Here is a 142,610-nt window from a genome sequence, read left to right on the forward strand (position 1 = left end):
GAGGCCGACACCGTCATCACAGGGTAGACCTGAGTTAAGAGGAGACGAGGTGATGCGGCACTGCTGAAACTTGAGGGGACCCTCGCTCCTCCTCCCTCCCTCCCCGACTTGCCGCAATGCCTCGGCCGCTGCCGAAGGCTACCCAGATGGTACCTTCACATGGAAAAGGTAAAGGCTTCATCACAGAGTCCCGTGATACTTGCAGAGGACTCACGAGGGCGGCGAGACGGGTCTGTCGACCGGTCGATGAGGAGTTCGGCGTAATACAAGGGGGCCCCCTGAAACACACAAATGACAAGGGATGCTTAGAGCTGTACCAGAACTTGGCACCCAAGGAATAATAAGTGGTTCTTACCACCAGTGACTTCTTACCTCGTTCACTTGACCTTGACTGCTGAGATCTGGCTTTACCTCCTAAGAACAAAGACAAAGAACAATGCTGTAACACAGCCACCATTTCCACTTGCTCGGCAAACACAAACGGTGACCGACCTTCCTGCGGGAATCCCCTCACCCGGTATGGGGCGCTCTGCCACGGATTTAATCTGTCTGCATCTGCAAGAAAGTGATGACAAAAGCCAAAGTGCTGCATGAGAACTTAACAACTCCAGCCATCTTGTGTCAATCTAGGAATATCATCTAGAGGCCCAACTACACCCTACATTACAGATTTAAAGGCCTTGGGCCCTGTTCTATTACACCTATGTGCCAGACTGTGCAGCAGGGCAGAGCAGCTCTGGGCCAAACCCATGCAGGCACCCGTGACACAGCAGATGACAAACAAGGGGATGCAACAAGGAGAGAGACCTCTCAGCGGAAAGCATGACTGCAAGCACATCGAAGGGCTAAGGCAAAAGAGCGAAGACACAAGAAGCCCAAAAGACATGGCATGTACAATAGACAAGTGACACAACACGCACTCTGATTGCTCTGCCCTGCGCACCTCAGCATTGCGATCGAATGTGAGACTTTCCCTTTATGCGGGCTAAGGGGCCCCTTCTTGGGTATCCCCATCTCCAAAGCTGACACAAAAATCCCTCCCGGCGAGCCCCAAACTCAATACTCCACTTTCAGCCCCTTGACTTATCTTTCAGATATCCGGGGATGTGAATCCACCTGGGACGCAAATGAAGACTACCTCACCGTCCTGGAAGCTCCTGCCATTGCCAGGCTGTTGACTCTCGGTCAGCTACAATAAAGAAAACTGAACATCAGTACACGAGCTTAGTGGCACGTCAGCCAAAACCCAACAATTCCACAACTCACCGTCTCCTAAGAGGGCCTGGATCCTTGGGCCGCACGTTCTGGCCGCGTTCCGAGGCTGGCGGCATCATTGCAGGGTATACCTGGGTTGAGTGGAAACAAGGTGATGTGGCATTGCTGAAACTTGAGTGGACCCTCGCTCCTCCTCCCTCCCTCCCTGACTTGCCGCAACACCTCGGCTGTTGCCGAAGGCTACCCGGACGGTACCTTCACATGGAAAAGGCAAAGCCTTAATCACAGACTCCCGTGATACTTGCAGAGGACTCACGAGGGCGGCGAGACGGGTCTGTCGGCCGGTCGATGAGGAGTTCGGCGTAATACAAGGGGGCCCCCTGAAACACACAAATGACAAGGGATGCTTAGAGCTGTACCAGAACATGGCACCCAAGGAATAACAAGTGGTTCTTACCACCAGTGACTTCTTACCTCGTTCACTTGACCTTGACTGCTGAGATCTGGCTTTACCTCCTAAGAACAAAGACAAAGAACAATGCTGTAACACAGCCACCATTTCCACTTGCTCGGCAAACACAAACGGTGACCGACCTTCCCTCAGGAACCCCCTTAACTGGTAGGGGGCGCTCAGCCACAGACTTAATCCGTCTCTATCGGAAAGAAACTGAGGACAAAAGTCAAAGTGCTGCATGAGAACTTAACAGCTCCAGCCATCTTGTGTCAATCTCAGAATACCATCTAGAGGCCAAACTACACCTTACATCACAAATTTCAAGTCCCCAGGCCTTGTTCTGTTACACCCATACACCAAAGTATGCATCAGGGCAGAGCAGCTCTGGGCCAAACCCACTCAGGCACCCGTGACACAGGAGATGACAAACGAGGGGACCCAAGAAGGAGAGAAAACTCTGGGCTAGATGATCACAAGGACCGAGAGAATGAGGAATGAGACGACTTAGGTGAGACCGACAGTGAGCCGACAGGGCTCCAAGAAACCTGGCAGAAGAGGATGCTGACACAAAGAGGATCCAAGAACCGCAAAAATGGATGCCTGAGAATTGTACGGGCAGAATCCTTTAGCTATCTTCACATTTTCACAAGTCCTCATCCCCTTTAGTGGATTGTTGTGGTGCACAGCTGTCGATGCAGCTCAGAACAAGACCTGAAAAGACACCCGACTCAACGTCGCTGAAGAGAGATGTGATTCTGATGCACCTCCAAGCTCACGAGTCAAAGGATCGATGGTATCGGCACCACACTGAGGAACACCAAGAGCAGAGATGCTAAGAATAATGCCCAGCGTTTGCGATAAGCATCTCAAAGGGCTAAGGCAAACACCTGTGACATGAGATGGTCAAAAGACCGAGAACACACACTAGACAAGTGACATGCACCAGGACTGCTGTGCCCTGCATACCTTGGCACTGCGATCAAAAGCAAGATTTTCCCTTTATGTTGGCCTAAGGGGCCCCTTCTTGGGTATCCCCACCTCCTAATCTGACTCAAATCCCTCCCGGCAAGTCCCAACTCAACAACCTGATGTCACCCCCTCTGTGGGTCACAAGCCTCGACTTATCTCTCAGACGCCTGGGGATGTGAATCTGCCTTGGGCGCAAAAGAAGGCCGCCTTGCCGTCCTGGAAGCTCCTGCCGTCACTGCGCTGTTCTCTCAGTCAGCTACAAAAAAGAAAACCAAACCCAACATCAGTACATTAGCTTAGTGGTGCCTCAGCCAAAACCTGACAATTCTGCTACTCACCGTTTCCTAATAGGGCCAGGGTCCTCGGGCCACACGCTTTGGCCGCAGTCCAAGGCTGACACTGTCGTTGCAGGGTATACCTGGATTAGGAGGAGACAAGATGATGTGGCATTGCTGAGACTTGAGCAGACCCTCGTTCCTCCTCCCTCCCTGACTGGCCGCAGCTCCCCAGCTGTTTCTAAAGGCTGCTCAGAAAGACCATTCGAATGGAAAAGGTGAAGGCTTGGTCGAAGAGTCCCATAATACTTTCAGAGGGCTCACAAGGATGGCGAGCCGGGCCTGCCGGCAAGGAGGTTCAGAGAACTCAAGCAGACCACCTGAAACACACAAATGACAATGGATGCTTGGAGCTGTACCAGAACTTGACACCCAAGGAATAACAACTTTTTCTTTCCACCGGTCACCGCTTACCACACTCACTTGACCTTGACTGCTGCTATCCAGCTTTACCTCCTAAAAATAAAGACAAAGAAGAATGCTGGAACATAGCCACCATTTACACTTGCTCAGCAAACACAAATGGTGACCGACCTTCCTGCGGGAATCCCCCTCAACCAGTGGGGGGCTCTCTGCCACGGGTTTAACCCATCTGCATCTGAAAGAAAGAGATGACAAAAGTCAAAGTGCTGCATGAGAACTTAACAGCTCCAGCCATCTTGTGTCAATCTAGGAATATCATCTAGAGGCCAAACTAAACCCTACATAACAAATCTCAAGTCCTGGGGCCCTGTCCTATTACAACTATATGCCAGACTGTGCATCAGGGCAGAGCAGCTCTGGGCCAAACCCATGCAGGCACCTGTGACACAGCAGATCACAAATGAGGTGAAGGGATGAGGAGAGAAAACTCTCGGTGAGAAGAATGACTGCAAGCACACTGAAGAGCTAAAACAGAAGACATGAGATGCCCAGAAGAGACAGGGTGCACAATAGACAAGTGACATGACATGCACTGGGTCTGCTCTGCCTGGCGCACCTCGGCCTTGTGATCAAAAGTGAGACTTTCCTTTCATGGGGCCTAAGGGGCCCCTTTTTAGACATCCCCATCTCTGAAGCAGACTCAGTATTCCCTCCTGGAGAGCCCCAACCCAACACTCTGCTTTCATCCCCTCGACTTATCTCTCGGACGTGCAGGGATGCAAATCCTCCTCGGGCACAAAAAAAGGCCGCCTCACCGTCCAGGAAGCTCCTGCCATCGCCAGGCTCTTCTCTCAGTCAACTACAATAAAGAAAACCAAACCAAACATCAGTGCACGAACTTAGTGACACCTCGGCCAGAACCCAACAATTCCACCGCGCACCATCCCTAAAGAAGGCCAGGGTTCTCGGGCCACACGCTTTGGCAGATGCCATTGTCGCCACGTATTCCTGGGTTAAGAGGAGACAAGGTGATGCAGCATTACTGAAACTTGAGCAGACCCTCACTCTTCCTCCTTCCCTGACTCACCACAACTACCCGGCCGTTGCCCAAGGGTGCCTGAACAGCACCTTTGAATAGAAGAGGTAAAGGCTCCGTCGCAGAGTCCCGTAACACTTCTGGAGGGCTCACAAGGGTGGCAGACCAGGTCCGTTGGCCGGTCATGGAGGTGCTTCAGTATAATAGAAGTGGACCACCTAAAACACACAAATGATTGTGGATGCTTAGAGCTGTACCAGAACTTGGCACCCAAGGAATAACAACTTTTTCTTTCCACCGGTCACTGCTTACCTTGCTCACTTCACTTTGACTGCTGCTATCTGGCTTTACCTCCTAAAAACAAAGAACAATGCTGGAACATAGCCACCATTTACACTTGCCCTGCAAAGACAAACAGTGACTGACCTTCCTGCGGGAACCCCCTCAACCAGTTGGGGGCGCTCAGCCACGGATTTAACCCATCTGCATCTGAAAGAAAGTGATGACAAAAGTCAAAGGGCTGCATGATAACCGCTCCAGCCATCCTGTGTCAATCTAGGAATAACATCTTGAGGTCAAACTACCCTACATAACAAATCTCAAGTCCCGGGGCCCTGTCCTATTACACCTATAGGCCAGGCTATGCAGCAGGGAAGAGCAACTCTGGACCAAACCCATGCAGGCACCCGCGACATAGGAGATGACAAACAAGAGGACGCAACAAGGAGAGAAAACCTCTCAGCAAGAAGAATGACTGCAAGCACATTGAAGGGCTAAGACTAAAGACATGAGACATGAGATGCCCAAACGAGACAGAACGCACGACAGACAAGTGACATGACATGCACCGGGACTGCTCTGCACACAAGCATTTTAACCAAAAGTGAGACTTTCCCTTTATGGGGCCTAAGGGGCCCCTTCTTAGACATCCCCGTCTCTGAAGCTGGCTCAATGTTCCCTCCCGGCGAGTCCTGACCCGACACTCTGCTTTCACCCCCTCGACTTATCTCTCGGACATCCAGGGATGCAAATCTACCTCAGGCATAAGAGAAGGCGGCCTCACCGTCCAGGAAGCTCCTGCCATCACTGGGCTGTTCTCTCTTAGTCAGCTACAATAAAGAAAACCAAACCAAACAACAGTGCACGAACTTAGTGGCACCTTGGCCAGAACCTGACAATTCCGCCACTCACCGTCTCCTGTGTAGGCCGGGGTTCTTGGGCCGCACGCTTCAGCCACACTCCGAGGCTGACGCCATCGGCGCAGGGTATACTGGGGTTAAGAGGAGACAAGGTGATGTGGCATAGCTGAAACTTGAGCGGACCCTCAATCCTCCTCCCTCCATCCCCAACTTGCCGCAAGTCCTCGGCCGTTGCCAAAGGCAACAGGATGGTAGCTTCAAATAGAAAATGTAAAGACTTCATTGCAGAGTCCTGTAATGCTTCCGGAGGGTTCACAAGGGCAGCAAACTGGGTCCGTCGGCCAGTTGGCGAGGAGGTTCAGCATAATACAAGTGAACACCCTAAAGCACACAAATAACAATGGATGCACTAGAAATTGATACCCAAGCAATAACAAGTCATTCTGTCCACCGGTCACTGCTTACCTCGCTCACTTGACCTTGACTGCTGAGATCTAGCTTTGCCTCCTAAAAATAAAGACAAAGAACAATGCTGGAACACAGTCACCATTCACACTTGCCTTGCAAAGACAAACGGTGACCGACCTTCCTGCGGGAATCCCCTCACCCAGTATAGGGCGCTCTGCCATGGATTTAATCCGTCTGTGTCTGAAAGAAAGTGATGACAAAAGTCAAAGTGCTGCATGAGAACTTAACAGCTCCAGCCATCCTGTGTCAATCTAGGAATATCATCTAGAGGCCAAACTACACCCTACAGAACAAATTCCAAGTCCCCAAGCCTTGCCCTATTACACCTATAGGCCGGACTGTGCAGTAGGGCAGAGCAGCTCTGGGCCAAATCCCACGCAGGATTTACATGCAGCAGATGACAAAGGAGGGGACGCAACGAGAAGAGAAAACTCTCGGCGAGAAGAATGACTGCAAGCACATCAAAGGGCTAGGGCAGAAGACATGAGACACAAGATGCCCAAAAGATACAGAACACACAATAGACAAGTGACACAACATGCACTGGGACTGCTCTGCCCTGCACACCTCGGCATTGTGATCAAAAGTGATACTTTCCCTTTATGTGGCCTAAGGGGCCCCTTTGTGGGTAGCCCCGTCTCCAAAGCTGACTCAAAAATCCCTGCCGGCAACCCCCTACCCAACACCCCGCTTTCATCCCATCGACTTATCTCTCAGACATCCAGGGATGTGAATCCTCTTCGGGTGCAAAAGAGGGCCGCCTTGCCATCCAGAAAACTCCTGCTGTTGCCAGGCTGTTGTCTCTTAGTCAGCTACAATAAAGAAAACCAAATATCAAGGCTTGAACTTAGTGGCACGTTCGCCAAAACCCAACAATTCCGCTACTCACCGTCTCCTAAGAAGGTCTTAAGGGGTCCTGGGGCGACACACTTTGGCCGCGCTCCAAGGCTGACACCATCATCGCAGGGTATACCTGGGTTAAGAGGAGACAAGGTGATGCGGCATTGCTGAGACTTGAGCAGACCCTCGCTCCTCCCCCCTCCCTCCCCGACTCACCCCAACTTCTCAGCCATTGCCAAAGTCTGCCCGGAGGGTATCTTTGAATGGAAAGGGTGAAGGCTTCATCACAGAGTCCCATAATGCTTTGGGAGGGCTCATGAGGGCAGCGAGCCAGGTACATTGGCCAGTCGGTGAGGGGGCTCAGCATAATACAAGTGGACCCCCTAAGACACACAAATGACAGTGGATGCTTAGAGCTGTACCAGAACTTGGCACCCAAGGAATAACAACTTTTAATAACAACTTTTTCTTTCCACGGGTCACTGCTTACCTCGCTCACTTGACCTTGACTGCTGAGATCTAGCTTTCCCTCCTAAAAATAAAGACAAAGAACAATGCTGTAACACAGCCACCATTTACACTTGCCCTGCAAAGACAAATGGCAACTGACCTTCCAGTGTGAGCCCTCTCACCCAGTATGGGGTGCTCTGCCACGGATTTAATCCATCTGCATCTGCAAGAAAGTGATGACAAAAGTTAAAGGGCTGCATGAGAACTTAACAGCTCCAGCCATCTTGTGTCAATCTAGGAATACCATCTAGAGGCCAAACTACACCCCAACCACTGTTTACACCTTCCCTGAAAAGCAGAATGGTTACCTGACCTTCCCGGCAGAGAAAGGGCAAAACAAAAGGAAAAGGCAGGTATCGATGTAGGGTCTGAAAGCATTGTGTTGGCTGTGGTGGTTTCCATCTGAAACCACTTGACCGTGATCTCTGTCCGCAAGGGTCTCTGTCATTTTGGAATAGTGGTTTGAATGCTGTGGACCACGTGTAAAACAAAAAACCCGAAGGATGCTTATAGTTTTATGACTAGTACAACACCTCTGGTAGCATCTAGGTCTGTGCTGGAATCAATACTTTTCTCTGTTGCTGGTACCCAGCTGGCTCACGATCTCCCCGGTGCCGACACCCAGCCGTGACAAGCACTTCACATCTTCAAAATGCCAAACAATGAAGTAAACAGAGCTGAAATCAGGCCTTCGCTAGGAGGTTGGGTGCCGACCCACCTCATCGCCGTGCTCCTCTGGCCTCCGCCATTTGTAGCGGGTTTACATTCTATCCCTCTGCAAAAGAATTATTTGTCAAAGTCACTTAGACACACACAGGGCAAGTTTAACATTTCCCAGGTTCTCATTTCTCAAAGCAAACCACCTAGGATCTGACAACAGCATGCATTAAGACAAAGGACTAGAAAACTGCGAGACGCTGCCATACCACTCCCGCCGAACCCCACACGGACCGGCCGTGGTTGCTCCGTCTGAGGTGTGGCTCGAGTGGTTACGCAAAGGTAAAGGTTACCCGTAAAGTCTTCTTTCTATTCTACCTACCCCCCAGTCTATTCCACAGGGCAGAGCAGTTCCAGGCTAAACACAAACTCAAACAACACATTATGCTACAAACAGTGTGACAAGGATGATAAAAAAAGCTCTCGGAGAGAAGAATGACGGTAAGGACCGAGATGACGCCAAAAGAGATAACCGATGGCATAGCAACAGTAGACGGAAGCGGCTCTAAGGAGCAGAAGAAAAGACTGAAATAGAGTGACCTATTATAAGAACTGTCAGTCACAATGATCAAGACAGCTGCAAAACAATGCTACGTTCAGAATGCTCCCCGTATCCTTACAATGTTATAAGCCCCAGGACATTACAACTCACAGCTGGAAAGGATGTATGGCAATACAGCTGGGAATGAGACCTCAAAAGACATCTGACTCAACACTTCGGAGATGTGATTCCGAGACACGGCTGAGCCCGTCGGTAAGAGAACAAATTATATCAGTGACATGCCAAGAAGTGCAAATGTTCGAGAACCTAGAGATGGTGGCTGACACTTGCCATAAGGTCCTCGAGGACAAAAGGCAGACATATCTGATCCAAGGGATCCTGAAGACACGCTAGACAAGACAACACACCAGACAACAACACAGACTAGAACTGCTCTGCACACCCTAGGGTTGCAATCAAATGTAAAGCCTCTCCCTTTACCTGTCCTAAGAGGCCCCTTAGAGAGCATCCCTTACCCCTGCACTAATTATTAAGTTTTTCCCAGGAATTTCCAACTCACTACCCTGCTGCCATCCCATCTCCAGGTTGTAGCCCCCAACTTATCTTTCAGATGACCGGCAATATTAATCCACATTGGATGTGAAATGAGTCCTCCTCAGTCGTCTCGGAAGGCCCAATAATAGCCGGGTTAGCCTCTTAGTCAGCTATAATAAAAAAAAAAAAAAAAATCAAGATCAATGCACAAATCTAGTGGCATATAGGCCAAATCACCACAATTCGGCTACTCGCCACCTCTTAAGTGCATCCAGGTCCTCAGGTCTCCAGCTTCACCCAGAATCAAAAGCTGTAGCTGTTATTTCAATAGACATGTGAGACAGTGAGGGGCAAAGTTATATGGTATTTCTGTGAGTGCGGTGGATGCATTTGTGTGCTTTAAGATGTATAAATGCATCTGCTGTTCTTGGGAAAAAGCCTTAGGTAGCCCCAAATAGACACCTTTTCCCACCCTATGGCCTTCAAAACCCCTTCTGGCACTTGCTAAGCCAGCTACCCTGCTCACACTCTCCCAGCTACAATCCATAACTTACCTATTGGAAGCCACAATTTTGGATCTCATCTTTGATATGGACAAGGTCCCTTTTATGACACAATGAATGCACTAAAAAAATTTGAAGCTTCATACTCAATACAACCTGGAAGTTACAATGCTCCTAGAGAAAAAAACAAGAAGAAAGACTGAAATTAGAAAAGCACCTTACCACCCCTGAACACTCAAGCCAAAATTATGAGCCTAAATACTCCCTGCATTCAATGCTATCTTCTTCACAATGTCTTCAAAACCTCTGTTGCTTTAAAGGCCAAAATCATCTACTGGGGGAAAAAAAAAAAAACTGATATAAGCTGAAAGGCCTCCTTCATTGAAATGAGAGGAGATCTCTCACCCCACTCAAACCCAGGGAAGAAATGAATCCCTTTGGCAAAGGCTGGGGTTAATATACCCCTGGCCGGGTCCACCTCTCATTCCCATCATGCCCCAGAAAAGGGAGGAGGTAATTACCACAAGGTATAAAAGCTGTCAAAGGAGCTGTAGCTGCTTGGCTCCTCTGATTTAAATTCAAAATGAGTAAAGGGCTGGAGAGAGAGAAAAAAAGCTCTTCAGGGAATTGATGATACCTTCTTTATTACTGCAGCTATATCAAGCAAAAGGGCAGAGACCAGGTAAGAAATAAAACTTTGAATTTTGGCAGCGTAGATAGCTAAGTGGGATAACTAGCTGTTAATTTGCACAGTTGTTCCTTAGCGATTAGTAAGTAGTACTTCACATGTGACTAAGTAGGGTGGAGAAGAATAGTAATTATATGAATGGTGAAGCTCTCATTGGGACCTCTAATTAGGCCGAGATACATTATAAATAAAAATAAGAAAACTAATAAATTCCTGGGTGCTGTTAGAGTTACATATGTGCTGGGCTTGCTCCCATATGCGATATTGGGTACTGGGGCTTGGGCAGAAGTGCCCTGAAATGCAGATTTAAACCCTTAAAATGCTGAAAAAGGGAGCTCTTCCTTTAACTGAACCCCTAAAATGAGGAAGTTACAGTCAAGGTATTCCCTTTCCATTTAAACTAGAAAATAATGGAAAATGGGGATTTGCTGTGAATTTACACCCCTAACAGCATAGAAGGGGTGGGGTTTCCTTCAAATGATACTATTAAAATTGCAGGGGAAGGGGATGCCCCCTCAATTTTGATAGAGACAGTTATGGAAAAGAAAGTTTTTTCCCTCAATTTAAGCCCCTTTTCTCCTAATAATACCTCTCTTTTTTGGGGGCTCTGGGGAGGGACTGATAAGATAAAAGGGGAAAGTTGAAAGTTTCCCCATGGCAGCCCACATGCTGCCCGGCGTTCTCAGGTGCCCAGGTACATCTGGCTGCTCCCTAGCTCCTGCTAGGATGCTCGTTTACCATCAACACCACCCCAAGGTGCCTCGGTGCAGCTCTTTTAGTGACACGGGGCAGCGGCCACTCCTGCTGCAGTACCTTTACAATATTTCTTAGACCATTGTCAATATTTTATTCCGCTCACACTTCCCAGCCTTTCCCGTCTGCTCCTTTTTACCAGCAGCGCTGCCCCGACGGTCCCGCGGTGCAGCTCTTTTAGTGACACGGGGCAGCGTCCACTCCTGCTGCAGTACTTTTAAAGCATTTTCGACCATTCTATTTTATTCCCTTCACAGATGCGACCTTTGCCGTGACACCTTTGAAGCAGCACCCCTGCCCCAGCTGCGCCTCGGTGCAGCTTATTTTATCCTGAGGAAGCGGCTACTCCTGCGGCGGTGCTGCTATTATTTCTCAGACCTTTCTCTATATTTTATTTCCCTCACACCTCCAGTCCTTTTCCCTGCTGCACGTTTACCATCAACACCACCCCAAAGGTGCCTCGGTGCAGCTCTTTTAGTGACACGGGGCAGCGGCCACTCCTGCTGCAGTACCTTTACAATATTTCTTAGACCATTGTCAATATTTTATTCCGCTCACATTTCGCAACCTTTCCCGTACTGCTCCTTTTAACCAGCGGCGCTGCCCCAACGGTCCCGCGGTGCAGCTCTTTTACTGACACGGGGCAGCGACCACTCCTGCTGCAGTACCTTTACAATATTTCTTAGACCAGCGTCAATATTTTATTCCCTTTACACTTCTCAGCCTTTCCCGTGCTCTCTTTTGAACCAGCAGCGCTGCCCCAACGGTCCCGCGGTGCAGCTCTTTTAGTGACACGGGGCAGCGGCCACCCCTCCTGCAGTACCTTTATTGTACCTCTTTTACCATGCTCAGCATTTTATTCCCTTTACACCTCTCAGCCTTTCCCGTGCTGCTCCTTTTTACCAGCAGCGCTGCCCCGACGGTCCCTCGGTGCAGCTCTTTTAGTGACACGGGGCAGCGTCCACTCCTGCTGCAGTACTTTTAAAGCATTTTCGACCATTCTATTTTATTCCCTTCACAGATGCGACCTTTGCCGTGACACCTTTGAAGCAGCACCCCTGCCCCAGCTGCGCCTCGGTGCAGCTTATTTTATCCTGAGGAAGCGGCTACTCCTGCGGCGGTGCTGCTATTATTTCTCAGACCTTTCTCTATATTTTATTTCCCTCACACCTCCAGTCCTTTTCCCTGCTGCACGTTTACCATCAACACCACCCCAAAGGTGCCTCGGTGCAGCTCTTTTAGTGACACGGGGCAGCGGCCACTCCTGCTGCAGTACCTTTACAATATTTCTTAGACCATTGTCAATATTTTATTCCGCTCACATTTCGCAACCTTTCCCGTACTGCTCCTTTTAACCAGCGGCGCTGCCCCAACGGTCCCGCGGTGCAGCTCTTTTACTGACACGGGGCAGCGACCACTCCTGCTGCAGTACCTTTACAATATTTCTTAGACCAGCGTCAATATTTTATTCCCTTTACACTTCTCAGCCTTTCCCGTGCTCTCTTTTGAACCAGCAGCGCTGCCCCAACGGTCCCGCGGTGCAGCTCTTTTAGTGACACGGGGCAGCGGCCACCCCTCCTGCAGTACCTTTATTGTACCTCTTTTACCATGCTCAATATTTTATTCCCTTTACACCTCTCAGCCTTTCCCGTGCTGCTCTTTTTAACCAGCAGCGCTGCCCCGACTGTCCCGCGGTGCAGCTCTTTTACTGACACGGGGCAGCGGCCACCCCTCCTGCAGTACCTTTATTGTACCTCTTTTACCATGCTCAATATTTTATTCCCTTTACACCTCTCAGCCTTTCCCGTGCTGCTCTTTTTTCCAAGCAGCGCTGCCCCGACGGTCCCTCGGTGCAGCTCTTTTAGTGACACGGGGCAGCGGCCACTCCTGCAGCAGTACCTTTACAATATTTCTTAGACCATTGTCAATATTTTATTCTGCTCACACTTCTCAGCCTTTCCCGTGCTGCTCCTTTTTAACCAGCAGCTCTGCTCCGACGGTCCCGCGGTGCAGCTCTTTTACTGACACGGGGCAGCGGCCACCCCTCCTGCAGTACCTTTACAATATTTCTTAGATCAGTGTCAATATTTTATTCCGCTCACATTTCGCAACCTTTCCCTTTCTGCTCCTTTTAACCAGCGGCGCTGCCCCAACGGTCCCTCGGTTCAGCTCTTTTAGTGACACGGGGCAGCGGCCACTCCTGCTGCAGTACCTTTACAATATTTCTTAGATCACTCTCAATATTTTATTCCGCTCACACTTCCCAGCCTTTCCCGTGCTGCTCTTTTGAACCAGCAGCGCTGCCCCGACGATCCCGCGGTGCAGCTCTTTTAGTGACACGGGGCAGCGGCCACTCCTGCTGCAGTACCTTTACAATATTTCTTAGACCACTCTCAATATTTTATTCCGCTCACATTTCGCAGCCTTTCCCATACTGCTCCTTTTAACCAGCGGCGCTGCCCCAACGGTCCCGCGGTGCAGCTCTTTTAGTGACACGGGGCAGCGGCCACCCCTCCTGCAGTACCTTTACAATATTTCTTAGACCATTGTCAATATTTTATTCCGCTCACATTTCAGAACCTTTCCCGTGCTGCTCTTTTGAACCAGCAGCGCTGCTCCAACGGTCCCGCGGTGCAGCTCTTTTAGTGACACGGGGCAGCGGCCACCCCTCCTGCAGTACCTTTATTGTACCTCTTTTACCATGCTCAATATTTTATTCCCTTTACACCTCTCAGCCTTTCCCGTGCTGCTCTTTTTTCCAAGCAGCGCTGCCCCGACGGTCCCTCGGTGCAGCTCTTTTAGTGACACGGGGAAGCGACCACTCCTGCTGCAGTACCTTTACAATATTTCTTAGACCACTCTCAATATTTTATTCCGCTCACACTTCCCAGCCTTTCCCGTGCTGCTCTTTTGAACCAGCAGCGCTGCCCCGACGGTCCCGCGGTGCAGCTCTTTTAGTGACACGGCGCAGCGGCCACACCTGCTGCAGTACCTTTATTGTACCTCTTTTACCATGCTCAGCATTTTATTCCCTTTACACTTCTCAGCATTTCCGGGCCCCTTTTTTACCAGCAGCGCTGCCCCAACGGTCCCTCGGTGCAGCTCTTTTAGTGACACGGGGCAGCGGCCACCCCTCCTGCAGTACCTTTATTGTACCTCTTTTACCATGCTCAGCATTTTATTCCCTTTACACCTCTCAGCCTTTCCCGTGCTGCTCTTTTGAACCCGCAGCCCTGCCCCGACGGTCCCGCGGTGCAGCTCTTTTACTGATGCGGGGCAGCGGCCACCCCTCCTGCTGCAGTGCCTTTTTTGTACCTCTTTTACCATGCTCAGCATTTTATTCCCTTTACACCGCTCAGCCTTTCCGGGCCCCTTTTTTCCAAGCAGCGCTGCCCCGACGGTCCCGCGGTGCAGCTCTTTTACTGACGCGAGGCAGCGGCCACTCCTGCTGCAGTACATTTACAATATTTCTTAGACCATTGTCAATACTTTATTCCGCTCACACTTCCTCTTGTCAATATTTTATTCTGCTCACACTTCCCAGCCTTTCCCGTGCTGCTCTTTTGAACCCGCAGCGCTGCCCCGACGGTCCCGCGGTGCAGCTCTTTTAGTGACACGGGGCAGCGGCCACTCCTGCTGCAGTACCTTTACAATATTTCTTAGACCATTGTCAATATTTTATTCAGCTCACACATCCTCTTGTCAATATTTTATTCTGCTCACACTTCCCAGCCTTTCCCGTGCTGCTCTTTTGAACCAGCAGCGCTGCCCCGAAGGTCCCGCGGTGCAGCTCTTTTACTGACACGGGGCAGCGGCCACTCCTGCAGCAGTACCTTTACAATATTTCTTAGACCACTCTCAATATTTTATTCCGCTAACATTTCGCAGCCTTTCCCTTTCTGCTCCTTTTTACCAGCAGCGCTGCCCCAACGGTCCCGCGGTGCAGCTCTTTTAGTGACACAGCGCAGCGGCCACACCTGCTGCAGTACCTTTATTGTACCTCTTTTACCATGCTCAATATTTTATTCCCTTTACACCTCTCAGCCTTTCCTGTGCTGCTCTTTTTACCAAGCAGCGCTGCCCGACGGTCCCTCGGTGCAGCTCTTTTAGTGACACGGGGAAGCGACCACTCCTGCTGCAGTACCTTTACAATATTTCTTAGACCAGCGTCAATATTTTATTCCCTTTACACTTCTCAGCCTTTCCCGTGCTCTCTTTTGAACCAGCAGCGCTGCCCCAACGGTCCCGCGGTGCAGCTCTTTTAGTGACACGGCGCAGCGGCCACCCCTCCTGCAGTACCTTTATTGTACCTCTTTTACCATGCTCAGCATTTTATTCCCTTTACACTTCTCAGCATTTCCGGGCCCCTTTTTTACCAGCGGCGCTGCCCCGACGGTCCCGCGGTGCAGCTCTTTTAGTGACACGGGGCAGCGGCCACCCCTCCTGCAGTACCTTTATTGTACCTCTTTTACCATGCTCAGCATTTTATTCCCTTTACACCTCTCAGCCTTTCCCGTGCTGCTCTTTTGAACCAGCAGCGCTGCCCCGACGGTCCCGCGGTGCAGCTCTTTTACTGAAGCGGGGCAGCGGCCACCCCTCCTGCTGCAGTGCCTTTATTGTACCTCTTTTACCATGCTCAGCATTTTATTCCCTTTACACCGCTCAGCCTTTCCGGGCCCCTTTTTTCCAAGCAGCGCTGCCCCGACGGTCCCGCGGTGCAGCTCTTTTACTGACACGGGGCAGCGACCACTCCTGCTGCAGTACATTTACAATATTTCTTAGACCATTGTCAATACTTTATTCCGCTCACACTTCCTCTTGTCAATATTTTATTCTGCTCACACTTCCCAGCCTTTCCCGTGCTGCTCTTTTGAACCCGCAGCGCTGCCCCGACGGTCCCGCGGTGCAGCTCTTTTAGTGACACGGGGCAGCGGCCACTCCTGCTGCAGTACCTTTACAATATTTCTTAGACCACTCTCAATATTTTATTCCGCTCACACTTCCCAGCCTTTCCCGTGCTGCTCTTTTGAACCAGCGGCGCTGCCCCAACGGTCCCGCGGTGCAGCTCTTTTAGTGACACGGGGCAGCGGCCACCCCTCCTGCAGTACCTTTATTGTACCTCTTTTACCATGCTCAGTATTTTATTCCCTTTACACCGCTCAGCCTTTCCCGTGCTGCTCTTTTTTCCAAGCAGCGCTGCCCCGACGGTCCCGCACTGCAGCTCTTTTAGTGACACGGGTCATCGGCCTCTCCTGCTGCAGTACCTTTACAATATTTCTTAGACCATTTTCAATATTTTATTCTGCTCACACTTCCCAGCCTTTCCGTGCTGCTCTTTTGAACCAGCAGCGCTGCCCCAACAGTCCCGCGGTGCAGCTCTTTTAGTGATGCGGGGCAGCGGCCACTCCTGCTGCAGTACATTTACAATATTTCTTAGACCATTGTCAATACTTTATTCCGCTCACACTTCGTCTTGTCAATATTTTATTCTGCTCACACTTCCCAGCCTTTCCCGTGCTGCTCTTTTGAACCCGCAGCGCTGCCCCGACGGTCCCGCGGTGCAGCTCTTTCACTGACACGGGGCAGCGGCCACTCCTGCTGCAGTACATTTGAATATTTCTTAGATCACTCTCAATATTTTATTCCGCTCACACTTCCCAGCCTTTCCCGTGCTGCTCTTTTGAACCAGCGGCGCTGCCCCAACGGTCCCGCGGTGCAGCTCTTTTAGTGACACGGGGAAGCGGCCACACCTGCTGCAGTACATTTACAATATTTCTTAGACCATTGTCAATACTTTATTGCGCTCACACTTCCTCTTGTCAATATTTTATTCTGCTCACACTTCCCAGCCTTTCCAGTGCTGCTCTTTTGAACCCGCAGCGCTGCCCCGACGGTCCCGCGGTGCAGCTCTTTTAGTGACACGGGGCAGCGGCCACACCTGCTGCAGTTCCTTTATTGTACCTCTTTTACCATGCTCAGTATTTTATTCCCTTTACACCTCTCAGCCTTTCCCGTGCTGCTCTTTTTTCCAAGCAGCGCTGCCCCGACGGTCCCGCACTGCAGCTCTTTTAGTGACACGGGTCATCGGCCTCTCCTGCTGCAGTACCTTTACAATATTTCTTAGACCATTTTCAATATTTTATTCTGCTCACACTTCCCAGCCTTTCCGTGCTGCTCTTTTGAACCAGCAGCGCTGCCCCAACAGTCCCGCGGTGCAGCTCTTTTAGTGACACGGGGCAGCGGCCACTCCTGCTGCAGTACCTTTACAATATTTCTTAGACCACTCTCAATATTTTATTCCGCTAACATTTCGCAACCTTTCCCTTTCTGCTCCTTTTTACCAGCAGCGCTGCCCCAACGGTCCCGCGGTGCAGCTCTTTTAGTGACACAGCGCAGCGGCCACCCCTCCTGCAGTACCTTTATTGTACCTCTTTTACCATGCTCAGTATTTTATTCCCTTTACACTTCTCAGCCTTTCCCTTTCTGCTCCTTTTTACCAGCGGCGCTGCCCCGACGGTCCCGCGGTGCAGCTCTTTTAGTGACACGGGGCAGCGGCCACTCCTGCTGCAGTACCTTTACAATATTTCTTAGACCAGCGTCAATATTTTATTCCCTTTACACTTCTCAGCCTTTCCCGTGCTCTCTTTTGAACCAGCAGCGCTGCCCCAACGGTCCCGCGGTGCAGCTCTTTTAGTGACACGGGGCAGCGGCCACCCCTCCTGCAGTACCTTTATTGTACCTCTTTTACCATGCTCAATATTTTATTCCCTTTACACCTCTCAGCCTTTCCCGTGCTGCTCTTTTTAACCAGCAGCGCTGCCCCGACTGTCCCGCGGTGCAGCTCTTTTAGTGACACGGGGCAGCGGCCACTCCTGCTGCAGTACCTTTACAATATTTCTTAGACCACTCTCAATATTTTATTCCGCTCACACTTCCCAGCCTTTCCCGTGCTGCTCCTTTTTAACCAGCAGCGCTGTCCCGACGGTCCCGCGGTGCTGCTCTTTTACTGACACGGGGCAGCGGCCACCCCTCCTGCAGTACCTTTACAATATTTCTTAGACCAGTGTCAATATTTTATTCCGCTCACATTTCGCAACCTTTCCCGTACTGCTCCTTTTAACCAGCGGCGCTGCCCCAACGGTCCCGCGGTGCAGCTCTTTTACTGACACGGGGCAGCGACCACTCCTGCTGCAGTACCTTTATTGTACCTCTTTTACCATGCTCAATATTTTATTCCCTTTACACCTCTCAGCCTTTCCCGTGCTGCTCTTTTTTCCAAGCAGCGCTGCCCCGACGGTCCCTCGGTACAGCTCTTTTAGTGACACGGGGCAGCGGCCACTCCTGCAGCAGTACCTTTACAATATTTCTTAGACCATTGTCAATATTTTATTCCGCTCACACTTCCCAGCCTTTCCCGTGCTGCTCTTTTGAACCAGCAGCGCTGCCCCGACGGTCCCGCGGTGCAGCTCTTTTAGTGACACGGGGCAGCGGCCACCCCTCCTGCAGTACCTTTATTGTACCTCTTTTACCATGCTCAGCATTTTATTCCCTTTACACTTCCCAGCCTTTCCGTTTCTGCTCTTTTTTCCAAGCAGCGCTGCCCCGACGGTCCCTCGGTGCAGCTCTTTTAGTGACACGGGGCAGCGGCCACTCCTGCTGCAGTACATTTACAATATTTCTTAGACCACTCTCAATATTTTATTCCGCTCACACTTCTCAGCCTTTCCCGTGCTGCTCTTTTTAACCTGCAGCGCCGCCCCGACTGTCCCGCGGTGCAGCTCTTTTAGTGACACGGGGCAGCGGCCACTCCTGCTGCAGTACCTTTACAATATTACTTAGACCATTGTCAATATTTTATTCAGCTCACACATCCTCTTGTCAATATTTTATTCCGCTCACACTTCCCAGCCTTTCCCGTGCTGCTCTTTTGAACCAGCAGCGCTGCCCCGAAGGTCCCGCGGTGCAGCTCTTTTAGTGACACGGGGCAGCGGCCACTCCTGCAGCAGTACCTTTACAATATTTCTTAGACCACTCTCATTATTTTATTCCGCTCACACTTCTCAGCCTTTCCCGTGCTGCTCTTTTTAACCTGCAGCGCCGCCCCGACTGTCCCTCGGTGCAGCTCTTTTAGTGACACGGGGCAGCGGCCACTCCTGCAGCAGTACCTTTATAATATTTCTTAGATTACTCTCAATATTTTATTCAGCTCACACATCCTCTTGTCAATATTTTATTCCGCTCACACTTCCCAGCCTTTCCCGTGCTGCTCTTTTGAACCAGCAGCGCTGCCCCGAAGGTCCCGCGGTGCAGCTCTTTTACTGACACGGGGCAGCGGCCACTCCTGCTGCAGTACCTTTACAATATTTCTTAGACCACTCTCAATATTTTATTCCGCTAACATTTCGCAACCTTTCCCTTTCTGCTCCTTTTTACCAGCAGCGCTGCCCCGAAGGTCCCGCGGTGCAGCTCTTTTACTGACACGGGGCAGCGGCCACTCCTGCAGCAGTACCTTTACAATATTTCTTAGACCACTCTCAATATTTTATTCCGCTAACATTTCGCAACCTTTCCCTTTCTGCTCCTTTTTACCAGCAGCGCTGCCCCAACGGTCCCTCGGTGCAGCTCTTTTAGTGACACAGCGCAGCGGCCACCCCTCCTGCAGTACCTTTATTGTACCTCTTTTACCATGCTCAGTATTTTATTCCCTTTACACTTCTCAGCCTTTCCCTTTCTGCTCCTTTTTACCAGCGGCGCTGCCCCGACGGTCCCGCGGTGCAGCTCTTTTAGTGACACGGGGCAGCGTCCACTCCTGCTGCAGTACTTTTAAAGCATTTTCGACCATTCTATTTTATTCCCTTCACAGATGCGACCTTTGCCGTGACACCTTTGAAGCAGCACCCCTGCCCCAGCTGCGCCTCGGTGCAGCTTATTTTATCCTGAGGAAGCGGCTACTCCTGCGGCGGTGCTGCTATTATTTCTCAGACCTTTCTCTATATTTTATTTCCCTCACACCTCCAGTCCTTTTCCCTGCTGCACGTTTACCATCAACACCACCCCAAAGGTGCCTCGGTGCAGCTCTTTTAGTGACACGGGGCAGCGGCCACTCCTGCTGCAGTACCTTTACAATATTTCTTAGACCATTGTCAATATTTTATTCCGCTCACATTTCGCAACCTTTCCCGTACTGCTCCTTTTAACCAGCGGCGCTGCCCCAACGGTCCCGCGGTGCAGCTCTTTTACTGACACGGGGCAGCGACCACTCCTGCTGCAGTACCTTTACAATATTTCTTAGACCAGCGTCAATATTTTATTCCCTTTACACTTCTCAGCCTTTCCCGTGCTCTCTTTTTAACCAGCAGCGCTGCTCCAACGGTCCCGCGGTGCAGCTCTTTTAGTGACACGGGGCAGCGGCCACCCCTCCTGCAGTACCTTTATTGTACCTCTTTTACCATGCTCAATATTTTATTCCCTTTACACCTCTCAGCCTTTCCCGTGCTGCTCTTTTTAACCAGCAGCGCTGCCCCGACTGTCCCGCGGTGCAGCTCTTTTACTGACACGGGGCAGCGACCACTCCTGCTGCAGTACCTTTATTGCACCTCTTTTACCATGCTCAATATTTTATTCCCTTTACACCTCTCAGCCTTTCCCGTGCTGCTCTTTTTTCCAAGCAGCGCTGCCCCGACGGTCCCTCGGTGCAGCTCTTTTAGTGACACGGGGCAGCGGCCACTCCTGCTGCAGTACCTTTACAATATTTCTTAGACCATTGTCAATATTTTATTCTGCTCACACTTCCCAGCCTTTCCCGTGCTGCTCCTTTTTAACCAGCAGCTCTGCCCCGACGGTCCCGCGGTGCAGCTCTTTTAGTGACACGGGGCAGCGGCCACCCCTCCTGCAGTACCTTTACAATATTTCTTAGACCAGTGTCAATATTTTATTCTGCTCACATTTCGCAACCTTTCCCTTTCTGCTCCTTTTAACCAGCGGCGCTGCCCCAACGGTCCCGCGGTGCAGCTCTTTTAGTGACACGGGGCAGCGGCCACTCCTGCAGCAGTACCTTTACAATATTTCTTAGATCACTCTCAATATTTTATTCCGCTCACACTTCCCAGCCTTTCCCGTGCTGCTCTTTTGAACCAGCAGCGCTGCCCCGACGATCCCGCGGTGCAGCTCTTTTAGTGACACGGGGCAGCGGCCACTCCTGCTGCAGTACCTTTACAATATTTCTTAGACCACTCTCAATATTTTATTCCGCTCACATTTCGCAGCCTTTCCCGTACTGCTCCTTTTAACCAGCGGCGCTGCCCCGACGGTCCCGCGGTGCAGCTCTTTTAGTGACACGGGGCAGCGGCCACCCCTCCTGCAGTACCTTTACAATATTTCTTAGACCATTGTCAATATTTTATTCCGCTCACATTTCAGAACCTTTCCCGTGCTGCTCTTTTGAACCAGCAGCGCTGCTCCAACGGTCCCGCGGTGCAGCTCTTTTAGTGACACGGGGCAGCGGCCACCCCTCCTGCAGTACCTTTATTGTACCTCTTTTACCATGCTCAATATTTTATTCCCTTTACACCTCTCAGCCTTTCCCGTGCTGCTCTTTTTTCCAAGCAGCGCTGCCCCGACGGTCCCTCGGTGCAGCTCTTTTAGTGACACGGGGAAGCGACCACTCCTGCTGCAGTACCTTTACAATATTTCTTAGACCACTCTCAATATTTTATTCCGCTCACACTTCCCAGCCTTTCCCGTGCTGCTCTTTTGAACCAGCAGCGCTGCCCCGACGGTCCCGCGGTGCAGCTCTTTTAGTGACACGGCGCAGCGGCCACACCTGCTGCAGTACCTTTATTGTACCTCTTTTACCATGCTCAGCATTTTATTCCCTTTACACTTCTCAGCATTTCCGGGCCCCTTTTTTACCAGCAGCGCTGCCCCAACGGTCCCTCGGTGCAGCTCTTTTAGTGACACGGGGCAGCGGCCACCCCTCCTGCAGTACCTTTATTGTACCTCTTTTACCATGCTCAGCATTTTATTCCCTTTACACCTCTCAGCCTTTCCCGTGCTGCTCTTTTGAACCAGCAGCGCTGCCCCGACGGTCCTGCGGTGCAGCTCTTTTACTGATGCGGGGCAGCGGCCACCCCTCCTGCTGCAGTGCCTTTTTTGTACCTCTTTTACCATGCTCAGCATTTTATTCCCTTTACACCGCTCAGCCTTTCCGGGCCCCTTTTTTCCAAGCAGCGCTGCCCCGACGGTCCCGCGGTGCAGCTCTTTTACTGACGCGAGGCAGCGGCCACTCCTGCTGCAGTACCTTTACAATATTTCTTAGACCATTGTCAATACTTTATTCCGCTCACACTTCCTCTTGTCAATATTTTATTCTGCTCACACTTCCCAGCCTTTCCCGTGCTGCTCTTTTGAACCAGCAGCGCTGCCCCGACGGTCCCGCGGTGCAGCTCTTTTAGTGACACGGGGCAGCGGCCACTCCTGCTGCAGTACCTTTACAATATTTCTTAGACCACTCTCAATATTTTATTCCGCTCACACTTCCCAGCCTTTCCCTTTCTGCTCTTTTGAACCAGCAGCGCTGCCCCGACGGTCCCTCGGTGCAGCTCTTTTAGTGACACGGGGCAGCGACCACTCCTGCTGCAGTACCTTTTGAATATTTCTTAGACCACTCTCAATATTTTATTCCGCTCACACTTCTCAGCCTTTCCCGTGCTGCTCTTTTTAACCAGCAGCGCCGCCCCGACTGTCCCGCGGTGCAGCTCTTTCACTGACACGGGGCAGCGGCCACTCCTGCTGCAGTACCTTTACAATATTACTTAAACCATTGTCAATATTTTATTCAGCTCACACATCCTCTTGTCAATATTTTATTCCGCTCACACTTCCCAGCCTTTCCCGTGCTGCTCTTTTGAACCAGCAGCGCTGCCCCGAAGGTCCCGCGGTGCAGCTCTTTTAGTGACACGGGGCAGCGGCCACTCCTGCTGCAGTACCTTTACAATATTTCTTAGACCACTCTCAATATTTTATTCCGCTAACATTTCGCAGCCTTTCCCTTTCTGCTCCTTTTTACCAGCAGCGCTGCCCCAACGGTCCCGCGGTGCATCTCTTTTAGTGACACAGCGCAGCGGCCACACCTGCTGCAGTACCTTTATTGTACCTCTTTTACCATGCTCAATATTTTATTCCCTTTACACCTCTCAGCCTTTCCTGTGCTGCTCTTTTTTCCAAGCAGCGCTGCCCCGACGGTCCCTCGGTGCAGCTCTTTTACTGACACGGGGCAGCGACCACTCCTGCTGCAGTACCTTTACAATATTTCTTAGACCAGTGTCAATATTTTATTCCCTTTACGCTTCTCAGCCTTTCCCGTGCTCTCTTTTGAACCAGCAGCGCTGCCCCAACGGTCCCGCGGTGCAGCTCTTTTAGTGACACGGCGCAGCGGCCACACCTGCTGCAGTACCTTTATTGTACCTCTTTTACCATGCTCAGCATTTTATTCCCTTTACACCTCTCAGCATTTCCGGGCCCCTTTTTTACCAGCAGCGCTGCCCCGACGGTCCCGCGGTGCAGCTCTTTTAGTGACTCGGGGCAGCGGCCACCCCTCCTGCAGTACCTTTATTGTACCTCTTTTACCATGCTCAGCATTTTATTCCCTTTACACCTCTCAGCCTTTCCCGTGCTGCTCTTTTGAACCCGCAGCCCTGCCCCGACGGTCCCGCGGTGCAGCTCTTTTACTGATGCGGGGCAGCGGCCACCCCTCCTGCTGCAGTGCCTTTATTGTACCTCTTTTACCATGCTCAGCATTTTATTCCCTTTACACCGCTCAGCCTTTCCGGGCCCCTTTTTTCCAAGCAGCGCTGCCCCGACGGTCCCGCGGTGCAGCTCTTTCACTGACACGGGGCAGCGGCCACTCCTGCTGCAGTACCTTTACAATATTTCTTAGACCACTCTCAATATTTTATTCCGCTCACACTTCCCAGCCTTTCCCGTGCTGCTCTTTTGAACCAGCGGCGCTGCCCCGACGGTCCCGCGGTGCAGCTCTTTTAGTGACACGGGGCAGCGGCCACACCTGCTGCAGTACCTTTATTGTACCTCTTTTACCATGCTCAGTATTTTATTCCCTTTACACTTCTCAGCCTTTCCCGTGCTGCTCTTTTTTCCAAGCAGCGCTGCCCCGACGGTCCCGCGGTGCAGCTCTTTTAGTGACACGGGGCAGCGGCCACCCCTCCTGCTGCAGTACCTTTATTGTACCTCTTTTACCATGCTCAGCATTTTATTCCCTTTACACCTCTCAGCCTTTCCCGTGCTGCTCTTTTGAACCAGCAGCGCTGCCCCGACGGTCCCGCGGTGCAGCTCTTTTACTGATGCGGGGCAGCGGCCACCCCTCCTGCTGCAGTGCCTTTATTGTACCTCTTTTACCATGCTCAGCATTTTATTCCCTTTACACCGCTCAGCCTTTCCGGGCCCCTTTTTTCCAAGCAGCGCTGCCCCGACGGTCCCGCGGTGCAGCTCTTTCACTGACACGGGGCAGCGGCCACTCCTGCTGCAGTACCTTTACAATATTTCTTAGACCACTCTCAATATTTTATTCCGCTCACACTTCCCAGCCTTTCCCGTGCTGCTCTTTTGAACCAGCAGCGCTGCCCCAACGGTCCCGCGGTGCAGCTCTTTTAGTGACACGGGGCAGCGGCCACCCCTCCTGCAGTACCTTTATTGTACCTCTTTTACCATGCTCAGTATTTTATTCCCTTTACACCTCTCAGCCTTTCCCGTGCTGCTCTTTTTTCCAAGCAGCGCTGCCCCGACGGTCCCGCGGTGCAGCTCTTTCACTGACACGGGTCATCAGCCACTCCTGCTGCAGTACCTTTACAATATTTCTTAGACCATTGTCAATATTTTATTCTGCTCACACTTCCCAGCCTTTCCGTGCTGCTCTTTTGAACCAGCAGCGCTGCCCCAACAGTCCCGCGGTGCAGCTCTTTTAGTGACACGGGGCAGCGGCCACTCCTGCTGCAGTACCTTTTGAATATTTCTTAGACCATTGTCAATATTTTATTCTGCTCACACTTCCCAGCCTTTCCCGTGCTGCTCTTTTGAACCAGCAGCGCTGCCCCGACGGTCCCGCGGTGCCGCTCTTTTACTGATGCGGGGCAGCGGCCACTCCTGCTGCAGTACCTTTACAATATTTCTTAGACCATTGTCAATATTTTATTCCGCTCACATTTCGCAGCCTTTCCCGTGCTGCTCCTTTTAAACCAGCAGCGCTGCCCCAACGGTCCCGCGGTGCAGCTCTTTTACTGACGCGAGGCAGCGGCCACTCCTGCTGCAGTACCTTTATTGTACCTTTTACCATGCTCAGTATTTTATTCCCTTTACACCTCTCAGCCTTTCCCGTGCTGCTCTTTTGAATCAGCAGCGCTGCCCCGACGGTCCCTCGGTGCAGCTCTTTTAGTGACACGGGGCAGCGGCCACTCCTGCTGCAGTACCTTTACAATATTTCTTAGACCACTCTCATTATTTTATTCCGCTCACACTTCTCAGCCTTTCCCGTGCTGCTCTTTTTTACCAGCAGCGCCGCCCCGACTGTCCCTCGGTGCAGCTCTTTTAGTGACACGGGGCAGCGGCCACTCCTGCAGCAGTACCTTTATAATATTTCTTAGATCACTCTCAATATTTTATTCAGCTCACACATCCTCTTGTCAATATTTTATTCCGCTCACACTTCCCAGCCTTTCCCGTGCTGCTCTTTTGAACCAGCAGCGCTGCCCCGAAGGTCCCGCGGTGCAGCTCTTTTAGTGACACGGGGCAGCGGCCACTCCTGCAGCAGTACCTTTACAATATTTCTTAGACCACTCTCAATATTTTATTCCGCTAACATTTCGCAACCTTTCCCTTTCTGCTCCTTTTTACCAGCAGCGCTGCCCCAACGGTCCCGCGGTGCAGCTCTTTTAGTGACACAGCGCAGCGGCCACCCCTCCTGCAGTACCTTTATTGTACCTCTTTTACCATGCTCAGTATTTTATTCCCTTTACACTTCTCAGCCTTTCCCTTTCTGCTCCTTTTTACCAGCGGCGCTGCCCCGACGGTCCCGCGGTGCAGCTCTTTTAGTGACACGGGGCAGCGTCCACTCCTGCTGCAGTACTTTTAAAGCATTTTCGACCATTCTATTTTATTCCCTTCACAGATGCGACCTTTGCCGTGACACCTTTGAAGCAGCACCCCTGCCCCAGCTGCGCCTCGGTGCAGCTTATTTTATCCTGAGGAAGCGGCTACTCCTGCGGCGGTGCTGCTATTATTTCTCAGACCTTTCTCTATATTTTATTTCCCTCACACCTCCAGTCCTTTTCCCTGCTGCACGTTTACCATCAACACCACCCCAAAGGTGCCTCGGTGCAGCTCTTTTAGTGACACGGGGCAGCGGCCACTCCTGCTGCAGTACCTTTACAATATTTCTTAGACCATTGTCAATATTTTATTCCGCTCACATTTCGCAACCTTTCCCGTACTGCTCCTTTTAACCAGCAGCGCTGCCCCAACGGTCCCGCGGTGCAGCTCTTTTAGTGACACGGGGCAGCGGCCACCCCTCCTGCAGTACCTTTATTGTACCTCTTTTACCATGCTCAGTATTTTATTCCCTTTACACCTCTCAGCCTTTCCCGTGCTGCTCCTTTTGAACCAGCAGCGCTGCCCCGACGGTCCCGCGGTGCAGCTCTTTTAGTGACACGGGGCAGCGGCCACTCCTGCAGCAGTACCTTTACAATATTTCTTAGACCAGCGTCAATATTTTATTCCCTTTACACTTCTCAGCCTTTCCCGTGCTGCTCCTTTTTAACCAGCAGCGCTGCCCCGACGGTCCCGCGGTGCTGCTCTTTTACTGACACGGGGCAGCGGCCACCCCTCCTGCAGTACCTTTACAATATTTCTTAGACCACTCTCAATATTTTATTCCGCTCACATTTCGCAACCTTTCCCTTTCTGCTCCTTTTAACCAGCGGCGCTGCCCCAACGGTCCCGCGGTGCAGCTCTTTTACTGACACGGGGCAGCGACCACTCCTGCTGCAGTACCTTTGTTGTACCTCTTTTACCATGCTCAATATTTTATTCCCTTTACACCTCTCAGCCTTTCCCGTGCTGCTCTTTTTTCCAAGCAGCGCTGCCCCGACGGTCCCTCGGTGCAGCTCTTTTAGTGACACGGGGCAGCGGCCACTCCTGCTGCAGTACCTTTACAATATTTCTTAGATCACTCTCAATATTTTATTCCGCTCACACTTCCCAGCCTTTCCCGTGCTGCTCTTTTGAACCAGCAGCGCTGCCCCGACGGTCCCGCGGTGCAGCTCTTTTAGTGACACGGGGCAGCGGCCACTCCTGCTGCAGTACCTTTACAATATTTCTTAGACCACTCTCAATATTTTATTCCGCTCACATTTCGCAGCCTTTCCCGTACTGCTCCTTTTAAGCAGCGGCGCTGCCCCAACGGTCCCGCGGTGGAGCTCTTTTACTGACACGGGGCAGCGACCACTCCTGCTGCAGTACCTTTATTGTACCTCTTTTACCATGCTCAATATTTTATTCCCTTTACACCTCTCAGCCTTTCCCGTGCTGCTCTTTTTTCCAAGCAGCGCTGCCCCGACGGTCCCGCACTGCAGCTCTTTTACTGACACGGGGCAGCGACCACTCCTGCAGCAGTACCTTTACAATATTTCTTAGACCATTGTCAATATTTTATTCCGCTCACATTTCGCAGCCTTTCCCGTGCTGCTCCTTTTAACCAGCGGCGCTGCCCCAACGGTCCCGCGGTGCAGCTCTTTTAGTGACACGGGGCAGCGGCCACTCCTGCTGCAGTACCTTTACAATATTTCTTAGACCATTGTCAATATTTTATTCCGCTCACACTTCCCAGCCTTTCCCTTTCTGCTCCTTTTAACCAGCGGCGCTGCCCCAACGGTCCCGCGGTGCAGCTCTTTTACTGACATGGGGCAGCGACCACTCCTGCTGCAGTGCCTTTATTGTACCTCTTTTACCATGCTCAATATTTTATTCCCTTTACACCTCTCAGCCTTTCCCGTGCTGCTCTTTTTTCCAAGCAGCGCTGCCCCGACGGTCCCTCGGTGCAGCTCTTTTAGTGACACGGGTCATCAGCCACTCCTGCTGCAGTACCTTTACAATATTTCTTAGACCATTGTCAATATTTTATTCTGCTCACACTTCCCAGCCTTTCCGTGCTGCTCTTTTGAACCAGCAGCGCTGCCCCAACAGTCCCGCGGTGCAGCTCTTTTAGTGACACGGGGCAGCGGCCACTCCTGCTGCAGTACCTTTTGAATATTTCTTAGACCATTGTCAATATTTTATTCTGCTCACACTTCCCAGCCTTTCCCGTGCTGCTCTTTTGAACCAGCAGCGCTGCCCCGACGGTCCCGCGGTGCCGCTCTTTTACTGATGCGGGGCAGCGGCCACTCCTGCTGCAGTACCTTTACAATATTTCTTAGACCATTGTCAATATTTTATTCCGCTCACATTTCGCAGCCTTTCCCGTGCTGCTCCTTTTAAACCAGCAGCGCTGCCCCAACGGTCCCGCGGTGCAGCTCTTTTACTGACGCGAGGCAGCGGCCACTCCTGCTGCAGTACCTTTATTGTACCTTTTACCATGCTCAGTATTTTATTCCCTTTACACCTCTCAGCCTTTCCCGTGCTGCTCTTTTGAATCAGCAGCGCTGCCCCGACGGTCCCTCGGTGCAGCTCTTTTAGTGACACGGGGCAGCGGCCACTCCTGCTGCAGTACCTTTACAATATTTCTTAGACCACTCTCATTATTTTATTCCGCTCACACTTCTCAGCCTTTCCCGTGCTGCTCTTTTTTACCAGCAGCGCCGCCCCGACTGTCCCTCGGTGCAGCTCTTTTAGTGACACGGGGCAGCGGCCACTCCTGCAGCAGTACCTTTATAATATTTCTTAGATCACTCTCAATATTTTATTCAGCTCACACATCCTCTTGTCAATATTTTATTCCGCTCACACTTCCCAGCCTTTCCCGTGCTGCTCTTTTGAACCAGCAGCGCTGCCCCGAAGGTCCCGCGGTGCAGCTCTTTTAGTGACACGGGGCAGCGGCCACTCCTGCAGCAGTACCTTTACAATATTTCTTAGACCACTCTCAATATTTTATTCCGCTAACATTTCGCAACCTTTCCCTTTCTGCTCCTTTTTACCAGCAGCGCTGCCCCAACGGTCCCGCGGTGCAGCTCTTTTAGTGACACAGCGCAGCGGCCACCCCTCCTGCAGTACCTTTATTGTACCTCTTTTACCATGCTCAGTATTTTATTCCCTTTACACTTCTCAGCCTTTCCCTTTCTGCTCCTTTTTACCAGCGGCGCTGCCCCGACGGTCCCGCGGTGCAGCTCTTTTAGTGACACGGGGCAGCGTCCACTCCTGCTGCAGTACTTTTAAAGCATTTTCGACCATTCTATTTTATTCCCTTCACAGATGCGACCTTTGCCGTGACACCTTTGAAGCAGCACCCCTGCCCCAGCTGCGCCTCGGTGCAGCTTATTTTATCCTGAGGAAGCGGCTACTCCTGCGGCGGTGCTGCTATTATTTCTCAGACCTTTCTCTATATTTTATTTCCCTCACACCTCCAGTCCTTTTCCCTGCTGCACGTTTACCATCAACACCACCCCAAAGGTGCCTCGGTGCAGCTCTTTTAGTGACACGGGGCAGCGGCCACTCCTGCTGCAGTACCTTTACAATATTTCTTAGACCATTGTCAATATTTTATTCCGCTCACATTTCGCAACCTTTCCCGTACTGCTCCTTTTAACCAGCAGCGCTGCCCCAACGGTCCCGCGGTGCAGCTCTTTTAGTGACACGGGGCAGCGGCCACCCCTCCTGCAGTACCTTTATTGTACCTCTTTTACCATGCTCAGTATTTTATTCCCTTTACACCTCTCAGCCTTTCCCGTGCTGCTCCTTTTGAACCAGCAGCGCTGCCCCGACGGTCCCGCGGTGCAGCTCTTTTAGTGACACGGGGCAGCGGCCACTCCTGCAGCAGTACCTTTACAATATTTCTTAGACCAGCGTCAATATTTTATTCCCTTTACACTTCTCAGCCTTTCCCGTGCTGCTCCTTTTTAACCAGCAGCGCTGCCCCGACGGTCCCGCGGTGCTGCTCTTTTACTGACACGGGGCAGCGGCCACCCCTCCTGCAGTACCTTTACAATATTTCTTAGACCACTCTCAATATTTTATTCCGCTCACATTTCGCAACCTTTCCCTTTCTGCTCCTTTTAACCAGCGGCGCTGCCCCAACGGTCCCGCGGTGCAGCTCTTTTACTGACACGGGGCAGCGACCACTCCTGCTGCAGTACCTTTGTTGTACCTCTTTTACCATGCTCAATATTTTATTCCCTTTACACCTCTCAGCCTTTCCCGTGCTGCTCTTTTTTCCAAGCAGCGCTGCCCCGACGGTCCCTCGGTGCAGCTCTTTTAGTGACACGGGGCAGCGGCCACTCCTGCTGCAGTACCTTTACAATATTTCTTAGATCACTCTCAATATTTTATTCCGCTCACACTTCCCAGCCTTTCCCGTGCTGCTCTTTTGAACCAGCAGCGCTGCCCCGACGGTCCCGCGGTGCAGCTCTTTTAGTGACACGGGGCAGCGGCCACTCCTGCTGCAGTACCTTTACAATATTTCTTAGACCACTCTCAATATTTTATTCCGCTCACATTTCGCAGCCTTTCCCGTACTGCTCCTTTTAAGCAGCGGCGCTGCCCCAACGGTCCCGCGGTGGAGCTCTTTTACTGACACGGGGCAGCGACCACTCCTGCTGCAGTACCTTTATTGTACCTCTTTTACCATGCTCAATATTTTATTCCCTTTACACCTCTCAGCCTTTCCCGTGCTGCTCTTTTTTCCAAGCAGCGCTGCCCCGACGGTCCCGCACTGCAGCTCTTTTACTGACACGGGGCAGCGACCACTCCTGCAGCAGTACCTTTACAATATTTCTTAGACCATTGTCAATTTTTTATTCCGCTCACATTTCGCAGCCTTTCCCGTGCTGCTCCTTTTAACCAGCGGCGCTGCCCCAACGGTCCCGCGGTGCAGCTCTTTTAGTGACACGGGGCAGCGGCCACTCCTGCTGCAGTACCTTTACAATATTTCTTAGACCATTGTCAATATTTTATTCCGCTCACACTTCCCAGCCTTTCCCTTTCTGCTCCTTTTAACCAGCGGCGCTGCCCCAACGGTCCCGCGGTGCAGCTCTTTTACTGACATGGGGCAGCGACCACTCCTGCTGCAGTGCCTTTATTGTACCTCTTTTACCATGCTCAATATTTTATTCCCTTTACACCTCTCAGCCTTTCCCGTGCTGCTCTTTTTTCCAAGCAGCGCTGCCCCGACGGTCCCTCGGTGCAGCTCTTTTACTGATGCGGGGCAGCGGCCACCCCTCCTGCAGTACCTTTATTGTACCTTTTACCATGCTCAGCATTTTATTCCCTTTACACTTCTCAGCCTTTCCGGGCCCCTTTTTTACCAGCAGCGCTGCCCCGACTGTCCCGCGGTGCAGCTCTTTTAGTGACACGGGGCAGCGGCCACTCCTGCTGCAGTACCTTTACATTTCTTAGACCACTCTCATTATTTTATTCCGCTCACACTTCTCAGCCTTTCCCGTGCTGCTCCTTTTAACCAGCAGCGCTGCCCCGACCGTCCCGCGGTGCAGCTCTTTTAGTGACACGGGGCAGCGGCCACTCCTGCAGCAGTACCTTTACAATATTTCTTAGACCACTCTCAATATTTTATTCCGCTCACACTTCTCAGCCTTTCCCGTGCTGCTCCTTTTTTACCAGCAGCGCTGCCCCAACGGTCCCGCGGTGCAGCTCTTTTAGTGACACGGGGCAGCGGCCACACCTGCTGCAGTACCTTTATTGTACCTCTTTTACCATGCTCAGCATTTTATTCCCTTTACACCTCTCAGCATTTCCGGGCCCCTTTTTTACCAGCAGCGCTGCCCCGACGGTCCCGCGGTGCAGCTCTTTTAGTGACTCGGGGCAGCGGCCACCCCTCCTGCAGTACCTTTATTGTACCTCTTTTACCATGCTCAGCATTTTATTCCCTTTACACCTCTCAGCCTTTCCCGTGCTGCTCTTTTGAACCCGCAGCCCTGCCCCGACGGTCCCGCGGTGCAGCTCTTTTACTGATGCGGGGCAGCGGCCACCCCTCCTGCTGCAGTGCCTTTATTGTACCTCTTTTACCATGCTCAGCATTTTATTCCCTTTACACCGCTCAGCCTTTCCGGGCCCCTTTTTTCCAAGCAGCGCTGCCCCGACGGTCCCGCGGTGCAGCTCTTTCACTGACACGGGGCAGCGGCCACTCCTGCTGCAGTACCTTTACAATATTTCTTAGACCACTCTCAATATTTTATTCCGCTCACACTTCCCAGCCTTTCCCGTGCTGCTCTTTTGAACCAGCGGCGCTGCCCCGACGGTCCCGCGGTGCAGCTCTTTTAGTGACACGGGGCAGCGGCCACACCTGCTGCAGTACCTTTATTGTACCTCTTTTACCATGCTCAGTATTTTATTCCCTTTACACTTCTCAGCCTTTCCCGTGCTGCTCTTTTTTCCAAGCAGCGCTGCCCCGACGGTCCCGCGGTGCAGCTCTTTTAGTGACACGGGGCAGCGGCCACCCCTCCTGCTGCAGTACCTTTATTGTACCTCTTTTACCATGCTCAGCATTTTATTCCCTTTACACCTCTCAGCCTTTCCCGTGCTGCTCTTTTGAACCAGCAGCGCTGCCCCAACGGTCCCGCGGTGCAGCTCTTTCACTGACACGGGGCAGCGGCCACTCCTGCTGCAGTACCTTTACAATATTTCTTAGACCACTCTCAATATTTTATTCCGCTCACACTTCCCAGCCTTTCCCGTGCTGCTCTTTTGAACCAGCGGCGCTGCCCCGACGGTCCCGCGGTGCAGCTCTTTTAGTGACACGGGGCAGCGGCCACACCTGCTGCAGTACCTTTATTGTACCTCTTTTACCATGCTCAGTATTTTATTCCCTTTACACTTCTCAGCCTTTCCCGTGCTGCTCTTTTTTCCAAGCAGCGCTGCCCCGACGGTCCCGCGGTGCAGCTCTTTTACTGATGCGGGGCAGCGGCCACCCCTCCTGCTGCAGTGCCTTTATTGTACCTCTTTTACCATGCTCAGCATTTTATTCCCTTTACACCGCTCAGCCTTTCCGGGCCCCTTTTTTCCAAGCAGCGCTGCCCCGACGGTCCCTCGGTGCAGCTCTTTTAGTGACACGGGGAAGCGACCACTCCTGCTGCAGTACCTTTACAATATTTCTTAGACCACTCTCAATATTTTATTCCGCTCACACTTCCCAGCCTTTCCCGTGCTGCTCTTTTGAACCAGCAGCGCTGCCCCAACGGTCCCGCGGTGCAGCTCTTTTAGTGACACGGGGCAGCGGCCACCCCTCCTGCAGTACCTTTATTGTACCTCTTTTACCATGCTCAGTATTTTATTCCCTTTACACCTCTCAGCCTTTCCCGTGCTGCTCTTTTTTCCAAGCAGCGCTGCCCCGACGGTCCCTCGGTGCAGCTCTTTTAGTGACACGGGTCATCGGCCACTCCTGCTGCAGTACCTTTACAATATTTCTTAGACCATTGTCAATATTTTATTCTGCTCACACTTCCCAGCCTTTCCGTGCTGCTCTTTTGAACCAGCAGCGCTGCCCCAACAGTCCCGCGGTGCAGCTCTTTTAGTGACACGGGGCAGCGGCCACTCCTGCTGCAGTACCTTTTGAATATTTCTTAGACCATTGTCAATATTTTATTCTGCTCACACTTCCCAGCCTTTCCCGTGCTGCTCTTTTGAACCAGCAGCGCTGCCCCGACGGTCCCGCGGTGCCGCTCTTTTACTGATGCGGGGCAGCGGCCACTCCTGCTGCAGTACCTTTACAATATTTCTTAGACCATTGTCAATATTTTATTCCGCTCACATTTCGCAGCCTTTCCCGTGCTGCTCCTTTTAAACCAGCAGCGCTGCCCCAACGGTCCCGCGGTGCAGCTCTTTTACTGACGCGAGGCAGCGGCCACTCCTGCTGCAGTACCTTTATTGTACCTTTTACCATGCTCAGTATTTTATTCCCTTTACACCTCTCAGCCTTTCCCGTGCTGCTCTTTTGAATCAGCAGCGCTGCCCCGACGGTCCCTCGGTGCAGCTCTTTTAGTGACACGGGGCAGCGGCCACTCCTGCTGCAGTACCTTTACAATATTTCTTAGACCACTCTCATTATTTTATTCCGCTCACACTTCTCAGCCTTTCCCGTGCTGCTCTTTTTTACCAGCAGCGCCGCCCCGACTGTCCCTCGGTGCAGCTCTTTTAGTGACACGGGGCAGCGGCCACTCCTGCAGCAGTACCTTTATAATATTTCTTAGATTACTCTCAATATTTTATTCAGCTCACACATCCTCTTGTCAATATTTTATTCCGCTCACACTTCCCAGCCTTTCCCGTGCTGCTCTTTTGAACCAGCAGCGCTGCCCCGAAGGTCCCGCGGTGCAGCTCTTTTAGTGACACGGGGCAGCGGCCACTCCTGCAGCAGTACCTTTACAATATTTCTTAGACCACTCTCAATATTTTATTCCGCTCACACTTCCCAGCCTTTCCCGTGCTGCTCTTTTGAACCAGCGGCGCTGCCCCGACGGTCCCGCGGTGCAGCTCTTTTAGTGACACGGGGCAGCGGCCACACCTGCTGCAGTACCTTTATTGTACCTCTTTTACCATGCTCAGTATTTTATTCCCTTTACACTTCTCAGCCTTTCCCGTGCTGCTCTTTTTTCCAAGCAGCGCTGCCCCGACGGTCCCGCGGTGCAGCTCTTTTACTGATGCGGGGCAGCGGCCACCCCTCCTGCTGCAGTGCCTTTATTGTACCTCTTTTACCATGCTCAGCATTTTATTCCCTTTACACCGCTCAGCCTTTCCGGGCCCCTTTTTTCCAAGCAGCGCTGCCCCGACGGTCCCTCGGTGCAGCTCTTTTAGTGACACGGGGAAGCGACCACTCCTGCTGCAGTACCTTTACAATATTTCTTAGACCACTCTCAATATTTTATTCCGCTCACACTTCCCAGCCTTTCCCGTGCTGCTCTTTTGAACCAGCAGCGCTGCCCCAACGGTCCCGCGGTGCAGCTCTTTTAGTGACACGGGGCAGCGGCCACCCCTCCTGCAGTACCTTTATTGTACCTCTTTTACCATGCTCAGTATTTTATTCCCTTTACACCTCTCAGCCTTTCCCGTGCTGCTCTTTTTTCCAAGCAGCGCTGCCCCGACGGTCCCTCGGTGCAGCTCTTTTAGTGACACGGGTCATCGGCCACTCCTGCTGCAGTACCTTTACAATATTTCTTAGACCATTGTCAATATTTTATTCTGCTCACACTTCCCAGCCTTTCCGTGCTGCTCTTTTGAACCAGCAGCGCTGCCCCAACAGTCCCGCGGTGCAGCTCTTTTAGTGACACGGGGCAGCGGCCACTCCTGCTGCAGTACCTTTTGAATATTTCTTAGACCATTGTCAATATTTTATTCTGCTCACACTTCCCAGCCTTTCCCGTGCTGCTCTTTTGAACCAGCAGCGCTGCCCCGACGGTCCCGCGGTGCCGCTCTTTTACTGATGCGGGGCAGCGGCCACTCCTGCTGCAGTACCTTTACAATATTTCTTAGACCATTGTCAATATTTTATTCCGCTCACATTTCGCAGCCTTTCCCGTGCTGCTCCTTTTAAACCAGCAGCGCTGCCCCAACGGTCCCGCGGTGCAGCTCTTTTACTGACGCGAGGCAGCGGCCACTCCTGCTGCAGTACCTTTATTGTACCTTTTACCATGCTCAGTATTTTATTCCCTTTACACCTCTCAGCCTTTCCCGTGCTGCTCTTTTGAATCAGCAGCGCTGCCCCGACGGTCCCTCGGTGCAGCTCTTTTAGTGACACGGGGCAGCGGCCACTCCTGCTGCAGTACCTTTACAATATTTCTTAGACCACTCTCATTATTTTATTCCGCTCACACTTCTCAGCCTTTCCCGTGCTGCTCTTTTTTACCAGCAGCGCCGCCCCGACTGTCCCTCGGTGCAGCTCTTTTAGTGACACGGGGCAGCGGCCACTCCTGCAGCAGTACCTTTATAATATTTCTTAGATTACTCTCAATATTTTATTCAGCTCACACATCCTCTTGTCAATATTTTATTCCGCTCACACTTCCCAGCCTTTCCCGTGCTGCTCTTTTGAACCAGCAGCGCTGCCCCGAAGGTCCCGCGGTGCAGCTCTTTTAGTGACACGGGGCAGCGGCCACTCCTGCAGCAGTACCTTTACAATATTTCTTAGACCACTCTCAATATTTTATTCCGCTAACATTTCGCAACCTTTCCCTTTCTGCTCCTTTTTACCAGCAGCGCTGCCCCAACGGTCCCGCGGTGCAGCTCTTTTAGTGACACAGCGCAGCGGCCACCCCTCCTGCAGTACCTTTATTGTACCTCTTTTACCATGCTCAGTATTTTATTCCCTTTACACTTCTCAGCCTTTCCCTTTCTGCTCCTTTTTACCAGCGGCGCTGCCCCGACGGTCCCGCGGTGCAGCTCTTTTAGTGACACGGGGCAGCGTCCACTCCTGCTGCAGTACTTTTAAAGCATTTTCGACCATTCTATTTTATTCCCTTCACAGATGCGACCTTTGCCGTGACACCTTTGAAGCAGCACCCCTGCCCCAGCTGCGCCTCGGTGCAGCTTATTTTATCCTGAGGAAGCGGCTACTCCTGCGGCGGTGCTGCTATTATTTCTCAGACCTTTCTCTATATTTTATTTCCCTCACACCTCCAGTCCTTTTCCCTGCTGCACGTTTACCATCAACACCACCCCAAAGGTGCCTCGGTGCAGCTCTTTTAGTGACACGGGGCAGCGGCCACTCCTGCTGCAGTACCTTTACAATATTTCTTAGACCATTGTCAATATTTTATTCCGCTCACATTTCGCAACCTTTCCCGTACTGCTCCTTTTAACCAGCAGCGCTGCCCCAACGGTCCCGCGGTGCAGCTCTTTTACTGACACGGGGCAGCGGCCACTCCTGCTGCAGTACCTTTATTGTACCTCTTTTACCATGCTCAGTATTTTATTCCCTTTACACCTCTCAGCCTTTCCCGTGCTGCTCCTTTTGAACCAGCAGCGCTGCCCCGACGGTCCCGCGGTGCAGCTCTTTTAGTGACACGGGGCAGCGGCCACTCCTGCAGCAGTACCTTTACAATATTTCTTAGACCAGCGTCAATATTTTATTCCCTTTACACTTCTCAGCCTTTCCCGTGCTGCTCCTTTTTAACCAGCAGCGCTGCCCCGACGGTCCCGCGGTGCTGCTCTTTTACTGACACGGGGCAGCGGCCACCCCTCCTGCAGTACCTTTACAATATTTCTTAGACCACTCTCAATATTTTATTCCGCTCACATTTCGCAACCTTTCCCTTTCTGCTCCTTTTAACCAGCGGCGCTGCCCCAACGGTCCCGCGGTGCAGCTCTTTTACTGACACGGGGCAGCGACCACTCCTGCTGCAGTACCTTTGTTGTACCTCTTTTACCATGCTCAATATTTTATTCCCTTTACACCTCTCAGCCTTTCCCGTGCTGCTCTTTTTTCCAAGCAGCGCTGCCCCGACGGTCCCTCGGTGCAGCTCTTTTAGTGACACGGGGCAGCGGCCACTCCTGCTGCAGTACCTTTACAATATTTCTTAGATCACTCTCAATATTTTATTCCGCTCACACTTCCCAGCCTTTCCCGTGCTGCTCTTTTGAACCAGCAGCGCTGCCCCGACGGTCCCGCGGTGCAGCTCTTTTAGTGACACGGGGCAGCGGCCACTCCTGCTGCAGTACCTTTACAATATTTCTTAGACCACTCTCAATATTTTATTCCGCTCACATTTCGCAGCCTTTCCCGTACTGCTCCTTTTAAGCAGCGGCGCTGCCCCAACGGTCCCGCGGTGGAGCTCTTTTACTGACACGGGGCAGCGACCACTCCTGCTGCAGTACCTTTATTGTACCTCTTTTACCATGCTCAATATTTTATTCCCTTTACACCTCTCAGCCTTTCCCGTGCTGCTCTTTTTTCCAAGCAGCGCTGCCCCGACGGTCCCGCACTGCAGCTCTTTTACTGACACGGGGCAGCGACCACTCCTGCAGCAGTACCTTTACAATATTTCTTAGACCATTGTCAATTTTTTATTCCGCTCACATTTCGCAGCCTTTCCCGTGCTGCTCCTTTTAACCAGCGGCGCTGCCCCAACGGTCCCGCGGTGCAGCTCTTTTAGTGACACGGGGCAGCGGCCACTCCTGCTGCAGTACCTTTACAATATTTCTTAGACCATTGTCAATATTTTATTCCGCTCACACTTCCCAGCCTTTCCCTTTCTGCTCCTTTTAACCAGCGGCGCTGCCCCAACGGTCCCGCGGTGCAGCTCTTTTACTGACATGGGGCAGCGACCACTCCTGCTGCAGTGCCTTTATTGTACCTCTTTTACCATGCTCAATATTTTATTCCCTTTACACCTCTCAGCCTTTCCCGTGCTGCTCTTTTTTCCAAGCAGCGCTGCCCCGACGGTCCCTCGGTGCAGCTCTTTTACTGATGCGGGGCAGCGGCCACCCCTCCTGCAGTACCTTTATTGTACCTTTTACCATGCTCAGCATTTTATTCCCTTTACACTTCTCAGCCTTTCCGGGCCCCTTTTTTACCAGCAGCGCTGCCCCGACTGTCCCGCGGTGCAGCTCTTTTAGTGACACGGGGCAGCGGCCACTCCTGCTGCAGTACCTTTACATTTCTTAGACCACTCTCATTATTTTATTCCGCTCACACTTCTCAGCCTTTCCCGTGCTGCTCCTTTTAACCAGCAGCGCTGCCCCGACCGTCCCGCGGTGCAGCTCTTTTAGTGACACGGGGCAGCGGCCACTCCTGCAGCAGTACCTTTACAATATTTCTTAGACCACTCTCAATATTTTATTCCGCTCACACTTCTCAGCCTTTCCCGTGCTGCTCCTTTTTTACCAGCAGCGCTGCCCCAACGGTCCCGCGGTGCAGCTCTTTTAGTGACACGGGGCAGCGGCCACACCTGCTGCAGTACCTTTATTGTACCTCTTTTACCATGCTCAATATTTTATTCCCTTTACACCTCTCAGCCTTTCCCGTGCTGCTCTTTTTTCCAAGCAGCGCTGCCCCGACGGTCTCGCGGTGCAGTTCTCTTAGTGACACGGGGCAGGGGCGGAGAGCCCTCTAGGTGCGGCTCCCCGGGGGCCTCCCCGCTGCTCTCGGGAGATCGCACACCGCAGGCGTCCCAAGCCCCGTCTCGCCGACGGCACTCACCACCCACCGCCCGCCGCCGCGTTCTCCCGCTCCCTACCGGCACGAAGCGGCGCTGCCGATGACGGAGCCGATGCGCGGCTGCCACGCCGCTTTCCCCGCGCCTCCGGGCCGGCGCCTTCGGCCGCACAGGGCGGCGTCCCCGCACCCGGGCCAGCCCGCGGAGCTCCTGCCGCCGCCGCCGCCGCCCCCCGACTGAGGGGCCGCGACGCCGGCGCCCCCTTTTATACTCCGCACCCCCTTTTCCCGCCACTGCCGCGGTGGGCTCCCCCCGCTTCAAAACCGCCCAGAAGCGCCCGAGGCGGGATATACCCCGCGCCGGAATCCCTCCTGTCCTGGAAAAGGCAAGCTAAAGAAAAAAAAAAAGAACTCCGAGCTTTCCACGAATGTCCGAAAAAACGAAGCCGCTGTGAGGGGCTTCGACCTTTGCCTGGTCCCTCAGGAAACGGCGCTTTCCATTGGCTGCCGGAGTAGCCAGGGCTCCTATTGGCTGCCGCCCGGTGCAATGCTTCCGATTGGCTGCTGCCCGATCCGCAGCCCCCGGGCAGCTGCTGCTGGGGGTCTCGCCAGGCGGGCTGCAGCCGGAGCAGGACACACCGCAACGCCAGCAGGCGTCCAGCGGTGCTCGGTGTCTGTCGGCGTTTGCAGTTCAGACAGACAAATTGAATCCAAATTGCCGGCGATTTCCACCACCTGCTATTTCTCCTCTGTTTTCCTGGATGGATTTGACAGCGCTTTCTTTCCCCCCACAGAGTTGGAAAGCAAAATGCTCAGCTGCCTCTTGGCCATCTCCGCTTCCTTCCACAGCTCCAGCCTTGTCCCTCTTTCTCTCCCCTTTACTTTGCACCAGGTTCTCCCTCCTCCTTTCCCAGGCAGGTCGCAGCAGAGACATTTCACCGACGTGTCACCGACGTGTCACCGACGTGGCCATACACAGTGTGACACTGCTCATCTGTCTCTGTGGGCTGGCTGGGAACGGGGCTCTTCTGCCTCCTCAGAGGGAAAGGGCATACTGCCAGCATCTTTAGCCTGGCTGTCACCGACTTCATCTTCCTCCTCTTTGCGGTCCCCTCTGCCCTGCTCTTCCTGCTGGAAAATGTGTCCTGCTCTCCTGTCATGCCCCTGATGTACGTGAGATTCCTTTACCTGGTGTCAGCGTTCTCCTGCTACTGGGTGCTCTTCTGGATGACAGCCATCAGCGCCAAAAAGGACATGGAAAAGCTCTGCAAGCTCTGCTGCCGCTGTGACCTTCCCAATCCCATGATGTGGGTGCTGTGGGGTGCTCAATGCTTGACCTTCTTCGTTCCCATCATTCTCATTCCCACAGTGGCTTCCCTGTGCCCGTCACACGAGCAGGAGCACTGTCGGGTGGCTCTCATCTCCATGTTCTCCGTTACCCTGCTCCTCTTTGCTGCACCCGTGGTCATTGCCCGCATAATAATCAACATGTTCCGCTGTGTCCTGGTCTGTCCCGGTCTGTCTCGCGGGGAGGCGGGGCCTGGCCCGCGCCACGCCCCCTACGCGCGCACTCCGCCGGGGTCACGTGGTTCCCCGCGCGTCACGTGATCGGGGCGGGGGCCGCCGGGAAGCGCCAGGCGGGACCGGGCCGGGATCGGGGTCGGGACCGGGACCGGGCTCAGCGCAGCCCCGGCCAAGCTGCGGCCCTGCCCGAGCCCTGCGAGCCGCCAGCCCGGCGCCGGCCCGCCATGGACCGCCGGGACCCCTCCGGATCGGCCGCCCGCTTGGCAGCCGCCCTCCCCTCCCTTCGCCGGGCCCGCCCCGCGCCCCCCGGCGCTCCGTGACTCGCCGGTGGCTCCTCGGCTCCTCCATCGTTCGCCGGTGGCGGCAGCCAAGAGATAGTCCGGGCCTAGCAGAGCGGCCAGTGCAGGTGAGCGCGGCCGGGCCTGGCCTCCCGCCGGCACCGGGGCAGCGCCGGGGCCGCGCCGTTCCCGCCCCGGGCACTCCCGGGACATCCCAGCCGCCCCCTGGGCGGCAGCGGCGGGCCCGAGGGCGGCATCGGCCGCTGCGGGCGCAGCTCCCGCCGGGACCCGCGGCTTTCCCTGCGCTCGCGCCCCGCGGTGGGGGACACCTCGGGAGGGCGGGGGTCCCTCCCCGGGCAGCGCAACCCGGGGCATTCCCTGGAACGGGGACTCGGGGCGGGCTCGGGGCCGGCGGGGCCGCTGCACTGCCCTCCCCGCTGATGGATTGAATCCTGTTCCGGTCATTGGCTTTGTCAGGGCTTTGTTCCTTCCCCTTTGCTCTCCCGGTTTGGCGCCGGAGCCGCTCCGGGATGGAGCGGGCCGGCACGGGCTGCGGGGCTCTGGGGGCGGCCGGCGGCTCTGGGCGGCTTCGCGGGGCTGCCGTGCTCGGGGAATTGGCTTCGGGCGGCTGCTGCCGTAGGTCAGCGAGGGAAGAGTCGCGGGTCCGGACACAATCCCGTCCCGGAGTGAGCGGGTGGCTGTTGCGTAAAGCCTCATTCTTGGGGGGGGTTGTGTTGGACTTTGTAAAAGTCACTTAACGTTCCTGGGCTCTGGGTTGACTTTTTTCCTTTTTCGCCATTTTTCAATGAGCAAAACAAAGCGAGAAAGTGTTGAGAGGTGTAAGCCGGGTATCCGGTGCATTCAGTGCTGTGCCTGTGATTCTCTTCGGGAGATGAGCAAGTGGTTCAGTGGATTTTGGGGGAGAACTGAGTGCTTGTGCCAAAGCTCGCTCACAGCCTGGGCAGATGCTGTACAGTGGAAAGGGAAAAGGGGCAGGTGTGGGACCCACTGCCCCCCCCAGCTCATCTCTCGCCTTATTACGGCCTTGTTTGGTCATTTTCTCAGGAGTGCCGGTGCTTTGAAGCATTCCCGTGTTCCCAGTGCTGGCAGCCAGGCGCCCACCTGCCCCTGTTGGACTGCCCAGGCCCTTCCTCAGTGCCAGTCTTTGGAATGAGCTGGTTCTGCTGGGGCCTGTGTGTTCATTTGTCACCTGGGCTCCCTCCCAGCTACTGAACTCCTCTCAGGTGTATTCCTAGTTCCTGACATTCCTTTAAAACTACTGAATTCTTCTCTCAGGTCCCTGGCAAATGGGGCTTTGCAGCCTGGGGGAGTTATTGCAAAACGGGGTCTAGTGAAGTGCTCTGCAGGAGTAGTTGTGCACCTGAGTGGTCATTTAATTGTCTCCTCTAATGAGGGAAATGTGATTAAACTCCCGGCGCTGTGCTGCTGTTGTGTGTCGGCCTCGAGGTGTGAGACAGTCTCGGTGTCACACTGGAGTTGCTTAGTGGCTGGACTGGGACTGGGACAGGTCTTGTTGGTCAGGAGCAAAAGGGAAAATTTATCTTTTGGCTTGCTTAATATCTTGGCTTTATTAATGTATCAATGTCAATTTTTGTCATTTGCTGCCTCCTGCACAGTGTGTTTGCAGCTCTGTGTGAGAGCAGACTCTCCCCTGTTCGGGATTGAGACAATCCTGGAATATCCTGAGCTGGAAGGGACCCACAGGGATCACCCAGTCCCACCCCCGTCCCTGCCCAGACCCCCCAACAACCCCAGCCTGGGCATCCCTGGCAGCGCTGTCCAAACGCTCCTGGAGCTCTGGCAGCCTCGGGGCCGTGCCCATTCCCTGGGGAGCCTGGGCAGTGCCCAGCAGCCTCTGGGGGAAGAGCCTTTCCCTGATCTCAGCCTGAGCCTGCCCTGGCCCAGCTCCAGCTGCTCCCTGGGTCCTGTCCCTGTCCCAGGGAGCGGAGATCAGAGCTGTAGGCCCCGATGTGTTCTGACCTCACACTTCTCTACCAGAACAAACCCAGTGCCCTCAGCAGCTCTTTCATGGTCCTTCCACACCCTTCCCCATCCCCATGTCCCTTCTTTGGATGCTGTCAGATTTTTATCTTTTTTATATTGTGGCGCCCAGAAGTGCCCCCAGGACTCCAGTACAGTTTAACAGCAATGAAAGAAAACAGTAGATTTCAACTTTGATCTCAAAAGCTGTCTCAGGCCCCTGATACTGCCTCAAAATGTCTTTGCAGTTCTTGCTTTATGACTTGTGTCAAACGCAGAGAGAGTGAGACTGAGCCCCTGGGGTCAGTTTCTGTGTGAGAAGCCACACAGCAAGCCAGAAATCTTTGCTCCAGATCACCAGAAATTTACAGTATTGAGGGCGGAAATACTGAGAGTTGAGTCTTGGGAGCTGAGCCAGGAAAGCAGCACCTCTGCCATGGGCAGATTTGGCACGTGGAGAGAGCTCGAGCAGCTTCCAAGAGGTCCCAACAATGTGTGTGTGGAGCTGGGAGGAGCATGAGTTGCAGTGTAGTGTTTGGAGTCCCCCTGGGTGAGGATGTAGGAATAGACTGGAGTTTTTGGTGACTGAAGTTTCTCTTCTGTTTTTGGCCACATCATTTCGGTTTGTTACTCGCCTGTGGTTTGTTCTACAGGCCTATTCCCTTTCTCTCCTACTATGGTGTCACAGTTATCTTCAGCAGAGGCTCAGCAATAACTAAACTTGAGCTTAGATACTTAAACTTCAGTTCAGAGTAGATACACGGAAGAAATCCTTCCCTGTGAGGGTGGGCAGGCCCTGGCACAGGGTGCCCAGAGCAGCTGTGGCTGCCCCTGGATCCCTGGCAGTGTCCAAGGCCAGGCTGGACACTGGGGCTTGGAGCAGCCTGGGACAGTGGAAGGTGTCCCTGCCCTTGGCAGGGGTGGCACTGGATGGGCTTTAAGGTCCCTTCCCACCAAGACCTCGTCTTCCTTTGCCTTCAGCGTCTGCCTCAGAGTTTGTACCAAAACCAAAGTGAGGTTGGTGTCACCTTCTCTAAACTGGGAGAACAGATCACTCCAAGCTGTGGGGAGATGGAGAGGCTGTAGGATGGAGAGGGTGCAGCCCTGCAGACGCCGAGCTGTGGGGTTGCTGCTTTCAACACCCTCGTTGTTCCTGCGGACACAGTTCAAGGTGGGTCTGAGAGAGACAAACTCTGCTTTTGGGGGTTTGTGTTGATGAGGAGGGGAGGGGAGGTCACTGCTCTGCTTATTGTAACTGCTGTGGCAGAGCCAGGAGCCCAAGGCAGGTCAAGGGCAAAGCAAACCTCTCAGAGCTCTTGGGTTCTCTTCATTCCCAGATATTCTGATTCCTGCCCAAGTCCAAGTTCATTGTGCTGTGCAGAATGCGAGTTTAATCAGGTTTTAGTGCTGGTTTAGCTGAGTATTTCTAGGGCTTGAGGATGAAGCCAAATGCTCTGCATTGAAAAAGTGATGGATGTTCAGCACAAGATTCTCTTCAGGAACTGGCATGAAAAGTGGTTGCTGAAGCCGAGGGAGGAGCAATTCACAGCTTGGCTGGAAGAGGGAGAAGTGCTCACTGCTGGTCTGTCACTTCATCCTCATGAGTGAGTCTGGGAGCTCCTGAGATCAGCCAGGCTGCAATTTCAGATAGTTTAGATGGTCTGGCCTTGAAAAATTCATATTTTGGTGCCTGGAACAAAAGCTGAAGGTGGCAGGAAGTGGCAGCAGTGGCAGGGAACTGAAGTGACACCACCCTGAGCTCAGAACTAATTTTGGTTGTGACCTTGAGCAGTCCCTGGGCCACACCAGAGCTTTTTGTGTCACCTGCTTTGGGGGGTTCTTCCTTGCCCGTGGAGAAGTTGGGTCTCGCACAGGTCTGCTGTGGAGCACCTGTGCCACCACCTTTAAAGAGCCACACTGGAGGTGTCAGTGAGCCCCTCAGTGCCTGCCCAGCCTAGAGCAGGGCTGGGAGGGCAGGGGGCTCAGGGAGTGCTCATTCCTGGTGGTGTTGGAGCTTGGAGCCCAGCCCTGAGCTGGGTTTGTGGCTCTGAGGGCACGGGGAGTGTCCGGAGCAGGCCCGGCCTGGGCAGAGTAGGAACTCCTGGAGTAACTCCTGAGTAACCCACACCTTCCACACGAGAGGGAGGCACTCCCAGAGTCAGGCGCTGTCTCCTCTGAGGTGCTTTGGGGTTTAATTCTGTTCTCACAGTGACTCCTCTCACCTGGGAACCCCATGGTTACCTACAGAGGGTCTGAGGCCTTAGGGATGTAAATATGGACAGGAGGGGTTGGAATCTGCCTATCAGGGGATCTTCCCCTTGCCCACAGGAGAGTGTGCAGAACTATTCTGTGTGATGATAATGTTTTCATACTTTAGGTGTGAAAATAAAAAATGGGAGAAATCTCGTTTTTCTGGCAGCACACAAAGAACTTTCTTCTGTGTCACCGCTAAAACTCTGTGAGGGGATGAACACCTGGGAATCTGAAAGACACATAGCTGGAAAGCATCAATATGAATGGATTTTTCTGCTTCTTTTTGCACTTGAAAGAAAGGTGAAAGTTACAGGCTGAGTCAAGCTTTTACCCTTTATTTCAATCAATTCAGTTATTGCTAAATATGGCTACACACAGGTAGCCCAGGTGACAGAGCTGCCTCCAGCTGCTCCTTGGCCCCAGTGTCCCACGCGGGATGCTTGAGTTATCCACTGAGAGCCCCCTTGAGACTGGAGCACAGGTAAATCTGCCTGTCTGAAGGGCAGGATTGTGTCCTAAGTCCCTGCTCATTCCTTCCTTTCCTCAGGCCCCACCATTGTGGCTTGGGTGGCAGTGGCACGTTGGAAAGCCCTGGGGGTGCCAGCTGGGGGTGAGAGCTCGGGGTGCCAGCCCAGGCTCCACCAGCACTTGGCCCACACTGGGGCACAGATTGAGAGATGAACTCTTGGAAGCTTGTCCTGAGGAGGATGAATGGTACCTGCTGACGAAATTCGGTGCTTTCACAGAGCTGTGATAAACCCCAAAGTCTTAGACTGCCAACCTACAGCCTCTGCACCGTCACGTTCCCCAGTTGCATTTTGTATTGGAATTTTACCTGCTCCCACCTGCGTCCTTCTGCTGGCAGTGCCAGCAGCCCAAGTGCTGCCTCTCCTGAGAGCAAGTTCCTGCCTGTTTCCTCTCCCAGCCCCAGCTCTTGCTTCCCTCTGGCAGAGGCAGCTTTAGGTGCAATATCCTGATGTTTCTGGGAGTGGGTTTTGGAATAAACCTACACACGGGATGTCCATGGGTTGCTGCTATGGATTCTGTGAAAGGTGATCAGGAAAAGCAAGTTCAGAGTTATTCAGGGGATCCTCTGATTCCTGCCCATCTCATGGAGCTGGTCAGGGTGAAACTACTACTCCCATGCTTTTTATTTTCCTCCTCTTAGTGCTGGTTTTTCCCCAGGTAAGTCAGTGCTGGAGCAGCCCTTGTGGGTTTATCTGTAATGAGCAGTGGTTGTGTCTGCACACGGAGATAGCAGATTCCAGCTGTAGTGTGCAAACGTCGGTGCTTTGTGCCTTAGTGCACACCCACATTTGTCAGCTGACAGGGCTGATGCGGTGAGAAAACCTCGCACTCTCCAATAACCTGAGCACAGGCACTTCCTGCGTTGTTACATTTAACCAAAGCTCTGATAAAAAATACTACATTAATTTTTCTAATGGAGACCAGATTCTGCATTATCATAATTTACGTTTTTGGATAGTCTTTGATTGACTCTGGTGGGAAGGGAGGTGAATCAGTATCTTGTACTTTAGGGAAAGATCTAGGGGAGAATTGAATTGTACTTCCTTGGAATTCACATCACCCCCCCCCCTTAGTTGGAGATGTTGATCTTGAGAACAACCAGCAGAGAACAGCCCAGGAAGGGCTGAACGTGAAAAAACAGTGCAGAGCATACAGAAATCCTCTTTGCTGTGTTCATCATTCTGTCTTCATCTTGGATTGTTTCCACCCTTCTCCTGCACCTGGAAGTCACAAGCATCCTGCAGTGGCAGGTACTCTGGGTTCTTCTGCCAGGAGTAGTCTAAGAACAGCTTTTGCTGGGAGCAGCTCTGACCTTGCTGAAATCACTGCTGAAATCTCCCCTGACTCTTGCAGTGCCAGAATTTCACGGTGGCAGTGGTGAGGCAGGGACTGAGCCTGGTTCATTGTCCCCAGAGCTCGGTAGTACAGGACAGTCAGGCCGGTAAAGCCCCTGCTCAGGGCTGGGAACGAGATCCTGGCCAGCTTTCCTTCTCTGCCCCTCTCTGCAGTCCTGCTGGGCTATGTCATGCTACTGTGTTACAGCATTGTTCCATGTCTTTTTTTTTTTTTTTTTTTTTTAGGAAGTAATGTCGGATATTGGCAGTCAAGGGCGATGGAGCAAGGTGAGCTGTGACCGGTGGACAGAATGAGTTGTTACGGCCTCGGTCTCAATTTTTGGTGCAGCTCTAAGCATCCGTTGTTGTTTGTGTGTTTTAGGTGGTCCACTTGCAGGATGTCCTGGCCCTGGATGCTGGAGGGTGCAAGCCTAAGGTATAGGTGTGGTGTACTTCAGTCGGAGCAGGGAGGCTGTGGTTTCACGGTCTCTCAGCATGTTTCGTGTGGTTTTGCTTTGCTTCTCTGCAGGTGCTGCTGCCGCCCTGGGCGTGCCAAGGGACAGAGGCGAGCAGGTGAGTTGGCATTTAGGTGGGGTGGCTGATAGGCCAGCGGTCTATGGCAGCGTGCTGAGCGTGTCCCTTTTCATTGTGCAGGTTTGTCCTGGCCACCTCCAGAGTCAGATCAAGATTTGAGGTGAGCCGGGGCAGTGGTGTGGAGTAGCCCGGGGATGCTCTTCTTGAGGGCAACAGTGACGTTTTCTGTTTTGTTGTCTTAGGTACTGTGAGCAGGTGTGGAGCTGAAGCTTGGAGAGAGCAGGTAAGCGATGAGCCTCGGCAGTTTCGAGGGAGGGGGCCTTGCGGAAGGGGTCTCTTTTGGCGTGTGTTGTCAGAGGCTGAATTTTCTCGTTGTTCTCCATCTTTCGCAGCTGCCAAAGCGGACCGTGGGGAACGTGTTGACATCTGAGGTGCTGATGCATTTTTTCTGTCAAGGATGGATTTTGTCCATTTGTCTTCAGAAAGCTAAGTGTTGGGAGCAGTGGTTGGGAGAAGGGAAAGGCCTTTGGAGTTCCAGGAGGCAATTGGAAGTTAGCTTAGAGGAGAGGGCTGTTGTGGGAGGGTCCCTTGGAAGTAAAGGGAGAGGGTTTCTCCTCAGCATCACCTGAGCCTTTGCTGGGCAGGGCAGTTCCCACCCATCTCTGTCATCGGCCTTTGAGTCTCGACATCATCGTGGATCTTTTTGCCCGAGGAGCTCGCCTTCGGATCTGGCACGATCGCCACGGTCTCCATTTTACCTACTCGCTGGCGTAGCCGCCTGCGGGCATCTTGGCCACTTGCTGGATGGTCAAAGGTAAGGGATCAAAGGTCGGGTTGTCAAGGAATGGGTCGAGGGGTTAAAGGTCAGGGAGGAAAAGGTCAAGGCTCGGGCTCAGGATTAGAGGTTCCAGCATGATTTTCCACGGTGGTTCCCAGTGTGGGGACACGGGGTGTGGGGTCAGTGGCGCCGGGGGCAGGCAGGAGCCCCGTGGGCAGTGGCCGGCAGCGGCGGGGACGCCTCCGTACGGGTCGCGCCCCTCCACTGCCAGCAGAAGCCCCCCTGCGCCGTGCGGTGCCCGGCCGCACTCCTTGCCCTCCCCGCCGCTGCCTTCCCGCACTCCCACCGCAACCCCTGCTCCCCTCCAGCCCAGGGAAATGCAGGAAAACACAAAATCATCGAGGTGGAACAGTCACCGGAGCTGCCCGAGCCATCCCCCTGCCTGAAGGCGGCAGCTGCCCAGAGCCAGGGGCACCCAGCAGGATGCAGCTCCTCTTTCCCAGGAGCTGGAGGCAGGGTTTCCCAGGCAGGGGGAGCAGGGAGAATTTCAGCTCCCAGCAGCTCTCTGTGAGTGCTGGATGGACTCTGGGCTGAGCCAGGTGGGAGGTGTGGGGGGTGTTCATGTCCCCAGGAGCTGCTCAAATCCACCTTAAACTCCTGGAATGGTCTGTGCTGGCAAGAACCTTACAGACCATCCTGTTCAGCCCCTTGCCATGGTCAGGGACACCTTCCTGGGGTGTCTGTGCCAGAGTGGTGGAACGGGCAGGACTTACTCCCTGAGCCCAGTCCCGGGCAAGATTGGGGTTCCCATGGGAAGAAGCCTGTGAGCTGCATTTCCGGAGCTGGGAGCCTCCATGCCTGGGAGTGTTTCCAGTACTGCTCTTTGGCTTTTTCCATAACTGGGCATGATGTTTCTCCCCAGAGCAAGGTGGTTTTCCCTGGATTGTTGGGGTTACACACTGGCTGTTTGACAGCTCTGTTGTCTCTTTCTCCTGAATGGAAGAGCGAGGAACAGGGGATGCTCCCGACTGTCCCAGGGATGTGGGAACAGCCCAGTTCCAGTGAGGAATGTGACGCCCAGCTCGTGGCGTGTGCCCTGAGATGGTCTTTGCTGTTGTTTTGTCCTTAGAGCCTGTTGGAGTGCTGGCCTGGATTTGGGAGGAGCCAAGTAGCCTGGAGCAGTGAGGTTTTTCCTGTCAGAAATCCATGCTGGGGATGTTTTCCCTGGCTGTCCCAAGGGGAAGGAACAGCTCTGGAGTTTTTGCAGCCACAGGCTGGGGATGCATCCCCTGAAAACCAGTTCAGGATCGGTCATCTGACTCTGTCCCTGACCTGTGGCTTCCAGGGAGCCTTCTGGTCTTCTGGATATTCCCAGGAGAGGATATTTCACCACCTGACTTTTAAGCCAGGAATTCCAAACCCAGTAAGTCGGTCACATTCTATGGGAGCTGCCCCAATGGTGGGATGGCAGAGGGCACACCCGACGCTGCTGTTTGGGACATTCCCGACTGGAACGGGAGCCAGCTGGGCATTTTGGAGCGCTGAGGCCACCAGGGCAGCCTTGAGTGGCATTCCCAGGCAATGCTGAGGCATCCCATGGCTGTGGCACGTGGCAACACATGCCTGATGTGGAGCAGAGAGAGGAAGGGAGAAATTCTGAGTTGATGGGAGGAATGGAATTGGGCTTTCCAGAATGGAATTGGTATAGGTGCTGATGGTATCATGGAATCATGGGGTGGCTTGGAAGGGACACAAAGACCCTCTGGGCTCTGTTATCCCATCCCGTGGCAAAGAACACATCCAAAACTGCCTCCTCACCCTCATGGAATGGCAGTGGGTGTTGGGAGCTCTGGCAGGAGCACCTGGAGACCAGGTAAGAATAGCAATGGCATTGTTTTGGCTGCTGCTGGATGTGGTTTTCTCTTTTCAAGATGTTCCTCTGATTGATGTTTTCACAGTAGCTTGCTAGGCCTCATTTGAGGATAATTCCAAGAATTTGGAAGTCGTTGGAAAAGAATGAGGAAAAAAGGTGAACCTGATCCATTCCTAGTAATTCTGAACTTCTCTTGCAGCACCGTTCCAGGGGAAAGCTGGTGAAAGGATAAAGATGCAGAGGAACAAGTGTTGTAAACCCCCCTGCCTCCCTGACAAAGCAAACCTTTCTGCAATCCCAGTAAATCTCTTGGAGAAGCTGTGGGATCATAAGGTTTCCTAGGAAAGGAAAACTAAGGACAGAGATGAGGAAAGAGGCTTCCAATTAACAATGATTTGATGGAGGTAGGAATGATTCTTGTATGTTTGATGCACCCCTTTTTATTCCTGGGATAATTTTAAATGATTTCTTTAAAAAATCATTTCAATTTGGGAATTCAGATTAGAGAGGAAACGATGCAAAATAAATGCAGGGAGAGATCACAGAATCATCCTGGAATGGCAGAATAGTTTGGGTGGGAAGGGATCTTAAGGATCACCTCATTCCATCCACAGGGTGCTCCAAGCTGCGGCCAGCCTGGCCTTGAACACTTCCAGGGATGGGGCAGCCACGATTTCCCTGGGTTTACGGGCACAAGAGGGAATTTCCAGCAGGAACTGAGGGGTTTCCCTTGCTCTGCCTGGCCCTAGCAGGGCTTTGGGAGGCAGAGGCTGTGGGAACAGGAGCTTTGTCCACTGCCTTGGGGGAGTCTCTGATGTCCCAAAACCCAGCAGAGCAAGTGGTTGTGGTTTAACATCCCATTCAAAGGAGATGCCAGGCCAGGAACGGGAATGGACTGCAGAGCAGGGATGGTGCCCAGCAGAGGGGTGACTGTCCAGGGGGTCCCAGCAGTCCATCCCTGCTGCCCAGGTTTGGGATGAGCAGGCTGGTGACTGTCCCTGTGCTTGCTCTGCAGGATGAGGAAGCCAGGCCTGCTGAGGAGGAAGATGAGGAAGTGTGTGAGGATGGAGACAGCGGCCACCAAAGGCTGGGGAAGGCACAGATCCAGGTAGGAGACGTTGCCTTGCGAGGAGAGGGACTTGTCTGTCCCGTTGGAATTTGGGGCGTGAGGCCAGTGGAACAAAGGGTTTGATTCCATTTTCTTGCTCAGATTTTCACGTGCCTTAAGAGAGCTTTGCGAAAATGTCATTATCCCTGATTGAGTCTCTGAAAAACAGGGATTGAAGCTTTCAGAAGGGGCCCAACCCTGCCTGCATGTATCCAAGTGCAGCCCACCCTCCCTGTTTTTGTGTACAGCTGGGATGAGACCTCAGCTGCTGTTACTTGCCAGCTCACAAGTTGTGTAGCTCAGAGCCTCAGCCATGAAGGGCCAGGCTGTGTTTAAAACAGCCCAAGGTACCAGAGAGCTGGAGTAATTTCCTAGCAGGTAACTTGACTTGGAAGCTGCATTCTAAAATTTGTCCACATTTAATTTATGCCCCACATGGAGACACCTAAAGAAGCAGAGGTGGGGTGTTCCTAAGAAAAGAACATCCGAATTCTTTGGTGGTAGAGGGCTTAAAATTAAAGTCTGAGTGGAGGTGCCTTTAGGACACTTCCATTCCAGTATCTGAATGGAATTTAAATGAAGTAGCCAAATCCTGACAAGCTTGCATGAACTCCAAAGCCTCTGCAAGGGTTTCACAGCCAGGGAAGGAGATAAGAGTCTGGAGTCTCTCCCCAAAACCTGGCTGCTGGTTTGTTTGGCCAGGCATAGGAATAATTGTGTATTTCCTGGGGCTGTCCTTATGGGGAGAGGTTTACTTATGTGCCCTGGGTTTATTCAGTGCATCTTCAAAGTGATGGAAATTGATTTCACTGAAAGGCCAGGGGTGCCAAATGTTTTCCCCAGCCAGAGCTCGGAGCCAGCCCAGTGGGAAGGGGTTTAGTGGCCATTTTCCTGCTCCCTTGGGCAGCAGCACTGGAGCACTCGCACCCAACCGTGCCCGAGGTGCCGAGTACTGGCAGGAGGCAAAGCCAGGGACTGGGCAGGAGGAGCTTGCAGTGCTCCTGGAAGCGCAGACCTGGAGCCGTGGGTTAGAACTCCCAGGAGCTGCTGCCTCACTCAAACCTTGTTTAAAGCTCAGCATCCCTCCTGCTCCCTTGGAATGATTGTTGCTTCTGTTGTTGCTCTTTCCCGATCCATTATGATTATTATTGTAAATTGCCACTCCATTTCTTCCATAGCCCTTTGCTTCCTAGAGGTGGTGCTTTAGGAAAGCCCCTCCAGCCTGGGAAGGGGCTTTTGGCTCCGGACTCATTCCCAGTCCCCATGAGCAGCTGGACCTGTGCTGTCCCCAGCAGGTGCCTTTCCTTCCCTGCTGCACTTTGGCTTTTCAAGGGCTCTCTGGGGGGCTGAGGGAGAAGTTCTTTGTCATTCCAGGGCAGCATAAGCCCTGATCCCACTCAAAGCAGGAGGAATTATTTCATCCTTGTTTTTGGATACACTTTTGGTGTTTTCTCTCTTTTGCTGACACTGTGTGGTGAAGCAGCAGCTCCCTGGAATAATTTTTATTTGTAAAACAATGAATTCCCTGCTGGAATCCCAGTCACAGCCCCCCAGATCAAGGTGCAGTTTAAGGCCTTACATCCTGACCAGGACAAGTTCCTGTCCTTAGACATGGAAACCAGGAGAAAACTCAGACTGGATTGGAGCCAGCATCCAGAATGGGGAAAGTGAGGCAGCGTGCTTGGCCCAGGCTGGGGCTGGTACAGGGGGTGTTCCCCATAGGATGACACCCATGTGGAGCAGATCCTTTTCTTCCTTTGTCCAATGGCAAAGGAGCAAATAACCCACAAGTGGGGCCTGGAAGGAAAAACGGTTCTGTTAAAATTAGGCAAAGAATGCACTAAGAAAAAATGGACATCCTTTTTAGGTATGAAAGTAAGTAGGGGAGAAACGTTGAAAAAGAGCTCTTTTATTTGGTGCCACCTCTCATTTTTTTATGGATAAAACCCTCTAGTGAGCAATCAGAACAGGAGTGGGAAAGCCAGGAGCCTTTGACTTCCACAGTGGACTTAATTTCCATGCTTAATTTCAACAATTTCTTCTCTCTCTCAGGACAGGAAAACCCACTTAACTTGTCCCATCTTTGCCAAAAGCTTTGGTATTTGAGCAGCCAAACCCAATGGGCTCTGGCCCCACCAGCCTGTACTGGAGGGCCCCTGGTCCTGCCTGTGGTGTGGGATGAATCCCCAATTGTCCCCAGAGGGGGCTGCCCTGGTCCCTGCAGTGCCCAGCACCTGAGACACAGAGAGAGCCCTGTCCACAGGGGCTCCTTGTCAGGAATGTGGCAGCAGCCCCAGGAGCAGGCTGGAGGTGAGAACTGGGGCTGTGTTTGAGACTGACCAGGTCAGCTCAGTGTTTACCTGTGGGGGGAGTTTGGCCCCCCACGCTGAGTTGAAGCGGGATCAGGGTGACAGATGCTGCATTTTGGGCACCCTGAGAGTTTCTCTCCCCCTTGGAGATTTCCTGCGGGGATGGGGCAGGGCAGGGAGCAGAATTAACCCTGCACCTCCCATGGGCACTGCTGGCCTTTGTCTCTCTGTTGTGCCATCAGCCTGTGGGAATTTGCTGCTGCCGCTGCCACCCCACCTGGGGGCTGCGTGCTCCTGGCAGCCCTTCCCAGCCCCACAGCCGAGCTCCAGCGCTGCCTCCAGGCTGTGTTGGGAGAGTTTGCTGGGAATGTGCCTCATCCCTGGGAGTATCCTTTCCTTCCAGAGTGGATGGATGGAGCTTCTGGGCTTGTCAGCTTCAGAGTTTGCTTGCAAAAGTCACTGCAGGGAAGAATGACAAGGAGGTTTGTCAGAGTGGTGCTGTCAGACCCCACCTGCCAGTCTGTGCTTTGGGTTGGAGGTTGTTGTGTATTGGCTCTGCAGGGAATGAATGTCCCCTTCCCACCTCAGCCCAGCAGATGCCAAGGGCTCTTCCTGGAGTACTTAACTCTTTGCTTCCCTTTGGGATAACTTAATCTCCACCCTTCCATGAGCAATTCCTTGGCTTCTCCTGGAGAAAACCCCACAGCAGAGGCAGTCTGCAAAGGAGCCCAGAGCTGTGCTTGGAGCAGAGAGTGCTGAGAGCTGCGTATGCCTCTGCTGCCCCAGGCTGGCAATATCCCCATGGCACAGACTGGGCAAATGGGATTAGAGGGAGCACAATCCCTTCCTGGAAGAGGTTTTCTCCTGTGCAGATCAGGCACGGGGCAGGAAGGGAACTTTGGAGATCAGCTGCTTTCCCCCAGAAAGCATCACTCACACCAGCATGGATGACATGACCTGTGCCTACTGCTCACCATGCACCTGGCCAGAATCAAGAGCAAAGGTGGGTTTGGGTGTGAGCACTTGAAATAACTTTGAAAGAGAAGCAATCACCTTTTGCTGCTTCTTTCTTTCTTTCAGATGCTGGGATTGCCTCTGGGCACATGTGCTGAGCTCTCCCTGCAGGGAACTGTCAGGCCTTAACAGCTGTGAGGTTGTGTTCTTCTCAGTGGGGAACTGGAGATAATAATTAATTAATTGATTGATTGCAGTAATGTTTTCTGAACCTTTCCCCTTTCCTGGTAGATCTTCTCTCTCTGCCTCTGAATTTACAGCTGTTCCCTGGTGTCATTGGCCCTGCCTGAATTCCTTGCAGCTCCTCACTGGGAAAACCTGGGATAACTTCAAGGGGACAGAGGAGACATTTTTAGCTGAAAACCTGGGGTGACTGAGAGGGGACACAAGAATTGTTTGTGTAGGAAAATGGGAGGGGATGTCGAGCGGAGCAAGGTGGCATTTTTGAGGGAAAAGCTGAGGTGATGTTTAGGGGAGAGAATGCACATTTTTGGGGCAGAAAAGAGTTAATATTGTACAGGAAGGAAAAACTGGGGGGTAAAACCTGATGTAATCTGTAGGGGACAGAATGAATATTTTGGAGTAAAAATGAGGTACTCAGTAGTAGACAAAGAAGGAAAAGTTTGGAGGCAAAACTTGACAAAGTCTCAAGAGCAGAGAATGAACACTTGGAGGGAAAAATGAGGTGATGAGTACTGAGCATGTGGGGAAAATTTGGGGGCTAAATCTGAACTAATCTCTAGGGGAGAGCATGAACACACTGAGGTAATATGAGGGAATCAGTTGTGGGCAGATAGGGAAACTTGTGTAAAAATAATATTAAATAAGCTGTAGAAAGAACATTTTGAGGTAAAAATGAGGTAAGCAGTAGTAGACAGATGGAAAACTTTGGGGGTAAATCTTGATAGAAGCTACATGGTAGAAAGGAAATAAATATTGAAGGAAGAATGAGGGAATCAGTAGTGGACAGGTAGGGGAATTTTGGGGGGTCAAACTTGAAATAATCTAAAGGTTGAGAATGAATCTTTTTTGGTAAAAATGAGGTAATAAATTGGGGACAGTTAAGGAAAATTTTGGGGGTTAAACTTGAGGTAATCTCTAGGGAGAGTGTGACCACTGACATAAACTGAGGCAATCACTGGGGCTAGACAAGGAAATTTGGGGTGTAAAACTTGGGAAGATCTGTAGGGCAAAGAATGAACATACTGAGGAAGCAATGAGGTGATCAGTAGTCAAGATGAGGTAGAATGTGGGGGGCAAACCCTGAGGTAATTATGTAGGAACCATAAGTGGTTTTGAGAAAAAATCTGAGCTAATTTGTAGGGGACAGAATGAACATTTTGGGGGTAAGACAGACATAACCTGCCTGGTTTTGGTTTTAAAATCTTGTCAGTGTACAGGGGACAAAAGAGACATTTTGGCAATAAAATCCGAGTTCATCTGTAGAAGAAAGAACTCATGTTTTGAGGTAAAAAGGAGGTGATCAGAACTGGGCAGGTAGGGAAAACTGAGGGGGTAAAATGTGAGGTCATCTCTAGGAGAGAGAGGAGCATCCTGAGGTAAACTGAAGGAATTGCTGTGGACAGGTGGGTAAATCTGGCGGGTAAAACTTGAGGGAATCTCCATGGTAGAAAATGAGTATTTGGAGGTAAAAATAAAGTACTCAGTGGTGGAGACGTACGGAAAATTTTGGGGGTAAAATCTGAGGTGATCTGTAGCAGAGAGAATGCACTTGATGGGGTAAACTGAGGTAATCGGTTATGGACAGGTAGGGAAGTTCGGAGGGGTAAAAATTGAAAGCATCTGTAGGGCAAAGAATGAAAAGATTGAGGTGGAAATGAGGAAAGAGGTAGTGGACAGGTGGGGAAAGTTTTGGGGGCAAATCTTGTGGTAATCTCCAGAGCAGAGAAAGAATGCTTCCTTGTAAAAAATGAGGAACTCAGAAGGAGACAGATGGGGACATTTTGGGGGTAAAATCTCAGGTCATCTCAAGGTGAGGGAAGGACTATTTGGAGGTCAACTCAGCACTCACTGTGTCCTCCTTCTTTGGCAGCAGCTGGCAGGGAAGGGAGAAGAGGCCTCGGGCTGGAGAGGGGCAGGAGAAAGGCACTGTGGGCAAAGGCACCTCCCTGGCATCCCCAGGGCACCTGTGGGGAACACAGTGGACACTTTGGGAGCAAAGGGAGGTGATTGCATTGTCCCTTTGGGGGATGCTGGCATTTAGATCATTCCATCCATTTGCCTGCTGACATTTCCCAGCCCAGGGGCTTTGGCTGCCAGGGCAGCACAAAGATTGTTCCCTGTGTGGTGCGCAGATGAATTCTACCCAAAGCCCTGAATTCCCTGCTGAATTGCCACTGGAATAGCCTCCCAGCTCCTCCTGGAGCATGGATATTCCCATGCAGAGCTGCCTATTTAACACCAGGTGTGTCAGGAACCAGCAGAGCTTCCAGGGAAGCTCAGCAGGGTCAGGGCAAGGACAGCTTCATGTTCCATAGAATTTGCTGTTTGTAACCCTCATCCCCCAGCTCCCTCATGTCCCTGGGGGCACCTGACAGAGTTCCCTGGAATTCAGCTGCCTGCACCCCCTGAGCTCGGGCTCCAGGTGATGTTTTAAAGCAGGAGAAGGCGCTGGCCGGACGCACTCCCAGCCTGTGCTGAGGCAGCCCCTGTGCCCACGGGAGGACTTCTCTCCCTGCAGGAGCTGATTTCATTCCAGAGCCTCAGGAGTGGCCTCTGCAAGTTCTTTTCCCTCAGGAAAGGGATGCACATCCCCGCCTTCAGGGCACCAGCAGTGGGAGCCACCTGGGAAAGCTTTCCATCAGTTGTGCAGTTCCAGCTGGCTCCCCAAAAACTCCCAACTCAACCCAAACAGATTTCTCTGACTCTGGCCTTTCATTTGACGGTATCTCTGAGGGCATTGCTTAGCATTTCATTGCTGTGGGGGAAGCTTGCCTTGGCTCTAACGCTGCTGAGGGATGATGGCCTCAGGCTGGAAGGGAAGGCATTTTGGGTGGCTGGGACATAGCTGGCAGGAGTGTGGGAGGTCAGCACGGGGAATTGCTGTCTGAGCCCCTCTGCAAACAGCCCGTGCTGACATTCCCCAGTGCCAGCTGTTCCTTGGGGCATTTTTGGGGTGTCAGTGGGGTCTGTCGGGGCTGAAGCATCTGTGGGTGCCTGTTCAGAGCAGCCCCTGGCTGAGGGGCCACGGGCAGCCCTTTATCCATGTCCATCCCAGCGCTGCCCAGGCAGCCCAGTGCCCGTTCCCGGGATGTGTGTTTGGCACGCTGCGTGCCACGGGCAGGACACTGCAGGCACAGCTCCTCTCTGCAAATCCAAAGCACAAGAGCTGCTGCTTCCCTTCCTGGGGCTCCCAGCCTTCTCCCTCCCCTCGTTCCCTGCCAGCTGGGACACACGGAAGGAGCACCAAGGAACACTCCTGGCAGTGAGCAGGAGTCTCTGAGAGCTCTGTGCAGCTCTGGGCTGGAAAAGCTGGCCCGGCCTCAGCAGCCCCTGGGATTTTGGGCTGTGAACACTCACCTGTGGGAAAGGCCCCTCTGCAGGCAGGAGCAGCCCTGACACTCTCCAGAAGAGCTTTGGCCGTGGACCAAGTGAACCTTCAGGACTTGCCTTGCTCATTTCTCCCTGGAAAGGGCCATGGAACGAGCACCTTTACAGCTGTTGGGTAAATCCTGGAAAGGGCAGGAAATCAGGGTTAGGGGAAGAGTTCAGTGCTGTCACACAACTGCTCACCTGTGTTGTTGCATGATCAGGTGCTGGCCATGGAGCTCTGCCCTGTGGCCATTGCAGGGGCTGGTGTGGAAAGCAGCATTAGCATAAAAGAAGGAGCTGTATTTGAATAGGAATGGCCTTGCTGGCACTTGGTGTTCCTATCCCAGGCAGGACATTGCCAGGAGCTGAGATTGGCTTGGCTGGAGCAGGGTGCTGAGAGTGCCTAGGTGTGGGTTCAATCGCCAGAGGAGCCATTCACATAAGGGTTCGACTTGGTGGTCCTTGTGTATCCATTCCCACTCAGGATCTCCTGTGCTCTGGAAATAAAGAAGAAACATTTTTCACTGGACTTTTAAAGCCAGTTTTTGCATTGGAGTATACAAGCCCCAGAGAAAGCGGGGGGCGGGGGGGAGGAAGGAGAGCATCAGGTCTCACGCGGCAGTTGTGGGATGAGCGGCTCAAGCAGCAGCGAGCCCCGGCGAGGCCCCGGTCTCGCAGCGGGCGCAGTCAGAGCAGGAGCGGCAGCAGCGGCCTCGGCCCCAGCGCTCGGCCCGGAGCGGCTCGTGCCGCTGCAGCCGCGCTCGTTGGGCGGGGCCGCGGCGGGCGGGAGGCCCCCAGGGGAGCGGCCCCGGGGCAGGGGGAGGCGGGCGCTGCTGTGCGCAGGGGGTGCGGCGGCCTCAGCAGTGCCGGGGCTGGGGGAGCTCCGCGTCCCCGCGGGGGCTGCGGGCGGGGCCGGGCCGGGAGCGCCGGCGCTCCGGTTGCGCCAGGGGGCGCCCCACAGGGCGGGCGGCGCTGAGGGAGCGGCGGCCTCGGGGGGTGCCGGGGCCAGCACGGGCGGTCCCCGCGGCCCGCCCGCTTCCAGCCGCGGTCCAGCGCCTGCTGCTAGGAAGCGCCGCCCTCCCGGCGGGCCCGGCTCCCCGCGGCCGCAGCGTAGCCGGAGCTCCGGCGGGAGCCCAGCCCCGCGCTGGCCGCAGCCGGAGCGGCAGCGCCGGGCTCGGCCCCAGCGCCAATCCCGGAGCGGCTCTTGCCAGCCGCGGCGACCCGATCCCTAATGCCATCCCCCGTCCCACCTCAGTTCTCCGACCCCGGCAGCCGCACCCCGCCCGCCGAGAGACAAGCGGCTCGGCCCGGGACCCCCAGCAGACACCGACAGGACCCAGCCCCGAATCCCCGGGCCCGGGTCCCGTTCCCACCTCAGCGCCTCGGGCTCGGCACAGCGCCGGGAGCAGCCCCCAGTGCCGGGCTCCGCACAGCGCCCTGAACGACGGTCCCGCCGCAGCCCGGGATGAGCAGGATGAGCGTTCACCGCACAAAGCAGAGCAGGCGCGGATCCGCCGGCATTTACGGGCGCGGGCGGGGCGGGGCGGGGCCGGCACAGGTGTGAAGGGCGGGGTCCGCACAGGTACGCGGGGCCCCAGAGCGGCTGCGCGGGGCGGGGCCGAGGGGATTTAAGCCTCGGGAATCGGCCCCGCCGCCATTTGCTCCCTCGGCGCTCGGTGGGAACGGTTGTGGCCGGACCGGGCTCTATATTTCTATATTCCCATATCTCTATGTCTCTGTATTTCTTTTCCTTTATATTTGTGTTTGTTTTTCTTCTTCTAACCCTCTCCGTTCTCCCCCCTCTGCCTCCCCTCCCCCACCCCCTACACCCTCCCCCCCCTACCCCCCCCCTCCCTCTCCCCCCTAGCCCTCCCCTCCCTCCCCCCCGGCCCGGTCTCCCCCATCCCCCCTCCCTGTCCCCCTACACACCCCAACCCTGCCCTACCCCTCCACCCTCTCTCCCCTTCTCCACCGTTCCTTCCCCCCCCATCCCGGGTCCCCCCTGCCCCCTCACCCTGCTCCCCTTCCCCTCCCAATTCCCCCCACCTGCCCTCAATCCTCCCCCTCGGTCTCCCACCTTTCCTCGCCCCTCCACCTCCCCCTGTTCCTCTTCCCCCTCTGCACCTTGACCCCCCCCTCCTGTGCTCCGTCCTCGTCCTCCCCCCGCCTCCTTTCCTGTCCCCCCACCCCACCTCTCCCTGCACACCCCGAACCCCCCACCTGCACTCCTTCTTTGACCCCCTCTGCTCCCTTGTTCCTGTCCTCTGTCCCGTCTTTCCCCCGCAGCCGCGGGGCTCGGGGCGCCGGAGAATAAAGCCCAGAGGGCCGGAGCCCGGCGCCCCTGCCCTCGCTGGAGCCCCACACGGGCCGGGCCCGCTCGGCGGGTCCCCCGTGCAGTACAAAAACAGCGCCGGGGCTCCGGCTTTCCACACATCACACTGGGGATCCCCTCCTCAGGAGGGGTTCCCGAGGGGGGTGGGTGGGTTTCAGGGAGGGGGGTGTGTTGGGGTAGGGTGGGCCCCCTCCTCAGGAGGGGGTCCCGGGGGGGGGGGGGGGGGGGGGCGGGGTTCGGGGAGGGTGGTGTGTTGGGGCGGGCCCCCTCCTGAGGAGGGGGTCCCGGGGGAGTGGGTGAGGTGGGCCCCCTCCGGAGGAGGGGGTCCCGGGAGGGGGTCAGGGTGGGCCCCCTCCGGAGGAGGGGGTCCGGGGGAGGGGGTGGGGCGGAGGGGGGACTTCCCCCCCTCCAGTCCCCGCCCCCTCTCCCGGACCCCCTCCTCCGGACGGGGCCCGCCCCGGCCCCCTCCCCGGGACCCCCTCCTCCGGACTGGGGCCCTGGGGGGGGGGGGGGGCTGTTGGTTTGGCCTGTGATCTCTATGTCTGTTCATGCTGCAGAGTGACGTGACCCCCTCTGCTTCCCCCCCACCCCACCCGCCCCCCCTCCCTCCCCCCCGGGGCCCCGGTCCGGAGGAGGGGGTCCCGGGGAGGGGGCCGGGGCGAGCCCCCTCCGGAGGAGGGGGGCCCGGGAGAGGGGGCGGGGACTGGAGGGGGGGGGGGGGAAAAGTCCCCCCTCCGCCCCACCCCCTCCCCCGGACCCCCTCCTCCGGAGGGGGCCCACCCCACCCACCCCTCCGGGACCCCCTCCTCCGGAGGGGGCCCACCCCACCCACCCCTCCGGGACCCCCTCCTAAGGAGGGGGCCCACCCCAACCCACCACCCTCCCCAAAACCCACCCCACCCACTCCCCCCGGGACCCCCTCCTGAGGAGGGGGCCCACCCTACCCCAACACACCCCCCTCCCCGAAACCCACCACCCCCCTCGGGAACCCCTCCTGAGGAGGGGATCCCCAGTGTGATGTGTGGAAAGCCGGAGCCCCGGCGCTGTTTTTGTACTGCACGGGGGACCCGCCGAGCGGGTCCCCCGTGCGAGGCTCCAGCGAGGGCAGGGGCGCCGGGCTCCGGCCCTCTGGGCTTTATTCTCCAGCGCCCCGAGGCCCGCGGCTACGGGGGAAAGAGGGAAAGGGGAGGGATGAGATGGGGTAGGGAGAGGAGTCGGGGTGGCTTGGGGAGAACGAGGGGGGAAGGGAAAGGCCAGGTGAAGGGGGAGGGATGATGGTCAGAGGAGGGGGAAGAGAGGGGAGTCGGGTTGGGGAGCGGGGTACGGAGAGGGGAGAAAGGAGGGGTGGGGGGGTCGGGGATGCACAGGGGAGCAGGGAGAGAGAGAGGGTGGGGGGCGCTGGGGAGAGGGCAGGCGGGGGGCTGGGAGAGACAGGGAGGGTGTGGAGGAGAGAGAAAGAAACTGGGGGGGTAGGAAAGAGGTGATAAGCGGGGGAAGAAGGAGGAGGATAAGGGCAGGAGAAACAGGGGGAAGAAAGAGGGGGAAGAAAGAGGGGGAGCGGGGGCCTCTCCCGGGCCACGCCGGGGGAGCCCGACCCGGCCGCAGCCTCCCCGAGCTCTGAGGGAGCAAATGGCGGCGGGGGCGATTTCGGGGGCTTAAATCACCTCGGCCCCGCCCTGCGCAGCCGCCCTGGGGCCCCGCGCACCTGTGCGGACCCCGCCCCGCGCACCTGAGCCGGGCCCGGGGCCGCCCCTGAAGCCGCGCCCTCGGCCCCGCCCGGGTCCGCCCCAGAGCCCCGGCCCCGCCCGGCCCCGGGGCCCGCCCTGCCCGGCACAGGGGCGGCTCCATCGCTCGGGGCCCCGCCCCTCTCTCCCGGGCCGGACCCGCCCCGCGCACGCACCGGGGCCGCCCCGGGGCCCGGTCCTGCCGGCGGCCGCTGCGGGTCCCGGGCGGTGCCGCCTCTCCCCCGGCGGGATCGGGGCTGGGATCGGCACCGGGAGGAGCCGCTCCGGGACGGGCGCTGGGGCCGAGCCCGGCGCTGCCGCTCCTGCTCCGGCCGGCTCTCCGCGGGGAGCCGGGGCTCTGCCGGCGCCCGGGCAACCCTGGGATCCCGAGCCGGGCCCGACGCGCCGGGCCGGGCTCCGCTCTCAGCCCTGAGCCCCTCCCGGAGCCCGCCTTGGGCCCCACGACGCGGCCCCGGGCTCTGCCGCCAGCCCCGGACGCGGCGCTGAGTCGCTGCTCCCGAGCTCTGTGTGGGGCCGGCGAGCCCGGCTTCGGGCTGTGCCCGAGGCAGGATTCGGAGCCCAGAGACACAGACTCGCCCTGGCCCGAAGAGCCCGCTTTGAGCATCAAAACACGGCACTTGGGCTTTAATTCAGGTCCAGCAAAACGCAGCACTTCCGTTTCTCTTTGTGAGCCCAAACACACAGGACTCGCTCTCCCTCAAGCCCTGAAAACAGGATTTAGTCACTGTTTCTGAGTCCCAACTCTGGCCATAGGAGCCTGCGCTCAGGACTCTGTAGATAGAGAAATGCTGCTAGCAAGGATTTTCTTGCTATTTTCTGAGACTTTTCTCTCTCACAGAAGAGGTAGCAGAATTATGTAAACAACCAAGCCACCTGCAACCTTGAAAAGTCTTCTTTATGGTACAGTAGAAAAATATTTTGATAATGGATGTTTTAGGATTTTAGCCAATCACCCCCAAGGGGAGGCTGATCCTTTGTCCAATTAGACTGTGAAGAAAGAAGTCTATAAGAGTTTGTAAAATAATTAATCAATCTTGCTGCACAATTCCTGCCTGCTGGATCTTCTCTCCTCCTCCTCCTCCCTACGGCTGCGGGACACAGTGATACACCCTAGGGCCTTGGCCTGCGGTAATAGGACTCCACAATGCAGGATTCAGTCTCTGCTTTTAAGCTCTGCGCCTGCTTTTGAGCCCCCGAAACGCAGCACTGGGTCTCTTTTTGTGAGCCCAAAACCGCTCCTGTCCCTCGGGTTCGGAGCCCCCAGAAGTGCCTGGGGCCATGGCTGGACCCCAGCTGGGCACCAGCAGCTGCTCCCTCACCCCCCCGTGGGATGGGGAAGAGACCAGAGACAAAATTCCAGCTCAGAACAGTTTAAGAATGGAAACCAAATACAATCATTTGAGATTAATGACAACACATAGTGAGAGCAACAAGAGCAGTGGTAACACTAATGAACAGGAGAGGGAGATAAACCCCTCCACACCCGCCCTGTTACGATCCGGTTTAAACCCAGAAAAGCAAAGCAAGCTAAGTCTCTGTGCCTAAACCAGAAAGAACTTAGAAGGTTCAAAATATCCCCAGAAACGAGATTAAAACCAAACGAGGCTAGATGTTGTTGCCAAAAAAATGGATGTATTTTATTTAATAGTAGAGAGGCAAAGAGAAGGGAAGAAAGAAATAGAAAACAGAAGGGTGCGTGGGGGAACAGGGAGAGGGGTTGGATGGAAGCCCATCATCAATCTGAGGGTGCCAACGACGTCTCGTTGCTCCCCTCCATCCGGTCTGCCGGTGGTGAGGGTCCCCCGTGGGCGCCGTGGCCACGCCGCCACATGCTGCCACAGCCGAAGAGTGCAGAATTCCGTGGGTTAATGCACACTTTGGGCCAGGTGGGAATGCCCACGTGCCTCTCTTGCAGGGGCCGGCTTGACACTGTCCCTTGCAACACTGAGGGTCTGTTGCATCATCTCTGGTGCTCTGCTGCAGGGTCTGGGGGCCCCTGTGCTGGGCCATGTCACCCCTTCTGCTGTGGATGAGCTTCCTCCCCCCAGTGAGGACCCCGCAGCTGGGCTCTGCACCCGCAGCTGGGCTCTGCACAGTGGAGGATGGGCAGTCACTGCGTCTGTGACCACCGGCTTTTCCAAGGTACCCAAAGCCTCTCCTCCCTCCACCCCTTGGTGCGAGCCAGGGCAGCTGATAGCCCTGGGGCTGTGCTCCTCATCTTGGAGGTGTTAAGCCTGTGCTCCGTGAATATGCCCAGCCCTGAGCTGTTACTTTATCTTATCTTCATCAGCGAGCAGTGTCAGGCCTCAGGGCCCCATTCAGGGTGTGGGAGTCTTCTGCAGCTTTTGTAATACAGTTTTAAAAGTCTTTTAAGAAAATGTTTAAGTCATAAAACATAATATTTCAGTCTTTGAAACCCCTCCCTTTAACGTTATAAATCCAAAATCTAATCCAGAGCACCAGAATCTCCCACTGTGGGGGATTTCCATATTCCTGTTGCTTTCTCTGTGTTCTGTCCTGGGGATTTGTGGACTGAGGGAGGCACTGGCCGCTCCTCTGGCCAAGGGGAAGGCTCCTCTGCTATTCCCATGAAGAGAACACCTGGAATTACTGCCCTGGGAGCCCAGTCCGGTCTTTCCAGTGACTGGGGGGCACCCAGAGGGTCTTTACATGAAATGAAAATGAGACCCCAGCCCAATGCATTGACAGCAGGATTGGACACTCCTGGCCAAGGTGACCAGTCCGTGGGAGTCGGACCGGTGACGATCCAGGGGGGATCTTGTTGGATACTTGCAGATTTCATCGTGCAGAAGCTCCAATTCTTTTTGGCACCTCTTGTTCAAATGTCTCCCCACTGGAAGAGGTCAATTAATCTTTGTAATGACCTGACTGCCAGAGGCAGGGAAAAACAATCAGCGTTCCCTGAACGCCTCCATCACTTCCATGTCCACCTGCAAGGAGTGGCCAATGGGCAGGAGCCTGGCCAGAACAGGCTCAGAGATGGGGCTTTCAACGCAAACCATTCCATCATTCCATGATCTCTGCCTGTATTAATGTTGCACTGTTCCCTCTCAAATTTAAATTCCCAAATTTAGATGATTTATTCAAGGAATCATTTTAAAATTATTCAGGAATAAAAAGGGAAGCATCAAACATAAAAGAATCATTCCTACACCCACCAAACCATTCTTAACTGGAAGCCTATTCCCTCATCTCTGTCTTTGTTTTGCTTTCCTGGAAAACCTTGTGATCCCAGAGTCTCTCAGAGCGATGTACTGGCATTACTGGAAGGTTTGCTCTCTCAGAGAGCCAGGGGGGTTTACAGCACTTGTTCCTCTGCATCTTTATCCTTTCATCAGCTTTCCCCTGGAACAGTGCTGTGGGAGAAGCTTGGAATTACTAGAAATGGATCAGGTTCACATTTTTGCCCCACCAGTTTTCAACTGTTTTGAAATTCCTGGAATTACCCTCAAATGTGCCCTAGAACACTGCTGTGAAAGGATCAATGAGAAGAACAGCCTGAAAGCAGAAAACTACCTCCAGCAGCAGCCGGAATGATCCCATTTCTGTTCTTACCTGGTCCTGCCAGAGCTCTCAACAGCCATTCCCATTCCGAAACAAGAGCTATGGAAGACATTCCTGCTGTCCGTGAGGGTGAGGTGGCAGTTCTGGATGTTCTTTGCTGTGGAACCAAACAGAGTGTAAATGATCTTGGTGGTCCCTTCCAAGCCAAACCACCCCGTGATTCCATGGGTGGATCAGCACCTGTCCCAACTCCATTCCAGAAACCTCCTCCCATTAACCCAAAACTTTCCTTTTTCTGCTCAACATCAGGGATTTGCTGCTGAGTGCCCCGGGCAGGGGACGCCTCAGCCTTCCCTGGGACCGCAGCATTCCCTGGGCTGCCTCAGCACTCCCTGCGCTGCTGTTCCACGCCGATCCCGTGGTCCAGCGCCTGTGCGGGCTGCAGTGCCGGGCTCTCCCCACAAGGCGGCAGCACCGGGAGCGAGCAGCCCCGGCCGGTCCCGCTGGCTCGGGGGGGCAGCTGCGCCTTGAACCCGCCCTGAGCCGGCGGGGCCGTGAACACAGCGGGCACAAACCCCACCGGTGCCCTTTATTTCACCCTCAGAGGCACAGGATCGCAGCATTTCCTGGGCTGGAAGGGACCCACAGGGAGCCTCGAGTCCAAATCCTGGCCCTGCACCCCAAGAATCCCACCCTGTGCCCGAGAGCCTTGTCCAGACCCAAACTCTGCCCCCAAGACCCTGAAAACACAGCGGGGCTGGGAGAAGGATGACGATGGAGGATTTTTTATATAGATCTCCTTGTACGATCGTTATATAGTATCATTAGATAGTCGAGGAACCCATCCCTGTGCCGGGACACCCATCCTTGGGCCGGGACAGCCATCCCTGGGCCGGAATACCGATCCCCCGCGGCCCCCACCGTCCGCTCGGGGCTGTCCCCGTTCCCCGCTCACCTCCGAGCCCGGAGCACCCGCGCCGGTGCCCCCGGCCCGGCAGCGCTGCTCCCCGGGCTCCCCGCCATTGCCGCTCCTGGCGTAGAAGGGCGAAAGTCACCGGTACCGCACCAATGTGGCGATCGGGTCAGTGGCTATTCAACCTTCTCAAGATGGCGGCCAGGAAGGACCCCGCTCCGACTATTTGGCTGCCTGAATGCTCCCGCCTGCCCCAGGCGCCGCTGACCCCACAGTCGGTGTCCGCATAGCGGGAAACGCTTCAGAAAATTGCGTGCAAGCGCTGGTCTGGCGTCGGCGTCGCGTTCAGGCAGCCGAATAGACGCAGCTGGGGGGGGGGGGGGGGGCTTCACTGCCGCCATATTGAGAAGGTCAGAAAACAGCGTACACGACCGCCATCTTTAGCGTGGCTGTGACGAAACTTCCGCCATTCGCCGCCATCTTGGGTGCTGGCAGAAGCCACTTCCGGTCAAGCAGCCATCTTTAGTGTGGTACACTTCAAGCCCCCGCCGCCCCTCACAAGGGCTTCTGTCTATTCGGCTGCCTGAATCCGGCCCGGACTCCGACGCCGGCCCCGCGCTTTCCGTGCGATTTTCCGCGGTGCTTCCCGGTGCAAGGACACGGCTGGGGGGGTCAGCGGCACCGGAGGCAGGCGCCTGCTCCGCGACCCGCGGCAGGCATCGGCAGGGACACCTCTCGCAGGGGCCTAGTGCGTCTGCCATCTTGAGTGTGGCGGAAGTGTAAACCACCCTCTGCAAGGTCCTGGCAGGTGCTAATAAAAACGTCACTTAACGCCATCCCGAGAGCGCGGAACTGCGCCTTCCTTTCCGAGCCGCCCCCTTGAGAGCGACACGCGGACGGCTCTTTCCCGACCGTGCCCGCCCGGTGCCCCCCGCCCGGGTCGCGCTGCGACCGCGCCTCTGCTGCCCGGCAAAACCGGCCCCGCCGGGCCGCCCCCCGCGCTGTCATTCCTCGCGGTCACTGCCTCGCATGGCGCCCGCTCCTTTTCACCGCTGTGGCCCCACTCATGCACGGCCGTGTCCGTCGGCGCTCCGAACCGTCCTTCGCCCCTCCCCTCCGCCGACAGACACCGCCCCGCTCGCTCCCGCTCCTTGCCCTTGCCACGCTCGGCAGCCACCGAGGCCGCCGCCCTCTCGGCTCAGCCGGCACCGGGCGGCAGCAGCGCCGGGGCGCCGTGCCGGGGGCGGCAGTGCCGCGCTCTCGCCACCAGGCGGCAGCAGCGCCGCCCAGCTCAGCCCGGGGGCAGGGACAGAGCAGAGGGAAAAGCCGGCTCTGGGCGCTCTGCAGCTCCTGCAGCCCGAGCGTCTCGGCTCCTGGGGCCAGGCACTTGCTTCTTTCCTTCCTACAGAAAAACACCGGCTCGTTATTCTCAAAACTTGCTGATCTCTATTCCCAGCTTCTTATATTCCTATATGCAACAGAGTAGAGAGAGAGAGCTGGCTTATTTCAAAACTAATTTACATCTAAATCAGTAGCATTTGCCTATAGATGTAAAAATGAAGAACTTAACAGGTTTTAGTATTCTGCACACATCCCTCGCTGGAGGAATGGTAAAAAGTTAAAAACAAATGAAATTTAAAAAGTAGAAACAAATTTACAATGGCAGAAATTTAGAAACAAACAAAGAGGTAAAATACAAGAAACGAACAAATTTCTAAAGGTAGAAATTTAAAAACAAACAAAGTTAAAAACAAAAAAAAAATTAGAAACAAACAAAATTAGAAAGGTAGAAATTTAGAAACAAAGTCAGAAAAGGCAGAAGGTGTTAAGCCTTTGACAGGGTGCCCTTCCTTCTCGGACCAGGGTGAAAGAGCAGAGAAGGCTGCTGTTCTGCTAAGTTCTTTATTTCACGGTCTCACAGCTGTCTTGAAGGCAGAGTTCAAATGGGGTTACATGATAAAGCCAAGCAGCAGCAGCAGGCAAAACCAGCTTCTTCTATATGCTCCATACACTATATTTCTTCTTACAGAAGTGTGGATTATATTTGTTAATTGACCAGTAAGATTAACACACCATTCTAGTTATCTTTTTCTTAACCCATCCTGGTCTAACAGTCGTAAGCCACACACAAGTGTCATCTGCCCTTGTTCCATAAGGAATTCCTCTACAGACAGGGCGTTGTCACCGGCCCCGTGCTCATGGGCTGCAGGGGACACCTGCACTGAGGAGGAAATGGAAACGGGAAAGAGGGAAATGCAACCTGGTGGGACGCACCTCTGGCACCACATTTCCTCTTGTTCCTGCTGTCTTGGAAAGCCCCAAGTAAATCCAGTGCCTCAGACCTTGCATCCCTGAAAGCCAGGAGAGCCGGTGTTTTACCCAGGTCCCAGTGCCCTGCACGGCTGCGCTGACACGAGCGCAGGCCGATCGCTCTGCCCAGCACCATCCCTCATTTTCCTCCCATTGCTCCCCAGGCGGCCCCAAACCACCCCAGCGTGTCTGTGCCGGGGCCAGGGCCTGCCCCGAGCCCGACCAGAGGCTGTCACCCAGCCCTGCACCAGCTCCCACCCCCAGGAGAGCTGGGAATGCACTGAGAGCTCGGCTCCCCGGGCTCCCCAGCACCCAAACCGGTCCTCAGACACACAAAGATGCCCAACCTGCCCCTCTGGGCACAGCCAAACACCACAATTCCATCATCCCCAAGGAACTCTGGCACTTGCCTCTTCACCTCTGCCCATTTCCAGTAGCTGTGGCTAGGACCGGCCTGTCAGAAATAGCATTCCCTAGGCAGTTCATCCCAGCACAGAGGAGAAGAGGAGCCTGTCCCTGACCCACACCATGGGCAGGACAAGGGGGGCCCTAGCTGGCTTTGGCTACTCCAACACCAAAGCTCTTGGTCCCAAAGATGGGGCGAGTTCAGTGGTTTTTCCTGTCCTGAAAGAGAGCAGAAAAGGGAAGTTAATCCCACTGTGGAATCCAAGACTCCTGCATTTCATATTTCTGCTCTGATTGCTCACCGTGCAGTTTTAGCCATGGAAAAAAAAGGAGAATGACACCATATCAAATAAAAAGTGCTCTTTTCCAGCATTTTTATTCCAGGCATTAAAAGAATGCTCCTTTCTCTTTTAGCATTGTTTCCCTCATTTTAGGAGAACCATTTTCATCCCAGACCCCACTCGTCAGTTGTTCGATCCTCTGGCACTGGATTTGGACAAAAGAAGGGACGCACCTGGACTGCAGGAAATCACGGAGAGAAAACCCTCCAAAACCTGACAGAGAAAAACAACAGGACACGCAGGAAGACACATCCCTCATTTGCACGTCCGGAGTGCTTTTCTAAAGACTTCTCTGCATCTGGATGCTCTTTGCTCTTGGCTTTCTTCACAAGAATGCATTTGCTGCTAAACACGTCTCAGGCCCTTATTTGATCGGGATAAGGTGGGATGGGGATGAAAACTCACACAGGGAATAGCCAGGGAGATGCAGGGCCTGGGAACATCAAGGACGGAGAAGAGAAGGAACAGGGATTGTTTTTCTTGTTTAGAGCCAGCAGTGCTGTGAGCTTGGAGAACACACGGCACCGCAGGGATCCAGGGCAGGAGCGGGATAACTCCGGGATAAGGGGAATCTGCTCCCACTCCAGGGCTGTGCCAGTGAAGGAGGGGAATTTTTTAGGGCCTTCATTGCACACAAAAACCAAACCCAGCACCACCGAGCTGGATTTTTGTGAGCTGCAAAACAAAGCGGCCCCTGGCCTTTGGGGGAACACAACCTCACCGAGTCACGGAGCCAGGGGATGACACTTGGGAATGATCCTTGCTGCCTGCAGGCAAATCAGATGAGGGAGCCACAGGAGCTTTGGGGTTTCCTGCTCTTCCTGCAACGCCATCGGTCCAGACCAGGAGACCTTTCCTGGAACAGATCTTCCCTGTACAGGGAGCTACACCAAAGCTCAAGCCCTCCTTTAGAGACCCTTGGAAAAGCAAAGGTGAGAGGGGATTACCTGGAGCCCCAGGGGACCGAGGCGAAAGGGATGAAGAAGCAGACAGCAAAGTGCTTCCACTGCTTCTCCCTCCAGCAAGGGGAACATCCCTGGAATTTCATGTCCAGCGTCGCTCCCAAGCCCCACAGCTGAACCCACACGTACTCCAAGACTGATCTCCTTCAAACTTCCAGCAGCACAGACCCACCGGGAGGAACTGCAATCCAAGGACACACATCAGCAACCGTCTTCCCACTTGCCGCTCTCTCCACATTTTCCCTTTCCAGTGGGATGCAGGTGCCACCCCTCAGAGGCAAGAAAACTGCCTTGCACTCCAGTACAAAACCTGCCTGGAAAGCCCAGGATGCCCGGAGCCAGCAGCCATTTCTCCTGGAGCTCCTGCTGACAGGCATTTGAAGCCTGCTGTGCCTCACAGCTGCTTTTCTGCCAAGGGCATTCCCATCTTTTCTTTTTTAGCCCAAATAAAGGTTTGCAAAGCTGAGTTTTGTGAGAAGTGCTTCATATTTGGATTATTCTTAACTTGGAGTTTCCCTTGGCACCAAAATCAGGGGCTCACCTTTTGCTTGGAGCTTGGCTGAAGTCCTCAGCAATGCCAGGGAATGTGGCCATTGGAAGCTTTGGGCAGATTTGGCTCATCTGCCTTTTTAGGCTTTGTTTCCTTCTCTCAGCCTTCCCACTGCATTGTGGCCTCCGAGGAATACGTAAAATCCCATTCCATTCCTATTCTTTCGGACAATTTTTTGTACCATTCCTGTACAAAACGAGGCCCCCTGTTCGATGCTTTTCCCCACCGTTCCCCGGCAGTTTTATCTGCCAGTGCATTCCCTGCGTTGGTTGGGCTCTTCCCAGATCTCTGAGCTCCTTCACAAGGCAGGAGATCGATTTGGCCCAGGAACTAAACCCTCCCGAGGAATTGTCTGATGCCATCTCCACATTTGACAGCTGATCCTCGTGCTCAAAGGATCCCTCTTTCTTCCCTTCAGCCAATTCCAAGGCTCGCTGCCCCCAGCTGGGATCAGTCCCCAGTCTGATCCCTGCAGTCTTCCCTGCCGGGATCCTGCTCAGGAATCCATGGGCTACAAATGTAAGAATTAATTCTTCCCACCCCTGCCCACTTCTAATTCCAAAGGATTTGGTGTCTGCCTTACCCGGCTGGAGCCTGCTTCCAACTCTGTTCTTGCTGCTTCTGCTGCTTTCCATTTCCCAGGAATTCCACCAACGGAGCGACAGCGTTTTCCAGCTCCTCCAGGATTCCCTCTGTTGTGTTTGGGTGCTGGAAGGATATCAAAACCAGGGCCTCACTATCAGGAATTACATCCCCGGATTTGTTCCTTTCCAAATGTCACCTCTTCCCAACAAAGCACTGGGCATCCAAGGAATACACGAAGTTATGGGCTGACCACTGCTTACTCCTCTGGAATGTCAGAGCTTGGAAAAAAGGGCAGTTGAGGCTTTTCCTGGTGCATCCGTGAGGTGTATTTTACTTAAGAGCCCCTTCCCGTGTCTTTCCCTGTATCCACCAAAAATCCACCTGTTCGTTCCCCAGCTGCTTGCTTCCTCCCTCTTTTCCTGTATCTAACAGAATTTTAACAGGTGAATATTTCCCTCTGGAATAACACCCTTCATTCCAAAGCTAAGAACAAATGAATCACTTTCCTTCAACCTTCCTTATTAGGATTCCACTGAGAGCAGTGGATGGAAAATGATCCTCTCCTGGTCTCTGCTGGATTCCCGGAGCAGGGATCCTTTCCCTCTTTCCCCCCCACCCCACGGTGCCCTCCTCCCCCTCCCATCCCACCCTGCACCCTTTTTAGGCTTTGTTCCACAGCTTTTGCCTCCAGGCCTCAGATCCTTTCGTTCTCCAGGAGCTCCCAGCAGCTCCACAGCCTTTCCTCTCCCATCCTGATCATTTCTCCAGGAATGGAGCTCTGCATTTCAATTCCCTTCTCTTTTCTCTGACAATTCCCACCAATCCAGACCTAAAGCTGACACAAGGAACACTCGGTGCCCACAAATCCAAACCCAGACCCGGCCATCCCTAAACCAGCAACTCCCAGACAATTTGCGTTCATTCCAACCTCACACTGAGGACTCACCCAATCCTTCAAAATTCCCAAGAAATATCCCGTTGCCTTCACAGCTCCCAGGGGATTCTGCTTCGTGCTCACACGGATTTGGGACTTCCCTGAAAAAACCCGTGCAGGGCAGGCTGGAATCCCCGATCCCGTGAATCCGGGGAGCGTTAAAAGCTCGGTCCAGCCTGGGCCCCCGGAAATTTTTGCCAAATATCCCCCAAGTCCTCGAGATAACAGAACTCTCTGGTACTGCATTTTTGGCGTTGGAAAGCCTGGAATTACTTTATTCCTAGTGCTGGGCTCTGCATATGGCCGAGAAAATCCCGGCCTCCACACAGACCCAGATTCCAAACTTTTTGATACATTTTAGCAAACCGAGAAATTCACCTTCCCTGCTTCTTCTTAAGGGCATCCTTCTCTTCCCTTACCCGGCGGGCTCTCTCCCACTGGGGGTGGGTTTTTCCCTTCCCATGCTAATTAGTCCCTACTTCTAGGAGGTTTAGGTACCTTTCTTCCCTGGGACGGATTTCTTAACACAGCTACCAAGGCTTTGGGAGTCTTCTTTATCTCCTACTTTCTGGAAAAACACCCTGTGATCCATAAATGCCACAATCCAGACGCCCAACTTCAACAAGACATCCTTTTTACCTAAAAACACTCACTCTCAACTCTTAGATCTTTTGAAGTTTTACCCCCGCAAAATTCCCCTGTTTTTCCACCACTGAATTCCTCAGCCCTGCTTCCAAGGATTTCTTGAATACCATGGGGCTTTTCTCAAGATTTACCCCCACGACCTTCCCTACGTGCCCACTGCTCATCACCTCATTTTTCCCTCAATGTGTTCGTTCTCCACCCCAAAGAGTTGGTCAAGTGTTGCCTCCAAAATGTTCCCCATCTGTCCACTACTGAGTTCCCCATTTTGCCTCCAAAATATTCATTCTGTCCCCTCCAGATTGCATCCACTTTTACCCCCAACATTTTACTTCCTCTACAATATTGATCAAACCTTTTCCACCCCAAAAATGTGCATTCACTCCCTTAAAAAGCACCTCAGCTTTTCCCTCAAAAACACCCCAGAGAGAAACTCAGATTCAGCCCCCAAACTCCCATTTTCCTACACAAACAGTTCTTGTGGCCCCTCTCAATTCCCCCAGGCTTTCAGCTAAAGGAATAACTGGAAGCCTATTCCCTCATCTCCCCCCCTGGCTTTTTGCTTTCCCAGAAAACCTTGCAATCCCACACTTTCTCCAAGAGATCTGCTGGGAGTACTGGAAGGTTTGCTCTGTCAGAGCGCCAGGGGGGTTTACAGCACTTGTTCCTCTGCATCTTTACCCTTTTATCAGGTTTCCCCTGGAACGGTGTTGTGGGAGAAGCTTGGAATTACCAGAAATGGATCAGATTCACATTTTTGCCCCACCAGTTTTTATCTGATTTGAAATTCCTGGAATTACCCTCAAATGTGCCCTAGAACACTGCTGTGAAAGGATCAATGAGAAGAACAGCCGGAAAGCAGAAACCCACCTCCAGCAGCAGCCAGAATGATCCCATTTCTGTTCTTACCTGGTCCTGCCAGAGCTCCCAACAGCCATTCCCACTGCAAAACAAGAGCTATGGAAGGCATTCCTGCTGTCCGTGAGGGTGAAGTGGCAGTTCTGGATGTTCTTTGCTGTGGAATCAGACAACAAACAGAGTGTAAATGATCTTGGTGGTCCCTTCCAAGCCAAACCACCCCGTGATTCCATGCGTGGATCAGCACCTGTCCCAGCTCCATTCCAGAAACCTCCTCCCACTAACCCAGAACTTTCCTTTTTCTGCTCAACATCAGGGATTTGCTGCCGAGTGCCCCGGGCAGGGGAAGCCTCAGCATTCCCTGGGGTGCCTCAGCATTCCCTGCGCTGCTGTTCCACGCCGATCCCGCGGCCAGCGCCGTTCCGGGCTGCAGTGCCGGGCTCTCCCCACAAGGCGGCAGCACCGGGAGCGAGCAGCCCCGGCCGGTCCCGCTGGCTCGGCGGCAGCTGCGCCTTGAACCCGCCCTGAGCCGGCGGGGCCGTGAACACAGCGGGCAAAAACCCCACCGGTGCCCTTTATTTCACCCTCAGAGGCACAGGATCGCAGCATTTCCTGGGCTGGAAGGGACCCACAGGGAGCCTCGAGTCCAAATCCTGGCCCTGCACCCCAAGAATCCCACCCTGTGCCCGAGAGCCTTGTCCAGACCCAAACTCTGCCCCCAAGACCCTGAAAACACAGCGGGGCTGGGAGAAGGATGACGATGGAGGATTTTTTTATATAGATCTCCTTGTACGATTGTTATATAATATTATTAGATAGTCGAGGAACCCATCCCTGTGCCGGGACACCCATCCCTGGGCCGGGGCAGCCATCCCTGGGCCGGAATACTGATCCCCCGCGGCCCCCACCGTCCGCTCGGGGCTGTCCCCGTTCCCCGCTCACCTCCGAGCCCGGAGCACCCGCGCCGGTGCCCCCGGCCCGGCAGCGCTGCTCCCCGGGCTCCCCGCCATTGCCGCTCCTGGCGTAGAAGGGCGGAAGTCACCGGTACCGCACCAATGGGGCTATTCGACCTTCTCAAGATGGCGGCCAGGAAGGACTCCCCCCCCCCCTCCGACTATTCGACTGCCTGAATGCTCCCGCCTGCCCCAGGCGCCGCTGACCCCACAGTCGGTGTCCGCATAGCGGGAAACGCCTCAGAAAATTGCATGCAAGCGCTGGTCTGGCGTCGGCGTCGCGTTCAGGCAGCCGAATAGACGCAGCTGGGGGGGGGGGGGGGGGGGGGGCTTCACTGCCGCCATATTGAGAAGGTCAGAAAACAGCGTACACGACCGCCATCTTTAGCGTGGCTGTGACGAAACTTCCGCCATTCGCCGCCATCTTGGGTGCTGGCAGAAGCCACTTCTGGTCAAGCAGCCATCTTTAGTGTGGTACACTTCAAGCCCCCGCCGCCCCTCACAAGGGCTTCTGTCTATTCGGCTGCCTGAATCCGGCCCGGACTCCGACGCCGGCCCCGCGCTTTCCGTGCGATTTTCCGCGGTGCTTCCCGGTGCGAGGACACGGCTGGGGGGGTCAGCGGCACCGGAGGCAGGCGCCTGCTCCGCGACCCGCGGCAGGCATCGGCAGGGACACCTCTCGCAGGGGCCTAGTGCGTCTGCCATCTTGAGTGTGGCGGAAGTGTAAACCACCCTCTGCAAGGTCCTGGCAGGTGCTAATAAAAACGTCACTTAACGCCATCCCGAGAGCGCGGAACTGCGCCTTCCTTTCCGAGCCGCCCCCTTGAGAGCGACACGCGGGCGGCTCGATTCCGACCGTGCCCGCCCGGTGCTCCCCGCCCCGGGTCGCGCTGCGACCGCGCCTCTGCTGCCCGGCAAAACCGGCCCCGCCGGGCCGCCCCCCGCACTGTCATTCCTCGCGGTCACCGCCTCGCATGGCGCCCGCTCCTTTTCACCGCTGTGGCCCCACTCACGCACGGCCGTGTCCGTCGGCGCTCCGAACCGTCCTTCGCCCCTCCCCTCCGCCGACAGACACCGCCCCGCTCGCTCCCGCTCCTTGCCCTTGCCACGCTCGGCAGCCACCGAGGCCGCCGCCCTCTCGGCTCAGCCGGCACCGGGCGGCAGCAGCGCCGGGGCGCCGTGCCGGGGGCGGCAGTGCCGCGCTCTCGCCACCAGGCGGCAGCAGCGCCGCCCAGCTCAGCCCGGGGGCAGGGACAGAGCAGAGGGAAAAGCCGGCTCTGGGCGCTCTGCAGCTCCTGCAGCCCGAGCGTCTCGGCTCCTGGGGCCAGGCACTTGCTTCTTTCCTTCCTACAGAAAAACACCGGCTCGTTATTCTCAAAACTTGCTGATCTCTATTCCCAGCTTCTTATATTCCTATATGCAACAGAGTAGAGAGAGAGAGCTGGCTTATTTCAAAACTAATTTACATCTAAATCAGTAGCATTTGCCTATAGACGTAAAAATGAAGAACTTAACAGGTTTTAGTATTCTGCACACATCCCTCGCTGGAGGAATGGTAAAAAGTTAAAAACAAATGAAATTTAAAAAGTAAAAAGTTAGAAAAAGTTACAACGGCAGAAATTTATAAACAAATAAAGAGGTAAAATACAAGAAACTAACAAATTTCTAGAGGTAGAACGGTTGAAAGTTAAAAACAAAGTTAGAAAAAAAATTAGACACAAAGTTAGAAAGGTAGAAATTTAGAAACAAAGTCAGAAAGGCAGAAGGTGTTAAGCCTTTGATAGGGTACCTTTCCTTCTCAGACCAGGGTGAAAGAGCAGAGGAGGCTGCTGTTCTGCTAAGTTCTTTATTTCACGGTCTCACAGCTGTCTTGAAGGCAGAGTTCAAATGGGGTTACATGATAAAGCCAAGCAGCAGCAGCAGGCAAAACCAGCTTCTTCTATATGCTCCATACACTATATTTTTTCTTACAGAAGTGTGGATTATATTTGTTAATTGACCAGTAAGATTAACACACCATTCTAGTTTTCTTTTTCTTAACCCATCCTGGTCTAATTCTAACACTCGTAAGCCTCACACAAGTGTTACATCTGTATTACACAGATTTGCATATACAGTTTCGATCAGCTCTTATTGTTTATGTGAACACTGCATCTAAAAAATATGAACAGTGTAATTCTATCTATATTTTGTCTAAAGTAAAGAATTCTGTGAAAAGGTAACACTGCTGCAGCAAGAGCTGTGTTTAAGATCTCTGCTACAGCTTTTTCAGGTTTAAGGCACTTAGCATCTATTTCTACTAAAAGTTAAAAATTTGTATTTCTATTTCACTTTGGTGTGGCTTCATAGATGTCAGCTTGTCCAAAGGTTTTAATTCAAACCTAATGCTTTGGCTTCCCTCTGGGCCTGAGGACAGAGGAGCCTTCACTCTAACAAGAAGGTTAGAAACAAAGTTAGAAAGGTAAAAGTTAGAAAGTAAAAAACAAATTTAGAAAGGCACAAAGTTAGAAATGTAGAGCGTTAGAAACAAACAAATCTAGAAAGGTAAAAATGGGGAGAAAAAGGTTTAAAGTTTCAAAGTTACAAACAAACAAAGGAGAAGGGGACAAACCTAGAAAGTTAGAAACGAACAAAGGTAGAAAGTTAGAAAGGTAGCAACAAAAATGGTAGGAATGTAGAAAGGTAGAAACAAGCAGTAGAAAGTTGGAAATGTAGAAAGTCAGAAAGGTAGAAACAAACAAAGAGAGAAAGTCAGAGATGTTGAAAGTTAGAAACTACCAAAGGTAAAAATGAACAAAGGTAAAAGGAGAGAAAACTTAGAAAGGTGGTACAAAGTCTTAAAAGTAGAAACAAAAAAGGTAAAAAGGCAGAAGGTCAGAAGGGTAGAAATGAACAAATGCAGAAAGGTAGAAACGCAGAAATGAACAAAGGTAGAAATGTAGAAAGTTAGAAATGAAGAAAGATGGAAAGATAGAAAGTTCAAATGGTAGAAACAAACAAACATGTCAAGTTAGAAATTTAGAAAGGTAGAAAGCAACAAAGGTAGAAAGACAGAAAGGTAGAAATGAACAAAGGTAGGAAGTTGGGGAGGCAGAAAGTGCAGAGGCTGGCAGCAGCCATTCCAGCCTTAACGAGAGCCCTGAGTGGGAGAGCAACTTGTTCCATTGATCTTCACTTTGCTAAGGGCCTTCTGCTGTCTTGGGAAAGATGCAGAGCAGGCAAATGACTACAGGTAGAAGTACCAGGTGTGACTGTTCTTCCTTCACCTCCCAGAAAGCTGGGGGGTTTCATGTTTGAGTCAGTGGCCTAGAAGGGGCAGAAAGTCTGCCCTGACAAGTGTGTGGGCATGGATCTGTTTTGTCTTTCCCTGTGCCCATTCCCAAAACTCTCTTAAAACTTTCCCAAAATAGAAACACAAAGACTGGGGCAGATCGTGCCTGAAGAAAGAGCGGTCTCTGTTTTTTTCCAAGCTGCTACAGAAACAAACTAAGGTAGAAAGGTAAAAATGAACAAAGGAGGGAAGGTGAGAAAGGTAGTTTGAAAGTCAAAGTCAGAGAGAGAGAGAGAGAAAGTCAAACTCAGAGAAAGTCAAAGTCAGAGAGAGAAAGTCAAAGTCGGAGAGAGAAAGTCAGAGAGAAAGAAAGTCAGAGAGAAAGAGAGAAAGAAAGTCAGAGTCATAAAGAAAGAGAAAAAAATAGAGAGAAAAAGGAATAGAGAAACAGAAGAATAGGGTTTGAGAGAAAAAGAAATAGAGTTTAAAAGAGAATTAGTGTTGAAGAGAAAAAGAGAAACTGAGAAATAGAGCGACAGAGACATCTAGAAACAGTTAAACGGTGAGAAAAAGATAAAGAGTTAGAAAAAGTCAAGTGAGGAACAGACTGAAAAGTAAAGCAAAGCAAGAAATACGGCGAAAAAATTACTAAACCACACCAAAGGAAGAGAGCAACCAAAAGGAGGGAGGGGGGGTATCTTTATTAGGGTTTATTCAACTTGATTGAACGAGGGTTTTTTATTTACACTTCAGCAAAGCAAGTGGAAATAACAACATACACAAGCACAAGCACAAATACAATCCATATGCACACTGGTCAAAGTCCAATTGACATACAGAGCAATATGTGCAAGTGCAGCAGCAAACACGAACACAGAGCAACACAAGCCAATCCCCTATCAGTACAATGTAACAATTGTTCTATTTCTGGAAAATTCATTACATTTTATTGTTCTAGGAACCCAAATCAACAGCAGCACACGGAGAACAAAACACTCATCCACCACACACCTCCTTCAGCTGACACACAAACCCACACTCGCTCTCGTCTCGAGAGCACCCCATGGGAACGCGGTTCCCGGGAGCCCCAAAACCATCCCGCCTGACAAATCCCCGGCACGGTCGGCACCCAAACCCTGGCGATGAACGGCACCTCACAGACCGGCTGGGTCTCAGATAAAAAAACCCAGCCGGGAGGGAAAAAATCCCCAGACAGCGCAGCTGGGTTGTTTTTACTCTAAGTTTAAAAAGTAGCTGAAAAGCCTGAAAGGCAAAACTCACACACACAAGGTTAGAACCATTCCACACACGCACTCTTCTCACAGGCAGACAGACACAGTCACAGACACACACAGTCACACACCCTTCAGCTTACACCCTGACTGCAGCCCTTACTCAAAACATTCCAGCCATGAAGATGCTCCGACACAGCTTCTGGATGCCGCTCCTCGACGTTGAACGGCGCGCGCCAGGAAAATCGGCAGCGTCGGTGACCGTGGAGATCCGAAGCCGCCTCGGGGACCTGCGAGACAACGGGAGGGGGTCAACGAGATGCCGAGGGCTAGGAGTTATTCCCACACTGGGCCTGTAATCTTCTACCCAAAAAGCCATGAAAAAGAGACGAACCACTAAGTTTGATAACTCTTCTACTTAACCGTGACCCTACGTGCCGGGGCAGGGCAGCTCAAACCCAGAAAGCACACAGGGAAGTGTTTTACCATGTACAGCCCCGTGAAACAGAGTGGGCCGAGAGGCAAACGCAGGGGAAAGCAGGGATTAGATACAATAAAATGTTGGTAGGGCCTTTTCTAAGCTGAACCTAAGTCGATCACTACATCAAGTTGAACTCTATGTTAACTTCCAAAGACATATGTCTTTTCAAATCCAGACAGCTGGTTTAGAACTTCTGTGTTGCTGTTTAGACATCAAGCTTTGGGGCTGAGGTTTTTTTATTCCCAGGTGCTTGCTGGCAGTAAAAATACACTTCACATCTGCAGTGTGTGCACGTGGCTTGAGCTGTGGATTCTGGGGCAAAAAAAATTCAGGAATCAGGGAAAGAAAGAGATGGGAAAGAGAAAGAGAAAGGGAATGTGAAGGGAAAGGGAAAGAAAGGTGGAAGAGAGAAAGGGAAAGGAAAGGGAAAGGAAGGGAAAGGAAAAATTAGACATAAAAATAATATTAAACCCAAAAATAAAAATAAATATGATGCCGCTCCCCATCCTGTTCCCCCGTTCCCCATCTTGTTCCCCCGCTCTCCATCCTGTTCCCCCACTCCTCCATCCCGTTCCCCCGCTCCCCCATCCCGTTCCCCATCCCGTTCCCCCGCTCCCCCATCCCGTTCCCCATCCCATTCCCCCCGCTCTCCCATCCTGTTCCCCGTATCCCACCCCGTTCCCCCGCTCCCCCATCCCGTTCCCCGGTCCCCCGTCCTGCTCCCCCATTCCCCATCCCGTTCCTCCATTCCCCCATCCCGTTCCCCGCTCCCCTATCCCGTTCCCCGCTCCCCCATCCCGTTCCCCGCTCCCCCATCCCGTTCCCCGCTCCCCCATCCCGCTCTCCCGCTCCCCCATCCCGTTTCCCGTTCCCCATCCCGTTCCCCCGTTCCCCATCCCGTTTCCCCGTTCCCCCATCCCGTTTCCCCGTTCCCCCATCCCGTTTCCCCGTTCCCCATCCCGTTTCCCCGTTCCCCCATCCCGTTCCCCGTTCCCCATCCCGTTCCCCCGTTCCCCCATCCCGTTCCCCCGCTCTCCCATCCCGTTCCCCCCCGTTCCCCATCCCGTTCCCCGTTCCCCATCCCGTTCCCCATTCCCCATCCCGTTCCCCCCCGTTCCCCATCCCGTTCTCCATTCCCCATCCCGTTCCCCCGCTCCCCCATCCCGTTCCCCGTTCCCCATCCCGTTCCCCCCCGTTCCCCATCCCGTTCCCCCGTTCCCCATCCCGCTCCCCATCCCGTTCTCCCGCTCCTCGCTCACCGCCCGGGCCCGTCCATGCCCGTCCGCCCCAACCGCTCCCGCCGAGTCCAACTGGCCACGCGCAGCCCCGATCCGCCTCCTCATTGGCCAGCCCTCGGCCCGCCCCGCCTTCCCATTGGCCGCTGACCCCGTCACTCACACGGGAAACCCCGCCGCCCGCAGGCGCTGTGCCACGGCGGCCGCTGGAATGCAGCCCGGGCGTATCCCCAAGGGAAAAGGAGGCACAAAATGAGGAATTGGGAAGTAAAAGGGGAAGGCTGCGCAGCGCCCGCGGCGCCTCGACAACGAGGAGCAGCCCTCACTCCTCTCCCCATCTTCGTTTCGCACCCCCGAGCCCTGCACGTTATCAGGGAGCAGCCCCAACCCTCTCCCATCATTAACTCGGAGATATTCCATGGTTTTTCCAAACTGCTGAATTTATTGTGCTGAAGAGCCGCTTCATTCAGCACATACCGGTCCATAGAGCTGCATAGAAAAGTGCTGAGATACAATTCCAGGCTTCCCCAGCCCATCTCCAGGTGTCACCCCCAGCCCTCCCAGGGGCTCCCAGTTCCCAGGGCAGAGCAGAACCAGCACCCAGCCAGCAGCTCCTCGGTCCTGCGAGGTGTGTGGCACTTCCAGAAGTACACCATGCCTTGGAGCAAGCTGGCCAAACAATTCCACACCTAAACCCTTCAATCCCTGCAAGTCAAGGCAGACTCACAAATGCCCAAGAATTCGTACCTGCAATGGAAAAGTTAAAAGATCAGTGTCTGCCTGAACTGCATTTGCAGAGTCCAATTGCACCGATTTGCTCTGCCTCACGCTCACAAATTGCCCGGAACGTGCTGCGTACAAGAGCCTGGAAACCATGGAAAACTCCTGACACTGGTATCCCGACGCCTCTTGCAGACACCCAGCTCAGGGAAACCTTTGCAGCAAAGCACATCCCAAAGGAGCTGTTTTCCCCGAGGAAGCCCAGCAGCGGCAGCGCTGCCCCAGAACACAAAGCAGCAGCTCTGCTGGGGAAGAGCATCCTTCAGTTCCTCTGCTGCTCACTTGACCAGAGAGCCGTTCCTAGGCCACATTCACTCCCCCACCCTGAAGGAACTACCTGCACCCCCCCTTCCAAGTGCTTACTGCTCCTTGCTGTTCACATGACCTTTTCTACATAAAACTACCAGGAACAGTGGAGACCTTTCAAAAAAAAAAAAACAACAAAAAAACAAACAAACAAACAAACAAACAAAAAAAAAACAACAAAAAAAACAAAAACCAAAAAACAACAAAAAAACCCCCCAAAAACTGGGTTTGCACAAATAAGCACTGAATCCAAAACCTTTTATGTTTCCAGTATTCCAACCACGTTCAGATGCTGAGCAGGTGCTAAAAACAACAGAAAAGCACAAAAAGAGACAAATCTTCCTTCTCGACCTTCAATATCCTCAATTCAGGAAAATCACCCAAACTCAACAGCTCTATATAGAAGGGCAAAAAAACCCCACGTGTACTTTGAGCTGGTGAGAAGAACAGGAACCTGCAGCAACTGAGGCTGCACAGTCCACAGCAGCGAGAGCTCAGCACACGTCCAGACAGGCAATTCCAGCACCTAAATTTAAACAGAAGAAAAAGTTGATTTCTTTTTTTAAAGTTACTCTAAGTTCGTAAAACCAAACCAGCCTTTGCTCTTGATTTTGGCTCACTGATGCACACACACACACAAGAAGCCAACGGTCACACAGGCCCCGCTTGCAGAATTCCTGAGCCAAACCCTCGCCTTTCCTGCCCAGCACTGAGGGAAATCTGACAGAGGATTCATAAAGAGCCCTCGCTGAGAGCAGTCATTGCCCCAGGCCTTCAGGCTTGGCAAGATCCTGTAGGGAACAGACCCAAATTCAGTTCCTAAATCTGAATCTCTGACAAGTCCTGTTACAAAGACAGCGGACAGTCCATCAGAACACAGAATTAAAAGGCTGCACAAGGAATAACAGAAGCTTTTCCAGGAACAGCACAAGTTCCTTCTCTCCCTCACCGGTCTAGGACCGTGAGACCTTTGGCCCCAAGCGTTGTTATTGCTCAGAGAACTGGGCCGGCACTGAGCTACTCCCATGCGCCTGCAGGGCTCTGGGGAGGGGCAAGACGACCCACTCCTGCCTGGAGAAATTTCACCCCCGTAAAAAGTCATTTCCCTTTTCTCTCTCTGAGCCACGGCCAAAGCAGCTGTGTAGAACAACCTGGGGGATTTATGGGAGGGCTGATTCTCTCAGGAAAGACCCCAGACCCTGAAGAAACAAAACCACCCCAAATTTCCAGCTGAAAACACGCTGCTTCCTGAATGGGAGCACACAAAACTCTCTTAAGCATCTTCAGAGATGGCCCATTCATCATCTAGGATGGACAATTAATCAGACTCAGGAAAGGCTTTGTGCAGCCCAACTCCGGGACAAGAAAACATCATGAATATGCTAAATTGCGAGAAAAATAGAATTAATTCGGACTCTGCCCAAAAACTGTATAAGAAGGAACCAGCCGAAGCAGCACCCGTGAACTTGGGAGCTCTGAGGAGACAGAGGTCAGATGTATGCGTGTTCACCCAGCTCCGACCCCGGGCTGGGGCTGCTTTTCTCCATCGTGGCTTTCTGTGTGACCGATCTTTCGGCCGCGGAATAAAATCTATTTCTTTATTAAATTTAATTTGGCTGAATTTCTTTACCTCACATTCATAACAATGATGTAACATGCGAAAAGCCAACATCACAATACCATTTATAACAGAGGGATCCGCCGGAGGCATCCGCGGTGCTGCAGTCCTGGCCGCGGACTGATCCGCGAGGCACTATTTGTGATGCGGTCCTGCCCGCGGAGGAATCAGCGGTGATGCCGCCCCGCCCGCGGAGGGATCCGCCCGAGGGACTATTTGTGATGCGGTCCTGCCCGCGGAGGGATCAGCGCTGATGCTGCCCCGCCCGCCCGGCTGCTCTCGCTGCCTTTTCCCGCTCTCCCCTCTGCTCCCAGCGCTTCTCCTGCAGAGTTCACGGCTTTTCCTGGGCTCTTTTCCTGCCGGGCTGCAGCGAGCGCTCCCCTCAAGGAGCAGGGGCAGCTTTGCTCGCGGCGGCAGCGATTAAACAGAGCAGGCCCAGAACAATTCCTGCTTAGCCGGGCTTTGATCACATTCCTGAGCCAGCACGGCAGCAGCGAGTGAGGCAGCGGCACATGAAGGAGGCTGCGGCTCTGGCCAGGCTGGGGAGGGGTTCCTCTGTAAAATAAGAACATGGAGAGACAAACCAGAAAGGGCAGGGGAAAAAAAAGAAAAAGCCAAGACAAACTAAACTTTTTTAAAAAAATAATCCGGATCCAGAGGGACTTCTGGCTGGAGAACTTCCTGGGGAGCAATCCTGCCCCTCTGGGAGGCAATGCCAGGGCAACTCCAGTTGAAACCTGCACACAAACACCACAAAGATTTCAGATATTTGCAGGAAGCATCCACTTAGCAACTGCTGGTTAATAGTTTATTCACTTTCCCATTAAATGGTACATTCAGTCCACAAGACTTCAAGACCTTTCTGGTAGTTTTATTTACAGTCTGCAGCGTGTTCTGTAAAACACAGGAGTGCTCACAGACACACACACACAACACAGGGATTTGCAAACATTTAAAGAAGTACAGTTTATTCCAAAGGAAGTCTACGCACTACTTTTTCCATAAAAATTATAAAAAATACTTTAGTTACTGTATTTTACCTAAACCAAGATACTTGAGAATTCTTCCACAAGTGATGCCCCCTCCCCACAAAGGGCACTCCGACAAGAAGAAATTGAGGAGGCTGCATCACCAAATAAAATCCTAATGGCAACTGCTTCAATGCACCAGAAGAACAAAGAATTCCCACTCTGCATCCAGCAATCCCTGCTCTGCAGCCTGTCTGGATCTGCTTTTGTAGGGCTTGTGGGGCTTTTGCACTCACTTCCTTCTCCAGGGCAGTTCCCACAAACAAAGAATGACTGAATTTCTGCAGACTGTCACTCGGCAATCCTGCATTTCACACATCCAAAAGGAAACACATCCAAAGGGAAACACTTTCCTTTGAGCCCTTTATTTCAAGGAGTCTCTTTTTTACTGAGCATCCAGTGAGAACAGTGCCCAGTTGTGTCTGTTATTATTTCTCTGCTTTTGCTGCGTGGCAATATTGTGCTGGAGCTCTGCAGAACACCCACTGCAGCCCTTGTCTCACTGGGGCACACCGAATTGACAAAAAAAAGGCACAAAGATGAAACTCCTAAAGCAGCAGCAGCCCCAAGTCACGGAGCTGCTGCTTCCCAACACCAACACTCTGTGTCTCAGCAAACACTTCCAACACACAAGCCAAGGCCACAGGGCAGTGAAAAGCCCAGAGCCTGCGGGCAGGACAAGCACTCCATTGATCAGTAACAAACCAACACAGCTCAACTGGATGGTGCACTTAAGACTGGACCTGGAAGCATCAGGAAAAGCCGCTTTCGGTGTCCCTGTGCCCGTCCCTAGCCCGGCTCTCCGCTCCACACCAGTCCAGCCCGCCGCTTTTGGGGCCCGCCCCTGCCGGCGGCCCCAGTCCCGGCTCCGGCCCCGGTCCCGATGTCCGCGGCCGTTCCAGCAGCCCCTGCCCCCGCTGCGTTCTCTGCCGCGGCTCCATTGAACCCGGCTTCGGCCCCGCGGGCCGCGCTGGGCCCGCCGGCAGCTCGGCCTCCTGGCGCCGTGGCTGCTGCGGATCCGTGCAGAGGCTCCACGCCAGCCTCTGGTACCGGCCCGAAGAGCTGGTGCCCTGGGCGGTGCCGGCAGCAGCCTCCGCTTTTGCTCCCCCGCTCCGGGAGGAATCGGCCTCCGAGAGCATTCCCACCTCCTACCCCCCCTCCCTCCCTCGCCTGCACCGTTCCCCTGGCAACGACCGCTTCTGCTGCTCCTCTGAAAGGAGAAGCAAAACGCCAAAATTCCATCTCGAGGAACGAGCCCTTGCAGAAGGAAATAATATCTGGAGACGGTTCTTCCAGATGTGTCCAAGGAAAAAGAATGTCAGGGTAGGCTTTAGTTGATGGGGGGACTATGCACACTGGAAGATTTAGCACACAAGAAGGGAAATACATCTACTGATTCAAGGTACGCTTTTGGAGGGGTGCACGCCTTTGGGAAAATCTGGGAAGAAAGGGGATTGCTTGGTTCAGAGGGAGAGGGGCTGATGCATGGGAGACTTGTTTTGGAGGTTTTAGAGGCATTGGAATTGCCTGAAGAGAGAGCTGTGGTACATAGGGGGGGACAGCGGGGGGGATGGCCTCAGAGATGGGAGGAGGGAGTTTGGCAGATCGGGGGGGCTGAGGATGCTGCAGAGAATGGGATAAAAAGAGTTGTGTTAATTTTGGCCTCGAAGAGCGAAAAATTGGAGACTCCAAAATTCAGTGAAACAGAGGAAAAAGAATGAAGGAAGAAGGGGGGGAAGGCCAGACGAATGTGGAAAATGGAAACTTCCTGACGGAAGGCAGTTACTTCATAAGTCACTCACCAGAAAAACATTAGAAAACATGCATCAAAAACTCATTGGGGTACTAAGGCTTTGTGTGATCACTTTCTAAGGAATTATGGGTGCATTGGAATCTATGGGTTGGCTAAACAAATAACTGAAAGATGTATGGTTTGCCAAAAAGTAAATAAGAAGGTGATGAGAAAAACAACTTCAGGAGGTCGTGAGTTGGCTCTCCGACCATTTCAAAGTATCCACGTGGACTTTACTCAAGTCCCCCACGTGCAGAGGTGGAAATTCTTGTTAGTAATAACAGACCATCTTCCCCATTGGGTGGAAGCTGTTCCCAGTGTCAGAGCCACAGCCAATGTAGAATGTAAAACCCTCTTAGAACAAATTATTCCCAGGTATGGAATGATTACTAAGATAGACACACTTTACATCAAAAGTTTTACAGCAACTAACTCAAGCCTTAAGAATAAAATGAGAACTACATAGCCCATGGCACCCACAGAGTTCAGGACAGGTAGAGAGGATGAAACAAACTTTAAAGAGAACCTTAACAACTGCATTAATAATTGAAACTCAAATGTCATGGGTAAAATGCCAACCTCTGGCTTTATTGAGAGTTCAGACACAACCAGGTCAGACCTGTGAGTGTCACCTTACGAAATGATGGTTGGTGTTGAAGATGAAAGTTTGGTAAGAAAGTTTTGCAGATATCCGTAACATCCATCCAGGGGAGTGGGTGTTAGTAAAAACATGGAAGGAGCAATCTTTAGCTGCACAAGGGAAAGGTCCTTTTCAGGTGCTACTGACAACTGAGGCAGCGATCCGGGCCAAGGAGCGAGGGTGGATCCACGGCAGCAGAATCAAAGGACCCGTGCAGGAACCTAAGGAGTGGACTAGAACATCTAAGCCTGGGGATACCAAGGTAACTCTTAAGAGGGAACTGGGGGTTAATGCGCTGGGAAAACCCAAATGATTCAAGAGATACACCAAGAATCACACCTGACTGGGAAATAAGGCCAAGCTTATAGCAGTGGTTTCAAGTGTTGCCTGGACAAGTCCTGAGACACCTCCGATACCCTCCTTGGGGAGGAATCCTTCCACTCCAAACAGGAGGATCAGGACTATTTTGGGCTGAGGATTCTCATATTCTGCCCTTAGCCTGTGATTTATTCAAAAAGGAGGAGGAATTGCTACCTCCAACAGTGCCATACCACATACCCTGTCTAATTCATCCCATTACTAGACATGCTAGCTGGGTTAAATGTAAATGTCTAGACTGATAAAATATTGCTATTGTAGTTCACAGAAACGACACTCTCACTGCACGAAGTGTCGAACGCCAAATCTATTCCCCAATCCAGGCAGAGCAAAGAACAGCTGAAACAGTAACCTTGCTTTGTGGATGGGAATTACTAGTGCCTGTTGAATGGGAGATACCTGAGGAACGGTGGGAAGCTACAATTAAGAAGTGTCAAAAGCAATTTGCCTGGAAATCAGCGAAAAGGAAGTGACGAGGAAATAGAGGGCAAGGCCCGATGACCACTGTAGCTGCCACCAAGAAGATCACATACCCCTGCTGTGGGCAGCAGCCCCATAGGCACGGGGGGTGGAGGTATCGGCCATATGGGACCTCTGTTATTCCTTTATCTGTCACTCCTCTTTTGTCTCTGCCCTCTGGGGATACCGACACAGCCACGCCATGGGTGTTACCGAAAGCTGTACATGGAAAACACCCAGGTTCCTTTTTCATTGCACGTACCCATGTCAACAGTCTCTGTTACAACCCATCCAAAGTAGAAAACTGGATGCAAAATGGGAAAAAGCACTGGACTGTAGAAAACCTAGGAATGAGTGGGGGCAGGTTGGGAAGTAAATGTCCAAAAGGGGAGAGGTGGGTTTGTTTCGCATCTATTGTTGGGAATAAAGTCTCAAGCTTAGTAAAAGAACAACTAGTAAATAAAGAGGCAAAGCCAGCACAACAATCTAACTCTGTATCGACCCCAGTTCAAGACATGTAGTTGAAACTCAAACAACAATTAAAAAAATGAAATCTCAAAATTGAGAAAAAAAATCTGTTTGTGGAATTAGGGGAAAGGATAGGTAAGGAGCCGAATGTAACCAACTGCTGGGTCTGTGGAGGGCCTCTGATGACAGAGGAATGGCCACGGAAAGGCAGGAGCTTGAGTCCAATAGAACTCTGTAAGTGTTTTTCACACCTCCGCGGCCGGACCTCCAGCTCCAGGACACGGACAGGATCGCGGCCGCCTCTCCCACATCCCTCAACCAGATCCAGCCTGGAACACTCACCCGGCACGAGCACAGCGCCAGCCTCTTCCACGGGGTGTCCCTCAACGGAGATTTTTCACCCACAACCGGAGACTCTTTCCTTTGACCCTCCTAAAGGCCACCAAAGACACCGCGTGGCCCCCGGGAACCCCCCGGCCCAAGTCTCGACCCCAAAAGCGCTCCCGGTTCCCGCGGCTCCTCTGCCCGGACCGAGGCCCCCTCACAGCCCCTGGGACGTCACCGCCGCGCCGCCGCCTGCCCTTGGTCGCTTCTGGCCCGGCGCCTGCGCACTGCGCGCCCGGAGGAGCGCTGCTCCCGCCGCTCCCGGTGCTCCCCGTGCCCGCGGTGTTCCCGCTGCTCCCGCCGCTCCCGGTGCTCCCCGTGCCCGCGGTGTTCCCGCTGCTCCCGCCGCTCCCGATGCTCCCCGTGCCCGCGGTGTTCCCGCTGCTCCCGCCGCTCCCGGTGCTCCCCGTGCCCGCGGTGTTCCCGCTGCTCCCGCCGCTCCCGGTGCTCCCCGTGCCCGCGGTGTTCCCGCTGCTCCCGCCGCTCCCGATGCTCCCCGTGCCCGCGGTGTTCCCGCTGCTCCCGCCGCTCCCGGTGCTCCCCGTGCCCGCGGTGTTCCCGCTGCTCCCGCCGCTCCCGGTGCTCCCCGTGCCCGCGGTGTTCCCGCTGCTCCCGCCGCTCCCGATGCTCCCCGTGCCCGCGGTGTTCCCGCTGCTCCCGCCGCTTCCGCTCGGGCAGCGCAGCCCCTCCGTGTCTGAGGCGGCGCGGCAGCTCTTGCAGAGCTTCTTCCTTCTGCTGCCGGCGCTCATTCCCGGCTTAGAAAAAATCCCTTCCCGGAGCCAGCGACCTCCTCCCCGGCCTGATCCCTGCTGCTTTTCCCGGAGACAGGAACGGAAATTGTCCATTTTTGCCGTTCACTGCTGGTTCACTGGTTTTTAGTGAAAAAACCCCTTTTTCAGTGAGTCCCCTCAGGTGCTGCAGCGCTGGTTGTGTCCAATCCCACAGCCCAGAGCAGAGGAGTGGGACAGAGCTGAGGCAGGAACGCCCCGGAACATCCCAGGGCTGATTTAGTCTGGATTTTTTCCTCCTCCTGGAGGAGTTTCTGGGGGTATCAGGGGTCCCCTAAACTGCCTCCCTGCTCCATTATTTGATCCAGTTCATTTGGGATCACTCAGAAAATCCTGTTCCCCTCATGTCACCTGGCACCATTTGTTATCCTTGGTTCCATCTCTAGAGCAAACAGAAACTTCGAATTTAATTTAAATGAGATTCTATAACATTCAAGCATCACTTTTTACCACCTGCTCTTCCCTTTTCCTCTTCCTCACTTTTTTCTTTCTCTTTCTCTCTTCCACCTCTTTCTTTCCCTTTCCCTTTCCCTTTCCCTTCACATTCCCTTTCTCTTTTTCTCTTTTCCATCTCTTTCTTTCCCTGATTCCTGAATTTTTTTTGCCCCAGAATCCACAGCCCAAGCCACGTGCACACACTGCAGATGTGAAGTGTATTTTTACTGCCAGCAAGCACCTGGGAATAAAAAAACCTCAGCCCCAAAGCTTGATGTCTAAACAGCAACACAGAAGTTCTAAACCAGCTGTCGAGAGAAACAAAACACAGCAAAAACAAAGCAGAAAGAGAGCAAAAACTTGTCACGCTGGCCGTGTTTCCGAGCGTGACAGGTTCTGCCGTTCTGGGAATGCAGCACCAAACACAAAAATCCTACTGCAACTCCTGGATCCCACAGCAGGAAGGAGATGGAGATTCCCAGTGGGAATCAGGGATGTAGGACTCGGCTGTGCTGCCATCACTCCCTCAGGAATAGCCAGGTTTAGCTCATTCTGTCTGCCCAGAGAGGGGGGATTTGCTCCTGGATCCCCTGGAATGTTCCAGGCCAGGCTGGACACTGGGGCTGGGAGCAGCCCGGGACAGTGGGAGGTGTCCCTGCCCGTGGCAGCGCTGGCACTGAATGAGCTTTAAGGTCCTTCCAAGCCCAAATCGTTCTGTGAGTCTTAGAGCCCTGAAATTCTCATGACAGAGGTGGAACTGCAAGAGCTTAAGGTCCCTTCCCAAAAAAACCCCACTGCACGACTCTGCAGCTTCTGGAGCCCTGGGTCAATGGAAATGCAGTTTCAGAGGAGCTCCGAGGAAATGGTGTTTTGGGGAGAGCAGAGTGGCTGGAAGAGAGGAACAGGAACAGTCTCCTCGAGCAAGCCCTTGTGTCTCAGGGAGCGGGATCGGCTCGCTCCTAACGCACCTGGTGACTCCCAGAGCGGGGGATGGAAATGCAGCCCTGGTCCGAAAGAAACCCTGCCCGGGAAGGCGGGCTGGGATTGTGAGCTGGCTGCGGGAGCTCGCTGTTAAAGGCGATCTTTTGGCTGTAAAGGTGCGCCTTTGTCTCTGTGCGAAGCACCCGGCCGTAGCGCCCTTTGCGCTGCTGTCTCCTGATTTCCTTAAACTTTTATTAAATTGTCCCTTTTCTTCAACTTTCCTTCAAATTCTAGAGTGAAGCTCATTTTGGCAGCTGCGCGTGCGCGGATCCTTGCGCATGCGCAGATGACCGGGGTGCACGGATCACCATTACCGCTGATCACCATCACCGCTGATCACCATTACCGCTGATCACCATCACCGCTGATCACCATTACCGCTGATCACCATTACCGCTGATCACCATTACCGCTGATCACCATTACCGCTGATCCCTCCGCGGGCAGGACCGCATCACAAATAGTCCCTCCTGGCGGATCACTCCGCCTGCGCATGCGCATAGCCGCTGATCCCTCCGCGGGCGGTGCCGCATTACCGCCGCTTCCTCTGTTGTGAACGGGATTGTGATGTTGGCTTTTTGCATGTTCCATGATTGTTAGGAATGGATTGTGATGTTGGTTTTTTCATGGTCCTTAATGTGAGAGAAGCTTTGCCTGGGTTCTGTAATGTAATGCTGTAGAATGTCTGTAGTTTGGGTGCTCAGTTTGGGAAGGATGGGGGGGGGGGGGGGTCTTCGCATTCCTGGAAAATCTTATCAGAAGAAAAGAACCCGAAACCAGACGGAATGGAGCCAAGGAAAAAGATAAGACTGATAAGATGATACTCAGCAACTCCAAAGAATTAATGAGTGATGCATGATGGTGATGAATAAAAATAAGCGATGTACTTTTAAAGCTGATCTTTTGGATGTACAGGTGCGCCTTTGGTTCTCTGCCGAAGCAGTGAGGGCACTGGGGCCATACTGGGAGCACTGGGAGGGCACTGAGGCCATACTGGGAGTGCTGTAAGGGCACCAGGGCCATACTGTGAGCACTGGAGCCATACTGGTAGCACTGGGAGGGCACTGGGGCCTTACTGGGAGCACGGGACCACCATGGGTCCCGTGGTGCAGCTCTCTTAGTGACACGGGGCAGCGGCCACTTCTTCTGCTGTACTATTAAAGCATTTTCGACCATTCTGTTTTATTCCCTTCACAGATGCGGCCTTTGCCGTGACACCTTTGAAGCAGCCCCCCTGCCCCAGCTGCGCCTCGGTGCAGCTCATTTTATCCTGAGGAAGCGGCTACTCCTGCTGCGGTGCTGTTATTATTTCTCAGACCATTCTCTATATTTTGTTTGTGAGCAGATATTTCTACTGCAAGGTGTGAAAGAAACAACTGAACTTCTTTGCATTCCATTTCTTGCATATCTCAAAGATAAGGTCAACAACAGCTGATAGATTAAATTATGAATCAACAAAACACCCAAATTGTGTTCTTGTACTATAGGATGCTCCTGCTGAGTTTTACACAGCTTTCAATTTACAGAATACAACAACAAAGCCCTGCATTTTGAGCTTACTGTCTGGCCACAAGCTGACCTACCACTCCCATGAAGCACCACTGTTCTACTGGAACCAGAATACGACCTAAACTGTCTTTCCTGCATACTGTCTACTCAGGGATTGCCGTAGTCCACTCATTGTCTGTGTTCCACCAATTATCCATCCTCGATGTTTGGCTATACACTGTATGTACATTTAGATAAAATTCTTCCATTCTGGTTCCACTATTCATTCTTTTTCAAACCTTAGCTCACCTTAAGATCCCTACTTTGGGACCGGAGAAGGTCTTGGATGTATCCTTTAGGATCCTTGGAGAAACTCAGCATAAAATCACGTTGTATTTTTAGCTGATTTATGGACTCAATTGTCTCATGAATCTGACAGAAAAAAACCAAAGCAGATATTCTTTAATTTCTCCCATGCTCCAGTGACCATCAGGTCAGCTCTGTTACTATCTTTGCATTCCTGGTAATGTACAAAGGTGACAATTCTACACCACAGACTTGTGCAGGCTCCTAGGGGTTTTTCAATTAAAAAAGCGGCAACTTAACTGCAATCCTGCCACTACATTTTGGTTTCACTTGCACTTATGCAATACAAGTATGTACAAGTATGTACTTCCTGCACTGAACTCCTGCATGGCATGCAGAGCTAAGCCATGTCACTGTACAATGTACAGCTTCATGTTCTTTGCCGGAATCCACTTGATTCCTTCACCTGTGGAGAGACATGCAAATCCCTTTCCCCACGTTATAAGATCATATGGTCTTTCTATTTTTCCTGCTTCTAAATTCTTAATTAAAAGTGGGGGGTGTTCTTTCAATTTTGCTTTTTTGTTGTTCAAGAAATATCTGTAAATGGGAGGGTGAGGCTCTTCTGCAGAGCTGCTCAAGAAATTATAAACATACAAGGCTTTATTCAACCTTCTTTGAGGTGTAGCCTGGGCTTCTCCCCCTTTCTGTTGATCTAAAATGCGTTTTAAAGTTTGATGTGTTCTTTTTAGGGTACTTTTTAGCAGTTGTTTAAGATACGGTGAGCAAATACCACTGTATCTTACAGCCCTTCTTAGTTCTTTGATTTCGAGAGTGGGGATGGGAACCCACGTTTTAGGACTGTCAGGCTGTTGGCTAGCTATCACAGGCTTAGCTAATAGACTAAGACTTTCATCTTTACAGATTTGGCGTCTTATTTCATGCCAATCTGTTAATTGAGAAGAATCTGAGCACTTTGGAGGACTTTTTGATTCAGAAAGTAGCGCTGACAAACTCTCGGAACTCGTTTTCTCTTTCTGGGTCGCAAGATCCCCGCCGCTCGCTGGCGGGACTCTGGGGCTCTTTGCAAACAAATCTGGCTGCTTTTCAGGGTTTCCTTGTGTTAGATTTAAAGCATCAGCTCTGGCAGAGCGGCTCTCCGTCTCCCCTGCCACTGGAGCTGCATCATTCCCATCCGTTCCCCCCCTGCTCGCGGCTTCTGAGGCGAGGCTGCGCTGCGTGGAGGGATGTCGCTGGGCGGCGGAGGGATGTCGCTGGGCGGCGGAGGGATACGACTGCACGGTGCCGGGATAGGACTGCACGGTGCCGGGGGACCCCGGCGGGGGCGGCTGCGGCGCGGGGATGGGGCCCGGCGGGGGCGGCGATGGCACGGCCGATCTCCGTGGTGGCGGGCGAGGAGGCGGCGGGGCCGCGGGGGACTGGCTCCGTGACTCCAGCACGGCCGATTGTGGCGGCGGCGGGCGAGGAGGCGGTGGGGCCGCGGGGGACTGGCTCCGTGGCTGCGGCGCGGCCGATCGAGGCGGCGGCGGGCGAGGCGGCGGAGCGGAGCTGCGCGGCGGTGGGGGGTGGGGGCGCGGCGAGTATTTCCACTAACGCTGCACAGGCCGGCATGAGTTTTGCGGTTCTCTTGTCCCGGCGTGATATGGCATTAAATAATTTGATTCCCACTGAGTCCCAAAAGTCTCTGGTGTAGACTGCTTTAGAATCAGCGATTGGGACACGGGTCACAGTCCATGCTATGAGATCCTTCAGTTCTTCCTTTGCCAATTTAGTTGGACTGGACTTAATTAGAGGTTTTAGGTGCTGATAGACATCGTTCTGTTGGGCAGACACATGCTGACCCATGACTGGATTACTCGGTGCTCACCTTTGCCGGCCGGTCGCGGCAGGTGTCTCTCGTTGAGGTCCGGTCCAGGCTCTGACCCGTCGCAGTGTCCGTCCGGCCTCCACGCGCCTTCCTTTCAGGCATCTCCTCTCGTTAGCAGCTGCACACGCTTTCCTTTCAAGCGTCTCGTTTGCAGATGCTCAGGTCACTTCGTTTCAGCGACCGACCACACGTTCACCAAGAAGTCTCCTATATGCGGAAAAATCCCTTTTTGCCCCTCTATAACGCTGGGCGCCAATTTATAGGAGAAAGTTTCACGAAGGATGTCTGGACTTCAGGCGGCTCTCTTGAAAGCTGTTTATTGCATAGGCGAAGTTACAGCATTTCAGGGAGTGGCTATCCAGAGCCAGCCCTACAGCTGCCAGCTCCAGCTGTAGGCATCCCTGAAGCCACCCGCTGTTCAAGTTACAAAGCATTAGATACTTTTCTTTGCAGAGTATCTTAACACATAACAACACAATACCTTTACATTTGCCTACAGCCTATCATAACTACTACCATCACCATATTATAGTCATTATTATCCAATCACAAGAGTAAGTAAGTTACAATTTAAGCTTACAGTGGAAAATTCTCAGACCTTTCTTCTTCTTGCTACATCAACATTTCTTGTTTGCCTGCCATATCTTTCTTTTTGGTAAAGACATGTTTTCTATTTACTTATGCTCTTCTTGAGACTTACTTGGTGAAAAACATGTCTTTGTTTGTAGTCACATACCTTTGTCCTATTCCTAAAAATCTCCTTCCAACTCATCTCCAACCTTTGCCTTCTCAGTTACTCATCGATCACTGTTTCAGCAAAACATCTTTTACTCTATACCAAAACTTGCTTCCATTTCTACCTCATCCCCAGTTTCTACATTAACAGATCTTTCTGCCAAGCCTACATACCTGTGAAACTTTCTTACCAAACTTTCATCCTCTCCAACACCATTTATTCAAACTGTCCCAAACACAAATCTCAAACACTATTTAAGTTTACCCTTGACATCCCAGGGTGGGCTGCTCAGCATCCTGCTGTAAACAGTGCAGCTGATGCTGTCATGCAGCTCTGCGTACGTGTTGTGCAGGATGACTCTGAATGCAATGGCCTGAATGATGACCCTGATGGTAATTTTCTTGATAGCTTTGTACTTGCAGGTGCAGAGAGCACCGCTGGTGTTCGCCAGATTTGTCCTGCTTGGTCTGGTACCTGATCCTTCTCCTGGTTGTCCCAGAGCAGACATACATACAGTGTGCTATGTAGCCCCTTCCAAAGGGCGATCTCTGGCCAAAGAACTTTTTTTTCAAACAGGGGAGATCACTTTTCACATTCACTTATCACCTCTTTCACAGCTTTTTCTCGTGTCCAAGCCCTGTCCACTTCAGCATCCCCTGATGCTATGGCATATGCCTCAAACATGTCCAACAAAGGGACCTGGAGTGTGTAAGGCCCCAAAACCGAAACATGGCTCGAAGAACCTCTTGAAAGGGCTTATGGTTTTTTTTATATGCTCTGAGTTAGACACATGGGAAAAAAAAATACTGACAAGGTATTCTCGAGAAGTCAAAACAACAAAAAACTTTACTGGCAACTTCAGAAAATCAGACAGCTTTGGCAAAAGGTTTAGAGCAGCATTCAATCAACATAAAACACTTAATGGAGCATTAATTTAGTCCAGTCAACTTGACAAACTCCAAGCCTACCTGATTGTAAGTTACTCATAACTCTGAGAAGAGGTAATTGGAAGAAGAGAGAGAGAAAGAGAGAAAAGGTATAGAAAAGGACAAATATAGCTGCCACTCCTGGGTTGTAGCAGTGTCTCAGTTGATACAGAAACCAAGGAAAGGTAGGGTCAAGACGTGTGCTCGCCTCATATACTGACTTAAGTACCCTCTGGCTTTCCTGGGCCCTTTTCCCCACAGTACTTGTTGGAGCATGCTGTCCTGGGAACTACCAGGTGAGCTAACATTTTGCATCATAGAATATCCTGAGTTGAGAAGGGCTTACAAGGATCATTGAGTCCTGCTCCTGACTCCATAGAGGGCAACCTAGAAGTCAAACCCTGTCTCTCAAAGCATTGTCCATCCTCAGCCTTCTCTTCCTCTCTTACTCTCTTCTTCCAACTCTTCCTTTGACAGTTTTAAAGATTTGTCCTAAATACTTTAAACTCATCAGAATACTTTTAAAACTCAACATAAATATTTGTCAGGACAATAAAAATCTAGTTCTTTCTCTCAAGCGGATTTTTTTCTCCACGAACAGATGATTTTAGCAAAAAATGCAACAGAAAAACCAAAACTGTAAAATGATAAGCTGTCCGTACCACAGAAAAGATGTTGAAGAACTTGGTGTATTTTGCATGAACTTGTGTAGTTTGTGGGGAAACTGGTGGCAAAATGCCTAAGACTTCATGGTTTATGTTAGACCATTTAGTATCTCCTAACTAGGCTACAGGAAGGTAACTTGATTGCAAAGCATTGAAGGAACTGAAATTTGTGTTGCCCTTCTCTGAATGCACTGTTGTATGCTATTCACACCAATAGTAATTACCTCTATTTCCTAAAATGCAGCCTAGTCACATTGTGAAAGGAGAGAGGAAGGAAAAAGGAGCACGGCTGTCTCTGCTCCAAACAGCCAGTGAGCAGCAGGCATCGATGGGCAAGAAAGGAGCAAGGGACAGCGGGGGAGAGCAGCTGGTACCAGACAGTAACCCTAGCTCTCCTGCTGCTCCTGTCATGGAGGCTTTACAGGAGTCTGTGCTTTGGAGTAGCGGCACGAGTACGCTAGTGCTTTCAGAAATTCTTGGGATTTTAGCTACCCTGGTTGTGATAATGAATTAAAGGCAGTAGAGGTATTTGGGGAGAGAGATGAGGTTCTTGCAGTAGAACAATTTAAAGAGAAAAAGCAATGAGTTGTGATGCTGCAAGTGTAGGACAAGGAAAAGTCTCCTTTCTCCTGGGGCTTTGTTGACCCCAGTCTGACTGGCTTCAGCTTTATTGGAAATGACAGTGCAATGATTTCTTCTAGTACCAAAAGATAACAGGGGTCCAGATATTTTGCTATGTTTCAGATTTTTGAAGGGGGAGGGTCAAAACCTGACAGTCTAACTTCCATGTAAAGAGGGATTATAATAAATAATGGAACCATCTGACTCAAGGATGAACAGAATATAAAGCAGTGGAGGCAGCAAAGCTTCCTTTACAGAGAAACTACATCTCACAATTCTATTACAGTCTGGGGAAAGAGCCACTACCTAAGGAAAAAGGGGCTTCATTTGATAATGCACTTCAAAATCCTGGAAGTCCAAACAGGAGGAACTTAATGAGAAACAAAGGAAGGTCCTTGGGAGGCTGGTGGTAGACTCATGGGAAACAAAAGCCTAAGAAGAGAAAAAAGCTGAACTGTCATTGATAAATGTGTCACTTTACTTATTTTACAATCTGTAACTTGCATTTGGATCCTTGTGGGAATTCCAATATTTACATGAAAGTACTTCACAAATCCACGTGAAATGAAGTCAGTGCTGGAACATTAATCAGTGTCTGTTAAAAAAAAGGCTCTGGTTTGAAGAAAATGTACATTCTCATGAAGTCAAACCTTTTTAAACCCAGGTAACTCACAGAAGAAATCCTAATGTTTGATTGCCTTCTGTGTCTGATTCCTATCAGTCATAAAATAGATTTAGTGAGAGGCTACTGACCATTTACAGGTATTTCTACCGCTTGTGGTGACAACAGCCTTGCAGCAAACTTGGAATTTGGGGCTAGTGCTCTCTTGCCAGATGTCCTACATGTTGCTTTGGTGGCTTGCTGTTTACTTGCCATCTACTTAAAATATCTCAATCCCTAAATACATAATTTGCTTTTCAGTACTCCTTTCAAAGTCTGTGTTCAACTCAATTTGTTTCAACTGAGACCTGAAGAACAAATCTACTTCTCCGTTCATGTAATTCTGTATCTCTTTCAAGATTTTGTAAGAGTCAGCAGTAAATACTGAAACTCTGGCACAGAAATGTGCAGGCTGATCCACAGATGTTACTTCAAAGCCAAACTACATTTTATTAGGTTTCTTTCTGTCAGTCTTCACATACTCCTAGACAGCATTTTCAGTCTTAATAAAGCATTCTATACATTTTTTCCTTTATCATATTTAATGTAAAAAAATAATTGCTGCATGCACTAATGCCAGCGCACCCCATCAGCAGTCAGGAATGTGAGACAAATCAGGAAGGTGAAATGCAAAGACCTTTCAGCTCAGTACTTTATCAGGACCCTGCCCTCTTCTCCCTAGTAAATTGAATCCCAAAATTTTAAAACAGACATTCTGGACCTTAATTCCTCTTTCCACATCTGCTTCTTTAAGAGTCCTATATAGCACCTGCTTCTTACCAAAAGAGGTCAGACTTGTAACTAGTCATACAACAGCTCTGCAAACTGTGACATAGAGCCATCCTTCTTAGATTAGTACAGTTGATGAATCTGAAATGTTCTTTATTCTCATCATTCTGGCCATAAATCTGTGTTTCCCTAATTTCTGAAAACAGCATGTTTCCATTTCTTGCCAGTTTGACCATTTGGATTTCATGGGAAGCTATGTCAAACGACTTGCTAAGATCAAAACTAACAAAAGCCACTGCTCAGCACAGAGCCAGTGACCTCAGCACAGAGAGCAGTCAAACTGCTCAGGCGTGATTCACCTTTGATAACTCATAGATCCGTGTCATTTGCAAAGTAAGCGCCTCTATTTTGGACTGGTTTTCATGCTACAGACCTTGCTAGAATTAAAACCAGATCTGTAACATCAAAAAGAGAAGACCAGAAATTGGAAAAAAGTAGGAGATAGCTTACTAAGGGAGAAAAGTAAGGAACTAAAATATGATGTAATAAGATTTTTTTGTATCTTAATTTAATATACAGTTATAACTCCTGTCATTTGTTCATTTAGAAATGAGTAATACAGCTGTAGCCAAAAGAGAAGCACCCTAAGCTTCACAGGACCATGTGAAAGGAAGAGATTAGAAAATTCTGAGGAAAAAATCCAAAAAAGGGCAGGAGAGATCTCCAGAAATCAATGAGCCCACCATGGACTTGGTCTGTTAAGTATAAACCCTCACTCAGCAAAGATCCAGAGAGCATATGGTTGAATTGTGTTTGTAAAATTAATAATGATAATTAGTATCTATAATTTATTGAATCCATTACAGATATCATTGCATTATTATAATGTTAATTATATTGTATCATATATTACAGACATTATTTATATGTACATTATGTATAATCTATCTATCTATATGTATTATGTGTAATAACAATCTATAATAATATAAATTCCTTGTAATGTGAAATGCTCATACTGTGACTGTTGGCACAGAAGTCAATCTGAATAACATATAACATGAGTGGTCTTGCTATATTCTGTTTAAACCTTCTGCTGGCAGGAGATAGCGCTGCTAGTGTTCATTTTACTCTTATAAATGGAGAAATTTGCATAACAATTTCAGGGTAACAAGCAGAGTGTAAATATCTCACTGAGAAACTGTTAGGTGACAACTCAACAGTGATTAATTGAACACCTGTGTTACTTGTTCTGTTGAGTAATCCAGGGTGACAAAAATGCTTCCCACTGGGTAATTTTATACTCAGAGTGTCATTAAATATTAGTGCTAGTTTCAAATATTAGTGCAAGTTTTCCTGTATTCCTTTAAAAAGTAATAGAATATAAAGTAATAGAATATGAGGGCATTTTAACAGGATTGTGGAGTGTACTGAGACTACATTATCAGCTTTATTTACATAGCATACAAAGACACTGATTTTGTTTATATATCTACATTAAAAAAAATGAGATTTAAAATAGAACTAAGATTCCTTGATTTATCCTGACCAGACTCCACTTCAATGACCTTTCCATCAAAGAATTCATTTTGCATGAGCTTTTGTTTTTTTCTCTGACTGGTGCTGTGAGAACAAGTTGTGACTATCTCAGAAGTGCATTGTTTATGCTAGAATATTTTGTGTCAGACTAATTGCAATTTTGCAGCTCTTCAGAAATTCAGTGCAGAACAGTTTACTGATGACGTGGAGAGAATATTTGACTTATTTCCACACTATGTCTTGGTGAATACTGCAAATGTGAAAACTTGAAAGAGGGCATGTCACAGGGAGAGTGGGAGCTTCTGAAAAAGTTTACTAAAGAAGCTTTGCTGTCTGTGAAGTTTGTCTGAGGGACAGAAAGAATTCCTTTGTGTATTTAACCTCCTTCACGGAGATGGGTTTAAATGAAGGTAAATCCTTTCTTAGCCTCAGATTTTGGCAACAGTTTAAATTTAAGGAAGCACTTTGTCCCGCAAGTTCTAATGATGGCAAATCAGATATATTTACATAAGAATGAATTATTTATTAGGACAAATGAACAGCCATGTAGGTACAAAAATGCTGCTAGCGAGGATTTTCTTGTTATTTTTCTAAGTCCGTGAGAGACTTTTCTCTCTCACAGAAGAGGTAGCAGGGAATGTAAACAACCAAGCCACCTGCAACCTTGGAAAGTCTTGTTTATGGTATAGTAGAAAATATTTTGATAACGGATGTTTTAGGATTTTGGCCAATCACCCCCAAGGGGTGGCTGGTCCTTTGTCCAATTAGACTATAAAGAAAAAAGTCTATAAAAGAGTTTGTAAAATAATTAAATAAATCAATCTTGCTGCACAGTTCCTGCCTGCTGGATCTTCTCTCCTCCTCCTCCCTATGGCTGTGGGACACGGTGATATACTGTAGGAACCAGGCCTGCGGTAATACAGCCATAACAGGCAAAAGCTCTTAATCATAATTACTGTCCAGTATAAAACTAAAAGAACTACTAGTAGATTATAGCGTAACTTAGAACAGTGCACTATATCAAGGTACCTATATTAAAGCTAGGAAAAGAAGTAATATTGATTAGGAGTCGAATGTAATCTCCTGCTGAAATGATGATAATGTACACAGATTCTTTCACTCAACCCCTGGTGAGTGACCGTGAAGCAGTTGCCGGCTGCTCATGGGAGAAACTCCACATGGGAAAGGGGAGGACTGGGGGCGGACTCGGGGTGACCGGCCAGTCAGACACTGCTGCTAAAGCGTTTGAGTTACATTGGGTTTTGCCCGTGCTTGGAACAAAGGAGCTCAGAACTCATGGCAGAGGCAAGTGTGTTGGGGAGGGGGAAGGGAAGCTCGGAACAGGCAGCAACAATACATGTTTCCAGGAAAATGCATAGAAGATTTCTGCTTTGTGGAAGTTTGCTGTGGCTTTTATAGTTGTAAAGCGAATAGCTGTCACTCAGAAATTCAGCTTATCTTCCAGTCCTCACTTCAAGAGTAAGATTTTTATTGGCAGTTGAGAGATGCCAGAGCAGTGTCAACCCCATGGTGCCAGAATGACTCACTACAAGATAGCTTGTCCTGCTTGACTTATCTGACTGGTTAACAAACAATAGATAAGTTTTTGTGGGGGGTAAGATGCCCTGCTATAGTGCAATAGCTTCTTATATTTACCTACAAGCCCGTCAAAGTAGGTTTGCATTACTTCTAGTGGAATGATAAATATAGAGGCCAAATTCTGTACCTCCTAGAAGGGATGACACACAACCACCTTTGTCTGCATCAATAACTCAGGGAGGGAAAGTGTAAAATGCTCAGAGACGGTCAGTTCATCTCGCACAAATTTGTGTACCTTATTTGTTTGTGCATTTAATCCCAACCACAACTAAGCACCAGAAGCAACTTTGGGGAGAAGTGCTTGATTCTTCAATTTTGGATGTCTTTGAATTAGAAAATAGTCACGTTTAACAAAGGGTATCTCCAGAAATACAAACACAGGAGCAACAAAGTTACATTTAAAGACTCTACATAATGCTGAAGTCTAAGCAAGATATACTGTAGTGGCTGCTTCAGAATTTGCACTCAGTTGCTTTCTCAAGAACTATGGTGGTGTTGTTCATGTCTGCATGAATCTTTCACTTAAAATAACTTTGCAGGAACTTATTTTATATGAAAACTCATGTCAGGATATTCTGTATTCTGGCCTTTAATCTTTGCCAATCAGGTAGATTCTCCCTGTGTGATGAAGAAGTTGCAGTCCCTTGCAGCCACCTGGCCGGGTTTTGCTGCCCTTCTGAAGCAGGGATGGCCCATGCTCATGTCATAAGCCATGCAGTCTCTACAAGAGTTCTGCTGCCACGCCTGTACAGAGATTGTGATGCCCAGTGCCAATGCCTCCTTTCAATTCCTGTCGTCTTGGGCAGGAAACCTTTGGGAGAAATGTTTGGGTTGGCAGCCGGCTCCTTGATGTGTGATCTGTACAGAACTCAGCTCCACACATCTGCAATGTTTTGTGTCATCTCCACTCTAGAAGTTGCAAGATCTCTAATTGGAAGTCCCATCTAAGCTACAGCAGGCAGAACTGGACTCGAGGACAGTTTATCTCCCTCCTGACCCTTTAATTTTGAAGTTTCACTGAAGATAGGCTTCTGCAGATCTGATGTTGGTCTCTAAGTGGTGGCTCCTATGGTCTTCCTAAGTGAAGATCACTGCCTGCTTCCCTGGTCATACATACCTTCCCACTCCTTACATTGCAGAGAATGTCTGTTTCAATCAAATAACTTTTCTTTAAAATAAACCCAAGCCTTAATATTCTAACTCTCTTTACTAAAGAAACAGCTGTTGTCTTTTGCCATATGAGTCCTGAATATTTTGGTTTGCTTCCACACATATTTTGATTGTTCTATACTGTTATGCAATTCTTTTTCACTGTGTCCTTGACAGATTGAATGTGACTGTTTAAATTGCATCTTGTGTATATACTTGTTCATCATCCTTTATTCAATTTTAACAATCTGAAAGGCTGCTGGAAATGATTCTAGTTCTCATTTGTCCTAATTGCTGAACACAGTAATTGTGGTGGGAGCTCCTGGAGACCGTCTTGTGTGTCACACGCTTACGTGAATGTGTGGTTTGCCCTTTTACAATACTTTCATTATTTCCCTTATTTTCCTCACTGTTGTTGATTCTTTACAAATGCTCAGAAGACCAACAATGCCAAGTTTTAAAGCATTTTATTAGTGTTCGAGGCATGAGTACACAGAATAGGAAATCAAGGACATGTTTGGGTGTATTTTAAGCATGCATTTTCTTATAACCATCTCAAAACCCCTCAGTCCTTCTCTTTTTTGCATATATGGAATAATAATTTTATAATAGTGTCTTGACAGTTTTTTCATTATCCAGGCCTGTAGAAAACTGTGACAAATGGTTCTTATTCCTCTTACCCTCCCTTAAAATGTTTCTGTATATGTCAGGGAAAAAACCTCTAAAGAGCAGTCATTCCTATTCTACAAACTATCATGTAATCACAGAATCATCGAATGGGAAATCCTACTGAAGCAAAGCCACAAGAACTGTCTGACTCCTGCTGTTCCTTTGCACCACTCTCACAGAGACTCTTGCTGTTTTCAGGGAGAAAACAGACACTGGGCGGACTGAATCCCACTGCACTGGTAAGGGAACTCTTCCTTCTGAACAAGGGCTGCTCAGTATGTCTTTACACACAGTGAAGTCCCATATTTGTGTTCAGTGCTATAACGTTTTCAAGGATGACACGCTATGTATGCACATCAAGGCTGATGAAGAACTCCAAATATTATACTTAAATAAAGCGTACACAGGTATATATAAAACCTTTAAAAAAATGTGGCTTTGTGTAATAGAATGAAACACCAGTAAAAGTATTTAAAGAATGTAGTTTCCTTTTTAAATGTACTTTGTTCACAGAAACAACTATTAAAGGCATATCACATCTGAGTTTATGAAGATGTTGACCTAGTATGCGTCAGTCATTGCTCACAGGAGGATGGTAGTATTTCATGATTACCAACATTGCATTAACCCTAACCCTGTGCCACCCACAGAATCTTCTTCCCACTCCCGTATATTCTTGAATATCCCAAATGAGGGACCTTCCTCCATGTGAGTTTTCCCTCCCACTGTGACTCCAGTAACAGCAGAGTGCAGCCTCACCTTCCTCAGTGACTGCCTGGTTTTGTGAGGAGTGCTTTGTCCAACAGCCCCAGGGCATGAATTACAATTAAGGTCGGTTGGCATTCTTCCACCAGTACTCACTCTCTCATAATATACTGCTGCTTTCATTTAAAAAACCAGACATTTTATCCTATTCTTTATGGTCAGTTGCACCACAATTTTAAAAATTTCAAGACATAAATACTATCTTACTTGGAAATTACATTGCTCAAGGTGATAGAAAGTATTGCTCTTGTAACCACACTGGAAATACTGCATGTCTTTATGTGTTCTTGAGCATCCTTCAGGGCCAGAACATGTCTACACTCTCTCCCTCGAACAGAATATGTAAGTAAGATATGATTACTTATTTTGAAAGTGGCTAACAGTAACATCTGCTTACAAAGAACCTCCTTTTCTTGCAAAGTTGAACAAGATTGGCAAAGAAAACGAAGGACTAAATGTCCACTAACTACTGTGGCTGCAGGGCAAAGGGCGTTGGGTCTCTGCAGAAACACCTGCAGCCTGCTCCTGAGGAGGGACCAGCAGAGCACGTCTCAGGGTTGCCCAGGACCAGGGGCTTCACTGTATCCAAGTGGTTGTGAAAATGCGGCATTTTGTATAGCTTACCCTTGTTTTCTTGAATTTTGGACACTTGACTGCACTATTAGATTATGTGTTGCTAACATGGAAACACGTGAATATAGACTGCATTGGAAAAATTGTCCAGGAAATTGTCAGGTGCATGCACAGACCACCTGAAAACCTTATCAAAGAGCTCCTGTGAAGTGGTATTTCACTGCACTCACTGTATGACAGCTGTCATGTCATTAAAAAATCGACTTATTTTAAAAACTGTTAAATGCATAAAACTATTAATTAAAGACAAACACAGAACATTCTGAACTAATCAACCATCATGGATTTCAGAGCATTTTTGGATTATATCTTGCTTCATTTGGGTGAACTTAATATGAAGCGGCAAAAAGCATAAAAACTGCTGCCTGACATGAAAACTGTGTTTGTGTTTGAAAATGAACTCTGATTGTTTCAGGGACAGCTGCAAGGACTACAAGTCCTACAAGTCCTTCAAAGTCAAATAGGGATGTTGAAAAACACGGCAGGGGGACAAGCTGACATGTTTTCTTTTGAATTATTTCAGGATCTTCTGCTGAAAAGATCTCTGATTGGATTTCTGGGCAACCTTTCATCATTGAAGCGAAGAATTTGATATTCTCACTCCTCACTTAGGGGACACTACTCAGTTTGAAATCACTGAACTTCAGGAAGACCAATGGGTTTTTCCCTCTAAATGCAGGAGTGCTTAAGCTTTGGACCATTGTGGCAGATGACAAATTCATCAACTTCTGGCTTGCTGCCCCGACTTACTTGTGTTTTGGCTCAACCTACTCATGTGAATCCATTTTCCTGCTCTCAAAGACATAAAATCAAAGAGCAGATTTGCTGTGACTCATGTGCTTTGTTATCTATGTTTATCATAAGTAGAAGCCATACTTCAAGAACACTAGATGTTCCAAAAGTTGTAGTCTAAAAGTTTTGCTAGAGAGGAAGTGGTGCCACTACTGTCCACTTTTTCTAGATAGAAAATCATACATTAAAGAATCAACCCCCAAATTACCATATAGTAAAAATACAATAATTACAACTTAGCACTGATAGAAGAAAGTATGCAAGAAAGGCCAGATGTCTTTAATGGTTTAATTTCTACTACCAAGAGCTGTTAAAAAGATGAAGAAATACTGTATTATGGAAAAGAATCACAATGTAAAGAACCATGGCCATTGGGCTCTCTGTGCTCATCTTTCAGCTTTGGGGCTCTTCAAGATTTACCATCATTTTCCCAGAAAAACAGGAAAGGGATTCAAGACTTGAGCATTGTAGAATCATAGAGCAGCCTGGGTTGGAAGGGACCTTGAAAGATCATCTGCTCCAGCCTTTTGTGGGAAAGGAAGCCTGGAGACTTTTTCCCACACCCTGTCCAGCTGCGTATGGAACCCTCCAGCAATGGGGACTTGGCCTGTCCCTGGGGAAGTTGTTCCAGTGAATGATTGTTCTCTCTTTCAGCAGGACTCCTCCCAGACCTTCATCTGTAGTGGGCTCTAGGGTTATTCTGCACCCAGTCCCAGGTGCAGAATTTTGCACCTGACTTTGTTAGACATTACACAGTTCTTGCTAGCCCAGTGTTCCAGCCCGTCCAGGTCTCTGTGTGAGATGTCTCTGCTTTCTGATGTGTCCTCCTCACCAACCAGTTAGGTGTCAGCACACTTGGTGAGAGTGTTTTCCATCCCAAATAATTTATGAAGATGTTGAACTATGTGGGACCCAGTATCAATCCCTGGAGGACCCCACCTCTGACAGGCTGCCAGCCTGAGTAAAATACATTGGTCAGTGCTCTGGGTGCAGACTCTTTGACAATGTCTTACCTATCTCAGAGACCAGGCATCCAACCTGTGTCTTGCCCATTTGTCCAGAAGACGCCTATGGAAAATGTGTTGAATCTTTTGCTGAAGTCCAACCAACACTGTTCTCCTGTGTAGATAGGAAGTGGTACCTTGTTAGAATAGAGTAGGATAGGATAGGATAGGATAGGATAGGATAGGATAGGATAGGTCAGTTGAAAGGAACCTACAGTGATCATCTGGTCCAACTACCTGATCACTTTAGGGCTGACCAAAAGCTAAAGCATGCTGTGAAGGACATTGTCCAACACTTCTTCAGCATGGGCAGGCTTGGGGCATCAACTGCCTCTCTAGGAAGCCTGTTCCAGTGTTTGACCACCCTCCCAGTAAAGAAATGCTTCCTGATGTCTGGTCTCCTTAGTGCAGCTTTGGGCCATTCCCAGGCATCCTGTCCCTGGGTCGCAGACAGAAGAGCTCAGCCCCTCTCTCTCCATGTGTCCCTCTTAGGAAGCTGCAGGGAGCCATGAGGTTGCCCCTCAGCCTCCTTTTTACCAGACTAGACAAACACTTCAGCTCATTAAAAGGAGTAAAAAATGTACAAAGTTAATACTTCATTATCCCTCGTGACACAGAGATGAGAAAAAGGCACTGTAAACTTACCTAGATTGAGTAGAATTGAAAATGAAATGCAAATATTTATTTTTGAACATATTACAGTGACTTTATCTTACAGAAATATTGTTTGTAAGTTATACATTCCAAAAGTCAGCATTTAAACAATCATCTCTGTACTTTAAGCCTTTAGTAAAGACAGTAAAAATCACTGGAAAGTTCTACCTTATGACCAGTATTGCATTGTAAAAATGAAAATATGCATTATCAGATTAAGCACTATGGATATGATGACATTTCTAGGCTAACAACACACTTATAAAGGCCTTAGAAACTAAGAATTAAACTCTGGTATTAACATTCAAAGTATAACATTTTCATTATTGGGCATTTTATCTTGATATTGTATGAATATTCATAGACACACGCCTTGATTGCCACCAATGACAATGGTAAGCATTTCTGAATAATTCAGTTAGGTACATTATCTGTATTTATGATACTTGTTCAATTAACAATGGCTGAAAAAATGAATTATTTTTCATAATTCATATATTCATAAATATAATGCTGTATATTATTACTAGTATTAAATTTTTGCCCTCTATACAAAACAGGAAAAAGAGAAACAGTATTCATTAAGGTGAAAGCAATAAAGAACCTGGAGCAGTTCACCAGAATCCCAGCCCTCGATGTCTCAACCCCTCCTTAAGGACTGACATGGTCAGCAGGAGACAACCAGAGCCAGGTTTCCCACTGCCTCATGGGCACTATGTAGCCCCACTGTGCTTCCTGCAGATGCACCCAAATCCCACACATGTACAGGGAGAGACCCTGCAGCAGCCTCTGGGAGGCTGTGGGGAATAGCAAGAGGCTCAGCTGCAGTAGGATGTGCTGCTTTTCTCCCGGGATGTGGCTCAGTGCTCAGCCAGCTTGAGTAGTGCTGGAGGAAGCAGAGTGCTGAGTAATGCGGACTGCTGCCCCAGAAGTTTGCAAAGGAGGAGAACGACTTGAGGGTGCTACTGGATTTGAGGCTGCATATGTCCCAGCTGTGTGTGTTGGCAACCCAGAAACCAACCGTGTCTTGCGCTGCATCCCCACAGTGTGGGCAGATGAAGGGGGAATTCTGCCCCTCTCCTCTGTTCATGTGAGATCCCACCTGGAGTCCTGCATCCAACTGTGGGACCCCTGAACAAGAAGAACATGGATATTTTCCAGCACTTGCAGCTTTTGAAAAACTCACTGTGAGGTTTTGCATGCAGTTTAGCTGAGGGGGTGCAGAATAATGTATGGCCAGCATTCACTTTGCCATAGGACAGTTTATAAATATTTTCAGTTCTTTATGGTTTAATAAGGCTATGCAACTCTGAGACACAACACATTAGGAAACAGTCCAAGGGGGAAAGAGAGTGTGAGGTGACACAACGCAGCCCGGTGCCACCTGTAACCTGTCTTCAGCATGGTCCAGCTTCCCCAGTATGCAGAGAACTGGCAGGTTTTTGCTGAGACAGGTGCCACAGACATACAGTACACTGGTATGCTGCAAGATTAAGCAGAGTCAGACTATGTAGATTTGACACTCATCCTTTCAAAAAATAGGCTGGAAAAAGAAGAGATGCATTTTCATAGTTGTCAGGGGGAGTTTGCCTCTGCTCTGATGTGATCTGACAGTGAACAAATGTGTCTGGCAACTCAGTGCACTGCAGCACTTTGGACTTTCCAGTTTGTGGCACTCTGCCTGTCCAGTTCGCCTGGTCTTTGGTGTGATTGTCACTGATTCAAAGGACTGCACTCAGGTTCCTTGCACTGCTGTTAGCCTATTTCAGCTGTCTCTCAAGGAATGTCTCCTGTTTTGTGGTATGCCCTGGGTTCTCAGTAGATGAGCAACATGATGCCGGGCTGCTGGGCACCCACGCTGACAGAAGGCAGTTCCCAATGTCCCTCTCACCAGATTCCTCAGACATCAACCTGCCAGCTCTGACTGTAACCACACAGAGATCTGCCCCAGGGAACTGATCAAACTGGCTTCTTCACATGGAAAAAAATGGGGGAACAAGGTGGAGTAAAAATTAGGAGGCTGAAGCAGGCGGGTCCGCCTGAGCAGGGAGTAATTTACCCATCATGGCAAAAGGAGCAGCCTGTGGTAGTTGATGCTGGACAACCACAGTGGCTTTTGACCATCACACTGTGTAAAGCTGGGCTTTCTGCATGTGATGGACATATGTGCAGTACAGAGTAATCATATGCCCAGCACCTTCATATTGAAAAATCTAGAACAAAACAGGGAAGTTCATGTGTTGAGAGATGCAAAGTAAAATCACTGTCAGTCCCTGCTACTGTTACTCACCAGTTTTAATGGGTGTGTTTTTCTGTAGGGATACACAGTTGCTCCTAAGTAATATGTTCCTGGAACTGATTTCTGCATTAATATACCTTATGTTTTTTTGTGGAATGCTGACCTCTGTATGAAGACAGCACACCATATCCGTGGTCATTTTTTGCCACCTCTCAAGTGCAACTACTGCTTGTTTAAGTTTTGTCCTCCATTCCAGCACTCTCTGCTCTTCTCTGTTTCTTCATAGAGTGGTTTTTACTTCCATCTTCTCCTTCCAGCATTGAAAAATTCTGTTCCCATTTCTCTCATCTTGTTTCACACTGCAGGGGCTAATAAAAATTAAATGTAAAAGAAACTTCAAAACCCACTGATGTCATGTTCTTTTTCTTGTTGACTTCATCAGAGAGGAACTGGAGCACCTCTGTGAGGTTTTGTTTTCCTAACAGCTGGTCTCTCACCAGTGCAGGCCTGTGATGCTGGGTGTGCTCATGTAAGTGCATTTAATGGAAAGGACCAAGTGGGGAGAATGGCCCATAAAAATTCCATAATAATTCCTCATTTTCTCAATCTATTTTTCAACAATGAGAACCTCAGCTCTTCAGATCACTCATGATTTTGCAGATTCCTTTGCATTTACTGTCTTTACCTAATGCTTCCATTGCTGCATTTTCAGCTGAAACAAGGCTGTGCACTCAAATAAAAGTCACTGAAACCTTAAAAAATAAGAAGTCTATTTTCCATGCTAGATATGCTAATAGTGTCATGTAAATCTATGGTAGTAAACTGTATGTGTGTTTCTGCATGTGGCCTATGGAATATTGGGGAGAAATTCTCCCCTGTGAGGGTGGTGAGGCCCTGGCACAGGTTGTCCAGAGAAGCTGTGGCTGCCCCATCTCTAGAAGTGTTCAAAGCCAGGTTGGATGGGGCTTGGGGCAGCCTGGTTTAGTGGGAGGTCTCCCTGCCCATGGCAGAGGAATTGGAACTAGGTGGTCTGGAAGGTCCCTTCCCATGCAAACGATTCTATGATTCTATGTCACTTGCAGCTCCAGGGCAGTGAAAGACAACAAGCATTTTTACAGGTACAGTACAGGCACAAAACCTGGGAATCCTTGCAGGCATCTGAACATCTGGAAACTGCAAGAGCAAGAGAAATATTTCTGAAAGATATTCACGGGGATCAGGAGCCTGCCAGCCTCCAGGGAGCCAGATGCCAGGCTGCCCTGCAGATGGCAATCCTGCGCTGTGGCTGCCTGGCATAGTGGTGCTCAGGGCTCTGGCTCCACAGTGTAGAGGGGTATTTGGCATTACCTTGGGTTTGCTGTGAAGCAGACTGTGTCGCAGCATTTTATGGCTTCAGTACAACATGCTCCAGAGAAGGAGATTCATAGCTGTTATTTACTTTTGTAAAACAAATGTGCAGATTTACTGTATTGCAGGGTCATTAGTTTCAATTTGTCTTAAATACATCACAAAGCACACACTGTGGCAGTGACCAGGTCACCTTTCAGACCCTGCAGACTAAAGGCTTTGCCTGGTGGCCATTACACCCCTACTTTCACATTGGTTCAGGTAACAAAGAGCAAGAAAATCAGTGTCACAAAAACACATACGGCTTTCTCTCTGAAATATTTGTCTAAAGATTTTCTAACATCTTTCCCTCAAAAAATATCCTACTAGGGGAGAGTCATGGGACTGAGAAAGGTGGAGATGGATGGGAAGGAAGAAAGAAAATTTCATACCAATCCATGTGTCATCTTATAACCATATTATAACCATTATAACCTCTGTTACATGGTATTGCTTTTGCTAATAACATGCCCTGAGCTCCGCAGTTTGCCAGGCCTCAGCACCAGGGCTCGTCACACCTGCTCTGCCCAAACTTGGCGTGACCTGCTTGCAGCTCCTTCTTGTCCAGTTGAGCTGTGACAGCAATTTTTCTAAGTCACCATGCATCTGTACAACCATAATTTTTCACAGACCTGGAACTCTGGGCGGACAGTCGCCACATCCTAGGCTGCTTTAGCAGGACTACCGTCAGCAGGTCCGAGGCAGGTTGCACACTCTTCTGTCCAGCACTGCATCTCACGTGTGTCCACAGGTGTGTGCCTCTCAGTATGAAAAACTTACCAAGGAACTGGGGAGAGTGTACTAAATGGGTTCCAAGGTGGGGCTGAACACATGGAATATGAAGAGCAGGGGAGGGAGCTGGGTTTGATTAGCTGGGTGACAAGGCTGCTAATGGACAACCTAAGCCTACGGGTACTTGAAAGTGAGGTAAGATTCTGTGACCTAGATAGCCAGTGAGCACAATATAGAAAATACATAAACTCCCCCTTTGCTTGACTCATTGTTTCCTTGTTTCCCCTTATTTATCTGTCTGCTCCACTTGCCTTATTCTCATAGTGAGCATCTGTGCTGATGTTTCTGAGCAGAATCCTTTCTGGTCTGTACTTGTGCAGCAAGTAGAAGAACAGGGCTGTAGTTCATGCCCGAATTTCCTGGATATCATACAATTAGAGCTGGCAGCAATAATAATAGACTGTTCTGCACACAGTATAGGTAACTGTGTATAGATAACCACAAAGAAGGAAAAAAGAATGGAAAGGATGGGAATTTTCATGTTACCTAGAAACAAGCCATGAGCTGCTGCCTCTTGTATTCAGCTCACTAACTGCAGCTGTCTGAGAGGGAAAAATGAGCACGAATGAGCTGTGATGTGTAAGCCATGTCCTGGCTAATGCTGGGCCTGTGAACTTGTGCAGTGATTTCTTTTTCCATGTCAATTGACACAATGATTTCTTTCTTTCACACCAATTTATAGAGACAGAAAATTACCTTCTGGAGCAGATTTGCACAAGTGCTCTATTCAGCCTTGAGAAAAGGTTTTCAGATTAAGCATGCAAAAATGAACTAATCCTGGATGAATCCTTGCTTCACCCCCTGAATATGCTTGGTCTTGGGAACAGAGACCCTGTTTAGACCATAAATGCAACCTGACTGGCAACATGGTTTTTAACAATTTCAAGGATCGAGTCACCAAGAGGTTAAGGGAGGAATTGCTACAAAAATGTCAGGATGGGGCTAAGCCCTCCAATGGGTCTATCTGACAAAAGAGATAAAACCACTTTAAAAATGGACCCTTTGCTTACATTTATTAGGAGGAGAAAATGGTGAAGTAATGTTGTGTGTTTCTCTGCCATCTCAGTACTAGAGAACAGGCAGCCACAGAGAGCTTGGGCCCTGACTCCATGTCCTGGCAAATATATAAAGTTTCTAATAAAATATGATATTACAAAATGAGAGAAAGCATTAGTTTCTTTCCCTCAAATTAATTAAAGCAAACAAAACCATCACCTTTTCCTGACCAATATCTAATTCCAAGTTTCAGAAAGAATCTTCAAACATGGTCCTAACATATCAAGTGAGTTTGTAAGTGGTGACATGAGTCAATTGAAAACACTACCAAAAGCAACCCTGAGGGTCAGTAAAAGCAGAAGCATCTCGAATGTAGAAGGATTCTGGAACAAATCACATTGAAAGAATTCTTTTTTTCTCTGAAAAAGCTCCTGGATTAAAAAAAAAAAAAAAGAATAAGTTACAAATAAAAATTGATAAATGAATCTACTGTAGGTCTTGGGAGTATGGGGAAATTCCTGCTGACTGAAAGCTAGCCAACTTTATTTCAGTTTATAAGAAGGGCTTGAAGGAGGTCCTAGGAAACTACAGACATGCTAATCTGATCTCAATTTCTGGAAAAATTATGAAGTAAATTATACCGGGCACTATTGAAAGGCATTTAAAGAATAATGGAAAATACACATAAAAAAACCATAGCCATGAGTCCCTTGGAGTGTTTTGGACTCCAAAACAAACATGGATCTTTAGGGGTTTTTATCCTAATAGGAGAACTGATGGCAAGGGCAGCATTTCTCTTCTTTAAAGAAATTATACACCCTGCAGAAGTAGTATGCCCATAGCACTTTAGGCAGTTCACTTGAAACTAGCAGTGAAAGTTGAGATGACTAAAGCTCAGGGAGACTGAAACTGCTACTCTAGGAACAGTGCTTTCCACTTTAGTACACAGATAAAACCAATGTTTTTCATTCCTTAATGCATTCTCTAACATCTTCCTTCAGCTGTCTCTCTTGGCTTCAGACCTGTCTCTCTTGGATTTCAGACCTGTCTCTCTTGCAAGAGAAAGGAAGAGCGTATGATCTGCGTATACAGGAAGAAAACAGCGTAAAAGGAGGGCTGGATTCAAAACTCACACCGGTGCCATCTGTCTCTGCCATAAATCTTTGCAGCACATGGCCTATGCTGACTTTGATGCACTACTGAGGAAGAGAAATAGGAAGAAGTGGCGGTTATATATAAAATAGTCACTTGGGTGTAATAATGAGGAAATATATATTCTCTGCATCTCCTATCAGAAAGATGAAGGACACTTACTGAACAGAGGCAAGAGTTTGAAATGAACACAAGGGACTTCATTATGCAACATACGATTAGACTGAGGAAATTTCTGCTCTAGGAAGTTCTAGAGGTCAAGCAACTAAAAGCATTCAAAATGTGATTGACTACTATAAAGAATATTTTAAATATGATCAAACATTTGTAAAGATGCTTGAAAGTGGACTCTTTTTTTTTTTTTTTTTTTTTGCATCAGGCCATAATCTTTATGGGAGGTGGAGATGAGTTAAAGCAGTTAACGTAGTTCATAAATGAAAGGCAGATGACAAAATTGAATTATTTTGTCATCATAAGCCATGGCACATGAAATTCTAAAGTTAGTGCCTTGTATCTCAGAAATCTTTACTGGGCTAAAGCATTTCAGACTTTGGGACACTAGATGGCAAGCCACTGAAATCAGGGAAGGTGTCAATTCCAGCAATGTCTGAAGCCTGTGAAAATGCTGTGGAGTAAATTAAGTGAAGGCTTGAGTATCCCTTGCTGCTGAACCGTATAAATGAACAAGCGATAATCCCAAAGACGCCTGTCAAACAGACTAGGGTTAGAGATGGGGTTTTGCAGGGGCTCCCTTCCTTTCCAGCTCCCGCTGCACAGCACAGAGAGAGAAAAAGAGGGATCTTCACACCACTCAGGACAAATACTCACGTCATTAACACCTCATCACCCACTGCAGCCAGGTGCTGAAAATCCCTCTGCTGCAGAAGGAGAGGGATTAGGTCTTTCTTCTCTCTTCCTACCTTAATTGCTTGGTTAATTGTACATCAAAGGAATCTGAGCATTGCAGTTGTCCTGCTGAAGTGACAAATTTGACATAAGGCTGCAGCCATTGCCTCAGTGTAGAGCTGAAACTGTTATGCTCGTGCCCATTAAGTGCTTCTGTGCTGTGCAAGACTCAGGAGCTGGTGAAAAAGGGGGCTCAGACAGCACAGAGGCCAAGACCAGAATGACCACTGTGACCATCTGACCAGGCAGTGCATAAAGGCTGACACCTCCTCTGAGGAAGTTCCCAGGTGCAACCATAGTGAGACATGGGGCACTGGAGAAGCAGACACCACTCCGGCTCCACTAGGTGGGACCAGAACCAAAACCACTTTCATTATTTTTACCAGGTGGAGCAGAATAGGGCGTCCTTTCCTATTTTGTGTTTTCTCCTGAAACACTGGGGCCTGAGTTCAATTATCCAAGGATGTTCAGGCACACAGGGCATCACCTAAGTGACTAAACAGAAACAGAAAACGTCACTGCCTTACCACTAGCTCTCTCAAAGCAATGATCAGCATCTGGAGAAGAGGAAATGTGCTATTACATGTTGTCTGAAGTCAGTAATTTAACGCCTCTAGAAGAGCAATGTGTGTCATAAAGATAAGCTCCAGGCTCGATGCTCCTAAAAACTGGCTGGAAAGTCTTTTGTGTATGGGCATAAAAGTCAGTCAGCTTCACACTAGCCTGGTAGCTGCCTTGTACTTAAATCTGATGTTCAGATATTTGTACCATTTCATTGTTAATGGACACTAATTCATCTACAGATTACATAAGTAAAAGGGAATTCAATAATTTATTGGTATAAAAATAAATCACATTTTATTGAACCAGTAAGAGGCTTTTTTTCTGCCAAATCTTCCCTTCTGATGAAGTTAGAAGGAAGAATCTTATGACTGCAAAAGAATGGGTGTATAGGCCATGGTATTTGCTTTATGATTCTGCTTGTGCAGACTCCCTCAGCCAATAGGGGAGCTTAGCAAAATGGCAGGTGAGCCTTCAGCATGAGAACTGGGGGGGTACAAGTGAGAAAACTCGTGGGTTGAGATAAAGATGGTTTAACACGTCAAGCAAAAATTTCACTCCCCAGAGGAGAGAACCAAGGAATTCATTCCTGACTTCCCATGCCAGGCAGGTGCTCAGCTGTCCCCAAGACAGCCAGCCTCCAGCACACGTGACAGTGACTTGGGAAGACAAACCCCATCACTCTGAACGTCCCCCCTGACTTCTTCCCCAGCTTTAGATGCTGAGCACAATGTCCTGTGGTCTGGGACATCCCTTGGGTAAGTCAGGATCAGCTGTCCCAGCTGTGTGCCCCCAGCTACTTGTAGCCACCTCGCTGGTGAGGTGGGTGAGGAGCAGAACAACCCCTGGCACTGTGCAAGTGCTGTTCAGCAGGGACTGACACATCCCCATGGGACCCACACTGGTTCCAGCACAGATCCAAAGCACCATGCAAGCTACTGTGAAGAAAACCAACTCTGTCCCAGACAACACCAGTACAAGGATCCAGACAAATAACTGTATTAGAAATACTTTGTTAGAGGTAGAAGTTCCCATGAAGGAGGGAAAGCTGACATGCAGCAGCCAGTGTGGCTCAGACGAAGGACATATAGCCCCAACCTCCTGAGTCTCTATGCTACCTCTGTGTCATGCTCTGAACACCCCTGTAGGTTGCTGGGGACTACATCTATCATGAAATAGTGATTTTAACCAGGTATTAGCCCTAGCAATGATTCCTGAGAGCATCAATCTCTTTCTGAAAGCATGTTTTAGCAGTACCTAAAGATTTCCAATAAAAAGGATTTTAATAGCTGGCTAGAGAACTAAGCATAACTAATTAAGAACTAACTTTCTCCGAAGGAGACATTCATTTGTAGATTTTTATAACCTGATGAAACCAAGCAGTTGTGCTTCTCTATTAACCCAGGCTAAAGGTCTGCATAAAACAGGGGTGCAAGTTTTAGAAGAGACAATCCAAACCTGTCTAAAATCACAAGGGCTGGAACCAGTAAGTCCCAAGCATAGCGTAACAATGGCTTGTTACTCCCATTCTCTTGTTCTTCCCAAGTCATATCTGATTTCTGTAATTCTTAGCAACTTCTTCTTTGCAAATAACCTCTCTTCATAGCTGCATTTTATCTCTCTGTCACTGTTTGAAGTGCAAAGAGATTTTGTGAACCTGTCTTGTGACAGTTGAAAACTTCATCTATTAAAGCTGAGGTCTATAAAAAATGAGAAGAGATGACGGGAAGAAAAGGGTTCAAAATCTCAAACAGGTTGGAAATCTGAAAAAGATTCTCAGAGGAGACAGAGCTAGAGGTGTACTCAAGGAGATGGATGGATGGTCCTGAATGCTTGGCCAATTATAGGGGGTGAGAGTGCTTAACTGATTTCAGAAACCAGACTGTGGGCTCTGCACGTAAAGACAAATCTTGGTTCCATTTTTGCAGAAAGGACTGTTGTGGCTTGCCCATTAGCATGACCTCTGTAAGACTGCAGTTCCAGAGGGTACTGGAGGAAAAACCCCAAGTTAAGAGCTACTGCGCTGAGGATGCAGTCAGAGGGAAAAGTTTATTGATGTTGGTATGAATCCAGGGGTGGTAAGGACCTCACCCAACTTAGCAGGAACTGGATTGTCCATGTGATAATTTATCATGATTCTGTGATACAAACTATGTAAATATCTGATTTTAATTTGGGGGGGGGGGCGAGGATTGGGAGTGGGTTGGTATTTTATCACTTTATTTCCATCTGGGTTCATGCCAGAAAGTACATTGGAAGGAAAGATCCTTGACTTTTTACTTCTTCACTACAGCAGTTTACTATGAAACAGATGAAACATTCAGCATCGGTTTTAACTTTCTTGTTTCTGTCTTCTTTAAGGTTTCCTGTTTCACTGTCTCACTCACTGTTTCAAGGTTAAATTTTCTCCTAAAACTTTTGACCTGTTGAAAATTAGCTTTATAATGCATTTTTAGTTTCTCTGTATAGTGTGACTAAATCAGATTACCAGCTTTATTCAGTACAAAATAAAATTCTAAGTGAGGATGGTGAAGTTCAAGAGAAAATTGTTGCCCTTTCATAGATTTTTTTTTTCCCCACTTTATAAACAGAAACAAGGTAGAAGTTTATTTTCTAGCACTTAATATACCATAAAACTATCTCGGTATGAACAGAGTTAGCAGATACTTAATCTGCTAACACCAGCCCAAATTACAGTTTGAGTTTTTACTCAGATTTACTTCAGCTTGCAGTGTCCTGTGCAGACTGACACAGTGCTCTGCATTGCAAGAGGGTGAGAAGCAGTGGAGGGTGAAGTGTGCGAGAAGGAAATTGCTTTCATCAATAATGATGATGATGAGTCTACAGACCACCAATTCATACAGACCAGATTCCATGAGATATATTTACTGCCAAAATGCAAGCAGTTGAGCAGTATTTGTTTGGAGTACACTGAAATGGCATGCAGCATCCTAGGGATGGCCTGTGTCACGCTCCTTTCCCTCCGAGCCCCCATGGGTCAGACAGCCATCACCCAAGCTGTGCTTGCGGCACAGGCCCCAGCCAGGACACACAGATGATGTTGTGGCCCCGTGGCTGCTGGAGTAGGGGGAAAGCTGGAAGGCAGCATCAGTGACTCATCCTTTGGCCTGGGTCTGTGACCATGCAGGGGAACTCAGAGTCTCCTGCAGCTGTACCTTGGGTGGCCAAGCAAGCCCAGCACACACTGCTGGCATTTCCCAAAGGCCACAGAGCAGCCCCTCGGTTGCCCCCAGAGCTGCTCTGTTTCTGGACATGTCCGTCCTTCCAGGTAGCACCTGGCTGCATGGCCTCTGCTTCCTCAGACACCTACGGTGGCTTGAAGCTCCTGTGGGCTCTTACTCCCACGTGGGCCTTGCTCTGCACTTGGCCAACCCCTTTGCAGGAACTGCCTTTTGGGATGCAAAGCTGACAGGTGCCCATCCCACCGTGAACTGCATCTCCACTGAGCATAGGCACAAGTGGATGGAAATGCCCTCACAAACACAGCAAACACTCTGCCTGCTTTTACATGAACACCAGTGCAGATCCTGCATGGGGTAGGCCTTGTCTTGCATAAAACAGTAATTTGTCTTTCTAGAAAAAATAATTCCTTTTCACCAAGTTTTCTAATCCTAGTTTGCAAACATTGAAATATTAAAATAACCACAGGATTGGGATCTGTCTTGCATATTATTACTCCTCTCAGGACACACACAGTTTCCTGTGCCTTGCAGTGCTCTAACAGTTGTGTTTTCCTTCAGCCTGTTGAGCAAGTTAAGGTTAGGGGTAAGTGGTGACAGTTCCCAGTTCCTCCCAAGACCATCTTATCTGACCATTCCCCATCCTTTCTACTACTGATACGCTTAGGAGAAGAGCTGTGCATTGCTTAGTGACTATTCATTTCATCCTTCAGTTTGCACAATTGGGCTATCCCTTGTGCAGCACATTCCCCTCTTAATGAGGTCCAGGCTAATTTATCTGAGAGAAAGTAAAAATAAATAAAAATAATGAGGTCATTTGCAGTCTCTTAACAATGTATGTGCTAATTGAGCTTTAAAATTAAATACAAAATTAATTCCCTAAACTTTTAAGTCACTCTGGGGAAAAATGCAGCAGTCAGAGAAAAGAGAGAAGCTATTTTCCCAAGGGTAAAACCAACCAACCAACCAACCAACCAAGGAAAGTGCCTTTCTCCCCTTAAAAGAGCAGCACTATCAAAGCAGGTCTGAAAGTGATCTGCTTCAGAGTCTGAGTAAGTTAATCACTCATCCATTAAGAATATGACTTCAAATGAGATTTCAAAGTCATTCTATTTTCCTCTCGTGTCACTATTATGATGGAATTGCTCTGTGAAATTTCAAATTTTTTTCCCCATTTTTTTCTCATTCCTTTGTAAACAGAAAGAAGTCTTCATGATAATCTAGGAAAATCCTCTTCCTAAAGCAGTGCTTCCATATCTAACATGTCAGAACCAATTTAGACCTTGATATTTTAACATATTTTCAATAAAGGGTCACAGAAAAACTAGTGGAAGATGCATGATACACGAGCATCAAAGTTGTGTGTTTTGGATCCTATAGCTCAGCTGTAGAAAAAAATGGTCCCGCAGATCATTCCAAAGAGTCCATCAGATACACTGTGATCTGCAAAAGGTTTTTGCTCTCTCCCTTAGAGGTGGTTTGCACATTTTTTTGCAAGAGTCTTTGTCTATCCATGCAGTGATCTACCTGCAGGTCAGTGAGTTCTGAAGCAAAACTCATGTAGTTGTGAACAGGGTGTGATGTGCATGAACTCACAAGCACTTCTTGCCATAACTTGGCAAAGGACAGTGCAGGGCAGTGCTGGTGTCTCAAAGTGGTCTGCTCAGAAGGGTAAACCTCTTACTGTAGCATCCATGGAGGAGGGAGGGCAGCTGTGGAGCCTGTGATCCGCTCTGTCCCAGGAATCATTCCTCTGTGCATATATTTAACAAAGTGCAATTAAAATACAGCCTCTGTGGTTCTCATTCTTCCTGCCCATCATTCTTCAGGCAGAATATTGCATGTCCTTCCCCTCCTCCTGTGGTTGTTAACCATCTTAGCTCTCAGTAGCTCTCTCTGCTTCTTCCTATGGCATCCCTGTCCTCAGTGGAAAGCACCCATTGCACAAGACCCTTCCTTTCTTTTTTTTTTCAGTAGTTCACATTAAATCTTATAAACCATATAAATTATTCAACAGCTCTGCTAAGTTTTTGGGTAGAATGCATGCATGTTTCACCTGGCAGCATTCTGCTGGAAAGTGCTCCCATGATCACATAGATTGCACCATCATGTGTCAGCCTCCAGACTTGATCTCCTGGTAGATTTTGCTGACATACTGATGAACAACTTTTCTATGAGTACTAAAATGGTTGCAAAAAGTACCCCAAAACCAAACGAAATACAGCAGCACCCTTATGTGTCCACCAGTCAAGGTCATCGTTTGTGGGGAGTGCTCATAACTCAGTTATGATGGCCACTGAATGTCTTGCAGTCCTGCAACTGTCCTACTGCCCATGCCACAAAAAATAGCTCCTCTCAGCACATGCCCTGGCTTGGTGCTGCTGCAGGGTCACTCTTGCATCTTTTTTTTTTACTGAAGAGTATCTGCTCATTCAGTGTCTGCCTTTCCCCACCACAGTAGTTCCTTGCAACCTGTTTGTAGTTAAAAACCCAGAGAGCTGACCTGTGCACTGGCTTTGACAGAGAGTATCTGTGCAGCGCCCTCGCTTGCCATCATTCTTCTGACTCTTCAGAACTAGTCTGTTCCTCCAGACTGTGCTTCTGTCTCATCAAAGCTCATCCTGAATAATGCAGCTCCGTGTTTAAACAGATGTGAATGCCAAAGCACTGATCAAAGACATCTTAAAAACACTAGAGTTTTCAAATATCATTTAAGTGTAATAAAAACTAGTCTTAACGTAACAGTAGTTGAAAGTTAAACTCCAGGTATAGTTAAAACATGTATTTGTATTCATCTGCAAGTTTTGGTATGTGCAAGGCAATGCACAAATTTACAGAAAGTAGGAAGGATCTAGCAGTGATGGTGAGCCTGACAAGTATTACAAAGATTATATTGTTCCTTCCACAGAGCCTTCATGTGTCCATCTGAATTTCTGAAGTTCCCTGAAACTGCCCTTGCCTTTGGCAGTTCTATGTGGATGCTGAAAAGCTAGAAGCAGAGAAATTCTCCAGCTTTCTGCCAGCATCCTGTAAAAGGTTTGCTTTCTCATGCAGGCTAGCTGAAAACAGTTTGAGGGTTTTGTAAACCAAGACTTTATCTCACAGGTGCAAGGTTGTTATGCAGTATTGTTATGGTACACTGGAGAAAATATTTTGAAATGGGTGTTGTAAGGTCTTAACCAATCACTCTGGGAGGTGGATGGTCAAAGGACCAACAGCCTCATGCCATTCAAGCGAACCAAGTTATATAAATGAGTTTGTAATTTATTAAATGATTCCATTCTTCCTGGACTGAACTTATGTCATTATTCTCACCATCCCCAGCACAACAGTGACAGTTCTAATGAATTTTCCTTTTGCCAAAAAACTTTTATTTTCATGAGGAATGTAATAACATTTTTCATTACGGAAATATGAGACTGTTAACATGTTTTCTTGAGCTCTGGATAAGACCTCTTGGAGTTGCCTTTCCCAAGTGTCATCTCTACTGTCAGTTTTGCCCATAGCTCAGGAAAGAGGCAGAATCGCTAAATCTTTGCTTCCTGAAGCCGTTTTTAAAAGCATTTGCATTTAAAAAGCATTTTCTGGGTTCCTTAAGTACATGTGCAGAATCTTTCATGACATCACAAATGCCACATCCCTGGATGTTGAATCTTACCTGTAGTCCTACAAGTTAGAGACGTCTAAAACTTCAGGTGGAGAGGGAGTTCCCTCCAGCCTTTGCATCTGAGAAGGCTGGTATGTTTTGTTTATTTTAGCACGTTCTTCACATGTTTTTGTGCCTTGAAATGCAAATAAACCATATCTGTATTGTCTGTCTGGTTTTGTCTTTGCCAACAGCTGAAGAAAGGAGGAAAATAAACTTAAGCCCAGGAAAAAAAGGACCCCCCTCCCCAGTCACTCTTTGACAGGTCAGGATCCTTCCCTTGGTGGTTTCCAGCAATAACTTGTTCTGCAAGGGGTGGTCAGGCTGTGGGAACCACCCAATCCCTGAAAAACATGGCAGATCCTTCTCTTTACTCCAACTCGCAGATCTGACCCACCTTCTGCTCAGATTCTGAGGTGTCTATTTTATTCCTGGAGAAGCTGTGTTGAGTGAATTATAGGCCACCTCCTTTCAGCTTGTCAATCCTCATGGTGTCCACATGGCCAACATCACTTGTCCTAGCAAGCTGCTATAGAGGGAGGAGACAAATCCCTTGTTACTTGTCATCTACAGAATGTTTTGGTGGACTATTAGGCCTGTATCTATGGCATCATATACATTCAGAACCATTGTGTGTTGTGAATATCCTTCAGATAAGCCACAAAACCAGCAGTGTTGTTGTGATGGTGCTGTTCTAGACTGCTTAAGTCCAGCAGTTTGAGTGCAACAATAAATTCACAATGAAGCAAAAATACTGAAGACATTTAGAAATAATGAAGAATTATTACACTGGCTAAGGTTATGCTAGCAACTGTTTTATCATAAGAAAAAGTGAGAAAAATCTATGGTGAATAAATAATTAATTACAGAACTACAGTGTATCATGCAAACTCTTTCATCTTTTTTTGCCTCTACATTCCCACAGAACATAATAAAGGAACAGAGTATGACTATTCAGTGAAAACATTAGTTAAATAGTCATATTCAACACATAGAAATCAAAATCACTCACAGTGAGGTATTAGCATAATTACTCACATGGCTGACATGGAAATCTACTTTAATTACTATCATAGTCCAAGTACTGTAAGTCTTGCATAGCATTAGCAACAGTTTCTTTCAAGTGAGAAAGTTTATACGCTTTCCTGCTTCTTCAGACCAGAAGAATAGTCAAGAAACACATTTTAAACTCTCATTCTATTATTTTGCAAGTGCTGGAGGAGCAGACCATATTAAGTTTGATGAATTACTACCAGATCAGAATTTTTAAAAGTAGTTCCCTGACTTTTACAGACTGTCTAAGCTACATTTGTTTAACATCTTTAGATCATTTTAAATCAAAGAGGCCAGTCTCACCCCTCTAGTCTTCTGTTCAGAACTGAGTAGTGATTAGAGGACTTCTTAAAATTTATATATGCAATGACCTGAGAGAATTTTTAAATATATTTGCAAGTAAGAACATGCAGTATGAACATATCAGTTGGGTAGCTGTATGTGTGTTGACCTTCTGTTTGGAAGAATAATTTTTTCTGCTCACAGAACCCCAAATTCCTTGTTGTTATTTGAAGCAGTTTTAGAGCTATTGAGCTGATGGCCAAATGGAATGCTTAGTGTGCTTTGAACTTCGGCCTTTCCTCACAACTGAAACAAGTCACTTTGAATCCTAAACTAACATGCTTACCCATGAATTCTCAGTCTTCCTATAAGGCTGTTTGAGAAAGGTCTAGGCTGTTTGTGCTGCTTGGTAGGCACTTTGTGAGAGCCCTGCAAAGAAAAACCGCTTACTGGAAATGTCAAGGGAGCAAAGAACAGAGTACATTTCGTAGCTGCTTTGGACAAACACTGAAAAAGCAAGCATGGGTGGCACATAGGGGACTGTGGAAAAGGAGGGACAAGAGCCCTCCTTGGATACTTCATCACCATTTCAGATTTATGGACTAATACAATGGACTTTCCAGTGAAGGCCTGAGCTTCTGTGTAGAATCATAGAATCAAAGAATCGTAGAATGATGGAATCATAGAATCATAGAATATACTGGGTTGGAAGGGACCCATCAGGATCATTGAGCCCAACTCTTGGCCCTCTGCAGGACACCCCAAGAATTCCACCGTGTGTTTGAGAGTGTTGTCCAAACATATCTACCTTCCAAAGAACATGTTGAAATAGCCCGTGAAGCACCACGTCAAAATTGCTGCTCTAGAAAATGCTGTAGTGAGACTGAAGTACTTTTCAGCGAGGGAAATAGGGCTGGTATCTCTGGTTTGAGTTAGAGATGTTTGCAGTGTACCAGTAGAATGACAGTATTTTTAGCACTGGAAGGGGTGCAATGGATAGATCACCAAGAAAAATACCCAACAAAATGAATAATCTTCTTACTTCAAAATTTTAGAGAACCAGGCTTTAAATCTGATATGTGCTTAATTACAAATGATGTCATAATGCAAGAATGAAACAAAGTGTGGAAGCTCATCTTTCTACTTGCATATTTTCTAGGGTTTTTTTTTGTAGCTCCTTGTTGTTACCCATAACTTGTATTTTCTAATTAATTTAAAAATGAATTCAGAATAGTTTTATGACTAGAAGGCTGTTACCAAAATAGTTTTACGACTAAATGGCTGTCATCAGGAACTTGTAATATCCCTGCTTTATGTGCTTGAATTTTCTTTAATGAAACTATGAACTTAATAATTAGAATAGTCTTGATTACCACAAAACGAGCAGTAAATTTCCACAGCAATAGTAGTGGGATTTACTTTTTTTTGTTTTAAAGAAAAGTCAAGCCTTTCGATTTTTTAAACTTATAAAACTCCAATGTTTGAAATGGAGCTAACAAGATCAGCTTGCATGAAGGTTTGAAAATGATTATTTTGCAAACTGTATTACTCATTAGGAAAGCAATTACCCCCTGTCTGTAAAGCCATAGACTATACTCCAGGAAATTTTAAGTGCCCATACAGACAGAACTAAACTGCAAATTTTATTTCGCCAAAAGAAGCTGGTCATTCTATTAGGGAACCTTTTCAAGTAAAACATAAATGATAGTGATTCTGCAATTAATTTGTATGAATAATCTTTGGCTAGATTGTAGAATCGGGTTGTGATGCTTCTCTGTCAAGTATTTCTCAGCAAAAAACATCCAGGGACAAGAGCTTAAAAAAATCTTCAAGTGTTGTTCCTAGATATGTTCAAGAAGGATATTCTTAGAATAAGGGACAAAGCTGTAGTAAACTGAAATTTTAATATTTTCTGCCTTTCCTGGTATTAGCAAGTTATACTGCTCATGTGAAGGTGTAGTTTTCAAGTCCCGTTCCTCTAGGCAGCCAGGCTACCACACAGGGTAGACTGTGTAAGTCAATTAAAAAATGCCAGGGAACATTCGCAGGAACTCAGTCCTCTGCACTGCCATAATGCCACGGGCCTTTTGTGCAGCTGTCATCTGTGAGATTCAGCATTGTTCCAAGCAACTCCTGGGCATGGTTCAGGAATTAGATGGATCAGGAGGTATCATCTGCAGCAGCTGTCCTGGAAAGAGGCAAATTCAGCATTGCAGAAGAGGTGGTTTTGAGCTGCAGCACCTGAGGACAGTGCCAGTCATGTTTAACTGGGCTCTTCAGAGCCAGCTGAAGCTCTCCGTGGCTTTGATGTGCTGACACAGAGGGGACCTGCCTGCACAAGGAGTGAGTGTCGGGACTGGATGAGGCGCTGATCCTTCGCTGCCCCTTAGCAGATGGTCCAAGTTTAACACACGGCCTTGGTTTTCCTGCTGGTACATTTCATAACTATTAATCCATCCTTAATCTTGGTAAAATATCTTCCTCAGCATGTGCCTTCTGCTTTGGGATGGATTTTAGGCTACCTGGGCACATAGCAGGTAACTACAGATGCCTTACGTGTGCTAGTCATGGGTCAGTGAAGGAGATGCTCTTTTAAGCAGGGACTGAGATTTCTGCCTTGACACAGAAGGTTCGCTAGTAGGAAACTCAGAGATATGGTTATCCTTTCTTTGGTTACTACCTTTTTTATTATAACAAGGAGGGGAGAAAAGTTTTCATTTTCTCAGTGACTTTTAGAGCATAAACTGTTATTGAAAGTAGTGTTACCTTGAGATGAATAAAGACTTAATGGGGACTTTTTTTCTGAACTTTGTTGTACAATTGTGTAGCATTTTTCCCTGCTTTGTCTTGTCTTTTTATGTTCCCTAATACAGTTGCAGTGTAGACTATCAGAGTACTTCTAAACTACCTCAGCCAAACAAAGCTACTTTCATATTTCCTCGCATAGTGTTCACAGGTGTTTTGTGAACACAGGTTTCAATTTTTGTTGTTTATTTACACCAAAACAGATAAAGCAGCTAAACCTAAAGCTCAGAAATAGAAAATTCCAGCTTCCTGTCATGTCTGCTATCTCAAGTATGAAATCTTCAGTATGTTTGTTTTCCTGAAGTTTGGTGTGTCAATACCAAGAAAATACCTGTCTATCTCTCTACCTGTTGCTCTCTCTTAGACATCTGTAAGGTTGGGATTACTCTGGTACTTGTCTGTGAACAAATGCCACTGCTATATGTGGTACCAATGGGAAACCTAACTTTGACACAAAAACAGCCAGTCTCAGTGTAAAGGCTGTTTCTTCCTTTGGCTGACTGAATCAATCAGTAATCCCTTAGATTTGTCCTTTCTTTGTCTTGTGCACTGTCATAGAAAAAGGAAAATGGGTGAATTCATCAAATGGGTATATCTTATAGGACTTACTTTAGAAACAATTAATTGACAGGACAGGAAATTTGGATGCAATGTCTTTCCATATGTCTTTATCCAATATCTTTCCACTGAACAAATCCACTTATTTATTTAATGAGTTCCCCAGTAATTTTGGGGAATAAAAATTCATATCAGTGCTGAATAACTGCTTCAAAATAACAGTGGAGAATGATAAAATCAAATACTACCTCCCTGCCCCCAGATAATGACCCCCTTCAAACATGTGCAAGAGCACACGTCAGGGTGGGCTTTTGCTGCTGAAGCCATGGCCTGTCATAGTGCGCCCCAACCCTACTGCCCCAAACACTGTCAGCTCCTGGAAGAGTGATTTGTGCCCTCCCACCCACTCCCAGGAGGTGCATGGGGGATGGATATTCTTGTTCTTTGGAAATAGCCAGGGTTAGAGCTGATTGCTAAGTGGGATTGTTTTTCTGACAAAGGCACCTTTTCCTTGCTAGACTGTTGGCATTACACAGTTTTCAAGGGCCCACATTCATTTGCCACACGAGTGTTTCCAAGTGTAAATTTGAGATTCTACAGACACAGGTGGATTTCTTCAGCTACAAAGTGTATTCTTTACTATAGGTCAAAAAAGTGGATACTATCTATAAAACTCAGGCTGCCAAAATGAAATCACAAGTAATGCAAAGACTTGTTGCTTGGAGCCTGTCAAAACCTATTTGCTGTTTTGGGTGGCATTCAACTTCCAGCAGTAAGAATTTGATGGACCTTCATTTCACACCTTCAAAGAGCCTTACATGGCTCAAAAGCCCAACTGAAGAAAACACCAGGGAGAAAAATATAAACAAATGTGAGTGCAAGTAAGAAAGAAACAGACACTGGGAGAGCTGGCATCTCTGAAGCTTGGTGGTGGCCAGGGAATAACTGTGGCAGTGCTTCGAACAAACCTTTTTGCCATCTGCTTACATTCAGCAATACTTATCTTGTAAGTCTTTGTGATGGGATAAAGTAATTACTGTGGTAAAGCAAGTGCAGATGGGTTCTTTTACTGATGTGGCAGAAATTAAAATGACTGTACGAATTTACCACTGATCATAGTATTGGCAACTTAAGCTTCTCACTGAATCACTGCCACAAGGGAAGACTTTAATTGTGCCATATCATTTTCCAGACCAAGTGACAAAAAAAGAAATTACGTATTTATTTATTGTGATGTTTTTTGTAATAGGGGTTAATTTAGTTTGCAGTTTCACCTTCAGCAGTAGGAACGCCCTTTACACAGAGTATTTATCAAGCACCTTTGATGTGCCAGTAAGACCACTGAAGAAGTGACCTGCATTTCACACAGAGGTAGTCACCTTTATAAATTTTCATTGCTATTTTGTGATAGGGTTTTAGATTTGTTTAGTTTGGTTTAGTATCTACAGTATTTCATTTTGCCCTTGCTCCAAAATCTCATTTATAAGCAGAATATAAGCTTCCAGCTGAATTAATCATCAAACAGCCATGCTTCTCTTTTGGCAAGAATCAGCAGGATCAGATTCTGTCTAGCTCATACAGGTGTTAGAGATAGCAGATATCCAGCAGATATCAGCAGAAGTCATGAGCAAGCGTGGTAGGAGCTGAGAGCCATCAGTGTGGAGAGCGCACTCTTCCCCTTGGATTTGGTCTGGCTCTGGCCCTTGTTTTAGGGGTGATGCTGCTAGAACAGGAATCACTTTCCTCTTGTGCTCTCGATGTCCTGGGCATCAACAGACTCCATTGTGTCTGCTGTTTCATCTGACTCCTGGTCAGCTGTGTTCATTGAGGTGTCCCAGTGCTGAGGAGCAGCAGGCAAAGGGCGACAGCTCAGGACCTGTTGAAGATGCTGTTGCTGTAACCCTGCTCAGCAAAGCAAGGGCTGAGGAGCTGATGGAGAAGGGTGATAGGGAAGTCTGAAGTGGGAGTGACACACAGTCAGTGCTTCCTCCAGCCAAAATCAAAGTCTGGGAACCCCTTCTTCAGTTGCTGATAAAACCTGGGGTCTTAAACCACACAGGTGTTAGTTTTTTTTCTTGCAATATGACTCTCCTAGTGTGCGTAAACCCTTACAGAAGGTATAGCAGCAGCAGCAGTCGTTCCAGGGCACACAGCAGGCAGGCTGATGCAAACACCTCCATGAGGTTTTGTGCTGGGACCTTTCTCCCTGACCTCTTCACTTCTCAGTGCTAGAGCAACTGAAAAGCATATTTCTGCAGATGTGATACTGGGCAGCCCAGATGGAACCATGTCAGTGCCCCACACCGCAAGCTGCAGGCTTTCAGTCACATTGGGATGGCTGTACTTTCACAAGAACTACAGTAGTATAAGCTGTAATATACTACTCTGCTTTGAATCTTCAATTAACCAGCCTACTAGGTGTTAACAACAGTTCATGTTTTTCTGCTTCATATTGCTTCTAATCAATTTGAGCAACAGATTGCCACGGAAGACTGAATTAAACTATCTGTGACATTAATTCCATTTTTGTTTTATGTTTGATGATATAAAGCTGCTAACTGCTTTGTAGTTATGAGTGATGGATTTTCAAGAAGGCAAAGCTGTTCCGAGTTTCATTAAAAAACAAATGAATGGAAGGATATTTAGTGGGACTTTTTCCTGCAGATTTAGATCCTGCCTAGGAATCTGGAGTGGCATAGAATAAGGTGAGGAGAGAAGCTTCTTAGTGCCAAACATTTTTTTTTCTGATTATTATTGAGTTGCAAAGCTACTTTGGAAGAGAGGATGTGCATGCAGGGAACCTGTCTGTACCCAAGAGCCAGAGAACAGAAACATGGCATAACCACCTCATGAGGTGTTTTTCCGGCATCACTCCAGCTCTGAGCCTGCAAAAGGATGCTCACAAGAAGTGGGTTTTGTCAGTCACGTTTACTTCTTAGACAAATATTCACTGCTTGTCACTCTACCCCCCAAATTATACAGTCAGTCTATTTAGAATGTGACTCACTCTAATTAAGAACCTCTCCTGCTAGAAGAAAACAAAAGGGGTTGGATATTTACTCTCTTTAACTAGAGTCACAAGTGATTATGGCTCTTTATAAAACCCTTAAGAAATAGTGATACATCGAAAAGTGGTAAACTGGCTCAGGAAGAAGTAAATTTCTTGAATGACCCACCAAGTGATGAAGTCAAGATGAGACACCTGTTGAAGACAGAGGCTAATAAGTGCTCCATAGATAAGAAAAGGATTATCCTTTTGCCTTAAAAATTAAAGTTCAAGAGGGAAGGTTTGAGGCTTTAATTTGTTGCTCTATCAAGGAGTTGAAAAGAAACTGATTTTATACACTGTTTTTCCTGTAGTTTATGCTGGATATAGATCATCAGTTCTTTAATTCAGCTCATACAAGGATCTTCTTCAAAGATTCTAAAAGAGTTATGCAAAGATTCTTTGCATAACTCTTTCAAAATTTTTTTGTATTGTCTTTTGCTGCAGTTACATATTTTGTTGCCACAGTGGAGGCTGCAAGATACAGTTTGGGGCTTCTGCTGCTTTTGAGAGGTTTCTCATACACCAGGTGAGTTCAAATTGTTCACACATTGGTGATTTAAAGTCAGTCCCCAGGTGCTGAGACAGGAAACAAGTGTCTGTCGAGACAGGTTGTTCAGATCACTCTTTTGAACACTACCGAGTACAAACAAAAGCTCTTCAGCACTGGTGGATTCCTTTGTCTCCCTGGTGCTCCACTGTAGCTCCTGGCATGCAGATGTTAGGGAAAAGAATTCTCTTTGAGGACAGAGCCAATACTCAGATCCTTTGGCGTTCATCGCTTTTCAAGTATCTTATGTTACGTTTTACATATTTCACTCAAAGTTTAAAGTTTAAATTCAGTCATGCTTTTTAGCTCTAAGACTGATGGGGTTTCATAAGTTTATTTTTCGTTTATTGGGGATTTCTATGTCCTTACTTTTCATAATACACTCTGGAATTTTCATGGGGTAATCCACTACTTTTTAACAGTCAACATAACTGTAATGATACAAACATAGGTAGGCCAGTAATAAACTACAAATAACAGCACTTTGAATCCATCTTTCCTTACAAAAAATATCTTCCTTTGTCTTTCCTAGCTAGATAGCTCTATCTGAAAGTGAAGGAGTCTATCAATGTATCAGAAACATAGAACAGAGATTTTTTTTCTCTGACAGTGTCATTTTCACATCAAAAAAAGGCTAACATTTCAGTTCTGGAAGCAAGCACTCTCAGTGCTGTCATTTTTGTAATTCTGATGGGAAATCTCATGATCATATTTTCTTTTCAAAACCCAGCTTCTGGAGATGCGGTCTCATAATCCGTCGCACTTTTATTTCACTTGTTAAAACTTCAGACATCAAAGAATACTTTAGGTTCTGTTAAAGTACGTAATTATTTTAAACATTTCTGATTCTCTTTATGTCTACATCTTCATAAAGTGTGAATTTAAATTGTGATTTTACATTCAAAGGCTGATTGTACTTTATAGTTTAATTTTTCTTTTTAATGATTTTCCAGAACAATTGCTCATTCTGACATTTTGTTACAGTGTAACACATTATCCAGTATATAAGCAGATAATTTTCTCTGTTTGGAAAAAAGCCAGCATCACTTTAAATGTTCTTTGAGCATGCAAATGAAACCTACAACAGCTCTTGGCCAGGTGATGGTCAGTGACACAAGGAAAACCTCAGGATAAGGGACAGCAAGAGACACCAGAAACCAGAAGCAATTTGCAGGGATTCTGCTGAAGCAGCTGGTCCTCAAACCAGCAGGCTTTGGTTGTCTCTTGCAGTCCTCTCTCCCTCAAGACAGTTCTTCCTGAGGCACAATATGCCCAGTGGGTTATTATTTTGAATACAATTTGCAGGTGGATTTCCCCGGGGTCTCTAGTGCTGCAGCAAACATAGTCAATACCTCAGGACACCTGCTGCCCTTGTGCAGGATGGTTCTCATGTTGGCCCAGCCTTGGTCATGAATTACACAGCGCAAGATTTGCCTGGCACTCAGGGATCCTTTTTCTGTGGTAGAAAAGGAATTAAAAATGAAACTACACGTGTGCAGCCAGCTGAACCACCTTGCACACTGAGCCTTGCCGAGCCAGGGAAGGCACTGTCTCCAGTTACTGCCATCTTCAGTATCTGATCCAGCAAGAAGAGCCTTTGATTTTGTGACAGTTGTTTCAAACCCCAGAAGATGGGGAAAGTGCAGCAATAAAAATACCCACATCTTCTGACAGCTTGTGCATTCCCACAGGCAACTTCCCTTGTGCAGGACACACACTGCAATGGCCTGTCACAGGGTCACTTGCCTGCTGCAGTGACCTTCAAGTGCTCCAGCCACCCATCAAGATCATACTTGTTGTTAGCAAAATATAAAATTGATTAGAATTAACAGAGATAAATAATTTGAAATGGAAATGTAATTGAGAGGAGATGATGAAGAAATTAATATTGAATCTAATGAGGTAACTTAAAATACTTCAAATTAAGATTACTTTGATTCCTTATACTAATTGCCAAATTTTAAATATGCAACGGGGTTGAAATTTAGGAAGACAATGTTGGCATCCTTGAGACATCCTTCCATGGTTGCATTTGAGCAGTCAGACAGTGACATGCCATACAAGACCTCTCAGCTTCCACAGCCTCACTCAGATGGACTCTCTAGAGTACAGAAAAAAACAGTACCAAAGTTTATCCTGACCTCCACCGGTCCAGAACGTCACTATTCACAGTTTAGTGACAACAAAGAAATACCTGACAAATGTGTTCTACAATACACGCAGAAATATTTTCTTCTCAGCTAAAACTGAAACAGCTAGAACAATAAAACTGTTTTCTATATACCTTTTTCCATTTTCTTTAGTCCCTAAAGATTAATTATATAGGAAAGGAATATTTATGCAGAAGATTTTCTTTAAAGCCACTGTATATAATTCTGCTTTCAGCAAAAGATATTCCATGTGATTTGACCAGTTTTCTGAGCCTTTTTCTTTAAACGAAGTCAACCAAAAACCTCTCGAATTCAACTTATACATACCCTCCAAAGTAGCTCTGTAGGCAGATGATGTACTGGGAAGGTGATGTAGTTTTGATGTCTCCTCAGGGAAACAGAAAGCACAGCTCATCAGAGGACCTGGCACAGCAGGTTTAGCCATCTAGAGCAGTGTGGTGAGAGGCTGGTGCCTAGACATCTCAGATCCTCCCTAGGTACAGCGTATGGCAAAGTGTAATGGGTTCCCAAGGTGGTTAAGAGACTACAGTCTCAGTCTGTAAAAGAGGAACACAGGTTCTTGCCCTGAAAAAACTCAATTCCAGCTGCCCATCACATGAGGGCTTGCTAAAAGTGAGAAGGGATCATCAGTGTGTGACCTGAGACCAGCAAATAAGAAATTAAACATCACCATTTTCAAGTGTTTAATCACTGCTCACATTTTGTGTTCACCTTTACTTTGATCTTTAAAGAGCCGCTTGAGCTGCACTGAGTCAAGCCTTCGGGCTGGCTCATGGACTCATGGCATGCAGAGCAGCAGAACTGGGCAGGTGCTCTGGAAGAAGCTTGTCACCTTCTAAAGTGGTGGGGTATTTCTCAGTTATTATTGGAGATGCCTTATGGCCCAGCAGCAAGAAGATCGACTAAACTTTGCAGCCTCAGGGCTGAACCACTGGGACTAAACTACCTTTATCTCAGGTAAGGGAGGAGCTAGCTCATAGAAATATGGGAAGACAGCTCATTTTCTTTGTTGTAATTGCCCCTTCATCATAAAAAAGTGGCTGCTTCTCTTGAGAGAATTCTCCCAGAGATTGATGACTATCCACATAGTCCTTCTGTGTAGGAGCTCAACTGTCTGGTAGTACTGTGTCTTACCTGTATTTTTCAGAGGTGCAGCAGATTGTTTTTCTTGTCTGCTGTATACATGATTCACATAGGATTTCTCATATCGTTCCTGTTCTCTGGTCCCCCAAGAGAATGGAACAGGCAACTTGAATCCATATCATCTTATTGTGCACAACTTCATGATATAATCCTCTTTCTGTGGGCAAGGTAGAGGAAAAGCAGCCTCTTCTCACACAGTGCTCAAGACCGTGCAGGACTTCTCTTGGCAAAGCTCTCGATGAACTGTGGCAGCCACAAGCACTAAAGCAGGAACAGAGAAATGCCTCGAGGGCCAGCTAAGGCACCTGGCACAGCTTTGCAGAGGGCAGTTTGTAGCAGGTCAGACTAAGATCTCCTGCCATCCCCTCATCCTGCTGCACGGGTAGATCTCTGCTGTGTCTGTTGGCTCCTGCCGGGGTCAGTGGCACCCACAGAAACCCAAAGTGGGGCACACCTGGGGCTTCTGCATCCCCTCTGTCCTGCCCCGAGCTGTCTGTGTGCCTGGGCACAGCCCCTGCTCCCCCATGGCACCGGTGGAGCTGGGCCATTCTGTCCTGTGGGTGGCTGACTATGCTGCTGCCCCCAACAGAACCTAGACTGGTGCAAGCACCTTGCCTACCATTACCCCAGCACCACTGGCTGTCTAAAATAGCAATCTTCATTTATGTAATTAGCACTAATTGGCCATTAGGCCCTCAAAAGGTCAGGCTGTGCTACCAGGGGATGGGTGTAAGTGTACAGCAATGGCTCTGTGTTCTGCCCCAGTGGGGCTGCAATCTGCTATCCTTTCAATGCCCTGGGTCAGAATGCAAAACAGCAATAGATTAAACCCTACATGCCTTATGGAAACATCTGTCCTGGAGGATTTGCTGCTGCTCATGGGTTGGTGGGGTTTACCAGCCCTGCAGAGGCAACAAGCCCCAGAAACATCCCCTGGAGTGCCCACAGAGCTGCCAGGGACTGCCTGGTCTGAGCCTGGCATTGTTATCTGATTGTTCTTTTATCTGAATTACAGAGCACAGAAGAGCTGTCTTGGGGATTTTCTGGGGACATGGAAAATGTATATACTTTGGCTGACATTGTGAGCTCCTGCTTTTAGAAAGGTGTGATAGATTTATTGTGGGAAAATAGATTCCTTGCGCTGCAATTTTGCAGTTCACTCCAACATGATTTTTTTGTTTGCATCATATACAATTCTGACACAGATGCATGATGTGGTTTTATACACCTTATTCCTCAGCCGTTTACCCTTCTGTCCTATATTGTCAGGAGAAAAGAAATGCTCCTGTATATTTGCATGATGATAAAGCTTTTAGTCCACTGTTTCCTTTTTACTTTCCTAACCTAATGTTCAAGTGCTTTCTGTTTTTAAAGTTTATTAATTAACAAATTACTTTGGTAGATTTGATGTGACCTTGTTATTTTCACAAATACCCACCCCAACAATTTGTGATAAATATCTGCAGCCTAAAATCTAAGATAGCTGGCAGCTGTGTCTCTATAAATAACAACCTTTCCATGGTACCTTCCAGACTTTCTTAGCCGCTTGAAGACTTTGGTTGCAATAGGTTGTATTTTTGTCATCTTTCCCTCTGCAGATTCTCAGAGCTGTCCTGTGCTTTGCCTCTGGGAAACAGAGGTGATGTGTGTGTGTGATGGAAATCAACAGCTGATAAACCAAATGTTGTGAAAACATTGGCCCTTCTCCTGGTGCTTTATTCAAAAATGAAACCTTTGCTTATCTTGGGTTCTTATGTGAAAAACCTCATAGCTGCACTGGGACAGTGTGTGGATCCAGGCACTGCTGCTGCAGGGAGGGTGCTGGGATCTGCCAAATGGGACAGCACTGATGCCGGGGAGGTGATTTCCATCCACACCAGATACAGCTCTGGGGAACTCAGAGAAATTCAGCAAGACTCTCCTAAAGCAAGGAAGAGCATGATAATCTGCCTGATTTTGTCCTTTGACAGGTTATCACTGAAAATAACTGACCCAGGGAAAGAAACTGACAAATACTCTTTAACAAGGCAAAGCAATAAGTTTGCCAAATACCATGAGTGATTCCAGGTCCAGCATAGGTCTCAGCTGAAGCCAAGGAGAGCTGTTCTGCTGTATTTTCAGAGCACTGTGGGTCCCCAGCTGGCGGTAGGGTGGTGTGGGCTGGTGCTGCAGTGGTGACAGGGATGTCATCAGCCCAGATATGACCCTGTGAGACCAAGATTGTCTCCACAGTTGCCTGTTCTGATAAAAGCTGCTCAACTGACTGACCACAGGCACACCTTGGTCTCAGCCTGTGCTACTGAGGTGTTTATCAGTTTGCCTCTTCTGAATTACCTTCCTGAGGGAAATTCTGGATCCAGGCCCACAGGTGTCATGATGCCACTGGTGCATGTGGGACAGGTGCGGGACACTAAGGTCCCCATGCTGTGTGGGCAGTCTCCACTAGTCCTGGTCCACAGGGTCAGTGTCAGCTACCTTTGAGCTGTGCTGATAATAATAGCAAAAAAAAGTTTAAACCTGGTACAGGCAGTAATGTACATCTAAACAGGCATCTCATGTTGCACTTTCAGTGTTGCACTCATTGACAAATACAACAGCCTGTCGGTTGTTAAACAATCTGAAGTTAAATTCAGATTTCTTAAAATTTTTTCCTAATAGAAAGAATAACAAAGAGTTAGGGTTAGGGTTAGGGTTACATCAACTTCAGTTCTGATGTAAAAAGCAGAATTAATCTCTTACTAAAGATTCCAAAGCTTTAAAAATGCACTTAAAATTTTGTTTATTGCCATATTTAATCCTAAATTTCAAAGAAAGTGATATCATGACTCACACCTGCTTGTATTGTCTAGCATTATTCCCAGAAAGACTAATCAACAGATTTGATGCAAAAGATTAATTACAGTCCTCTCAGGAGACAGTTTGTTTACTAAACAATCAGCCATATGCAAATTCCTGACTCACCATGCCATGTTTAATGGCTTCTTGAGGGAGTGTAACAGTTTGTTTATGTTTTCACACAATTACTTCAGCTGAGAAGTTGCTTTTAGGGAAGAGGTGGAACTTGGAAGTAGTTGAACTTTATTGTCCAATGCACCAAAGGAAGATGCTTTCTGTGAAAGCAAAAGGAGCTGGCTTCCGCATTCACTTTTAGGATAAAAAGCCACTCCAACCCCTTTTTTATCCTGTTTCCAATGAGCACTTTGCTGTGCAGACATTGTATAAAAGCCAGTGAAAGGAATGGCAGCTGGGAAGCTGCACTCTGTGTGCACAGGGTGTGAACTGGCTGGTGCGAACCAAACACGCGAAAAGCAACACAAGTGAAGGATGGGGGGCTCAGCACAGTTTAGGCGGTTGCTTCTACACCCAGGTTAAGGGGGGTACTAAGTGATTACCAGGTGCTGAAGAACAGATGGATTTAGGTTGTGGGTGCTGGGAATGGGGTCCTGCAGACCCCTGTGTGCAGACAAAGCCTGGAAAGTCCAGCCTCTCAGCAGAGCAGAGAGCCACCCAGGGGAGAAAAGTGTCAAGCCATCAGACGTTTTAAAAAAATTTTTCCCCCAACTTTAGCTTTCTGTACAATTAATTTAAAATTTAATGTCATATGAAAAGGCAGCTCATGGGATAAAAATGGCCAAGGACTAATTCCCTGTAAGAGTATGGGACTACATAGCAGAATAACAGCTCATTTAGAATTAACAGATTTAAAAATTGGCTACTTTTTATTTGCAATTTATGGTGTTACAAATCGTTGTATGGTTCTGGTTTAGATCATTGCACAAGTGTTTGATTGTACTTTTCAGCCTCCTGGAGAAAAGTAACACTAGTGTTTTCCCTTGTGGAGATGTGGCACTGAGTGCTGATGAGATAATAGAGTCACCCAGAATCTCCTGAGTAGAAAGAGACCCACAGGGATCATTAAGTCCAACTCCTGGCCCTGCACAGGACACCCCAGCTATTCCACAGTGTTGTCCTAATGCTTCTGGAGCTCTGGCAGCCTTGGGGCCATGCCCATTCCCTGGGGAGCCCTTTCAGTGCCCAGCACCCTCTGGGCAAAGAATCTTTCCCTGATCTCCAGACTGACCCTCCCTGACACAGCTCCAGCCGTTCCCTCGGGTCGTGTTCCTGGTCACAGAGAGCAGAGATCAGAGCTGCCCCTCTGCTGTCCTTTAGGAGGAGCCTGAAGCCTCCTGACCTCAGTCTCCTCTTCTCCAGCTGAACAAACCAAGTGTCCTCAACCTCTGCTCCTATGGTGCCTTCAGATACTTCACCATGTCTGTGTCCTGCCTTTGGACACTCTCTAATAGCTTTATATCTTTCTTATATTGTGGTGTCCCAAACTGCACACAGTAATACTTGTCCTAAATGCCAATGTTCATTTTGGAGAAATAATTTGAGTTAACTAGACTTAAAGTGTTACCCTGCCTAGTTTAGGAAACATGACTGAAATGTGTTTTTTAAAAGCCTCTGTATCCTTTACTCAAATATCTGCGAGAATATTTAAGCTCTGAAAATCAGAGTGTGGTTTTTTCAGTGCAGCATCCCTTTTGTTGCTCTGCATGATTATACATACTATTAAAAATGGGTAGTTTCGATGCTCTTCTCTAATTAAATTTTAATTGTTTCCTAGTTCTTAGTATTTCAAATACATTTATTCTCCCAACATGACCCACCTTTCGGGGACATCTTGGTACTTAGTTAATAAATACTGACAATTCCATTTACATGTATATACAATGAACACTATATGTACTCATTTCATAATGATGTAATATTACATGTTCTTTACATGGATATAAAATATATACTCTGTGTACAACATATGTGTCTCTATTTGTGGAACCATGTACAGGAATGTTGTATAATCAGAGGTGTTCTTACTGTAAAGGAAAGGTAAAAGCAATCCTGCTGCATAATCTAGTATCAACAGCCAAATAAATCAACCTTTATTCCTAGACTTCTTTCTTTGTATGCCTGGAAACATATTTTACATAACATTTAAAAAGCAGGACATTTATGGCAAATGTCATCAATCTCAAACTGCCAAAAATACAATTTCAGTGGCAGAATTTAACATTTACAGCATCACAAGTTTCCTATGCTATTAATTTCTTAACATTCTCTATACCACTGACACGGGCAATATTGATATATGGAAACCATTCAGAAGTCTGTTAAATTCCCTGGTGGAAAGGGAATTCAGTGGGCCTGGAAAACAACTTTAAAAATACCTAATTTTTCAATAAGTTAGGAAAATAGACACTGTATAAAGGGTGAAACCATTTATTTCTTTTTTGACTCAGAAATTTTTAAAATTTTTTGGATTAAAATTACTAAATTTTCTGTAATTTGCTGTATGACATAATACCAACAGACAGGATACATATAGAGAGAAAGCTCTACAAATCCAGGCTGAGAACCTTGACATGATGCATTTTGAACTGATGCTAATGGCTTCCCACATCCATCCCCCATATTCAGGATGACTGACATATTGTCAGAAGCAAAAGACCTGCAGATGAAAAATTAAAAGTAAACTTGTGAGATCCAATAGCAAAAAGTCTGGCTGTCCTCAACTGTGGAGAACAAAACGAGTGCTATTACTGGGAAAATGCAAGAGCTATGTTAAGAGATTCCACAAGTTTTTTTCAGAGGTCTTTTGGGAGATGTTGAAATCACTACAAAATGTCCATAAGAGCTGCTGGTCACACTGGAGGTAACAACAGTGCCCTTTGCTCTCCACGTCATCCCTGAGCTGCAGCATCTTCCTGAGGACATGGTGGATGTGGCAGTCCAGCACAGCCCCATTAGCACCAGTTCCCTGACCCTGGGAACCCTCCTGTGCCCCAGTGCCAATGTTGGGCGTCCCTCACCCCAGGGACCCTCCTGTGTCCCAGCGCTGACACCAAGGTTGTGTGTTCAATCCCCGTATGGGCCATTTGCTTAAAAGTTGGACTCCACGATCCTTGTGGGTCCTTTCCAACTCAGAGTATTCTGTGAGTCTAGACCCTGTGATGCTGCAAACAAACTAATGGGCTGGGCACTCCAGGGAACCACTCCACCCTCTGTTCTTAGTCAGTACTTTGGATCTCTGTGTGATTATTACTCCAGAGGATTCTCACACAGTTACAGCCTTTGCAGTTGGGACTCTGTCCTCCCGTTTTAATAAAGCAGAGATAAAGCTGAACACTTTTTAAAAAGCTAAATATATTATATGACTTATTGGAACAGTTATACTGGCACTTCACATGGCAATTTTACTGCCATCTCAGGAAGTGGCATTTTAGCATAATTGCTCCTCAAGTAATACAGGATGGTTGCAGATACATATTGCGTAATCACAGAAAAACATTAATAAAGAGCCTTTTCCCAGCCTTTTGAGGGATTTCTTTTTCAGGCAGTGAAGAATCACTAGAGCTAAACTAATCAATGTCAACTTTAATGTGGAAAATATTTTTATCAGTTGCTTTGATACCAGGAAATATAGGATGATTTTTCTTTTTTACCCTGAAGAAAAATTAATTAGCAAACCAGTTGGTCAGAGGAATGTAGCTCTTGTACCAGTATCGGTGTTTTGGATAGCAATTTATGAACCTGGGTATGTGTTGCTGTCTTTTAGAGCCTTTGTTTGATATATTTCTCATTGTTCTCCCACATCCAGGAGACACTTGCCTGCAGGAGATGCCCAGCCTGGTGTGCTCTTCTGGAACCCCCTACCACCTCAACAGGTCTTGGAGGAGGTGGGTCCCTCTCTGTGCTGCCGAGTCGTCCCCTTCCATGAGGGAAATTGATAAATTTTAACCACATCATCATCCCATCTAAACTGGTACCAACTAAGAAGTAGCTGCCAATTGACTGAAACCCAGTGTTTTGCTAAGGTATATTTATTTGTGTGTACAGATGCCAGGAAAACCCAGGCCTGGATAGCGTGGAATGGGTGATGCAACATAATCCAGGTGTCAGGGAACAGCATTACTGAGTGAAAGGTAACAGCATCAGTAAGTTTTGGGTACAGTCAAGCACAAATTACTGCATAGTTTGCTATTATCATCAGCTTTATTCGCCTCTTTCAGCATTTCACATCAATCTCAGTGCAAAGTGACAGACAGCTGGGGGATCTGATGTCATTATGTGAAAATTATACAAGCCACAGAGAGAATAAATGTTTTCCATCTATCTTTCTGTCAATGGCCTTGGGAAAAATCAGCTGCAGGTAAATAACATTCAGTTCCACCAGGCATCACCACTCCTATCTGAGGAACATGAATTCCAGGAGGTAATGAAGTTTGGAATAACCTCATTCTGGGGTATCGAGGTGGGGGGTTATTCACAATATTAAGACCTGGCCCATTGCCTCCACCATCTACCATGCTCTATCCCACCTGCTGGGGAATTGCTGCTGGCCATCTCGCTTATTGAAACATTGAACCTTAGTACCAAAGTTTGGACGGCCTGTGTATCTTAACGGCACAGCAAGCATGTTTACGTGAGTTGTGAAAATTGTCAGTGTGTGAACAGCAAAAAAGTTGTATCCTAATTTATAGG

At 49.5% G+C, this 142,610-nt stretch overlaps 1 protein-coding gene and 4 long non-coding RNA genes across 10 annotated transcripts; 3 read left to right on the forward strand and 2 right to left on the reverse strand.

The window, feature by feature from the left end:
* The first annotated feature begins 40,499 nt into the window (after positions 1 to 40,499).
* Positions 40,500 to 51,655, forward strand: LOC125327051 (basic proline-rich protein-like). Its single transcript, XM_048305959.1, has 11 exons — positions 40,500 to 40,648; positions 40,875 to 41,271; positions 47,506 to 47,547; positions 47,642 to 47,695; positions 47,789 to 47,832; positions 47,914 to 47,953; positions 48,049 to 48,076; positions 48,186 to 48,607; positions 49,701 to 49,994; positions 50,644 to 50,848; positions 51,460 to 51,655. Exons 1-7 carry the CDS (start codon positions 40,500 to 40,502, stop codon positions 48,058 to 48,060), a joined length of 738 nt encoding a protein of 245 aa, XP_048161916.1. The 3' UTR covers positions 48,061 to 48,076; positions 48,186 to 48,607; positions 49,701 to 49,994; positions 50,644 to 50,848; positions 51,460 to 51,655.
* A 1,790-nt stretch (positions 51,656 to 53,445) lies between these two features.
* LOC125327107 lies at positions 53,446 to 74,613 on the reverse strand. Of its 6 annotated transcripts, none has more exons than XR_007204134.1 (4): positions 74,581 to 74,613; positions 58,416 to 58,924; positions 56,908 to 57,022; positions 53,446 to 55,037 (listed from the first exon to the last, which is right to left on the reverse strand). It is a non-coding gene; the product is annotated as an uncharacterized LOC125327107 (long non-coding RNA). The 6 variants fall into 6 exon arrangements; XR_007204135.1 differs by lacking the exon at positions 74,581 to 74,613 and adding an exon at positions 66,081 to 66,123; XR_007204133.1 differs by lacking the exon at positions 74,581 to 74,613 and adding an exon at positions 59,801 to 59,828.
* Positions 74,614 to 83,043: 8,430 nt separating this feature from the next.
* On the reverse strand, positions 83,044 to 89,762 carry LOC125327720. Its single transcript, XR_007204349.1, has 2 exons — positions 89,513 to 89,762; positions 83,044 to 83,313 (listed from the first exon to the last, which is right to left on the reverse strand). It is a non-coding gene; the product is annotated as an uncharacterized LOC125327720 (long non-coding RNA).
* LOC125327721 lies at positions 86,676 to 88,150 on the forward strand. The gene is made up of 2 exons (XR_007204350.1): positions 86,676 to 86,835; positions 88,002 to 88,150. It is a non-coding gene; the product is annotated as an uncharacterized LOC125327721 (long non-coding RNA).
* A 4,946-nt stretch (positions 89,763 to 94,708) lies between the features above and the next one.
* Positions 94,709 to 109,038, forward strand: LOC125327722. The gene is made up of 3 exons (XR_007204351.1): positions 94,709 to 94,875; positions 104,833 to 104,973; positions 106,656 to 109,038. It is a non-coding gene; the product is annotated as an uncharacterized LOC125327722 (long non-coding RNA).
* The last annotated feature ends 33,572 nt before the right edge of the window (positions 109,039 to 142,610 follow it).

The sequence above is a fragment of the Corvus hawaiiensis genome, chromosome 6 (genome assembly GCF_020740725.1).
Source record: "Corvus hawaiiensis isolate bCorHaw1 chromosome 6, bCorHaw1.pri.cur, whole genome shotgun sequence".
NCBI classification, from domain to species: Eukaryota; Metazoa; Chordata; class Aves; order Passeriformes; family Corvidae; genus Corvus; species Corvus hawaiiensis.

Excerpts from the sequence above, each read along its gene's own strand:
- LOC125327051 (XM_048305959.1), top strand. The coding sequence starts at position 40,500 with ATGCCCCTGATGTACGTGAGATTCCTTTACCTGGTGTCAGCGTTCTCC. Across the intron at positions 40,649-40,874 it reads GACCTTCCCAATCCCATGAT|GCGGGGCCTGGCCCGCGCCA; the intron begins GTGGGTGCTGTG and ends TCTCGCGGGGAG. Across the intron at positions 41,272-47,505 it reads TAGCAGAGCGGCCAGTGCAG|GAAGTAATGTCGGATATTGG; the intron begins GTGAGCGCGGCC and ends TTTTTTTTTTAG.